General features: G+C 41.8%; 1 protein-coding gene, 1 long non-coding RNA gene and 1 pseudogene across 2 annotated transcripts; all 3 read left to right on the top strand.

Moving 5' to 3' along the window:
- Positions 1-18,629: 18,629 nt before the first annotated feature.
- Positions 18,630-100,240, top strand: LOC115694421 (disease resistance protein RUN1-like). Its single transcript, XM_056318755.1, has 5 exons — positions 18,630-18,948; positions 19,095-19,713; positions 19,822-20,917; positions 97,601-97,936; positions 99,011-100,240. Exons 1-5 carry the CDS (start codon positions 18,819-18,821, stop codon positions 100,238-100,240), a joined length of 3,411 nt encoding a protein of 1,136 aa, XP_056174730.1. The 5' UTR covers positions 18,630-18,818.
- On the top strand, positions 25,133-31,598 carry LOC115694417 (superoxide dismutase [Mn], mitochondrial-like; annotated as a pseudogene).
- LOC130140163 (uncharacterized) lies at positions 43,611-44,975 on the top strand. The gene is made up of 2 exons (XR_008818160.1): positions 43,611-43,805; positions 44,231-44,975. It is a non-coding gene; the product is annotated as an uncharacterized LOC130140163 (long non-coding RNA).
- Positions 100,241-101,181: the final 941 nt, after the last annotated feature.

Raw genomic sequence — 101,181 nt, 5'->3', positions numbered from 1 at the left:
TTTTACATCCATTTGATGTACTTCCAGATTTCGCAATGCTGCAATTGCAATTATCATCCTAATGGAGGTTATTCTCGTCACAGGAGAATAAGTATCAACGTAATCTAAGCCTTCTCGTTGTTTGTATCCTTTGATCACAAGTCTGGCTTTGTACTTATCAATGGAGCCATCTGCTTTCATTTTCCTTTTAAAAATCCATTTGGACTTTAAAGGCTTACAACCAGGAGGAAGATTCACTAGCTCCCAAGTATGATTCTGCAAAATAGAATCAACTTCACTTTTTATTGCTTCTTTCCAAAGAGGTCCCTCAGAAGAATTTACAGCTTCTGCATAATTTAATGGTTCCTTTTCTAACAAATAAGTTAGAAAATCATTTCCAAAAGATTTTTCCACTCTTGCTCTTTTGCTATGTCTCGGTTCTGAGTCATGAATTTCATGAGCCCAATCGTGACTTTCTTCATTCATAGTTTCATTCTTTCGTTTAGATGAACTTGATCCATCATTGGATTTACAAGGAAATACATTTTCAAAGAATGATGCATTCCTAGATTCCATGATCGTATTCTTGTGTATATCTGGAATTTTAGATTCATGCACAAGAAATCGATATGCATTACTGTTATGTGCATAGCCTATAAAGATACAGTCCACTGTTTTAGGACCTATCTTTGTCTTCTTTGGTGTTGGAACCGCCACTTTTGCAAGACACCCCCACACTCGCAAGTGTTTGTAGGATGGTCTCCTACCTTTCCATAACTCATAAGGGGTTTTATCCTCTTTCTTTCGAGGTACCTTATTTAAAAGGTAATTGCTTGACAATATAGCTTCTCCCCACATATTTTGAGGTAAACCTGAATTTAGTAATATCGCGTTCATCATTTCTTTCAATGTGCGATTTTTACGTTCAGCAACACCATTTGATTGAGGAGAGTAAGGCGCAGTTATTTCATGTATAATTCTGTGTTGTGCACAAAATTCACCAATTGGTACTTCATACTCGCCACCTCTATCACTTCTCAATCGTTTAATTTTCTTATTGAGTTGATTTTCAACTTCATTCTTATAGAGAACAAATTTCTCTAAGGCTTCATCTTTGCTTTTAAGCAAATACACATAGCAGTATTTGGTGTTATCATCGATAAAAGTAATAAAATATTTATTACCACCTCTCGTTTGAATGAATTTCAAATCGCAAACATCACTATGAATTAATTCAAGGGGTTCAGTGTTTCTTTCAATTGTTTGAAATGATGATCTCGTTAATTTTGCCTCAACACAAATTTCACATTTATGTTTTGAATCAATTTGAAATGAAGGTATATGTTCCAAGTTAATTAATCTACGCAATGTATCATAATTAACGTGTCCTAGTCTACCATGCCATAAATTGGAAGACTCAAGCAAATAAACGGAAGACTTATTATCTTTATTGATAATTGTCATTACATTGAGCTTAAAAAGCCCATCAGTTACATATCCCTTCCCCACATACATTCCGGATTTAGACAAAATAACTTTATCTGACTCAAATACCATACGAAATCCATGCTTGTTCAACAAAGACCCAGAAACCAGGTTCTTTCGGATTTCTGGCACATAAAGAACATTGTTTAGAGTCAGCTCTTTTCCTGAGGTCATCTTCAGCAACACCTTCCCTTGGCCTTCGACAGCAGAAGAGGCAGAGTTTCCCATAAAAACCTTTTCCCCATTAATTGGTTCAAGATTTGTGAACAGGTCCTTATTGGAGCCTATGTGCCTAGTAGCACCAGTGTCAATCCACCATTCCTTCGGATTGGACCCAACTAAGTTTACTTCAGAAACCATTGCAGAAAGGTTTATGTTTGACACGTCTTGAGCGATGCCACTCACCATATTTGTCTCATAATTCTTCTTCTTCGAAAGTCTGCTTTCCATAGATCTATGTCCCATTTTACCACAGTTGAAGCATTTTCCTTGAAACTTGTTCTTGGAAACTCCTCCTTTTGGTCCCAACTTTGGCTTGGCAATCTTCTTGTTCTTGTGGCCTTGCCTAAGTTCCACAACATTTGCCTTAGCTGTAGTAGGATTGAACCCTTTGCGTTCAAATCCTCTATTGTCTTCTTCAATTCGAAGTCTAACAATCAGCTCTTCCAGGTTCATTTCCTTTCGCTTATGCTTGAGATAGTTCTTGAAATCCTTCCACCCGGGAGGTAGCTTTTCAATAATAGCAGCCACTTGGAAGGTTTCACTCAAGATCATTCCCTCAGCCAGAATTTCATGCAAGATCACTTGAATTTCTTGCACTTGACTGATCACAGTTTTAAAGTCCACCATCTTATAATCAAGGAATCGACCGACAACAAATTTCTTTGCTCCGGCATCCTCTGTTTTATATTTCCGATCCGAGGCTTCCCATAACTCCTTTGCCGTCGTTTTTGCACAATAGACATTGTACAATGAGTCATGTAAGCCATTTATGACATAGTTCCGACACAGGAAGTCAGAGTGCTTCCATGCTTCAACAGCATTGAAGACTTGCTTATCCGTTTCTCCATTGGATAACTTAGGAGCTTCCTCAGTCAAGAATCTCGCAAGATTCAAAGTTGTCAAGTAAAACAACATCTTTTGCTGCCACCTTTTGAAGTTCGATCCGTCGAACTTTTCAGGTTTCTCACCATGATGGACGAAACCGCGGAAGGAACGAGAGGATGAGCCGGCATGGACAGGTGAGGCATAGGCGAGTTTTTGGTGATGTCGTTAGCGACCACATCGACACCATCGTTTCCAGCGCCACATCCATGACTTCTTTACCGAGTAGCCATTTGAATTTGTAAAAGCACGAATCTGTTTTAAGATTGTTGCGAAATTCAAATTGGCATTAGTATAAAAATCACAAACAATACAGAATCGCAAATAAACGAAATTGCAATAACAAAGTTGGAATCGATACAAATGAATACCGAGGCCTGTGTTTGACACAGTTTCCTTAAAACAGATTCGTTCCCCTCAGGACGCGTCCGAGGTTTCGTGAACGTCTGTCTCCCAGGATACAACGGTTGACTGCTAAGAAGTAATCAGGACTTCAAAGCTTCCGGCGAACTTGAACAAATTGCGGAACTGAACACTATCGAAAACCGTGCAAATGCAGAGAATATAAAACAGAGGAAGAATGATTTCGATAAAAATAGAACGCAGGGGAGAGCATTTCGGGAATAATAACGGCCGATTAAATCTGTCATTACAAAATCAATACAAATAACGGACGATTAAATCTGCCGTTATAAAATAATACGAATAACTGATGATTAAATCTGTCGTTACGAAATCAATACGAATAACAGACGATTAAATCTGCCGTTATAAAATCAATACGAATAACGGCCGATTAATTCTGCCGTTATAAAATCAATACGAATAACGAACTATTAATTCTGCCGTTATAAGATAAATACGTATGGGAATAACGGCTGATTAAATCTGTCGCACGTTATGAAATTCGTAACTGTTTGAGTTGAAAGGAAAAATAAATCAGAAGGCAAAATTGGGCTCGTCGCGAGGCCCACTTTTCGGTCCTGCAATCGTGTACGCTCGCGCCCAAGTTTCAGCTTGTCGGGCGTCGGATTTGCACCCCCCCTGCGCCTGCGCGCGAGGCAGAGAGTTTGTGCTATGATAGTTACCACTTCAAATAAGTGTAACTGTATATAAAGCACTCCATAGCCTTCTTTCTTTTCCGATGTGGGACTAGCGTTTTTCCACGTCCCACTTCCAACTCAAGGGTGTTTTTTGAGCATCAATTTCTCATTCATTCACCCATCAATTTATCCCATATTTCCAACAATCTTTTTGTTACTCGTGGTAGAAACTAAGGTCGGGGGAGTCATGACTTCCAAGTCACGATTCCGTTCTTGGCCTTTTCCCTCTGTAATTTATATTGTCATACGATAAACCCATAAATAAAAATTATTTCATCTTTGAACTTTTCGTAAACGCGGAAAAGGAAAAAGCAGTTGCTACGTGGTCCCTCGACTTTTGCTTAATTACGAAACTGCCCAAAATCGGAAGTTAAGAAAAACAAAATTGATAAAATCCACCCAGGATTAACGCAAAAAACCACTTCTCCACTTGCCACGAACTTCCCACGGTTTTCTTCGTCACTCGCACTGCCTCTGCTCCGCTGCTCGCGCCGCCGCGCGCCGCCGTCCTTATCCGGTCCACCCTATAAATAATAGCCACCAACCTCTTCTCTCTTCTCCATCTTCTTCCTCATCGCCATTCTCTCTCTTCGCAGACTTGCACAGACCAGACCAAGACTCTGAGTCCATCGTGCTATCTCTCTCTCTCTCTCTCTCTCTCTCTCTCTCTCTCTCTCTCTCTCTCTCTCTCTCTCTCTCTCTCTCTCTCTCTCTCTCTCTCTCTCTCTCTCTCTCTCTCTCTCTCTCACCCACAAAATTTTGTTCCATCACAAGCTCCCATCATCCTTCCCCCGCCTCCTCTTCTGCTGCTTCCACGATGGCCACGCTGCCGTCTGCCATGAGGCCGCCTCCTTGGGCTGCGACGACGGCAACCGCCACTGCAAGGCAGCTCGATCGCCCCGCTCGTGGCTGCTTTCGACGGCTCAAGAACTTCTGCTGCCGGAGATCCAGTACAAGTGCCGGAGAATTATCACGCGGATCGGGAGGTGCAAGAGGCAGGGCCACGTCGCGGCCAGAGAGTTCGGGTACAATCTGATGAGCTACGCGCTCAACTTCAAGGACGATCGGAGCCAGGAGTCGGACAAGGAATTCCCGCCGAGGAACTTCTCGACGGGGCTGCCGGTGTCTCCGGATCGGCTGCTGCCGGTGAAGTTGCCGAGGGAAGTCGTAGCTTGTAGTTAAAATATTTTTCTCTGAAGATCTTTTTGATTTTGATCGACAAGTTGGGTGGAGGCTATCAACAGTCCTTGGAAGGATCCAAGGTGCCTGTACATATTGTAGATTTCGAGATCTCAAATACATGGAAAATATGCTTGGAAGTTGAGAATTGTGATAATAGAAAAATGTAATTTTCTGGTCATTCATTAATGAAAAGTACACGAGACTTTACAGGATCAATTAAGAGAAATACAATATATATATATATATATATATATATATATATATATATATATATATATATATATATTTCTAACATCATAGGTCTGATTTTAGCAAGAGCTCGATTTTCTACTTCTATAATAGAACAAGTGATAGTCATTTGATTCTTACTACGACATGAGAGAAGTGAGATGCCCAAAAAGAAACAGTAACCCACAGTGGAGCGACAATCTTGAGGGTTACTAGCTATGAAATAGAGTCGTACAAGACGCAGTCATGTACTAACTAACAATATGGATAGCATAGGCTATACCAAATTGAGTAATAGTGAGATATATAAGAATGCGGACTAGTTGTTGATAGAGCGTAGGATTCGAAAGAGGATCATCAAATTTGGCATTTGTCTTAAGAGGAGTTGTAATGATCTTATTATTTGTGTGTTTGGCTTGACAGATGAGATTGGTGGCATACTTGACTTGGGAAATATTATAACCAAAGAATCTGAATGAACCTCTAAGCCTAAAAGCTTAGTCGCCCAAGATCTATCATTTCAAACTGTTGATTGAAATATTACTTGAGTTTTGAAATGACAATCAGAATCAATCAAGAGAAATACACAAAATCTCCTCTATATATATATATATATATATATATATATATATATATATATATATCTATATCTCCAACATTCGATATGTCATCATCGTCTCCGTTTTGCTTTCGCTTTCTGTCTGGAGTGTTTCGTGTTTGAGCATTTTTACTGATCAGTGTTGCGTGAATTAAATGCGAACCAACAAGAAGTAATTTTTGTCTTGGATGAATGGACTTACTTTTATGGATAATGTGGATGCAACTTTATTTGAGTTGAGCTCGAGTATGGCGATTTTTCTGGTCAAATCAAACTCGAGCATAAATTTTAATACTCGATTAAGCTCGAGTTGACTTTTAAATGTCACGTATAAGGATCGAGTCGAACCGACCTCGAGGCCACTGTATCGATTGGACTTGACTCAAAGACACCCCTAGAGACAAATACCATATTTCCCCAATTATTTATACCAAATTGTCAAGTGAGCAAGCGTCCGGCGGCGGGCACCGATGGTTGGGTGCATGGACCATTTCCTCGGACGCTCAGTCCGATCCACACCGATGTGGAGCGCTCTCACATGTGGACTCGCACTTCGAGAACCACACGAGCCCAACGATCACACGAGTCGCTCGGCTCGTGAATGACTAGAATCCAAGCCAAATGACATGACTCCCCCATCATTCTTAATTATTAGTTAATTACAATGATTATGTCGTAGCTACTGAGTATTGAGGAACATTCACCGTACCCACGTTTCGTTCACGCACCATGGGACATCTCGTTTATTATAACTAGAGAGCGAGAGAAAGCAGGCAATTCTAGGCATGTGGGAAAGCCAGCTTGGAGATCTATGAAACCACCATTAGAAGTTGAGCTAGTGTTACGTGAATGAAATTAAGTGGAGATTAGTGCAAGGGCATCTTAGGGAATGAGATGGTTCATTTTTACTAACTTTAATTATCGGAGTAACCCAGGTTAAACCCCTGATTCACAATTTATTTGTGCATGCAAATCGATTAATGCAACACGCTTTCTCAAGCTGGGGATCAATTTGCGCATCAACACATGTTTAAGAGATGCATCAACACACCAACAAAGCACTGGTTTAAGTGGTCTAAACATTACCTATTCGCTCAAAAGAAGTTGCATTAACACGACTCAAAGCTAGTATTGTGTGGGACATTGAAAGAAAATGAAAAGTGATTAGGTGATAGAGGGATTCAAATCTTCATATATCTGATTCGATATCACGTGAAAAATTAAACTTCCGATCAATTCCCTCTCTTCTGTCGCCTTGCCTCCAAGTTATACTCATTTAGCCCGCAATGTTTGACATCTTATTGATTTTATTTTTGGATCTAATCGTGTCAATCACATTCTCAGGATTGTGGATTCTCCAACTTCAAATGAATCAACTTTCCCGCACTGTAGTTGCTTCAGGAGACTAAGGTCAGAAGCTATGACATTGAAGTCACGATTTTGTTCTTGCCATTTATTCTCTTTATTCATGAGTATTAAATGAATTCACAATAACTCTCTTTTCACTCTCTCTTGCCTTCACTTGATGGCGCTTGCTTACTCCATGCTCTCACCTTAATTTGGACATGAGTTTTTCTAAATTTGGGTTAAATATAAAAGTGTTGTAGCAATATGAATATGCTCGGGTATTTGTTGAGTACGGGTGACTAGATTTGTATTGCATGGAAATAGATCGATTTAGGTTTGACCATCTTCGATCTGAGCCAACTGTTTGACAAGTATAATAAAACCCATGAAAAAGTCATTTCAATTTCTTGGTAAAACAAAAGAGAGATAAAAAAAAAAAAAAGCAGTTGCTACGTGGTCCCTCGCATTTTGCTTAGTTACCAAACTATCCAAAAGCGGAAGTCGAGAAAAACAAAGTGAAAAAACCCACGCGGGATTAACGCAAAAAACCGCTTTCCCCACTTGGCCACGAACGTCCCACGGTTTTCTTCATCACTGCATTGCTCTGCTGCGACGCCGCCACACGATCGCGTCCTTATCCGGTCCACCCTATAAATAAAACCCACCAATCTCATCCCTCTTCTCCATCTTCTTCCTCCTCACCATTCACTCTCTTCACTCTCTTGCACAGACCAGACCAGACCAAACCAAGACTCCGAGGATCGCTCTCTGTCGAAATGTTGTTCAATCACAAGCTCGAGATCACCATCCTCCCCTTGCCTCCTCTTCTTCCGCTTCCACGACGCCGCCTACCACGAGGCCGCCTCCTTGGATCGCGACGACAAGAACCACCGCAAGGCGGCTCGGTTGCCCCGCTCGTGGCTCCGCTCCACGGCTCGGGAGCTCCCGCGCGGAGATCCGGTACAAGTGCCGGAGAATCATCATGCGTATCGGGAGGTGCGGGAGGCGGGGGCCATGTCGCGGCCTCGGAGTTCGGGTACGATCCAATGAGCTACGCGCTCAACTTCGAGGACGATCGGAGCCGGGATTCGGACGAGGAGCTCCCTGGCGAGGAACTTCTCGCAAGGCTGCCGGTGTCTCCGGATTGGTTCTTTGCCGGCGAAGATGCCGAGGGAAGTCGTAGTGTGTAGTATAAGTCTTTTTCTCTAAAGATCCTTCTAATTTTGATCGACAAGTTGGGCTATACCACAGTCCTTGGAGCGATCCGCAGTGCCTGTACATATGTAGATTTCAAGATCTGAAATTCATGGAAAATCTGCTTCGATATCTCTTCATCGTCTCCGTTTTGCTTTCGCTTTTCGCCTGGAGTGTTCTGTGTTCGAGCATTTTTGCTGATCAGTGTTATGAAATACGAACCGACAAGAAGTAAATTTTGTCTTGGATGAATGAACTTACTTTATGGATAATGTGGATGCAACTTCATTTGAGTCGAGCTCGAGTGTTACAATTTTTCTGGTCGAATTGAACTCGAGCATAAATTTTAACACTCGATTAAGCTCGAGTCGAGTTGTAAATGTCATGCACACGGATCAAGTCAAACCAAGCTTGAGGGCACCGTATATGATCGGACTTGACTTGAATACACTCCTAAAGACAAATGCCACATTTCTCTATTCTTATACCAAATTATCGGGGGAAAGGGAAATGACCAAAATAGTCTCAAGTCTATTGCATTTGTGTTAATTCAGTCCTAAATCATTTAATTGTGCCAATTGAGTCCTAAACCTTTCAAAATTTTGCCAATTGAGTCTATCTGACAAATTTTAGCTAAAAATTGCTGACGTGGACATTAGCTGTCCAATGTGATATGGCTGGCACTGACGTGGATAATTTTTATAATTTTTTTAAAATTTTCTAAATTTTCTAAATTTTTCATTCTTTTTTCTTTTCTTTCTTTCTTTTCCTTTTTTTCTTCCAAGCTTGGTTAGGGCCTCGCGCCCATCGTCCAATGGCCGGTGAGGGTCGGCCAGCCCTCACCTATGACCAGCTGGGGTTGGCGAGAGTTGGCCGGCCCTCGTTGGGCTTGTAGGATTGTCTTACGTGGTCAGCGATTTTTGGCTAAAATTATTTGGATGGACTCAATTGGTAAAATGTGAAAATATTTAAAATTCAGCACAATTTAAATTGGCACAAATACAACATATTTAAGACTTTTTCAATAATTTTCTCGATTGTCAGGTGAGAAAGCGTCCGGCGGCGGGCACACTCACTCCAATCCACTCTGACGTGGAGCCCTCTCATATGCGGCCTTGTACTTCGAGAACCACGCGAGCCCAACAATCACGCGAGACGCTCGGCTCGTAAATTGACTAGAATCCAAACCAAAACAACATGACCTCCCCCATCATTCTTAATTAATAGTTAATTTCAATGGATGTGTCGTAGCTACTGAGTATTAGGGATCGTTCATCGTTCCCAGTACCCACGTTTCGTTCATGCACCATGGGACAATCTCGTTTATTACAACAAGAGAGAGAGAGAGAGAGCAAGCAGTTCTTGGTAAGCGCGAAAACCAGCTTGGAGATCTATGAAACCACCAAGTGAAGAGCTAGGGTCACGTGAATGAGATAAGTGGAGATTAGTGTAGGGCATTTAAGGAATAAAATGATTCGTTCTTACTAACTTTAATAATTGGCCGCCATTAGTTCTGTATTGATGCCAAGACATATTCATTCTTATAGGATGCAAACGTACTCATCACAACGGTTCGTGATGTTATTGTTTTTGCTGTTGAGATTTGTTTCGTTTTGAACCCTTCATATATCATTTTAAGATGTAAATGAAATATTCATTTTCGGACAAAAAAAAATTATTGCAGTAACCCCATTTGAATCCTCGATTTTAATAATTTATTTGTGTGTAGATCGATTTATATAATACGCTTTCTCAAGACATTGAAAGAAAATAAAAAAGTGATAGTAATTTGGAGATGATAGAGGGATTCAAACGTTCGGATATTTGATTTGATATCACGGGAAAAATCTCGATTAATCCCCTTTCTTTTGTCGTCTTGCCTCCAAGTTATACTCGCTCAGACTGTGATATTCCAAATTTTATTGATTTTCTTTCTGGATTTAATAGTGTCCATCTCATTCCCAAGATTACGGATTCTCCGACTTCAAATAAATCATCTTCCCCACGCTGTAGCTGCTTGAGGAGACCATGGTCAGGAGTCAAGACTTTGAAGTCACAATTATGATCTTCGCATTTATTCTCTCTATTCATGTGGTTGTATTGGGATATAAATCCATTTCTTAACTCATATTCAATAGCATGAGTTGTTTTATGGGTTAGTTTTATTCGGTAAATTGGTTATAAATGACTTTAGAATGATAAAGCTCAAAATAATGTAAGTGTTAAATGGGTTTGCAACTTACTTAGACTTAATCCACCTCTATTACTCTCTCTTCGCTCTCTCTCAACTTCACTCAATCGCGCTCGCTCACTCCGTGCTCTCATCTTAGTTTGGGTAGGAGTTTTTATAGATTGGGTTAAAAATAGAAGTGTTTTAGCAATATGGGTTTGGTTTGATACGTGTTGGGTACGAATCACTAAATTTGTATTGCATGGAAATGGGTCAATTCGACTCGAACCATTTTCGACTGGACTCGACCCACCTATTTGATAGTTCTAATAAAACTCATAAATAAGTTATTTGAATTCCAACTTTGATAAAACAATAGAAAGATTTAAAAAAAAAAAGAAAGCAGGACCTATGGTCCCTCGACTTTTGCTTAATTACCAAACTGCCCCAAACCTCACGCGGGATTAACGCAAAAAAACCGCTTCCCACTTGCCCCCGCGAACAACCCCTCGGTTTTCTTCATCGTCAATCCCACGTGGACTTTCCACTCTGTTCTGCCACGTCCTATTAAATAAAATAAAACCCAACCAACCTCATCCTCTTCTCCATCTTCTTCATCATCGCCATTCCCTCCCTTCACAGTCTTCCACCGACCACGCCAAGGCTACGAGTTCGTCGCTCTCTCTGTCGAAATGTCGCTCAATCACAAGCTCTGATCATCGTCCTCCCCGTGCCTCCTCTTCTACTGCTTCCACGACGGGCATGCTGCCGCCGCCGCCTACCACGAGGCCGCCTCCTCCTCGGACTGCGACGACGGTAGCAACCCCCGCGAGGCAGTTCGATCGCCCTGCTCGATCCGTTACAAGTGCCGCAGCCTCGTCGCGCGGATCGGAAGGTGCCGATGGAGGCAGGGCCACGTCGCCGCGGCGGCCTCCGAGTTTGGGTACGATCCCATGAGCTACGCGCTCAACTTCGAGGACGACCGGAGCCGGGAGTCGGACGAGGAGTTCCTGGCGAGGCTGCCGGCGTCTCCGAGTCGGTTGCTGCCGGCGAAGTTGCCGAGGGAAGTTGTAGCTTGTAGTTGAAGCTGTTTTCTCTGTAAAGAAAACATCTTTTTGATTTTGATCGACAAGTTGGGGGCTGTCAACGGTCCTTGGAGCGATCCAAGTTGCTTGTACTTACTGTAGATTTCGAGATCTGAAATTCATGGAAATTCTACTTCCATATGTCGTCATTGCCTCCGTTTTGCTTTTGCTTTTTTCGTCTGGAGTTTTCCATGTTCGAACAATTTTTGCTGATCAGGCAGTGTCGCGTCAATGAAATGCGAACCGACAAGAAGCAAATTTTATTATTGGATAAATGGGATTTACTTTAAGGATGACGAGGATGCTAACTTCTTTTCTTGTGGATAGGGATCGGTAGAGGGCCATGCCGATCCGGTTAGGTGGCAGGCCATGTCCGTTTTGTGCCTAGGCTGAGTCAGGCCCATGGGCCCTCATGGGCCAGCCTAGGCCTGACAAGTTTCATGTTGAAGAATGTAATCGTGATTTTATTTTGGAAAATCTTCAATGAAATTTCTTTTTCGCTTTATCATCCCATTATATATAAAAGAAAGCTGATAAGATGGGATTCGATGGTGATATGCACAACAGAAGTGAAAATTTATAAACAAATTGTTGTGCTAAAAAATTGTCTATGTTAATTTATTTCCAGATTCTACTGGACAATTTATCCATAAATTTGATCGATGGCATAGAAAAGAACTAGGTTATTTTTTGGAGATATGTCTTTTCATCAAAACTAATTTTTATGGAAGTAAAATCCGACAATTAAAGAAAACACATCATCTTTTAATATACATGGGAATTTTTTTTTGGCAACTAAATCCTACATAAAAATAGAAAAACTTGAAAAGAAAGAAAACTAAAATCATTTGTGACCGGCACTTTAAATTGCAATCTAATAATCGAGGGCAATTTTATCTTTTCGACGAAAATGGGCAGACCTAATCACACAGAAGCGGAACTAGTGCTGCCCAAAAATTATGTAAATTCAATCTTGGCAAACACGGAAAAGTTAAAAAAAGGCAGCAGCTTATCCCTTATCCGGTCCCTCGACTTTTGCTTAATTACGAAGCTGCCCCAAAAATGAAGTTGTGGGGCAAAAACTGAGACGAAACGTAACGTCACGCGGGATAAACTCGAGAAACCGTGTCCCCACTTGCCCGCGATACATCACTCAGCTCCGCCTCCGCTCCGCCGCATGCGCCGCCGCCCGCCACCGTCCTTATCCCGTCCGCCCTATAAATTACCCCTCCAGCCCCCGTCCTCACGCACCCAAAATGTTGTTCATCCACAAGCTCAGATCGGCCTCCCCGCGCCTCCTGTTCTGCCACCTCCATGACGACGGCAACGCCGCCGCCGCCTCCTCGGGCCGCGACAAGGGCAGCCGCCACGGGGCGGGTCGATCGCCCTGTGCGTGGCTCTGCTCGACGGCCCGGGAGATCCGGGACAAGTGGCGGAGCCTTGTCGCTCGGATCAGGAGCCGCCGGAGGAGGCGGGGCCAGGTCGCGGTGGCTGTGGCGGCCGCCTTGGAGTTTGGGTACGACCCGGCGAGCTATGCGCTCAACTTCGAGGACGATCAGAGCCGGGAGTGGGACGGGGAGTTCCCGGTGAGGAACTTCTCGGTGAGGCTGCCGGCGTCTACGGATCGGTCGCGGCCGGGGAAGATGCCGACCGAGGAAGTCGCAGTAGCACGCAGCTAAAGTTTTTCGTCTCTGAAAAGATTCGTTTTGATTTTGATCGACAAGTTTGGCTATCAAGGTCCATAGTGCCCTTACAATTTGTAGATTTTTGAGATCTCAAATTCATGGAGAATCCATGGAACTTCTGGTTCGATGTGTGGTTGTTGGCTCCATTTTGCTTTCGCTTCCTACCGGGAGCGATCCGTGTTCAAGCAACTTTTTGCTGATCAGTGTTGGGTCAACGGAATGCGAACTAACAAGAAGTATAAATTATGTCTTTGGATGAATCGGATTTACTTTATGGATATGATGATGTGGATGCAACTTCCTTTTCTTGTGGATAGGGATTGGTAGTGGCCCATGCACGGCCAGACACGGCCATGCATAAGGTGGCGGGCCATGTCCTGCTCCGTGCCCGGGCCTGGTTAGGCCCTAATGGGCCGACCTAGGTCCAACATTTTCTTTTTAGATTAGAAAATATAAATGCTTGTATGGAGACCTTAGTTATCGGACCGTGACAAAATGCAGACTTAATGTGAATATGGACCTAAATAAAAGTTATCGAGTTCGGTTAGATCTTATTTCTCGTATCCAGGGAGAGAGGGAACCCTAAGGAGAAAGGAATGGGGGCAATGGCTATCTCCAAAGTGATCACCATCTTGATTTACGATGGTAAGCGCCTAAATAGTCATGATCATTATCATCTCTTGAGACCGGCCACTAGAAAAAAGGAAAAGAGAAAAAGGAAAAAAAAAAAAAAAAATCATAATTATTTTTAAAAAAATTGTCCATGCCAGTGCTATTTATGCCACATAGGACGAATGGTGTTGACTGGACCATAATGTCAGTGATTTCTGATCAAAATTGATCGAAAGGACTATATTGACAAATTGTCAAATGATTTAGGACTAATTGGTATAATTGAAAAGTTTATGACTGAATTGGGTGCCGTACAATAGATTTAAGACTTTTTTGGTAATTTTCTCCACATTTGGCGGTCTAGGAATATATTTGTGTGTCGATTAGACACACAACATAAGTTCATCGAAAGTAAATAATTTCATATTCTAAAAAAAAATTATTGGTTCATTTAATTTATTAGATCGAGAGTTTTAAATTGTCTAGTAGTTATCTTGTTTTTCTTTTTAATCGTTTATCTATTAGTTAGTTTGACAGACGTTAGCATTCAAAAGTTATTTAAGCGGGCTTATTTAAGCATTCAGTAATCACTTAAGAGGAATTTGCCACATCAAGTTATTAAGCAAATTTAGTTGGCGAAGTATGTTTAGCATTTAACAGTAAAATGAATAAGAAAAGTCTTAGGACCCGATTTGTTCACTTATGTTATAGATTTAGTAGATGATCCAAAGAGTTATAATGATAATAAGTCTAGACCGGATGCACATATGTGGAAAATGGCAATGGATGTTGAGGTAAAGTCTATTAAGCAAAGTAATACAGGGTCATTAGCTAATCTTCCTCCTAACACCAGAACTATAGGTTCTAAATGGGTGTTGACGAAAAAAATTAAAAATCGGACGATACCATAGATAAATTAGAAATTCCAAATAAGGATCCGATGTAGATGCTTTTTCTCAAAAAGGGCTTATAGTGAATTCTGTCTCAAATAAATTACTGAAGTGATTATTTAATTTCAAATAATGATATGAAGGGCTATTTGGTTTCAAACAAGGATTTGAACTCACTGATCAGTGAGCACATGCTTATTCCGGTAGCATGAGTAGAGGCAGTTTTGTCAGAGACATTTCTTTTTTTGTTTCTTTTTCTTTTCGTATTTTTTCACTATTGATCTTCTTCATGCTTGAAGTGAAGTTGTAGGTCTCAAGCTCACCTCCAGATCTGGCCATCTTCCATGGCCACTAGCATCGCGTTCAAGCATCGCCTTGGTTGGCTCTTCAAATCTGGTCGTCCACGGCGGCTGGCATCGAATGAGCTCTCATCTCTCTATAACTTGTTCCCGAAGCCATTTTCCGATAAAATCACCTCTGATTTCTCTCTCAATACTTTGATTTCGCCCCCAAAAAACCTCCAAAGAGCCATGGGACAACTTTGGCAAGAAGACCCTCAACTGTTAGTCTGGCAATCGCAAGCAGCATGGCTCTGACAAGAATAAGAAGAAGTTTGAGTGGTGACATCGCCCTTGCACGTTGGTCAGAAGCAACAGAAATAGAAAGGGTCGTAGGCCGCTGCAAGGTACGATCTTCACGCCGTTGACCAAGTGCAAGCTCCGGCTACTGAAGCGGGAGCGGATCAAGGACTACCTACTCATGGAGGAGTTCGTGACAAACAAAGATCAACTCAAGCCATGGTGACAAGTGATGACGGCTCGTTCGGCGCCGGTGGCCATGAATGGCCAGATCTAAAGAGCTGGCCAAGAAGATGCTTAAACGCTGAGCGACGGGCATGGAAGATGGCGAGATTTGAAGATACACGTGGGTGAAGGAGGAAGAAGAGAAAAAAGTGAGAAGATAAAAAAAGAAATGTCTTTGGACGATTTTGTGCTTGGTGTCGGAATAAACATGTGCTTGCTAGCCGGTGAAGATTTGACCGACCGGCAAATTTAGGCCTTTATTTGAGACTAAATGGCCAATTTAAATCTTTACTTAAGATAACATTCACTCCGGACTCTCTTTTGAGAAAACTCATCTACTTAGGGAACTTATTTGAAATTTTTTCTAAATAAATGTAAGGCAAGATTAGTGGCTAAAAGGTATATAAAAAAGGACTTGATCACTTTGATGCTTATTCTCCGGTAACAAGGCTTACAACAATTAGATTAATGATGGTTTTAGCTTCTATACATAATTTGGTAATTCGTCAAATGGACGTTAAAATTTCCTTTCTAAATGGCGACTTAGATGAAGAAACTTATATCTCAACAGGAAGGCTATATAGAAATTGGTCAAGAAGATAAAGTTCGCAAATTGAATTACTCTTTGTAAATAGAATTCTCGCATGTGTCATTTCCTTTCTCTATATATCCAGTGGCATCTTCTAGGAAAAACAGAAACTAAGAGATCACCATTAATAATACTCTATCCTTTGTTCCTTCTTCTCCTCTTCATCTCTTTCATGCTTTCTCTGTATTGGCTACCACTTCTAAGCTTAAATCGTGTTCATTTTTGTTTGCTACATAGACTAAGTGAGGAAGATTACGGTCAGGGCATTGTATTAGGGGACAACATATCCATTGGAGCCAACTATATTGAATCGCGAATCCTATCTAGAAAATCACTATCTTTAAGACGGTATTATTGATACACCTAGATCTAAATTTTCATCTAATATTTTTTAATTCCTATAACACATATTTGATTAATCTATTTGGGCCTGATTGGCATCATAGGTAGGCTTATCTATATTTAGTGGGCTTTCTCATAATAAAAATACCAAACCTGATACCTCTTATAATGTTGTTTGCTCAAAAGAATATGATTGAAAAAATTACGACATTTTAAATTGTGTGACGTTGAATTGTTAGTTTTACCGTGAAAGTACAATGAATTGCATACGATATTTCCTTCTTCTTTTCTTATCACTTTGTGTTGATTCCTTCCTTAGAAACACAAAAAAAGGCTTTCTTAGGTGGCAGCTAGGGTCGTCGCTGTCGCTAACGACACAAATTTGACCATACCAATTGAACAGTGAAGATTCCATTACATGAACTTTACCCATGACATCAATGAACCTTTTATTTTTAGGACAAAAAGAAGGAACGGACAAACTGCTGAGACAAGAAAACTGAATTTTAAAAAGAGTTCTTATTCATAACGCGTCATGGAAATTTCTTTGAAGCTTCCTGGAGCTACGGATTGAAAAGAATAATCCCTTTATCTTAAAAATAGCTTCAACCTTCAAAAAAGTGGGTGAGGAATAATAAAAAGCAAGTCACTTGGCAAGGGACCCACTCATCTTTTGAAAATTCTTAGGTGCACGCTTCTGTTTCACACCACTTTCGCACTTGATTACAATAATATATCATAACGTCATAGAACAAGATGTTCTTGTACTTAATTACTTTGACGTGTCATAATGTCGTACATTACTACGCTATTATGATGTTATATTTGTTAATTTTTCACTGGTTAGCGAGAGAGAGAAAGAGATACGATAGAAGTTTATAATGAATGTGGTATAGCATTTCTCTAATCAAGTAGTTGGAATTATGTAAGGAAGACATTGAAAAATTTCACCAATTAAAAAGGTTTCTTCACAGTAATGGTCCACTATTTGTTAAGCTGTGATACATGTACAAAGATATCTCTCTATACACACACATATATCATGCAACTTGATTGTAAAGAAATCGAATTGAATAGACAAATCAGCATAACATTTTACAAAATGACCAGATGCTAAAAAGAGTGTGTAAGATACTCCTCTTAACGTTTTCCTCCTAAAAATTGCCACCATCTCTTTCTCTAGACATTGTTGAAAAAAAATCGACAGCGGCTGCTTCAACTTAATTTGCGTCTGCTAAACCACAGAAAAGGGCAAAAGAAATTAAGCCGGTGTCACCCTTCAGCAGCCGAGAAATTAGACAGAAACTTCATTTACGGTAATCCCAATTGAATGAGCCGTAAAAATGGGCACTTTTCTTTAGATTATTCTAACGCCAATTTGCCAACATGAACATATGTAACACAGTTACATAGTTCTCTAACCACTTATGAGTATTGTACCGTTGGTGTGTTTTCTTGTATATTTTCTATTAATAGAAAAAGCAAGTCGTGTCAAGAAGCACTTGTGTAGTTTCCATGCACCCTCCACATAATGCTGCGAAAATTGCCCTATAATTTTTTTAAATAGCAGAAAGTGCCGTGCATTGGTAACAAAACGTGGCAGGCAGAGAATGGTGGAGACCACAATAATATAATTGGTCAAAGTCTAGATATTGTAGGTGATGATCTTGGCTTAAAATCTAAGCAAAAGAAGAATGTCCCCATGAAATGAACAAAAGTTCGACAAAAAAAATAAAAAAAGTAAAAATGTATTATTGAATAAATATTTGATCATGGAGAATTCGTTGGCCGACACTGAAAGAATAAAATTTATGTAAAACATAAAAAATTATTAATTTTTTTGGTCAAAAAAATATTAATTTAAGGACAAAGACAAAAGTGTCTTGGGCAAGAGGTAAATGATGACTAGATAATCTTTAGGCTTGACGTGACACGAAGATATCTAGTTTGAGGAACTCAAATTGTTTTGAGAGAAATTTAGCTTGTGAGTTACTTTTTTGGAGAAATCTCTTTTAGAAAAAACAAATCAGATTATAAATCAGATTATAGATTGAGAATAATAAACTTTCCTTATTTGAATATTAAGTGTCATACAGACGTTTTTTTTTAACAAATTCTAATTCTATCCTACGATTTATATGTTTTTGTCATCGACTCATCTACCTTAGCACCAAGAGCATGTGATTATAGCTAGTTAGCTTTCTTTTCCACTTTTATTTGTTAATAGAAAAAGCAGGTCAAGTCAAGCCTTGCTGTATCTGACATTTCAATAAAAGCACCAAAGCATTGCACGTCAGTATTGCTCATTAAGTTCCACGCATCTTCCGCGCAGTGCTACAGAAAGCACGCCAGCAATAATTGACTTTTCCGTGCCGCATGCATCGCAGCGGTTCAATTGGCATGATGAGTCCTGGATCATTGGATGGCCAGAACCCAGCTTTCTTCAAGCACGCAGAATAAAGAGGGTTGCGTGTGGGTTATCCAATGTCGAAGGCTGAGAATCGGCGGAGATCACAGCAGCGTGTGGATCGTGTCGTTTGAGCACTCCGTAGGTAATCGGTGACTCCTTGCTCTTCTCCTCTTCTCTCTTCCTTCTTTTGATCGCTCCATATTTTTTGATGAGTTGTATGAGAACTTTTGTTTTTTTCTTTAATGTAGCTCTCAATTGAGTTCTGAGAGACATTTCTGCAATTCTTAGATCTGGGAATCCACATTCCTCTTCTTTTGAGGCTTCGCTCCATCAATCTCGAGATGGAAAGAAAAGAATTCACTCATTCAGAAGATCCGATATACGAAGCGTCTTCCTCATCGACCTCTCCACATGTAGGTGATTATGAAGGCGGCGAAATCAAAAAGCCGAAAGGAAATGACTACGAAGTGTTTTTGAGCTTTAGAGGGAAAGACACTCGTAAAGGTATCACCGATTATCTCTATACTAGCCTTGTTGATGCAGGAATTCGAGTGTTCAGAGATGACAATGAGCTCCGTGTTGGTGAGGAAATTGGTCCAGAGCTTCTCTGCAGTATTACACAGTCTAAGATCTCGATCCCGATTATATCTGAGGATTACGCTTCCAGCAAATGGTGCCTTTGCGAGCTTGTTCAGATGTTGAAGTGTACGAAAAGCAGAGGGCAAGTAGTGTTGCCCATATTTTACAAAGTGGAACCCTCACAGGTGCGACATTTGACAGAAAAATTTAGAGATGCTATCAATGCACATAAAGAGAATTTGGACGAAATGGTTGTGAAGGAATGGGAAGAAGCGCTCAAAGAAGTCAGTTCCTTGAAAGGATGGGAATCGGAGAAAATTAAGAATGGGTACGTTATCCTCCACTAAAACATTGTTTGGTTTCTCCTAACTAGATTTTACTTAAAAAAGAAAATAAATATTGCCATCCTATACTGAAATTCGGTGTTATTTGACAGGCATGAAGGAGAATTAGTTAAAATTGTTGTCAGAGAAGTCATAGGCGAGTTGAAAAGACCTTTTCAACTAATTGTTCCCAAAGAGTTGGTCGGAATTGATAATCGTGTAGAAGAAATTATGAGCTTCATAGATGCTAAATTTAATGATACAAGGATTATTGGAATTTATGGAATGGGCGGTATCGGTAAGACAACTCTTGCAAGGGTCTTGTACAACAATCTCTCCAGTCGTTTCGAACATCATAGCTTCGTGGCAAATATTCGAGAAACATCTCTACGCAAGGGTATTGAACGGCTACAAAAGCAGCTCATTCGCGATGTACTAAGAAGTCCAGAAAATGTGTCTAATGTCGATGAGGGAATCGGTATCATCAAATCTCGATTTACAAGTAAGAAAGTCCTAGTTCTTCTTGATGATATGGATGATAAGGCTCACTTGAATGCTTTGGCTGGAGATAGTAGTTGGTTTAAATCTGGAAGTATAGTCATCATAACCACTAGAAACAAGAGTATTCTTGATGAGGCTAGGGCAGCCTACATGTACGAACTTGAGAAGTTGCCTTTGGATCCATCATTGATTTTATTTAATAGACATGCATTTCGAAAGGATTCTCCTCACAGTGATTATGAGGTTATCTCTCGTGATATCGTGTCTACTACTGGGGGACTTCCCTTAGCTCTTGAAGTTATAGGTTCTTTCTTGCGTGAAAAGAAAAATAAAACATGGAAAGATACATTAAAGAAATTAAAGAAAGTACCTGACCAGAAAGTGCAAGATACATTGATGATAAGTTACGAATCATTAGATTATGAGACGAAACAGATATTTTTGGATATAGCATGTTTTTGCATTGGATCATCTAAACAAAGTGCAACTTATATGTGGGATGCCTGCGAATTTTTCCCGGAGAATGGTATTGAAGTATTGAGCCTTATGTCGCTAATTAAAATTGATGCAAACGGCTATCTAATGATGCATGATCAACTGAGAGATCTTGGAAGGGAAATTGTTTGTCTAGAACATCCAAAGGAGCCTCAAAAGCGCAGCAGATTATGGATTTATGAGGAAGCCTCGGATGTGCTTCACAACAACAAGGTAAGAGCTATCTCTACTTGTCTTGGTTAGTCAACGTGAGTCCTTCTCTTTCTTGTTTGAGATAAGATTATTGTCGGTCTCCAAAAATTTTCACTTTTACCAGCAAAAGAGCTCTTTCAGTTAGAAACCGTTTTTGCCTAATTCTAGGACATAACTGAGGAGAAATTTCTTGATCATTGACGATTTATTTATATCTTTACCCGGTAGTACATGATGAGGACACTCTCCTTTTGGTAACTTCAACGCAACAACAAAACTACAAAGAAAAACCATAATGTTTGACAAAGCACTTTCAGAGAAAACCTGACATTTATAAATTGTTGGGGGCACATGCTTTTTGCACATATCTGTTTGATGCATGTGTTTGATGTTTGGATTCTTCTTTTGATTTCTTGTGAGGTTTTTTCGCTCTTTTTTCTTTTATTGAGTATTGACTTCTTTTGAGTTGTTTGCTATGATTAATGAGACCTCCATCCATTTGTGATGATTAGCTATCCTTGTTCTGTATTTTCCAAACTGGGTTAAGTACAGATTGAGTCTCCTAAGTATCGCCACTTGTGGCGATTTAGTTCCCTATCCCTTCTTTTATGCTCAATGTAGTCTTTTATCTTTCACAATTTGTACAATCGAGTTTTTTATCGTCAACCGCTAGTTGATACCGTCAATTTACTGATGTGGCTTTCATATTTATCTATGATATATGCGCAACATGGTAATTAACCCTCTAAACATTTATTGTTTTCATTCTATAGACTTTTCATTGTAGTACATAATTTTTTCTATGAATTTGTTATTTTTTTTTGTGATGATGGATAATTTTTATATTAACGCCCTAATAACATTTATTGTCAAAATTTGACTACCACGTTATTATAGATATATCTACAATGGTCAACTCTTAGTGAGCATTTTATTTAGTACATATTTAGTATTTTTATATCATTTACGTGTTAAATATGAGCTATTATGATTTATAACTTTTTACTGATTTATTTTACATCATTTACTTATGAAAATATTTTCTCATAGTGAATATTCAAACAACTTTTCAATCGTAACAGTCATCACTTATTGCACATTTCGTTACAGTCACTATATGATTTTAATATTATTTGTTTGTCAAAAATGAACCGTTGCACATAATAAATGATAAATCCCTCAATTGTTTCCATTCCTATAAAATATATGTGTAACTAGAACTAATATATGTGTACAACTAAGTGACACATGTTATGTGGTAAAATCTGTGAATTAAAATAAGACATTTGAAGGAAAAAGTTGAGATTTTACAATAAGTGGGATTGACAAATGCATAAGTATTCTACTTAGATCTTTTAACAATCGAAATACTTTTAACTTCTCTTGCGCATTACAGTTTCAAGACCTTGATCTTTCCTATTCTTCTCAGATTCGATGAAAGTAAAAAGCCTACACCATGATAGTATGATATCAAATTGAAATTAGTCCTTCTTTTTATATACAATCGGTCTCATTTCATCAACTAAAACTTATGGTCCATAATGTTTCGTAATTGTAGGGCACTAGTAAGATTGAGGCCCTTTGTCTTCATTATGGCTGGTTTCGTGTGACTGAGGACAAAAAAAGCTACCGAGGTGAACAATTTAATGAACTCACCAATTTGAGGTTCCTTCGAGTGAATGGTCCAAATTTCACCGGAGATTTTCAAAACTTGCTTCCTCAATTAAGATGGCTTCAGTGGCACAACTGTTCCTCATATTTCGAAGTGGCCAACTTTCATCCGAAAAAATTAGTCGTGCTCGATCTATCATTTAGCAGCATTACAGAGGACTGGGGAGGATGGGATCCACTCAAGGTAAGAAATTGAGAAGATATATCTGTTGTGAATAATAACGTGTTACTGAAGGTGCAATTGCACCCAATTCTCCTTTCTTTCTTTTATAAAGGTTTAATATCGTTCCTCGGATTTAGGATTTTCAGGTAAATATAAGAGGAATTTATAGCTATCTAAATACTCAGAATCTTCTGCCCCTTAATATGTTTAATTGATAAAACTCAACAACCCGTCATGCTTAACCTTAGACAATACTAAAAAGAAAAAAAAATTACTATATTAATTAACATCTATTGAAAATTTTAATTACTTAATTGTGCCTATTTTGTATTTCGTTAATCTAGCTGGTTTATGGCTTCTAAGATAATTTCTCCCCGTGCAAAGGCATGTCTTTTGAGCGATTCTTGTTATATCTCTATATCAATCTTCTTTCTTGGAGAAACAGAAACTCCCACGCAGTGACTTGTGTTGTACATTCATACTGAAATTCTAAATTCATTTTAATCTTAGAGTTTTGATATAATTTATGAATTGCTCCGACTTGTTGCACGAAATATTTAATCATTATAATTGTTGATTATGGAAGTCGTCACTGTATAACACAAATATAAATTATTAATGTTATGAGAGTGATAAAGTTATCCTTCCAGTGGCATTAATTTTTTATGGAATACAACATTCCTTATATCTTGTACATATAACATTAAAATACTGCTTTTCATAATTAAACTACATGTTTCTCTTTAATTTCATACGATTGAAGTGTCATTTTCTTTTTGATAATAAAATTTGCTTATGTCTAATCAATGGCATCGCCATCGCTCTTAAAAAATGAATATATTTTCTCTTTGAAATTTTATCCGAAAATAAACACAGTTAGTAGTTGTATGTACCTAACATTCTTTTTGCAATGGATATGCTTAAAAAAATCAATATGGTGGTGTAGCCTAATACTATTAAAGAACATTTAAAATCAAACAAAACAACAGTGAAAGAGTAGTGGAGCATAGGTATGAGTAGTGGAGCATAGGTATTTTTCAGGAATCTTATAGATTCTTATAAAAAAAAAAGCAAGGAATAGTGGAAAATCACACATTGTAGCTGTCCAATTTCACTGAGGTTTTCCTTTGTTTCTTTCAGATGGCAACCGAGCTGAAAGTTCTCGACCTCTCGTATTGTGGACATTTGAGAAGAACTCCCGACTTGTCTGCTTTCAAAAGCTTGGAGATTTTGATTCTTCAAAACTGTGGGAGTCTGGAAGCAATTCATCCTTCTATCTGGTATATCAAGACTCTCGTCTCCTTGAATGTCAATTATTGTCGGAAACTGAAGGAGGTATCAGCAAGAGTAGGGAGAATGAAAGAATCGAGGGAGCTTCTCATAAATGACATCGCTATAAAAAAGAATCCTATTTTGAGATGTTGTCTGATGAAGCCAAAGACTTTAGATGACCTAAGTTGTTATAAATTTGCTCAACTTCCAGAATCTATGGGCTCCCTTGTGTCGTTAACTCAGCTGAACTTACAAAAGACAGGGATTGAAGAATTGCCTGAATCCATTGGTTCTATGGAGGCGCTGGAGACTCTTGATGCCTCTCGGTGTGAATCATTAGCTCGCATACCTAGCTCCATAGGCAATCTAGCATCTCTGTCTCGCCTTGACCTAAGGAGATGTCGATTGTTGAGAGAGATCCCCGACTCGATTGGAAAGTTGGCATCATTGACCGAGCTGGGATTAGGAGGGACATCGATTACAAAATTACCTGAAAGCATTGGGAATCTGCAAAATTTGAGGATCTTGGACATTTGGGGGATTCCCGTGACGGAATTGCCTAGTGCTATTGGAATGCTGGCGAAACTCGAAAAGTTGGATGCAGGATGGTGCCAAAATCTAAAAGGACTGCCTAATAATATAGGCGAACTGGTTTCGCTAAACGAGCTTTATTTAGTTGGATCGGGCATTTTGGACTTGCCAGAAAGCATTTCTAAGCTCTCTTCTCTCCAACATCTCAACGTTCGATTTTGCAAAAACCTTCGAGGAATACTGGAACCGCCCTCCAGCTTAACAGATCTGCACATCGATTTTCCAAGTCCATCGTCACCAAATCTTTCCAAACTAACCCTTCTCGAGAAACTCACTCTTTTCGATTGCCGTCCACTTGAATGTCTCCCCGAGCTTCCCGTCCGACTATCCAAGGTTTGGCTTCCACGTGTTAATAGGGAGGTTAATTTGTCCAGCGAGGCGCGCTTATACGAATTGATCCGCGACAAGTCCTTTGGGCTAAGAAAAGCCACCAGACGCTTGGAGACAGGGTTTTGGACACGCTACGACATTGAATAGGCAAATTCTCCGGAGGTGACGAGCCCAAGTGTGTATCTGACTGAGCTTGAAGATCAGCTCCCATGGCTCTCCGCACGCTGCTGGCCGGAGAAAACCCTAGCCTCCGCCTCCGCCTCCGCCTCTGGCCTCGGCTCCAATTGGCGGCGTCGCCACGAGCTTCCGCGGCCTCCAGACCTTCTTCCCCCTCTCCCCGATCTCCCCTGCGACTACGGCGCTCTCCAGCCCGCAATCAGCGGCGAGATCATGCAGCTGCACCGCCAGAAGAAGCGTCACCACCGCCAGGCCTCCAACAAAGCGCTCGAGCAGCTCCGCGATGCCATGGGCGAGGGCGACGGTCCGGCCGTCGTTAATAAGTTGCAGAGCGCCTATCAAGTTCAATGGCGGAGGTTCGATTCGTTTCTGTTTTGTCCTCTTGTTTCTTTTGTTCCTTCTGTCTGGGATTTTGGTTTTTGTTGTTTGCTTTCTGAAGTGAGGAAGTGCGGGTGAAATTTGTCGGATCGATAATTGATCGAGCATTCTCTTGTCTACCGCGGACTCGGCAAGTGTTCGGATTGTTCTTTAACTGTTGCCTGCCGTTGCATAGAGACAGGACCTTAATGAATTGCCAGAGTCAAATTTTCGGAGGAGGTGCTTGACTTCTCATTTGGGGTCAATCCTTAGTGATTTAATGTGTTCCCTTGAGAAATGATGAGGACTAGGCAGAGCTGTTAAGGTTTTTGGTCACGGTTGCTGAACACAATTTAGCATATAGTCTTATTCGACAGCGAAACAGATGAACAAAGACAAACTCTCTCGACTTTGTTCCATTTAAGGTTAGTGGACTGAAGGAAGGCGTTATTTGTGATGAAAGCTTCTTTAGATTCAATGAAATTGAGAGTGAAAGGTGGTCGAGAATTTAACTCATGGACAATTCAATATACGAAGCGGCACAATTCAAAGATGAGCTATCATTCGCGAGGGAACTTGTAGTGTATATAAAGTGACTGATCTGGCTTTGCCAGCACTCGGTAAGATAAATCTATTATCTGCAGTCGCGGCTCATGTCAAATCCTTGATGGGTTAGCTCCCCTCCAGAGCCAAAGTTCCTGGTTTTTCAGCATTTGTCTGCCATAGCTCACCAATGTCTGATTGGTTGTCAATAGCTTTTTCCATATTGATGTGAATGGTACGCTGGTGCTCCTGATGAACCATAGTACTATAGAATGTACAGAGTTACAAGTTTCGGATCTATATGGCACTAACGAGGATGGGTAGCATTCGAATGTGACCACATTCAGATTGTGTTGTGCTTACTGACTAGGAGGAAAATTTTGTTGAGGGTTGTCTTTCCATCCTGAAGACAGTTGCTTAGAATAGTCTCTGTATCGGTAGGTTTTATTTGTTATCACATTCTTATTGCAGTTGCTACCAACTAAATGAAAGGAGAAAAGAGGTGAAATTAGGGTTTCTGAGTTTCGTTTTGTTTCATATGAATAATTTACGGCATGTGATGAACAAGTGTGAAATGCTGTATCAGATATTATCAATTCATTTTTAAGTAAGCTTCATAGGCATTGTGGTGGTAGTTCATGCAGTTTGGCAAAGGCATGTTGAACCACGACTGTGATTGAACTTTCTTACAGAACTTCATCACCTTTGAAACACGCTTCATTCAGGTCTATTGTTTGAAAACAATTTGCAGAAATTTCGTGTTTTTTTTAAGAGCACTGATGGCTGCGCCGGCCCTTCTATTACGTCTTCTTGTTTTTATAAATTATCCAACAATCTTAAATTTTCTTTTTATTTTCTCTATGTGCATATTCAATTATTAAAGATTAGTTTTGCCGCTTAGCCCGTTATTATCCTTTTGATTTTGCTCCTCTTACGATTTTGTGGATGTAACCTATGTTCAGGTCATGTTAATCAGTCCATGTTCTGGAATAATCTTGCTCCAATTCAGGTAAATGCATGTTTGACAAATTTTGATCCATGCAGTCGCTCTATGTCTCTCTGACCTCATATGTTGGGTAATGCAGGGAGGAGGTGGTGAGCCACCAAAAGGTTTCCTCGGTTGGGCCATTGACAATCATTTTTGCTCTTTGGACGCACTTGTGCAGAAAATGAATGCAGAAGGTGCTGCTTTACCACTTCGAAACAAATGCTGCGAGTTGCAAGAATCTAGTTGAGATTCAGGGGACCTTTTGAGTTCGAAACATCTAAGGCTAACGTGTGTTGCCAACTGCAAGAGTCTGGTAAGTTTGGATATCTCTATTTGCATGTCCATTCAATTACTTGGCCTTTCAAGTTTAAAGAATCTAAAAGAATCAGATGCTGCCAACTGCGAGAATTTAGTTGAAGTTTGAGGCTTTGACCCATATAGAATATCTGGAAACGTTCTGTATCTCTGGATGCGCATCCATTCAAAGATTCCATGCTGCAAATTGTCGAAATCTAGTTGAAATTCATGGTCTTTGCAGGTTGGATTTACTGGCAAGATTGAATATCTCTGGGTGCTCTTCTATTAAAAGACTACCAGACTTTTCCAGTTTAAAGACTTCGAATTTCATGCTGCAAATTGCAAGAATCTAATTGAAGTTTGAGGCCTTGATTGATTAATAAGAATCTGTTGGGTAGGTTTAATGTCTTTAAATGCATGTCCATTAAAAGATTACCAGACCTTTCAATCCATTAAAAGATAAACAGACCTTTCAAGTTGAAAATGTCTAAATGGATTCTATGCTGCAGATCACGGGAATCTAGTTGAAACTCACGGCCTTGAGAGGTTGATTATCGGTCAGATTGGATATCTTTAATTGCACATCCATGGAAAGATAACCAGACTTTTCTAGTTTAAATAATTTGAGGGCTTTGATGTTGCAAGCTGCAAGAGTCTAATTGAAACGCGGTCTTGACGGGCTGGATATTTTGGTAATAGTGGATATCTGTGGTTGCACTTCCCCTGGAAGATTATTGGATCTATCGTGCTTGAAAACCCTGAAAAGGTTGAAACATCAACCACTGTGAGAAGCTAAATGACACTGAAAGCCTAGAGATATTTTCATCTTGCAAAAGTTTGCAAAATTCCCAGATGCGTTGAAATTTGAAGATTTAAGGAACTTGATAGTGATAGCTTGTTGCGAACTATCAGACATCCCTGGGCTCAAAGGATCGAGATACCTATAAAGTATAGAGATTTCATGATGCTCATCAATTGTCGCACGAGACTGCGACAAACTAATTGAGCCTCAAGGGCTTGGAGACTTGGAGCTTCCACAAGCTTTAGTCATTTCCCAATGCAAGTGGCTAAAGCCAATATCTGAATTGTCATGAGCTTTCCTCATATAGAATATGAGCAGTTGTTACGTTGGGTATTCATGAGATCACATTCTGGTGATAGTTCGAGACGATCCCTGTCCCCTAATAAGACAAAACCTTAGACTTGATAAAATCATGAATGAAGCTGGCAGTCTTGGTGAATCATCCGTGAAACTCTTTTTTGTACATTACTGAGTGATTCATGCCTCTTAGTTGGAATGAAATCTTTCTCTCGATCTTGGTAGGAGTGTAACTGGCAGCCCTTGTTGGAGGACTAGATCATAAGAGTGCCTTTTGAGAAAATAATTCGTCATTTGTCATCCCCTGTGATTCTTCAATCTCAACATGATACCAGGAACCGGACTTTTAGATTAATAATCTTTTTTCAAGTTTTGCATTTGAAGGTTGTTCTGCTCGCTCGCAGGTCATCTATAAGGTGTTTGTTTTGTTTATATGGCGAGTTAAACTTTTATGCTGTTGATTAATGGCAGGCATACTGGTTTAACTTTATACTCAATGTTGATACTGTCGAAATTACAAAACGTAGAAAGAACAAGCAGCTCTTTAAGAAAATCCCTTTGACCATAGTCATCTCAGTTTCTTAAGGTGGACGACTGAAATCCCACACTCAGGAATGACGTGAATTTGCTTGCTTTTCCTGATTGCTTGAATTGGTTTTTTTTTGTTCTGGGATATTGCAACTGTAATTTTCTCTTTTGTCTGTTCTCACTGATTGCTCGATGTAATCTAGTGATTGACATGTGGATTATTAAGGAAGCTTCTGGAGGCAAAGTATAAAAACACACAGGCAAAGGAGAGCGGTCATGCTGCTGGACTTGTGGCGTTCTGGATCCCCAAAATTTGTCGGGTTCTTTCAAGCTAATCATCAGGTGTGAATTTGATATGCTGCAAGGCTGCAAGAGTTAGCTCATAGTTTCATTGTCATTTTAAGTTCTCAATCAACCGATTATGTGTTGAGTTTGATCCTAACAAGATTCACGCCATTTTTCCTGTGTCCAAGTGATTTGCTGTTTTGCTCATTTGTCATTCCAATGGTGGGGTTTTTCTTGCTACGCCAATGAGGATTTGATCTAGTGATGCTTTATTTTGACTTGCCAGTATATGCAAGTTTTTGTCTCCTGCCGCATTCTAATTTTTCTAATAACCTTGGTCTTCATGATTTTGGAACTACTAATAGAGCCGAACTTAAGAATTTGGGAGGAGAATCATATATGTTTTCCAAAGAAATTTATGAACTATTACAAGTTTGAGCAATGTTATCTATATGAATCATGCTGGAATTATGAGAAGAAGCATTTTAATGAGTATATTCACTTTGTGATGAGGAGCAACATCTCACAATCTATCAATAGTCCATCTTTATCTAGTAGAAACAATGATCCTCATGTATAATGAACTCATATAATGAGCTTATGACAATAGACATGAACAGGACCAGCAGTTTCACACAGAGATATGAAGCATCACTTCTAGGTGGTGGCAGAGATGTGGTGGTCCCAGTGGTTGGCGCTGGTAGTTACGCGGATCCAGCTGGACTGGAGGTTAGGGAGGCGGAAGTTTCACTAACGGTGACAGCTAATTTTTTGCCCCGAGAGCAACAGTCACTGTTAGCAAAGGTGTAGACAAAGTAATACTTGCAGGCGTTGTTGAGGGAAAAGGTGGCCAGTCTGTTGGTTAGTTTATGAACATAGAAGCACTGTTGCAGTTATTGTTAGCACCATTTGACATGTTCACGACATCACGTGACCATGCGTTGCAGTAGCACACTGTAAAAATAATGGAAGGTCATTGGCATTTAAGAGTGAAGTTCCAGACTGATTTTTCAGCCACTGAAGCTCAAGACTGATTGCACGTAAGTACATCTATGCAATTTAAATCAGGAGATTTTACTAACAGAGCTTCTATGAGCTAGAAATTACGAGAACTGTTTTTCTTGTCTTCATATGTTAGCTTTCTGGCATTTATGCTCCAATAAGAATGGGATATTGAGTTCTCTTCAGGAAGGTATACATAGATTTGTTTCTCTCTCCTCTGTGAGTGCTTTTCTCTCTTTGTCAAGAGCTTTCCCTACATCACAATGATGTTTTCTTTCAGCTACCTTCCTCCATGATCGTCACCCCCCATTCTTCTCGATCATCCATAATCCTCATATTCGCTTTCTATCATCATTAGTTATTTCCATCTGCTTTCTATTTTAGTTAAGTCTCTTTGGCATTGTTTCGTCGCATTAGTTTTCCTATTACTGCACACTGCCTCTATCAACTGTTCAACAACATTTCTGAGTTTATTCTCTGCTGATCTATTCTTTTTTCTCATTACAGGATGCCTGCAGTGGTTCCCTTGACATCGCAAGCATCTCTGGTAGACTATCTTATGGGGGATCATTTGGTTTTGGAGCAAGTTGATGATGAGGAAGCTGAGATGGTTTTGATTCGAAGGATTTTGTTGGAGAAGTGCTTGAGTCGAGTTGTGTAGCTAATGTTTGAAGGAAGGCCTGGGCTGGTATGGGTGAGATTACTATAACCCCTCAAAATGAGAAGATGTATTTGTTCAGGTTTCACGATTGGCACCAAGCAGAGATAGTCTTAAGTTCTGGCCCTTGGTGGATTGCATAAACTGCAGGGATGGGATGCTCAGAGGAGACAGGAGAACCACTGTTTTCATGAACTGGAGGTGTGGCTGCAAAATACATGGACTGCCCTTAGACCAAATGAAGAGAACAATGCGAAACCTATTGCTTGTTGGGCGGGCAAACTGGTGAAAGTTGAGTCAATTCATACCAAATCTCAGGGGCATTGTGGATTCCTTTCTGCTAAAATTTCCAGATGCTATATATGTACTGTGGAGTAAGGCACTAGCTTTGTTACTTCGACTGAGTATAAAACTTTCCGAGTGGTTGGTGAGTGATATTGAGATTGAAATAGAGAAAGCCAGTACTAATCATTCACTGACGAAGAAAAAGTCCAAAATGATCATGTCTTTCGATGGCGGGAAAGGTCAGTTCAATGATATTGGCCAAATGGATTGCGGGATAGGGTGGGAATGAATGTGACATCGCTGAAACCTTTGTAATGGGATTGAGGAGGATGATTTGATAATGGACTGCGATTCCACAAATTCTTTACTCTCTATTATATTCAATTTGTAGATCATTCCAGCAACCGACCGTAATATTTGACTAATCGATATTCACTTGATCAGATCAAACATATATGATGAAGCGGCCAAAAGTTCAGATCATGTTACACTAGTCTACATCTAGATTTGCAAGATTCTATGTCACGATGTTGTATCTGTTACTTCATATCCTACAATAACTCTGCAGGATAACTGAATTAGCACATATCTCAACTCAATCGCTTGTTTGTATCAAGTGTCTTTCCAAAGAAAGGAGAAGAACCGGGACTCAGAATAGCATTTTTGGTCGATGTCATTCAGGAATCAGCTGAATTTGCTTGTATCAAGTGTCTAAACCTTAAAAACTAAAAGACTGTTTCAGTCTGTAGTCTCAGCATCTCTACATAAAAACTGACTCTGAGAGGAGATCAGTGCTGCATCGCACCAATCCTCTGTATGCTCTTCGCGAATTCCATGGATAACCCGCATAAATGCTTCTGAAAAATGCCATTTTGGAGGCCGAAAATAGTAACAACAGAACTTTTGATCTAGAGAAGGTGTCAAACAATGCAGAGTCCTAGAAGTGGGAAATGTTCTGGAGTCCAGAGATCATACAATTCATTGATCAAGTAGCATCCCAAAAACTCCCAAACCTGCCATTGATTTGACAGAAATTGGAAAGTGACAATGACATATTCAGTCATCCATTAAGTGTGAAGATTCAAGCATTTGACAAATTAAACCACAAGCAATGCACCAGGACTGGTGAATCTTTTGAAAAACTGATTAAAGAGGCCAAACCAAATCCAGCCGTATATCATGACGTGAACAATGAAAAGAACAATATTTAGTAAAGATAACTCCAAAATGTTTAAATTCATATATCGTCATAAGGAATGTGAAGGTGTTAGGAAGCAATTATGTTTTGACCGGGAGATGCAATAATAAAATGTCAGTTGCTCGCTATCAATTAGAAAGCGATCGTTGTATTAACACATAAGACTGTATGAAGAGCCTGCAAGGTTTGCTACCTATTCGGAACCTAAAGAGATAATCCTTCAATCCTCGCACTTATGATTGCCAATTTTATGATAGAAATTTCCGATGATCGTCTATATCTGGATCTGTAATTTGGTAAAAGAGATCTACTTTATTATTGAGATAAACCAAGTATATATAGGCTTAGGGTTAAGCCTTGATACAAAGACCTAAATACCCTTTCCTAAAATAAACCCAACTTGCTAATTATCTAATAATAAAACTAACACTCCCCCTCAAGTTGGGGCATACATATCAAAAAGACCTAACTTGCTGCAAATATATGAAACTCGTCCACGCCGTAGAGGTTTCGTGAAAATGTCTGCTAATTGCTCCTCAGACCGTGTATGTACCAGATGTATATCACCACAATTCACCTTTTCCCTAACAAAGTGACAATCAATCTCTATATGCTTAGTTCGCTCATGAAACACTGGATTACTAGCAATATGAATGGCAGATTGATTGTCACAATGGAGAGTAGACGATCCTGCCATATGTAATCCAATCTCAGTCAACAACATACGAATCCACTGAAGCTCACTTGTAACGTTAGCCATAGCACGATATTCTGCTTCTGCACTAGATCGAGAAACAACTGATTGTTTCTTACTCTTCCACGACACAAGATTACCTCCAAGGAATACACAGTACCCTGATATAGACCGGCGATCTACAGGACAACCAGCCCAATCTGCATCAGAGTATCCTGTCACCTCCAAAGAGTCTGGCTCAGAATAACCAGCTACATTAAGATGACCCCGATTATGGAATACAAGCCCTTGACCTGGGGCTCCCTTCAAATATCGTATAATATGTAAGACAGCTTGCCAGTGAGTAGTACGAGGAGAGCTCATGAACTGACTCACCACACTAACAGCAAATGAGATATCTGGACGAGTAATGGTAAGATAATTCAACTTGCCTACCAACCGACGATATTTTTCTGGATCATGAAGAAGCTCCCCGTGTTCGTTATCAAGCTTCACCCCAGGGTCCATAGGTGTATCACCAGGCTTAGCATCGTGCAAGCCCACCTCCTTAAGAATATCAATGGCGTACTTTCTCTGAGAAAGAGCAATACTATCACCAGTATATGCAACTTCGATACCGAGAAAATATCGAAGTAGACCTAAGTCTTTAGTATTAAACTCCTTTTGTAGAAACTGCTTGAGTCGTTTTATGCCTTCAACATCACTCCCAGTAACAATGATATCATCAACATAAACAACCAGAATAACATACCCCTTCAAAGATGACATACTAAATACGGAATGATCCACATTGCATCGATGCATACCAAAACTGGTAACAGCATCACTAAAACGACCGAACCAAGCACGAGGAGACTGCTTTAGTCCATATAGAGCTTTACGCAATCGGCATACCTTCTCCCCCTGAGCAACAAACCCGGGTGGTTGCTCCATATAGACCTCTTCTTGAAGATCCCCATGAAGGAACGCATTTTTAACATCAAGCTGATGAAGAGTCCACTTAAAACGAGCAGCCAAAGAAATAATGACACGAACAGAAGGAATTTTAGCCACTGGAGAAAAAGTCTCGTCATAGTCAATGCCATAATTTTGAGTATAGCCCTTCGCAACAAGACGCGCCTTTAAGCGCTCAACAGAACCATCAGGATGATATTTAACAACAAATACCCACCGACAACCTACCAATTGCTTGTCAGGAGGTAAAGAGACAAGTTCCCAAGTCTTGTTGTGTTGTAGTGCAGCCATTTCTTCCTCCATAGCACGAGCCCAACCTGGATGAGCTAAAGCTTCCTGCACACTATTGGGCACAGACACAGATGCGAGAGACGACACAAATGATGACATTTGAGGAGATAAATTATGATAAGACACAAAATGAGCAAGAGGATACCGAGATCGAGTACGGTGTGCAACAGGAGAGTCAACTGGAGGTGATGGAAGAGGATCAGAAGCCGGGGCCGGAGATAGTGGTGAGGCGTCTGCTGATGGAGAGTCATGATTCCAAGCACGGCGAGGACCACGTGTATAGACTGTAGTGGCTGAGATGAACTTGGATTTGATGGAACAACAATAGAAGAGACATATGGTGATTCTAGCTGGAGATATAGGTAGGGGAACTAACAATGTTTGAGAAGGTGAGGAAGACGGTGCAGGACAAGAAACATTACCAAAAAATGTCCGATCCTCGAAGAAGGTAACATCAGCAGAGACGTACTCTCGACGAGAAGTAGGATTATAACAAACATAACCCTTTTGGGTACGAGAGTAACCAACAAAGACACATTTTTCAGCACGGGGAGATAATTTGTCTAGGCCAGGAGACAACTGATGGACAAAACAGACACAACCAAAAATACGAGGACGAATAGACCATAAAGGTTGATTAGGATGAAGAAGAGTAAAAGGAACAGCTCCCTTTAACACAGAAGATGGAAGACGATTAATAAGATGACATGCTGTACGAATAGCATAGCTCCAGTAAGATTTAGGTACATGTGTATGAAGAAGAAGACACCGGGCAACATCGAGTAAATGACGATTTTTACGTTCAGCAACTCCATTTTGTTGTGGAGTGTGAGCGCAAGAACTCTGATGTAAAATACCACGAGATTCAAGGAAAGGAAGAAAGGTGGAAGAAGAAAAATACTCACGAGCATTATCTGTACGTAAGCATTTAACAGGATATCCATACTGAGTAGTAACTTCATTGTAAAATTGACGAAAGGAGTGAAATACCTCAGTACGATCTTTTATTAAATATAACCAAGTGGTACGAGTACAATCATCAATGAAAGTGACAAAATAACGAAAACCAAATGAAGACTCTCGACTAGGACCCCAAACATCAGAATGGACTAACTCAAATGGTTGAGAAGCACGACTCAAAACACGGGGTGGAAAAGACACACGATGATGCTTTCCCAACTGACCCGTTTCACAATCAAACTTAAGACTCGATCTAGACACAAAAGGAAAATGACAAAGTGTATCTGTTGACGGATGACCCAGACGACAATGCAACCGATAAGAGTCATCCACAGCCTTCTTCTGAATAGTAGCAGTAGCAGCAACAATCACGGGGTCTAGAAGATACAATCCACCAGCCTCACGCCCACCACCTATCCGGCGTCCAGTCTTCCGATCCTGGAGGACACATGAAGATGGAGAAAAGGTGATATTGCAATCAAGATCACGAGTAATGGAACTGACAGATAACAAACTATAAGGGAATCGAGGAATATGGTAAACAAAAGGCAAAGATATGGAGGAATTCAATGACACACAACCTGTACCAGCTACTTGAGATTTTGAACCATCTGCTAAGGTGACTGAAGTGGAAGGAGTAGAAGAAGATGAAGTAAGAAGACGCGAATCACCAGTCATATGATGAGTGGCACCTGAATCAATAATCCAAGGACTAAGTGTATCTGTAGTGGCTAAGAGACAAGTACCATCATTATGTTGTGCCAAAGTAGCAACGGGAGGCGAAGAACCACCAGGTTGTCGCGCTCTAATCAGCTCATCATATTACGCACGAGTCAACCGCACGATTACTTTGTTCGGAAGCGATCCGGATGAAGAAGACCAGAGGCTCAATATCAATGGAAGCCTGTAAACCCCGCAACTCAGGATGGAGATCATAACAATAGTTAATAGTGTGTCCAGCCAACTGACAATGAGTACAAAAACGACCTCCACGACCTCCTCGAGCACTAGCAGTACTACCACCTCGAGGAACACCTCGACTCGGAATAGTGCGGCCACGACCATGATTAAAGTTACTTGTACTCCAATTGCCACGACCACGAACTCCTTGATTACCACGAGCCACCATAGCACTATTATCTGACATAGTTGAAGCTTTCGAATCAGGAGTGTACCGAGCAGCTCTAGAATATACTTCCTCTATGGAAGGAAGGGTGCCGAGAGAATCTATGTCTTAGGGCACTGTGATCTGGACCAAGACCTCGAAGAAAGAGGACCACCAGCATGTCTGCTTCTCTGCTGCATCGAGTAAGCTGTTGTGGTGGTGGAAGATGAGACCGAGTCGCGAGACAAAGAAGTAAAACGAGCATAGTATTCGCCAATCCGGAAGGACCAATTTTAGCCTCAAATAATGCCTCCCACATATCACATACTCGACTCATATTATTCTCCCGAATAAAGTAAAGTGCATTTGGACCACACCTCACGAGCTGTCATACAATCCATAAAAAGAGGACGAATAGAATCGGTCATACTTCCCACACGGCAGTACGCAACGCGGCGTCGGTGACCCTCCATTCTTCTAAATTAGTTGAATCCTCGGGTGGTGGTTCATGGAGCCACCTAGATTGGCGATTAGCATAAATAAAAGTAGAAAGGGCCATTGACCAACTCGGGTAATTCGTGCCATCCAATTTTACTAATGTGGTGTGTAAACCACTCATACCAAAGGAACCAGTAGCAATAGTCGGGGTAGTCACCCCGAACGAACATCCGAAGTTCTTGAATCGGTAGACATATCCACCAATTAAAAGAGAACACGTAATCTATCGATTGTCACCAAATCCACTAAAAAAAAAATGTGAACACCACCAACAGCAACTATCAATCACACTACAAGTCACCACACCAACTTCCACTACCACATCAACCGGATCCGCTCACCACATCAACCACCACTACACTTTAATTAAAAACAATGTCTTCACATCGACAAGGTGCAAGACAAGAGAGAGAAACACGAGCAAAAAAATCCCATAACCAAGACGGATCGGTAGAGAAGCAACAGGAACATGACCAAAAATTTCTTCACATCTGTTGCCTCTCTCTGCGAATCACATCACTGGAAGAGGCGCTGAGTCGCGCTCTGGAGGCGCGCTGAGTCGCGCTCTGGAGGCGCGCTGGAGGCGCGCTGAGTCGCGCGCGCGGGCGCGAGGTCGCGCGAGGAGCGCGCGGAGGTCGCGCTGAGGCGCGCGAGCTAAGACGCGCGAGACGTGTGGGTTCTTCGCTGGCCGTGAACAGTAGGCTAGGGTTTTACTGTGGCTCTGATACCATGTAATTTGGTAAAAGAGATCTACTTTATTATTGAGATAAACCAAGTATATATAGGCTTAGGGTTAAGCCTTGATACAAAGACCTAAATACCCTTTCCTAAAATAAACCCAACTTGCTAATTATCTAATAATAAAACTAACAGGATCTATATTTAAGAAGTGGCTGAGGTGTCTTAAACCATCAATGTGTACCTAGGGATGAGTCCGATGCAGTTTGATGTGGTTTCAACGTCAAGGTCTCCACACACAAAAATTCATAAATTACGAAAATGAACATCAAACCTACTTCATAATATAAAAAAAACAAAAAAAAAACCTTACTAAATGTATAAATGGTAAAAGTAATTATGAACCTCATAGGTTATACAATATGGATTTGTGGTTCGGTCAGTTTCAAAATAATTTAAGCCAAATTTGTTTGATTTGTGATCCATTTATTTAAGAAAGTAGTCTTGTCAGAGGTTCAATTGAACATAAAGGTATGAACAGTTTTTTGCTTACCCTACATCTACCGAGAATTTTAATCATTCGGAGATTGTCTTCGGATACAATTAATCAACAATCAAGCATTTCTGAATAAAGAGAAAACCATAAAACATAGAGCCAAACAATCATCGACACTTAGATCTTAGCCAGAAGGCCGAGAAAGGTACAAATAATAATTACAATCGTACTAAAACTTCCGGTCGCTATCTAATCTTTGGGTCATCATTTCTAAGGAGCCTCGCGTTGGACAAATTCAGAAAACGGGCTTCTTTTGTCTAAGCCCAAATTGATGTTAGGCTTTTGCCCTCTGACTAATATATCAGGTTCAGTCTACCTTAGGCATTAAAATTTTTTGTTTCTTGGTTTTTTGGTCAAAACATTAAGATTTTTTGTTCACTATCTTCGAATTTTCTTCATTAATGAACCTGGCCAAAAAACAGAAGGAAAATTTCATTAATGAAAATCAAGAACATCAAATTTTAAAATCAACTCTTTACGCCCTATGATTTCAAGATTCCACACTTTTCACTCTGAAATTTAGTGAAGACTAAGTCCGCACGTTGTAATTTCGAGTTGCGGCCGAGTTAAGTATCATCTAGTTGGAAAATAGACTTGAGAAGGGGTGGATTCTACTCAAACTTAGTAAAACTAAGAGTTCATACTGCAATTGGTTATGATGCAATATCATATATCAATATAATTGGTCAAAGTCATGACATCAGTTGCTTATAGGACATCAGTTGGTTCCTTATATCCAACTGATTTCGGCATATCCCATATAAGACCCGCATGATTTAGCGATGGTAAGGCATTGAGCTCACATAAAGCCAATGCCTCTCGTGCTTTTTCGAACCCATTCCAATTAAATAAGTTAAATTAATTAAGGTCTCTATGCCATACCAACAAAATAAAGAAAAAAATTTCGAATTTACATGAGATAGCCACTTTGCCGGTAAAGTGAATAATAGTTGCCCGTATGACTACACATATGTTTGCAAAAGATGTATATGCTAACATATATCGTGCAAATAATTTGGATCATTTATTTAGTTTTCAGAGCTATGCATCATAATTTCAACGGCCAAAGTGATGTATAATAATTTTGAAAACCTCATAGCATTTAGTCTTTGTCGCGACCTATCCGTCACGATCGGGGAATAAATAAATATGTAACCTAGGTCAAGAGGTATTTGTCAATGGACATGAACATCGATTAGTTGTTCGAAAAACAAACCAAAAGGCTCATCTATCCAAGGACGGAGGCGCTCCCTAACCTCATACCTCGTGCGATGAGAATTGTTTAATCTACGCATTCGATTGGAGTCGCCACTAGCCATAATCAAGAGTTGGCTAGAAACCCCAATCAAGACGCGGAAGTGTGGTCTTGATACGTGTGAAAACCAGAGATTCTAAGGATTGGAGACTTAATTACACTAGCGATCTAACTAGTACCCTTTTGGTACCTAAACTTGATCTCTTGTTAACTAACACACCAGGGCAGCCTATCGAGAAGCCTAAAACTCATCTTAAACATGGTAAAAATGGAAAATAAAAATCAATGTATTAAAGGTGCGCAATCAAGTAATCGACATGAAAATAAATAACAACGACCTAGCATCGTCTCTAAAAAAGAAAAAAAGGCAATCAAAAGTCCTAAGGTAAAGCTCTAATGGCTTGTTCAATTTTTTGGAAAATTTTTAAAGATTTTATCATTTTTTACAAGCTTTTGAACTAGGTCTACAATGAAATTAACACTAAAATCTAATCAAATTAACCTCAAAACAAATTTCCAAACACTTCCTTATTTTTCTGAATTTTTTAATTTTTTATATTTTAATAATAAAAAAGGGGAAAATTTCAAATCAGACCCAAAGTGGGGTCATTTTCTCAAAAAGGGATCCAAAGTGGACATGGTGTCAAATAAGGGCCTGAAGTGCCCAATCAGTCTCAAATAGGGGCCCGAAGTGCCTAATTAGTCTTAAGTAAAGGCCTGGGTTCGCCGGCTGGTCAAATGCTCACCGGCCGGCAAGCACATCACTGTTTCGGCGATCGGAACAAGGGCAATTTCATCTTTTACTTATTTTTTTTTCTCTTTTCCTTTTCCTCTTCTTCTTCTTCTTCTTCTTCTTTTTTTCGTCTTTTCCCTCCGCCGGCCATAGCTGAGGCCGGCGGAGGTTGCCGGTCTCAGGTGGAGGCCGCCCGACGTAGGCGAGGGTCGGGCGAGGGTTGCCCTCATCGGCATCGGGCGAGGGTTGCCCTCCCCGGCGTCAAGCGAGGGCCGCCCTCGCCTGGGCTAGGCGGGCGAGGGCGAGGGTTGCTCTCGCCAGATCCGGCGAGGGCAACCCTCGCCCTCGCCCGCCCAGCCCAGGCGAGGGCAGCCCTTGCCCGACGCCGGCGAGGGCCGACCCTGGGTTTCCCTCGCCAGCGTCGGGCTCCACCTGAGGCCGACAACCTCCGCCGGCCTCGGCTATGGCCGGCGGAGGGAAAAAAGGAAAAAAAGAAGAAGAAAAGGAAAAGGAAAATAGAAAAAAAAATAAAGAAAGCAAAAGACGAAATTGCCCTTGTTCTGATTGCCGGAACAGTGACGTGCTCGCTGACCCGTGAGTATTTGACCGACCGGCGACGCAGGCCCTTACTTGAGACTAATTGGACACTTCAGGCCCCTATTTGAGATTGATTGGGCACTTCAAGCCCTTATTTGACACTATGTCCACTTTGGACCCCTTTTTGAGAAAATGACCCCACTTTGGGTACTGATTTGAAATTTTCCCTAAAAAAAGGGACCTCTAACCGGGTTAGGGGACCCGGTCCAATTCATTGATCTGACCCACCCGGATTATGCCCTAATAATCTATTTTTTTTTATCCTTTTTTTGTCTCCTCTTTCCTGTTCATCGTCTATCTCCTGGGACGTTGTCTGCACGGCGTATTCTTCACCAAGAACTCCTTCCTCATGCCTTCATCACCGAAATTCCTCAAGCGAGCTTGCATCGGAGCTCGGGCCAACGCCGAACCACTCCCCGTCGGTCAATCGACGCTAAATCACCGCCGGCCGCTAGTTGGCTGACGGTCTCTATATCACCGGACCAACTCCGGCGAGGGATCGTCAAAACTCCGAAATGATGTATAGCAAAACTCTATCAATCCTAGCATATAAAACACAAACCTGCACATCAAATGAGTGAGAAGAAAACTGACCGGAGCGGCCTTTAACCGTGGGCAACTCGGGCGAGGGGAATGGATCTCCGATGAAAGGGCGTTCATCCATGGATGGCTCGGGAAAGTGATTTTCATGCCACGAAATTGAAAGAAATCACAGAGTTAATCACCAAATATCAATCTCAAAACAAATAAAGTATAAATTGAAGATTCTATGGACTAATTTTGGTGACATTGGCTTCGGTCTTCACTTAGGCATTTTGTCAAACAGATGGCAGGCGAGTTCAAACAAGGACTTTGGGCCGAGATTCGGGGTGTTTTTCGGCTCAAATGTGACGGAAAAAGACTTAATCAATTCTATTGAGCCACAAATTTTTCTCGGTTTGCATTGAAACGACCAAAAAACGCAAGACCAGATTCGGAGTTCTAGGCTCAAAGAGCTTTGTTGGAGCATTTCAACAAACCGGTGTGAGGCGCCTAAAAGTAGGGGTTTCTAAGCCGATTTCAGTGGGATTCAAAGGTTTTTTCTTGATAAAGATTACTCAATAACACTTCTTGGAGATGATAGAAGACGTTTTCCTCATTTTGTGGTGCCGGCCAAGCACTGAATGGGTTCGGTGTGCCCGGTACCCGAGAGGCAAAGCAATGGGGATCAAAACAGAATATAAAAGGAAGGCCCACCTGGTTCGCGGCTAGCCGGGGGCTCGTCAACGGTACCTCGGGGTCTCCTTCAGGCAGATGGGGACCCTCTACCCTTCGACTCCTCTCAATCTCTCTCTCGGTGTCTCTTTTTGTCCCCTCTCTGCCCCCACAGCTGTTCTTGCCATCCTTGGCTCAAGGACAAGCCTCCTTGAGGTGCCAGCCGAGATTCCTCGGCCATTATTCTTCCCTTTCGTCGTTTCTGTGTTTGTCGTTCTCTGTCTTGAGCGTGAGGGGGAATGGCTCGGGGATTGGGCCGAATGGTCGGGACGACTAGGCCAAAACAGGCCATGCGCCGGGCACAGGCGGGCTAAAACTGGGCGCGGGGCCAGGTCTTCCGGGCCAAAATGGGCACACGCGAGCTCAAGTGGGGAAAATGAAGAAAAACTAAGAAAAATAAGGGGTTGGATCGATATAAAATAAAAAAGAGATAGAATGGGGATCGGGGTTGCCGGGCCGAGGCGGGCCGGCCTTTCTCTAATTATTTAAAAAAAAATTATTTCCCAATAATTTTATCTCTCCTAATTTGGCCCATTTACCATTTAAGCGTTGATTTAACGAGGTGAAAAAAATTAGGTGTCAACAGTCTTTAGTGGGGATGAGAAGAAAATAGCCCATCTTAGTCGAAACAAAACCGCCGATACAGTATAGAAATCCAGTTTGTTTTGTTTACATGGCGGGTTAAACTTTTATGCTGTTGATTAATGGCAGGCATACTGGTTTATATGCGATGTTGATACTGTGGAAATTACAAAACATTGAAAGAACAAGCAACTCTTTAAGAAAATCCCTTTGACCATAGTCATCTCAGTTTCGTAAGGTGGATGACAGAAATCCCACGCTCAGGAATGACGTGAATTTGCTTGCTTTTCTTGATTGCTTGAATTGGTTTTTATTGTTCTGCAATATTGCAACTGTAATTTTCTCTTTTGTCTGTTCTCATATGATTACTAGAAGTAATTTAATGATTTACGTGTGGATTATTAAGGAAGCTTCTGGAGGCAAAGTACAAAAACACATAGGCAAACGAGAGAGACATGCTGCTAGACTTGTGGCATTCTGAGTCCCCAAAATTCGTCGGGTTCTTTCAAGCTAATAATCATCTGGTGTGAATTTAATATGCTGCAAGGTTGCAAGAATGAGTTCATAGTTTCATTGTCATTTTTAGTTCTCAATCGATTGTTTGTGATGAGTTTAATCCTAACAAGATTCACACTGTTTTTCCTGTCGCCATATGATTTACTGTTATGCTCATTTGTCGTTCCAATGGTGAGATTTTTTTGCTTCACCAATGAGGATTTGTTCTAGTGATGCTCCATTTCGACTTTCCAGTATGCAAGTTTTTGTCTCCTGCCGCGTTCTAATTTTTCTAATAATCTCGGTCTTCATGATATTGGAACTGCGAATAGAGCCGAAATTCAGAATTTGCGAGGAGCACCATATATTTATTCCGCAGAAACTTACAAACCATTACAAGTTTGAGCAATGTTATGTATATAAATCATGCTGGAATTATGAGAAGAAGCATTTTAATGAGTTTATTCACTTTATGACGAGGAGCAACATCTCACGATCTATCAATAGTCGACCTATACCTACTAGAAATAATGATCCTCATGTATAATGAACTCACATGATAAGTTTATGGCAATGGATATGAACAGGACTAGTAGTATCACACAGAAGTAGGAAGCATCACTTCCGGATGGTGGCAGAGATGTGGTGGTCCCAATGGTTGGGGCCGGCAGTTACGGGGATCCAGCTGGACTAGAGTTCGGGGCGGTCGAGGTTTCACTGATGGTGACAGCTAATTTTTGTCCTTGAGAGCAATTGTCTCTTTTAGAAAAGGTGTAGAAGAAGTAATACTCGCAGGCGTTGTTGAGGGAAAAGGTGGCTGGTCCATTGGTTAGTGTATGAACTTAGAAGTGCTGTTGCAGTTAATTTTATCACCATTTGACATGTTCACAACGTCGTGTGACCCTGCGTTGAAGTCGAACACTGCAAAAATAATGGAAGATCATTGGCATTAAAGACTGAAGCTCAAGGTTGATTTTTCAGCCACAGAAGCTCAAGGTTGATTGCTCTGTATGCTAGAAATTACGACAACCATTTTCTCTTATCTTCATATGTTAGCTTTCTAGCATTTATGCTCCAAAAAGAATGGGATATTTCCATCTGCTTTCTATTTTAGTTACGTCTTTTTGGCATTGTTTCATCGCATTAGTTTTCCTATCACTACACACTGCCCCTATCAACTGTTCGACGACATCTCTGAGTTTATTCTCTGCTGCTCTATTTCTTTTTTCTCATTACAGGATGCCTGCAGAGGTTCCCTTAACATCGCAAGCATCTCTGGTAGACAATCTTCTGGGGGATCATTTGGTTTTGGAGCAAGTTGATGATGAGGAAGCTGAGATGGTTTTGATGGGAAGGATCTTGTCGGAGAAGTGCTTGAGTCGAGCTGCATAGCTAATGTTTGAAGGAAAGCCTGGGCCGGTATGGGTGAGATTACTATAACCCCTCGAAATGAGAAGATGTATTTGTTCAGGTTTCACGATTGGCACCAAGCAGAGAGAGTCCTAAGTTCTGGACCTTGGTCGATTAGGGGAAATTGCAAAAACCTGCAGAGATGGGATGCTCAGAGGAGACTGGAGGACCTCTGTTTTGATGAACTGGAGATGTGGCTGCAAATACATAAATTGGCCTTCAACCGGATGACATAAAAACAGTACGAAATCTATTGCTCCTTTGGCGGGCAAAGTGGTGAAAGTTGGGTCAATTCGCACCAAATCTCTGGGTCTCGTGGATTCCTTCGCGCTAAAGTTGCAGTGGATGTTAACAAACCCCTCTTACGTGGAAAGTGGAGTGTCAGGGATAATGGTGAAAGGTATTGGGTAGAGATCCGATATGAGCGGATGCCATCCTTTTGTTACTCGTGGTTGAAACTGAGGTCGGGGAGTCATGGCTTCCAAGTCACGATTCCGTTCTTGGCCTATTCCCTCTGTAATTTATATTGTCATACGATAACCCATAAATAAAATTATTTAATCTTTCAACTTTTCGTAGACGCGGAAAAGGAAAAAGCAGCTGCTACGGGGTCCCTCGACTTTTGCTTAATTACCAAACTGCCCAAAAACGGAAGTTAAGATAAACAAAATTGATAAAACCCTCGCGGGATTAACGCAAAAAACCACTTCTTCACTTGCCACGAACTTGCCACGGTTTTCTTCATCACTCGCACGGCCTCTGCTCCGCTGCGCCGCACGCCGCCGTCCTTATCCGGTCCACCCTATGAATAATACCCACCAACCTCATCCCTCTTCTCCATCTTCTTCCGCATCGCCATTCACTCTCTTCGCAGACTTGCACAGACCAGACCAAGACTCCGAGTCCCATCGCGCTATCTCTCTCTCTATCTCATACCCAAAATGTTGGTCCATCACAAGCTCCCATCATCCTCTCCCCGCCTCCTCTTCTGCTGCTTCCACGATGGCCATGCTGCCGTCTGCCATGAGGCTGCCTCGGATTGTGACAACGGCAACCGCTACAAGGTGGCTCAATCGCCCCGCTCGTGGCTGCTTTCGACTGCTCAGGAGCTCCCGCTGCCGGAGATCTGGTAGAAGTGCTAGAGAATCATTGTGCGGATCGGGAGGTGCAGGAGGCAGGGCCACGTCACGGCCTCGGAGTTCAGGTACGATCCCATGAGCTACGTGCTCAACTTCAAGGACGATCGGAGCCGGGAGTCGGACGAGGAGTTCCCGGCAAGGCTGCCGGTATCTCCGGATCCGCTGCTGCCGGTGAAGTTGCCGAGGGAAGTCGTAGCGTGTAGTTGAAATCTTTTTCTCTCAAGATCCTCTTGATTTTGATCGACAAGTTGGCAACTGTCCTTGGAGGGATCCACGCTGCCTGTACATATGTAGATTTCAACATCTCAAATCCACGGAAAATGTGCTTGGAAGTTGAGAATTGTGATAATACAAAAATGTAAATTTCTGGTCGTTCACGAATGAAGAGTACACAAGACTTTACAGGATCAATTAAGAGAAATACAACATATATATATTTCTAACATCCCTAAGTTTGGAGAAAAGATCTCAGAAACGTGCAAGTGAATGTGTCTTAATGAAGATATCATCAGTTTGTTCAGTGGATGAATAGAGACAAGTCGAATAACGCCGCAAAAAACATGATATCTAATGAAATGATAGTCTATTTCAACGTGCTTGATTTGTTCATGGAAAACATCATTATGTATTATTTGAATAACACTTCGATTATCGTAATAATTGATTGTTCTTGTATGTTAATGCACTCCCATGTTTTCAAACAGCGCCATCGTAACCATAGTAACTATGATCTTGTATTAGCAAGAGCTCGATTTTCTGCTCCTGTATTAGAGCGAGCTACAGTGGTTTGATTCTTGCTATAACATGAGAGAAGTGAGATGCCCAAAAAGAAGCAGTAACCCACAGTGGAGCGTACCCTTGATGTAGCAACGAATTCGAAGGACTTGACTAACAATATGGATAGCATAGGCTATCAAGTTGAGTAACAATGATATATATAATACTGCTGACTGGTTGTCGATAGAGTGTAGAATTCAAAAGAGGAGTCCCATCTTTGGCATCAAATTTGGCATTTGTCTCAAGAGGAGTTGTAACTCGAGAAATAAGATTAGTGGCATACTTGGCTTGGGAAAGATTATAACCAGAGAATCTGAATGAACCTCCAAGTCTAAAAGTTTAGTTGCCCAAGATTTAATTTCAAACCGTTAATTGAGATATTACTTGAGTTTTGAAATACCAATTAGAATTAATCAGAATCAATCAAGAGAAATACACAAAATTCCTAAATATATCTATATCTCCAACATTCGATATGTCATCATCATCTTCGTTTTGCTTTCGCTTCTGACTGGAGTATTCCATGTTCAAGCACTTTTGCTGATCAGTTTTGCGTCGATGAAACGAGAACCGACAAGCAGTAAATTTTGTCTTGGATGAATGAATTTTCCTTATGAATAACGTGGATGCAACTTCATTTGAGTCAAGCTCGATTATCTCGATTTTCTAATCAAATTGAACTCGAGCACAAATTTTAATACTCGATTAAGTTCGGGTCGACTTTTAAATGTTGTGTATACAGATCAAGTCGAACTGACCGTGATGGCACCGCATCGACCATACTCAACTCGAATACACCCATAGAGACAAATGCCATATTTCCCTAATTATGTATACCAAATTGTCGGGTGAGCAGGCGTCCGGCAGCGGGCACCGATGGTTGGATGCACGGATCATTTCCTCGGATGCTCAGTCCGAGCCACACCGACGTGGAGCACTCCCACATGCGGACTCGCACTTCAAGAACTACACGAGCCCAACGATCACGTGAATCGCTTGGTTCGTAAATGACTAGAATCCAAGCCAAACGACATGACACCCCCCCCCCCCCCCCCCCATCATTCTTAATTATTAGTTAATTACAATGATTATGTCGTAGCTACTGAGTATTGAGGAACATTCATCGTACCCTCGTCTCGTTCATGCACCATGGGACATCTTGTTTATTTTAAAACGAGAGAGAGAGAGAGAGAGAGAGAGAGAGAGAGAGAGAGAGAGAGAGAGAGAGAGAGAGAGAGAGAGAGAGAGAGAGAGAGAGAGAGAGAGAGCGATTCTAGGTATTTGGGAAAGCCAGCTAGGAGATCTATGAAACCACCATTAGAAGTGGAGCTAGTGTCACGTGAAGGAGACTAAGTGGAGATCAGTGCAAGGGCGTCTGGAATGAAGTGATTCATTCTTACTGACTTTAATTATTAGAGTAACCTAGGTTGAATACCCGATTTGCAATTTATCTGTGCATGCAGATTGATTAATGTAACACGCTTTCTCAAGCTTGGGATCAATTTGCGCATCAACATATGTTTGAGAGATGCATCAACACACCGACAAAGTAATGGTTTAGCTGGTCTAAACATCACCTATTCGCTCAAAAGAAGCTGCATTAACACGACTCAATGCTAGTATATGCCGGGACATTGAAAGAAAATTTAAAGTGATGGTAATGTGGGAGGTGATAGAGGGATTCGAACTTTTGAATATCTGATTTGATATCACATGAAAAATCGAACGTCCCGATCGATCTCCTCTCTTTGGTCGCCTTGCCTCCAAGTTATACTCATTTAGTCTAAGATGTTTCACATCTTATTGATTTTCTTTCTGTATCTAATCGGGTCCATCACATTCCTAGGATTACGGATTCTCCAACTTGAAATAAATCAACTTTCCCGCACTGCAGCTGCTTCAGGAGACTAAGGTCATAAGTCATGACATTGAAGTCATGATTTTGTTCTTGGCATTTACTCTCTCTATTCATATGGTCGTACGACAAAATCTAGATATGTCAAAATGGGTCATAGATCCATTTTTTAACTCGTATTTGATAGGTTGGATTGTTATATGGATTAGCTATATTCAATAAATGGGGTCATAAATGGATTTAGAATGGTAAGGCTCAAAATGATATGAGTGTTAAATATGTTCACAACTTACTTAGATCCAACTCACATCTATTACTCTCTTCACTCTTTCTCGCCTTCACTCGATCGCGCTCGCTCACTCCGTACTCTCACCTTAGCTTGGATATGAGTTTTCCTATATTGGGATAAAGATAGAAGTGTTTTAGCAATATGGGTCTGGGCGGGTACGTATTGGATATATTTGTATTACATGGAAATTGGTCAATTTGGATCAGATAATTTTCAACCCAACTCGATCCACTTGTTTAATAGGTCTAATAAAATCCATAAAAAATTTATTTAAATTTTAACTTTGGTAAAACAAAAGAGAGATAAAGAAGAAAAAAAAAAGCAGCTGCTACGTGGTCCCTTGACTTCTGCTTAATTACCGAACTGCCCAAAATTAAGATGGAGAAAAGTAAAGATGGAACAAACCTCACGCGGGATTGACGCAAAAGAACCGCTTCCCACTTGCGCCCACGAGCAACCCGCGGTTTTCTTCATCCTCACTCCCACTCCCACCAGGCCCACCACACCACTCTGTTCTGCCGCCACACGACCCCCGTCCTTATCCGTCCGACCTATAAATAATACCCTCCAACCTCCTCCTCTTCTCCACCTTCTTCCTCATCGCCATTCCCTCTCTTCACTCTTTTCACAGTCTTCCACAGACCACACCAAGACTACGAGTTCATCGCTCTCTCTGTCGAAATGTTGTTCAAGACTACGAGATCATCTCTATAAATAACCCTCCAACTGCATCCCTCTTCTCCATGTTCTTCCTCATCACCATTCACTCTCTTCACTCTCTTCGCAGTCTTGCACAGACCAGACCAAGACTTCGAGTCCATCGCGCTATCTCTCTCACACACCCAAAATGTTGTTCCATCACAAGCTCCCATCATCCTCTCCCCGCCTCCTCTTCTGCCGCTTCCACGACGGCCACGCTGCTGTCTACCATGAGGCCCCCTCCTCGGCCCGCGACGACGGGACCGCTGCAAGGTGGCTCGATCGCCCTGCTCGTGGCTGCTTTCGATGGCTCAGGAGCTCCTGCTGCTGGAGATCCGGTACAAGTGCCGGAGAATCATCACGCGGATCGGGAGGTGCAGGAGGCGGGGCCACTTTGCGGCCACAGAGTTCACGTACGATCCGATGAGCTATGCACTCAACTTCGAGGATGATCGGAGCCGGGAGTCGGACGAGGAGTTCCTGGTGAGGAACTTCTCAACGAGGCTGCCAGTGTCTCCGGATCGGCTGCTGCCGGCGAAGTTGCCGAGGGAAGTCGTAGCGTGTAGTTGAAGCCTCTTTCTCTTAAGATCTTTTTGATTTTGATCGACCAGTTGGGCTACCAACCGTCCTTGGAGGGATCCACGGCGCTTGTACATATTGTAGATTTCGAGATCTCAAATTAATGGAAAACCTGCTTGGAAGTTGAGAATTGTGATAATAGAAAAATGTAATTTTTCTGGTCATTCACAAATGAAGAGTACACAGACTTTACATGATCAATTAATTTATAACATCCTAAGTCCCACTTGAGTTTGGAGAAAAGATCTAGGAAACGTGTAAGTGGATGTGTCTTGGTGAAGATGTTATCAGTTTGTTCAGCGGATGAATAGAGACAAGTCGAACAACACCAAGAAAAACATGATATCGAATGAAATGACACTCCATTTCAACATGCTTGGTTCGTTCATGGAAAACATCATCAAGTGCTATTTCGGTTATCGTAATAAATGACTGTTCCTCTATGTTAACGCACTCCCATGTCTTCAAGTAGCGCTATCGTAACCATAGTAACTCATGATCCGGTATTAGCAAGAGCTCGATTTTCTGCTTCTGTAATAGAGCGAGCAACAGTAGTTTAATTCTTGCTACAACATGAGAGAAGTGAGATGGCCAAAAAGAAACAGTAACCCATGTGGAGCAAATAGAGGTGGTAAATGAGTCAAGAACCCATTTATTAACCCATATATAATGATTGTAGGTTATTCATGGGTTGACTTTAGTTTAAGAGTAGACTTAAATGGGTCATTAATGAGTTGGCCTATTAACTTAATGAGTATTAAATGGGTCATAAATGGGTTACCCAACAAGCTAAAGTGAATAATAAACATATTATTTTCTAATTTTTTAATTTTACTTTTTTATATTAATTTTCTTTTCTTTTCTTTTTCTTTTTCTTTTTCTTTTTCCTTCTTCCTCTGCCGGCGGCCAGCCACGGTCGAGGGAAGAGCTCGCCAGAGGCCAGCGAAGCTCGAGCTCGCCGATTTGGCGAGCTTCGGGCCTTGTCGGCCTCGGGCGAGCTCGAGCTTCGCCGGCCTCCGGCAAGCTCGTGCCTCGCCTGTGGCCGGCCACCGGCGGGAAAGAAGAAAAAAGGAAAAAAGAAAAGGAGAAAGGAAAACGAAAAAGAAAAGGAAAAAGGAAAAAAAAGAAAAAGAAAAGAAAAATAATTAAAATATGATTTTTTAAACATAAAAATAAGAAATATTAAAAAAAAATTCGTTTTCCTGAAAACATTTTCTAGAAATGTCATATTTTCTACGAACAAATAGAGCCTTAATTTTTTTAAAAAAATATATAAAAATTATTTACTAGATTTGTATTGCATTAAAATATTTTAGCAATACAATTTTTTAAATAATTATAAAAAATAAGCTTTCCTAGAATTAGTTAAATCGGTCAGGTCGGGTATGGGTCGAGAAATTTGTCTTGCAATAAATGGGTCATAAATGGGTTAGGTCGGACCTTTATGACCCAATCCAAGCCCGACCCGATCCACCAGTTTAATAGGTCTAAGAGCAACAATCTTGAGGGTCATCAGCCTAGTCAGCATCAGAATAAGTTGTCGACTCCAAGGTAGACTAAGCAGAAAAGTGAAGACCATAAAATAACGTACCCTTGATGTAGCAAAGTATTCAAAGGACTGCATAAGACGCAGTCATGCACTGACTAACAATATGGACAGCATAGGCTATATCAAGTTGAGTAACAGTGAGATATATAAGACTACCGACTAGTTGTCGATAGAGTGTAGGATACGAAAAAGGAGCCCAGTCTTTGGCATCAAATTTGGCGTCTGTCTCAAGAGGAGTTGTAATGACCTTATTATCAATGTGTTTGGCTCGAGAGATAACATTAGTGGCATACTTGGCTTGAGAAAGATTATAACGAGAGAATTTGAATGAACCTCAAAGCCTAAAAGCTTAGTCACCCAAAATCTATCATTTCAAACGGTTGACTGAGATATTACTTGAGTTTTGAAATGACAATCAGGATCAATTAAGAGAAATACACAAAATCTCCTAAATATATCTTTATTTTCAACATTCGATATGTCATCATCGTCTCCGATTTGCTTTCGCTTTTTGTCTGGAGTGTTATGTGTTCGAGCATTTTTGCTGATTAGTGTTGCGTCAATGAAATGCGCACCAACAATGAGTAAATTTTGTCTTGGATAATTGGATTTTCCTTATGAATAACGTGGATGCAACTTCACTCGAGTCGAGCTTGAATATCTCGATCTTCTTATTGAATTGAACTCGAGCACAAATTTTAATACTCGATTAAGCTTGAGTTGACTTATATATGTGTGTATACGGATCGAGTCGAACTGAGCTCGAGAGCACCGTATTGACCGGACTCGACTCGAGTACACCCCAGGAGACAAAGGCCAAATGTCCCCAATTATTTATACCAAATTGTCGGGTGAGCAAGCATCCGGTGGCAGGCACCTATGGTTGGATGCATGGACTATTTCCTCGGACGCTCAGTCCGATCCACACCGACGTGGAGCGCTCACACATGCGGACTCGCACTTCGAGAACCACACGAGCCCAACGATCATGCAAGTCGCTCGGCTCGTAAATGACTAGAATCCAAGCCAAACGACATGACTCCCCCCCCCCCCCTGCGTTCTTAATTATTAGTTAATTACAATGATTATGTCGTAGCTACTAAGTATTGAGGAACATTCATCGTACCCACATTTCGTTCATTCACCATGGGACATCTCGTTTATTATAACGAGAGAGAGAGAGAGAGAGAGAGAGAGAGAGAGAGAGAGAGAGAGAGAGAGAGAGAGAGAGAGAGAGAGAGAGAGAGAGAGAGAGAGAGAGAGAGAGAGAGCAAACAAATTCTAGGTATGTGCAAAACTAGCTTGGGGATCTATGAAATCACCATTAGAAGTGGAGCTAGTGTCACGTGAATGAGATTAAGTGGAAATTAGTGCAATGGCATCATAGGGAATGAAATGATTCATTCTAACTAACTTTAATTATTGGAGTAACTCTAGTTGAACCCCCAATTCACAATTTCTGTGCATGCAGATTGATTAATGTAACACGCTTTCTCAAGCTTGGGATCAATTTGCACATCAACACATTTTTAAGAGATGCATCAACACACCGACAAAGCATTGGTTTAAGCGGTCTAAACATTACCTATTTCGCTCAAAAGAAGTTGCATTAACACTACTCAAAGCTAGTATTGCACGGGACATTGAAAAAAAACGAAGAGTGATAGTAATGTGGGAGGTGATAGAGGGATTCGAATCTTCATATATCTTATTTGATATCACGTGAAAAATTGAACGTCCCGATCAATTTCCTCTCTTCTATCGCCTTGCCTCCAAGTTATACTCATTTAGTCTGCGATGTTTCACATCTTATTGATTTTATTTTTGGATCTAGTCGTGTCAATCACATTCCCACGATTGCGGATTCTCCAACTTCAAATGAATCAACTTTCCCGCACTGTAGCTGCTTCAGGAGACTAAGGTCAGAAGTCATGACATTGAAGTCATGGTTTTGTTCTTGCCAGTTATTCTCTTTATTCAGGAGTATTAAATGGATTCACAGTAACTCTCTTTTCGCTCTCTCTCAATCGCGCTTGCTTACTCTATGCTCTCACCTTAATTTGAGTATGAGTTTTTATAAATTGGGTTAAATATAAAAGTGTTGTAACAATATGAGTCTGATCGAATATGTGTTAGGTACGGGTCACTATATTTGTATTGCATGAAAATGGATCAATTTAGGTTTGACCATCTTCGACTCGAGCTAGCCGTTTGACAGGTATAATAAAACCCATGAAAAAGTCATTTCAATTTCTTGGTAAAACAAAAGAGAGATTAAAAAAAAAAAAAAGCAGCTGCTACGTGGTCCCTCGCATTTTGCTTAATTACCAAACTATCCAAAAGTGGAAGTTGAGAAAAACAAAGTGAAAAAACCCACGCGAGATTAACGCAAAAAACCGCTTCCCCACTTGGCCACAAACGTCCCACGGTTTTATTCATCACTCGCACTGCTCTACTGCTGACGCCGCCGCCCGATCGCGTCCTTATCCGGTTGTGATATCCTGAAAATTCGACCAAATTTGGTGATTTATGAAATGGTGATTCCATCGACGCTCTATTAATTAATTCTCGCTCTGGCCTGATCACCCAGGGAATACTAACCAAAGGGGAAAAGCTATCGAAGAATTTATTTCTAGCAGCCGCCCGTTAGTTCGAGATAAACTATAGTTGCGATTGATCGATTTCAGCCACGAATTATGATCCGATTTTGCGTGTCGAGTGCTCAAGGATATCACACCCGAACTATAGGACGTCGCCTCATGATTTTTACAAATTGGTCATTGAAAATTATTTGCTAAATTACCCTTCTAGAAACTTTTTTGTTAGATTAAATCTTGGCCTTTGGATTGAACTTGGAGAGCAAGGCTTGATCTTAGCCCTTGATCTTTGCTTGGGCATCAAGAACACATCCTAGCCCTTGATCTTTGCTTGGGCATCAAGAACATATCTCAACCATTGATCTTGATTTAAATTTAAACCCTCTTTCTCTCTCTCCTCACTTTCTCTCTAATTCTCTCTCTCTCCCTCTCTCTCGGCCGAATACCCCACCACCGCCGTTCATCCACCAGCCCGTCATGCCACCATCCTTGAGCCCCGTAGATCGCCGTGTGCTGTTCACCGCCGTTTGCCGCTTGCCATGTCAAGCCGAGGCTGCCACGGACAGCCCGTGTCGTTGCCGTCGTCATCGTTGTTAGACGAGTAAGTTAACATCTAATCCCTTGTTTAGGATGTTTAACTTGCGTAGGGTAGTTTAGCTAGTTATTGTTTTAGTGTGTTTGAACTTCTAGAATGAGCGTTGGCGAGTCTTGATTGCTAGACTAAGTTGAAATAGATGTTGGATGTTGATTTGAACTCTTGGTGTGGTATTTTCATGGCTGAGAAGTGGTGGATCTCAAAGTTGAAGGCCTTTCTTGGAGTTTTTATCTTGATTTCAGAACTGATTTTACTGTACGTCCCTGGTTTTCCATTTTGATAGAACATTTTGTGGTTAGAATCTTGAAAAGTGTTCTTCATAAAAGTTGTTCACAAGATCTTGATCTATAAGATACTTAAATTTCAGATTTTTCTGAGCTCAAATGGGTTACACGAAGGTCCAATTTCTTACCGAATCAGAACTGTTTTATACTGTGGATTCCGTGACCTTAGTGCCTTCTCAGATTTTTATAAAACTTTCCAGTTCTATTTCGACCATACTTCCTTCACAAGATTTGTAAAATAAATCCATGTCTACAACGTATAAAAATTTCAAAGTGTTTTGAAAGGATTTGGTTTGTAAAACGAGTATTTCTTTTGGTTCAGTTCCCCTGTTCCGGCGGACCAGTTCTGGGTTGTTTCCGAGCCATCAAAAGTGATATTTGTATAAGGATTTTGGGATTGTGTTCTTCATGGAAAATATTTGTGAAGGTCTTGTTTATAACATATTCGAATTTTATAATTTTTGGAAACCATTTGCTATGCTTTTGAAGTTGATTTCCCAAATCATGCAAATCTGTCCAGTTTTACTAGAATTCCATAATCTGCCGGTCTTTACTTGAAATCTTTGGCTTTCGATTTCCGTCCTAATAGAGACAGTAACCACAATTACCTAGCTTTTCAATAATGTTTATTTGGCTGTGATCCGATGTTGAATGCTTTTGTAAATTCATGTTTTAAAATGAGGTTTACAAAGTCGATTGACCGTTTGCATGTGTGACCACTTCTTATTGTTGTGTGGCATTGATGTGAGCACGATTCATGGATGCATTGGCTAAATGAAAAGATAAGAATTGGCCTGAATGCTTGTGTGCTCGTGTGGTCACACGTTGGAGCCGTCTTGCTGTATATCGCTTGACGATGCCTGATTTATCAGGGTCTTGCTGTAGATCGCTTGACAATACTCGATTTATCGGATGCCTGGAGATTATCGGGATTGCCGATACTCTGGATGTCTTGTCGCGGCCCGAGGCCGAACTCGATGCTCCTTATGGGATACCATCTTACTGTAGATCGTTTGATGTTGCCGTATTGGAACGCCGTCTTACTGTAGATCGTTTGACAATGCCGTGCCCAACGGGGTGGGATGATGCCTGGGTAGGTCCGGAAGACTGCCATCTTGCTGCAGATCGCTTGATGTGTAGTGGCCCCGAGGGGGCGTAATAAATGGAATACGTGTGATGCTTAGTGCTTGATTATGCGGTAGAAACTGCTAGGCATGGTATGGGACGTGCCCAAGTGGATTTTGCCTTATAATCGAGACACGCGCGACTGTGATGCATTGATGCATGGGAAATCTCATTACACGTTCTGGGTATGTGACATGTTTGATGCATCGTTGTGACATATGACTATCTATGTTATGCATAATATGTGTGCCAAGGCAAGGTAAGGATGCCTATGGTTGGTTAATGATTTGTGTCCAGTGCATGGTCACGTGATTAGGGACCCTCGAGGTGAGTTGGCCTTCTAAACGGGGCTTAGGCGTTAACTTATTGAGATTTTTATCTCATTTGTGGTTGTTAAATATTTTTCAGGCCTTTAGCATGTTGATGCACCCAGTATGGTTTGGGGTGCCTGGAAGCTGACTTTTGGTGAAGTAGATTGATCCAGCTTGACATCTTTTTGTAGACTTTTATGGAAATGCCCGAAGTGGGCTTGTAAAAATGTTCCCAGGGGTTAATCAAGTAAATGTTAAAATGGTGTTTTGATTTCAATGTTGTAAACCATTTTCCTATCTATCCTTGTTTATTGGTATTATCTGGGTGAATCTTCATTTAGCTTCCGCATGCGTAATCAAAAAATAAAATGTTGGGTCGGCGACGCGTCCTGGGACGTCGCATCATAATGACCATTGCAGGATGTTGCGTGCTCGTAGGGTTCGGGGCGTGACACCGGTCCACCCTAAAAATAATACCCACCAACCTCATCCCTCTTCTCCATCTTCTTCCTCATCGCCATTCACTCTCTTCACTCTCTTGCACAGACCAAACCAGACCAAGACTCCGAGTTCATCGCTCTCTCTGTCGAAATGTTGTTCAATCGCAAGCTCAGATCACCATCCTCCCCTTGCCTCCTCTTCTTCTGCTTCCACGACGCTGCCTACCACGAGGCCGCCTCCTCGGATTGCGACGACAGCAACCACTGCAAGGCGGCTTGATCGCCTTGCTCGTGGCTCCGCTCCACGGCTCAGGAGCTCCTGCTACCAGAGATCCGGTACAAGTGCCGGAGAATCATCATGCGGATCGGGAGGTGCAGGAGGCAGGGCCCTGTCGCGGCCTCGGAGTTCGGGTACAATCCGATGAGCTACGTGCTCAACTTCGAGGACGATTGGAGCCGGGATTCGGAAGAGGAGCTCCCAGTGAGGAACTTCTCAGCGATGCTGTCGGTGTCTCCGGATCGGTTGCTGCCGGCGAAGATGCCGAGGGAAGTCGTAGTGTGTAGTTGAAGTCTTTTTCTTTAAAAATCCTTCTAATTTTGATAGACAAGTTGGGCTATATCGCAGTCCTTGGAGTGAACCGCAGTGCCTGTACATACTGTAGATTTCAAGATCTGAAATTCGTGGAAAATCTGCGTCGATATGTCTTCATCGTCTTCGTTTTGCTTGCGCTTTTTGTCTGAAGTATTTAGTGTTCGAACATTTTTGCTGATCAGTGTTATGTAATGCCAACAAACAAGAAAGTAAATTTTGTCATGGATGAATGAACTTACTTTATGGATAATGTGGATGCAACTTCATTCGAGTCGAGCTCGAGTATTACGATTTTTCTGGTTGAATTGAACTCGAGCATAAATTTTAATACTTGATTAAGCTCGAGTCGAGTTGTAAATGTCATGCACACGGATCAAGTCAAACTGAGCTTGAGGGCAACGTATATGACCAGACTCGACTTATATACACTCCTAGAGACAAATGCCACATTTCTCTATTATTTATACAAAATTATCGAGGGAAAGGGAAATTACCAAAATAGTCTCAAGCCTATTGCACTTGTGCCAATTCAGTTCTAAATCATTTAATTATACCAATTGAGTCCTAAATCTTTCAAAGTTTTGCCAATTAAGTATATCCAATAAATTTTAGCTAGAAATTGCTGACGTGGACATCAGCCTTCCAATGTGGTATGGCTGGCATTGATGTGGACAATTTTTATAATTTTTTTAAATTTTCTTAAATTTTTAATTTTTTTATTCTTTATTCTTTTCTTTCTTTCTTTTCCTTTTTTTTCTTCCAAGCCTGGCGAGGACCTCGCGGCCATCGTCCAATGGCCGGCGAGGGTCGGCTAGCCCTCACCTGTGATCAGCTAGGGTTGGCGAGAGTTGGCCGGCCCTTGTTGGGCTTGTAGGACCATCTTACGTGGTCAGCAATTTCCGGCTAAAATTACTTGGATAGACTCAATTGGTAAAATGTGAAAATATTTTATATTCAATTAGCACAATTTAAACTGGCACAAATACAATATATTTAAGACTTTTTCAATAATTTTCTCGATTCTCGGGTGAGAAAGCGTCCGGCGGCGGGCACGCTCACTCCAATCCACACTGACGTGGAGCCCTCTCATGTGCGGACTCGTGCTTCGAGAGCCACACGAGCCCAACAGTCACACGAGACGCTTGGCTCGTAAAATGATTAGAATCCAAACCAAAACAACATGACCTCCCCCAACATTCTTAATTAATAGTTAATTACAATGATTATGTCGTAGCTACTGAGTATTAGGGAACGTTCATCGTACCCACGTTTCGTTCATGGACCACGGGACAATCTCGTTTATTACAACAAGAGAGAGAGAGCAAGCAGTTCTTGGTATGTGGGAAAACCAGCTTGGAGATCTATGAAACCACCAAGTGAAGAGCCAGTGTCACGTGAATGAGATAAGTGGAGATTAGTGTAAGGGCATTCAAGGAATAAAATGATTCATTCTTACTAACTTTAATAATTGGCCGCCATTAGTTCTGTATTGATGCCAAGACATATTCATTCTTATGGGATGCAAATGTGATCATCACGACGGTTCGCGATATTATTGTTTTTGCTGTTGAGATTTGTTTCGTTTTGAAACCCCATATATCATTTTAAGATATAAATAAAACGATCATTTTCAAACAAAAAAAATTATTGGAGTAACCCAATTTGAATCCTCGATTTTAATAATTTATTTGTGTGTGTAGATCAATTTATATAATATGCTTTCTCAAGACATTGAAAGAAAATAAAAAGTGATAGTAATTTGGAGGTGATAGAGGGATTCGAACCTTCGGATATTTGATTTGTTATCACGGGAAAAATCTCGACTAATCCCTCTCTTTTGTCATCTTGCCTCCAAGTTATACTTGCTTAGACTGCGATATTCCAAATTTTATTGATTTTCTTTCTGGATTTAATCGTGTCCATCACATTCCCAAGATTACATATTCTCCAACTTCAAATAAATCATCTTTCCCACGTTGTAGCTATTTCAGGAGACTATGGTTAGGAGTCAAGACTTTGAAGTCACAATTATGTTCTTCGCATTTATTCTCTCTATTCATGTGGTTATATGCTGAAACCTAGATCTGTCAAAATGGGACATAAATCCATTTCTTAACCCATATCTGATAGTTTGGGTTGTTTTATAGATTAGTTATATTCAGTAAATAAGTCATAAATGAATTTAGAATGATAAGGCTCAAATAATGTAAGTGTTAAATGGTTTAACAACTTACTTAGACCCAACCCATCTCTATTGCTCTCTCTTCGCTCCCTCTCGCCTTCACTCGATTGTGCTCGCTCACTCCGCGCTCTCATCTTAATTTAGGTAGAAATTTTCATAGATTGGGTTAAAAATAGAAATATTTTAGCAATATGGGTCTGGTCAGGTACGAGTTATTAAATTTGTATTGCATGGAAATGGGTCAATTCGGCTCAAACCATTTTTGACCGGATTTGACCCACCTATTTGATAGTTCTAATAAAACCCATAAATAAGTTATTTAAATTCCAACTTTGGTAAAACAAAAAAAAAGATTAAAAAAAAATGGCAGGACCAATGGGGTCCCTCGACTTTTGCTTAAATACCAAACCGCCCCAAACCTCACGCGGGATTAACGCAAAAAAAACCGCTGCCCACTTGCCCCCGCGAACAAACCCTCGGTTTTCTTCATCGTCACTCCCACGTGGACTTTCCACTGTGTTCTGCCGCGTCCTATAAAAAAAAGGGAAAATTCCATTTTGGTACCCAAAGTGGAAGCGTTTTCTCAATTTGGTACCCAAAATGGACACGGTATCAAATAAGGACCTGAAGTGCCCAATTAGTCTCAAATAAGGACCCGAAGTGCCTAAAAAGTCTCAAATAAGGGCCTGGGTCGCCGGCCGGCCACAATTGTCTGCCAGCCGGCAAGATGTACTGTTCCGGTGCCGGAACAGTACTTTTTAATTATTTTTTCCTTTTCTGTTTTTTTTCCTTTTCCTTTTCTTTTTTTTTCTTCTCTTCCTCCACCGGCCATAGCCGGGGCTGGCGGAGGTCGCCCGCCTCAAGCGGAGGCGGCCCTCGCCGGCGTCGGGCGAGGGCCGCCCTCGCTTGGGCTGGGCGAGGTCAGCCTCGCTAGTTGCCGGCGAGGTCGAGCCTGGCCAGATCTGGCGAGGGCTCGGCCCCGCCGGTCGCTGGAGAGGCCGGCCTCGCCGTTGCGGCGAGACCGACCTCGCCCGACGCCGGCGAGGTCGAGCCCTCGCCGTTCTTGCGGCGAGGTCGGCCTCGGCGGCAACTTGCGAGGCTGACCTCGCCCAGCAATGGCGAGGTCGGTCTCGCCTGCAACGGCGAGGCCGAGCCTCGCCAGCGACCGGCGAGCCTCGCTGGGGTCGGGGGAGGCTGACCTCGCCCAGCAACGGCGAGGTCGGTCTCACCTGCAACGGCGAGGACGAGCCTTGCCAACGACCAGCGGGGCCGAGCCCTCGCCATATCTGGCGAGGCTGACCTCGCCCAGCCCAGGCGAGGGTGGCCCTCGCCCAACACAGGCGAGGGCCGCCTCCACCTGAGGCGGGCAACCTCCGCCGGCCCCGGCTATGGCCGGCGGAAGAAGAGAAGAAAAAAAAAGAAAAGGAAAAAAAGAAAGGAAAAAATAATTAAAAAGTACTGTTCCGGTGCCGGAACAGTACATTCTTGCCTACCGGCAGGCAATTTTGGCCGGCCGGCGACCCATGCCCTTATTTGAGACTTTTTGGGCACTTCGGATTTTTATTTGAGACTAATTGAGCACTTCAGGCCTTTATTTGACACCGTGTCCACTTTGGGTACCAAATTGAGAAAACGCTTCCACTTGGGGTACCAAAATGGAATTTTCCCTAAAAAAAATAAAACCCACCAACCTAATCCTCTTCTCCATATGCTTCCTCATCGCCATTCCTTCCCTTCACAGTCTGCCACCGACCACGCCAAGGCTACGAGTTCGTCGCTCTCTTTGTGGAAATGTCGCTCAATCACAAGCTCCGATCACCATCCTCCCCGTGCCCCCTCTTCTGCTGCTTCCACGACGGGCACAGCGCTGCAGCCGCCTACCGTGAGGCCGCCTCCTCCTCGGACAACCGCGACGACGGCAGCAACCCCCACGAGGCGGCTCGATTGCCCTGCTCGATCCGTTACAAGTGTCGGAGCCTCGTCGCTAGGATCGGGAGGTGTCGGTGGAGGCAGGGCCACATCGCCGGGGCGGCCTCGGAGTTCGGGTACGATCCCATGAGCTACGCCCTCAACTTCGAGGACGAACGGAGCCGGGAGTCAGACGAGGAGTTCCCGGCCAGGAACTTCTCGGCAAGGCTGCCGACGTCTCCGGATCGGTTGCTGCCGGGGAAGTTGCCGAGGGGAGTCGTAGCGTAAGTGAAGCTGTTTCCTCTGTAAAAAAAAACGTCTTTTTGATTTTGATCGACAAGTTGGGTGGGGGCTATCAACAGTCGTTGGAGGGATCCCAGTTGCCTGTACATACTGTAGATTTCGAGATATGAAATTCATGGAAATTCTGCTTCTATATGTTTTCCTCGTCTCCATTTTGCTTTCGCTTTTTTCATCTGGAGTTTTCCGTGTTCGAACAATTTTTGCTGATCAAGTAGTGTTGCATCAATGAAATGTGAATCGACAAGAAGCAAATTTAGTAGTAGATGAATGGGATTTACTTTAAGGATGACGTGGATGCTAACTTCTTTTTTTGTGGATAGGGATAGGTAACGGGCCGTGCCGACCCGGTTAGGTGGCGGGCGGTGTCTGTTTTGTGCCTAGGCCGGGTCAGGCCCACGGGCCAGCCTAGGCCTGACAAGTTTCACGTTGAAGAATGTAATCGTGATTTTATTTTGGAAAATCTTCAATGAAATTTCGTTTTTGCTTTATCATCCCATTATATATAAAAGAAAGCTGATAACATGGGATTTGATGGTGATGATATGCACAATAGAAGTGAAAATTTATAAACAAATGGTCTATGTTAATTTATTTCTAGATTCTACTCGCCAATTTATCCATGAATTTGAATGACAAAGTGGAAAAGACCTAGGTTTTATTTGGAGATACCTCTTTTCATCAAAACTAATTTTTATGGAAGTAAAATCTAACAATTAAAGGAAACACATCATCTTTTAATATACATGGGAATTTTGTTTTTCTGTAACTAAATCCTACATAAAAATAGAAAAACTTAAAAAGAAAGGAAAGTAAAATCATTTGGGGCCGCCACTTTAAATTGCAATCAAATGATCGAGGGCAATTTTGTCTTTTCGACGAAAATCGGGTGGACCTAATCACACAGAAGTGGAACTAGTGCTGCCCAAAATGATATCAATTCTGTCTTGGCTAACACGGAAAAGGGCAAAAAGGCAGCAGCTTGTCCGGTCCCTCGACTTTTGCTTAATTACGAAGCTGCCCCAAAAATGAAGTTGTGGGGGGCAAAAACCAAACCAAACCGAAACGAAACGTAACGTCACGCGAGACAAACTCCAAGAAACCGCGTCCCACTCGCCCACGATACATCACTCAGCACTGCCTCTGCTCCGCTGCCCGCACCGCCGCGCGCCCCCGTCCTTATCCCGTTTGCCCTATAAATTGCCACTCCAGCCCTCATCCTCACACCCAAAATGCTGTTCATCCACAAGCTCAGATCGTCCTCCCCGCGCCTCCTGTTCTGCCACCTCCACGACGGCGGCAGCAACGCCGCCGCCTCCTCGAGCCGAGATGAGGGCGGCCACCGTGGGGCAGCTCGATCGCCCTGCGCGTAGCTCTGCTCGACGGCCCGGGAGATTCGGGACAGGTGGTGGAGCCTCGTTGCTTGGATCAGGAGCCGCCGGAGGAGGCAGGGCCAAGTCGGTGCCGCGGCTGCCGCCTCGGAGTTCGGGTACGACTCGACGAGCTATGCGCACAACTTCGAGGACGAGCGGAGCCGAGAGTGGGAGGGGGAGTTCCCGGCGAGGAACTTCTCGGCGAGGCTGCCGGCGTCTCCGGATCGATCACCGCCGGGGAAGATGTCGAGGGAGGAAGTTGTGGTAGCATGCAGCTGAAGTTTTTCGTCTTTGAAAAGATTCATTTTGATTTTGATCGATAAGTTCGGCTATCAGGGTCCACAGTGCCCGTACAAATTGTAGGTTTTTGAGATCTCGAATTCATGGAGAATCCATGGAACTTCCGCTTCGATGGGTCATTGTTGTCTTTGTTTTGCTTTCGCTTTCTGTCCGGAGTGTTCCGTGTTCGAGCAACTTTTTGCTAATCAGTGTTGAGTCAACGAAATGCAAACCGATAAGAAGTGTAAATTATGGCGTCTTTGGATGAGTGGATTTACTTTATGGATATGATGACGCGCATGCGACTTTTGTGGATAGGGATCGGTAGTGTGCATGGCCGGGCACAGCCATGGATGAGGTGGCGGGCTGCGTCCTGCTTTGTGCCTAGGCTCGGGTCAGGCCCATGGGCCCTAATGGGCCGACCTAGGTCCGACATTTTTTTTTTTGGATTCGGCCCTAACAGGTCAAGTTCAGTGGTTGGGTCCATGCCCAAGCATGGTCCGTTAGGTGACTCACCGTGTCACTTTTTTTTTTGGCCTAGGCCTAGTCAGGCCCATGGGCCATAATGGGCCTACCTAGGTCCGATGATTTTTTTGGGGGTTTGGCCGTGGAGGTCGAGTCCAGCTATTAGGCCCCGTGCGTTTGGAAGGGATTGCAAGGCGAGCGTCAGGAGCGATGGGTGGGAAATTTCTTGTTCGCTTTTGTTGATTACGTAGACACATAAAGATGAAGGTTTTATTAGATTAGAAAATATAAATGCTTGTATGGAGAACTTAGTTATCACGCTGTGATAAAATGCAGACTTAACGTGAATATGGACCTAAATAAAAGTTATCGAGTTGGGTCAGATAATATTTCCTGTATCCAAGGGAGAGAGAGAACCTATAGAGAAAGGAATGGGGTCAATGGCTATCTCCAAAGCGATCACCATCTTGATTTGACGATGGCAAGCACCTAAATAGTCATGATCCTTGCCATCGCTTTAGACCGGCCACTGGTAAAAAGGACAAGAGAAAAAGGGAAAAAAAGAAAAAAAATCATAATTTTTTTTAAAATTGTCTATGCCAGTACCGTTTGTGCCACATAGAACGGATGGCGTTGACTGGACCATAATGTTAGTGATTTCTGATCAAAATTGACCGAAAGGATTATATTGACAAACCATCAAAATGTTTGAAACTAAATTGGCATAATTGAAAGGTTTAGGATTGAATTGAGCGCCGTACAATAAGTTTAGGATTTTTTTAGTAATTTTCTCTGTATTTGCCGATTAAGGAATTTATTTATGTGACTATTAGACGCACAACATAAGTTCATCAAATGTAAATTTTTTCATATTCTAAAAAAAATTTATTGGTTCGTTTAATTTATTAGACCGAGAGTTTTAAATTATCTAGTAGTTATCTTGTTTTTTAGCTCTTATCTATTAGTTAGTTTGACAATTTTCTAACGTTGGAATACAAAAGTTATTTAAGCGGGCTTCACTTAAGAGGAATTTGCCACATCAACTTATTGAGCAATTTTAGTTTGCGAAGCATGTTTAGCATTTAACAAAAAAAAGAATAAGAAAAGTCTTTGGACCCGATTTCTTCACTTATGTTATTGATTTAGTAGATGATCCAAAGAGTTACAATGATGTTGAGTCTAGATCGGGTGCACATGTGTGGAAAATGGCAATGGATGTCGAGGTAAAATTTATTAAGCAAAATAATACATGGTCATTAGCTAATCTTCCTTCTAACACCAGAACTATAGGTTCTAAACGGGTGTTGACGAAAAATTAAACATCGGACGATACCACAGACAAATCGAAAAATTCCAAATAAGGACCCGATGTAGATGCATTTTCTCAAAAGAGGAACTAGAGTGAATATTGTCTCAAATAAATATATGAAGTGACTATTTAATTTGAAATAATGGCCTGAAGTGGCCACTTGGTCACAAACAAGAGTCTGAACTCACTGGTCGACGAACACATGCTTATTACGGTAACATGAGCATAGGCATATTTGTCAGAGACATTTATTTTTTGGTTTCTTTTTCTTTTCCTATTTTTTCACTAATCATCTTCTTCATGCTTGAAGGGAAGTTGTGGGTCTCAAGCTCACCTCCAGATCCGGTTTTCCTCCATGGCCATTGGCATCGCGCTCAAGCGTTGCCTTGGTCGGTCCTTCTAATCTGGCTGTCCATGGCCATTGGCACCGCGCTCAAGCGTTGCCTTGGTCGGTCCTTCTAATCTGGCTGTCCATGGCCGTTGGCGTTGAACGAGCTATCATCTCTCTCTACACTTAAAAGCATATATTTAACTTGTTCCCAAAGTCAATTTCTAATAAAATCACCTCTGATTTCTCTCTCAATACTTTGATTTTGCTCCCAAAAAACCTTCAAAGAGCCATGGGACAGCTCCGGCAAGAAGACCCTCAACTACCAGTCCAGCGATCGCAAGCAGCACGGCTCCGACAATAAGAAGAAGAAGTTTGAGCATTGGCCGGAAGCAGCAGAAGCAGAAAGGGCCGTAGGCTGCTATGAGGCCCAATCATCACGCCATTGACCAAGTGCAAGCTTTGGCTGCTGAAGCGGGAGTGGATGAAGGACTACCTACTCATGGAGGAGTTCATTACAAACAAAGATTGACTCTAGCCATGGCGATGAGTGACGATTGCTCGTTCGGTGCCGGTGGCCATGGACGGCCAGATCTGAAGAGTTGGCCAAGAAGATGCTTACTCTCTGGGCAATGAGCATGGAAGACAGCGAGATCTGAAGATACGAGTGGGTGGAGGAGGAAGAGAAAAAAGTGAAAAGATACAAAAAAAGGAAAAAAAGAATAGTCTTTGGACGATTTTGTCCTTGGTGTCGGAATAAGCATATGCTTGCTAGCAGGCGAAGATTTGACCAAATTGGTGAGTTTAGGCCCTTATTTGAAACTAAATAATCACTTCAGATCTTTACCTGAGATAACATTCACTCCGGATCCTCTTTTGAGAAAACTCATCCACTTAGGGCACCTATTTGAAATTTTTCCTAGATAAATGTAAGGTAAGATTAGTGGTTAAAAGGTATATAAAAAAGGACTTGAGTACTTCGATGCTTATTCTCCGGTAACAAGTCTTACAACAATTAGATTAATGATGGTTTTAGCTTCTATACATAATTTGGTAATTTTTCAAATGGACGTTAAAATTCCCTTTCTAAATGGCGATTTAGATGAAGGAACTTATATTTCAACAGGAAGGCTATCTATAAATTGATCAAGAAGTTACGGTTCGTAAATTGAATTACTCTTTGTAAATAGAATTATTGCTTGTGTCGTTTCCTTTATCTATATATCCAAAGGCATCTTCTAGAAAAAACGCAACTAAGAGATCACCATTCTTCTCCTCTTCGTCTCTTTCACGCTTTCTTTGTATTGGATATCACTTAAAAGCTTGAATCTTGTTCATCTTTTGCTTGCTACATAGACTAAGTGAGGAAGATTAGGGTCTGGGCATTGTATTAGGGGATAGGATATCCATTGGAGCCGACTGTATTGGATCGCGCGAATCCTATCGAGAAAATCACCATCTTCAAGACAATATTATTGATACACCAAGTTCTAAATATTTATCTAATATTTTTTAAGCTCCATATCACGTATTTGGTTCGTCTGTTTGGGCACCGGTTGGCATCTTAGGTGGGCTTATCTATGTTAGGTGGGCTTTCTCATCATAAAAACACCGAACCATATACCCCTTACAATGTCGTTTGCTCAAAAGAATATGATTGAAAAAATTACGACATTTAAAATTGTACGACTTTGAATTTGTAAGTTTTACTGGAAAGTACAATAAATTGCACGTGATATTTCCTTTTTTTTTTATCACTTTGTGATTTCTTCGTTAGACACAAATATAAAGGCTTTCTTAGGTGGCAGCAAGGGTCGTTGATGAGAAAAAAAGGTGTGTTGATGTCGTGAACATTTAAGATTCCATTGCATAAACTTTGCCCACAACATCAACATCAACGTACCTTCTATGTTAGGACAAAAAGTAGAAAAGGACAAATTGCTAAGACGAGAAAATTGACTTTCAAAAAGATAGTTGTTTCATAAACCATCGAATGGCCTCAAAAAAAAAAAGGGAGGGGGGCCATATGAGCGCAAGGATATTTTATCTGAACCTGTAGCCATGGAGGTCTTGGCCTCCTACGACTGCAGATCTCCAACGGAGGAAATTGACGGAGGCCACGGTGTCCATGGCCACGTCTATGTCTCTGTGAAAATCAATCCACGCGGTGGAGATGAGTCTGTCGAATATCTAAATTCGATCCTATCAACGATGCAAGAAAGTAATGAAAATTCGCACAACACAAGAATTTACGTGGTTCAGCAGGGGAGATGTTCCGCCTACCTACGTCCATGGGGAGATGAGATCTGTTTCACTAATAACGTAGAAAAGTGTACAACCGCTCTTTCTCACTCCCTCCCTCTCTATTTTTTTTTTAGACCTGTTTCGCTCTAAACATATATAGCGAAACCCTACATGGTACAAATTACAAAATTGCCCACATAGCCTAAAATATTTAGCTTTTCCTCGTGCTGTCCAGTCGTCAGGGAGCCTTTCGAAACTGTAACGACCCGGTCCGACGAGGGCGGGGAGTGATCGCCGGGGTTCGAGGACCTGGACAAGGAGCGGCTTCCGGCAGGCTTCTAGGATGGCAAGGGATTGCATTGCTCTTGTCCCACATTGCTTAGGGAGTGAGATCTTGGTGAGTTTATAAGGCTTGGCCCCTAACCCTTGTGTAACGCGTTTTAAAACCGTGAGGACTTAGTGTCCAAAGCGAACAATATTACACAAAGAGTGGCGCAGCGGAAGCGTGGTGGGGCCGAGGTCCTTACAAATGGTATCAGAGCCGACTCCCGACCGCGTGTGGAGCCACAGCGAGGACGCTGTGCTCGAAGGAGGGGATAATGTAATGACCCGGTTCGACGAGGGCGGGGAGTGGTCGCCGGGGTCCGAGGACCTGGACAAGGAGCGGCTTCCGGCAGGCTTCTAGGATGGCAAGGGATTGCATTGCTCTTGTCCCACATTGCTTAGGGAGTGAGATCTTTGTGAGTTTATAAGGCTTGGCTCCTAACCCTTGTGTAACGCGTTTTAAAACCGTGAGGACTTAGTGTCCAAAGCGGACAATATTACACAAGGAGTGGCGCAGCGGAAGCGTGGTGGGGCCGAGGTCCTTACAGGAACCGCCTCATAATCTCTTGGATAATAGAATACAAGACATCAACCTCAACAATCTCCACCTTGGCTTGGATTCTGTAAAGCCACCTGTAAAAGAATATGAAATATAGATGTCTTCATCCCCGTACCTCCATAAGAGGTACACTCCCGCACTCATTAGGTGTGTCCCTCACCTTCAACAGCGAGTTATATTAATTGAGCCCAAACATGACCCAAACTTCTCAATAGTGACTGGCTTGGTAAAACAATCTGCAGGATTGCTATTCGTGTGAATCTTCCTCAAGTGAATGCTGCCATCTGACACAAGCTCCCTGATTTTGTGAAACTTCACATCTATATGCTTTGTTCTTGCATGAAACACTTGATTCTTGGCGAAATGTATGGCACTATGACTGTCACAATGTAACACCGCACCTCTTTGCTCTAAACCCAACTCACAAACCAACCCAGTCAAGCAGAGCCCTTCCTTAGCAGCTTCTATAACTGCCATGTGCTCTGCCTCTGTAGTAGACAATGCAATTGTGGACTGGAGCATCGCCCTCCATGAGATAGGTCCACCAGCTAATGTGAAGACATATCCTGTAGTAGACCTCCTCCTGTCTAGGTCACCAGCAAAGTCTGAATCAACATATCCCGCTAGCTCCTTCGAACCTCCGTCGCAACTGAACATAATACCCAAGTCTGCAGTCCTGGTCAGATATCTAAAGATCCACTTGACTGCATTCCAATGCTCCTTCCCTGGATTACTCATGTATCTGCTAACAACACTGACTGCATGAGATAAATCTGGCCTGCTACACACCATAGCATACATGAGACTCCCAACTACGCTAGCATAGGGAACTCGAGTCATCTCCTCAATCTCGTCATGTTTTGTGGGGCATTGCTCTTCAGATAACTTGAAGTGGCTAGCTAATGGTGTCCTCATTGGTTTAGCCTTATTCATGTTGAAACGCTCAAGCGCCCTTTCAACATACCTCTTTTGAGATACCCAGAGTTTACCTGCACTTCTATCTCTATGAATTTCCATACCAAGTATCCTCTTAGCAGCACCAAGATCCTTCATCTCAAACTCATTATTCAACAAAGACTTTAAAGAGACAATATTATGCATATCCTTAGCAGCAATGAGCATGTCATCAACATAAAGCATCAAAAGAATAATCGAATTATCATCTGACACTTTAAAATAAACACAGCAATCATACTCACTTCTCGAATAGCCAATTTGCACCATAAAAGAGTCAAAACGCTTGTACCACTATCTTGAGGATTGCTTAAGGCCATAAAGTGATTTCTTAAGCAGACAAACGTGATCTTCCTTTCCTAGCACTTTGACCCCGTTAGGTTGCTCCATGAAAATCTGTTCCTCCAAGTCTCCATGAAGAAACGTCGTCTTCACATCAAGTTGCTCCAGCTCAAAATCAAACATGGCTACCAAGGCAAGTAGAACCCGAATGGAAGTGTGCTTTACTACTGGAGAGAATATTTCATTATAATCCACCCCTTCCTTTTGTGCATACCCTTTAGCTATAAGTCTAGCCTTGTACCTTACCTGCTCATTCTCAAACACTGCCTCTTTCTTGCGAAAGATCCATTTACACCCAATGATCTTTCGCCCTTTAGGTTTCTCCACAATCTTCCAAGTCCTGTTTTTCTATAAGGATTCCATTTCTTCCATCATAGCTGACATCCATTTATCACTATCAGCATCAGATATCGCATCCTGATAGGAAGATGGATCGCCTGTACCTACTGTGAGGGCATAAGCAACCATATCCTCAAACCCGTATCTCACAGGTGCTTTGTGAGTATGTTTTCCTCTACCTTCTGCGATGGTGTAGGTATCTTCTACTGTATCCTGTGATTTTGGTGAGTTACTGGATGATTCCCTTCCTCCCGCTATTTCTGGTTCACCTGACTCTACCTGCACAGTAGATCCTTCTTCACTTCTGCCATCTGCATGTGAACTATTATTTGCCTTCACCATGTCAGATTCATTAAAGACAACGTCCCTGCTAACCACGGTCTTCCGTGCATTTGGATCCCATAACTCGAATCCTTTTACACCTTTCTCATAGCCAAGAAAGATGCACTGCTTAGACTTTGAGTCTAACTTGGAACGATGTCCACTTTGTACATGAACATAGGCTGGACAACCAAATATTCTCAAACCAGAATAGTCAATCGGATTACCTGTCCATACCTCCTCAGGAGCTCTGCATTCAATGGCTGTAGATGGAGACCTGTTAATGAGATAGCATGCCATATTAACTGCTTCTGCCCAGAAACTTTTACTCAGCCCTGCATTCAACCTCATACTCCGAGCCCTTTCCATAAGTGTCCTATTCATCCTCTCAGCTACACCGTTTTGCTGTGGTGTATCTGATGTTGTGAAGTGACGTGTGATCCCTTTAGCTTTACATAGTTCCAGGAATGGTGTGTACCTGTATTCTCCTCCATTGTCTGTTCTCAAGCACTTTAGCTTCTTTCATATCTGCCTTTTTACTTCAGCCTTCCACTATTTGAATTTGGAGAAGACTTCGTTTTTCTGCTTCATGAAGTAGACCCATACTTTCCTTGAGTAATCATCAATGAAGGTCACAAAATATTCGGCTCCGCCTTTTGATTTGATCGGTGCAGGACCTCATACATCGCTGTGTACATAATCAAGTACATCCTTGCTCATATGCTTCGCAGTTCTTAAACTAACCCTGCTCTGTTTCCCGAAAACGCAGTATTTGCAGAAGTTCAATTTGCAGCTTTTGACACCTTTTAACAGCTTCCTTTTATGAAGCTCCATCATACCCCTTTCACCCATATGCCCTAACCGCATATGCCACAGATGAGTGTCATCTGTATCGGACTTTGCAGCTGTAGTCACAGATGCTCCACCTGTTACTGTACTCCCTATGAGCCTGTATAAACTTCCAGTCAACTCTCCTTTCATGACAACCATAGCTCCCTTGATGACTTTGAGAACTCCACCTGCTGCTGCGTACTTGCAGCCATTCACATCAAGCGCACCCAAAGATATCAAATTTTTCTTTAGATCTGGAACGTGCCTTACATCCACTAAAGTTCTAACTATACCATCAAACATTCTGATTTTAATAGTCCCTATTCCAATGGTTTTGCAAACCGCATCATTCCCCATTAGAACAAATCTGCCACTGTATGACTGGTATGAATCAAACCAATCCCTATTCAGGCACATGTGATAAGAGCATCCAAAGTCTAAAATCCATGAATCAGCGAACTAATTCTTACCTGATGATATAGAGAGAAGATCTCCATCATCACCGTCTGAGCTATCAGCCACACTTGCTTGATTAGAAGTTTTCTCGCGCTTCTTCAAGTCTTCCTTTCTTTTATAACAGTCTCTTTTCAGATGGCCTTCCTTCTTACAATAATAACAATAGAGTTTTGTTTTACCCACTCTTGATTTCGATCGACCCTTATTCCCGGATCCCCGCTGAATTGTTCTTCCCCGTTCCTGCTCCTTGACTTTTCCGATGAGACCCTCACCCTGTGCCGTAGCACTGTTAACCCTCTTTCTTGTATCATTAGATAATAGGGCAGCAGTGACCTCATCTGTCTCAAGCGTCTCTTTTCCATACAATAGTGTCGTCACCAGATGATCATAAGATGTTGGTAGCGACGATAGTAGTAATAGGGCTTTGTCTTCATCTTCCATTGAAACCTCCAGATTTGCAAGTTTACTCAGAATCTGATTGAACGTGTTGATGTGTTCTAACAGATCTGAGCCTTCCTCCGTCTGTAGAGAGTATAATTGTTTTTTCAAAAATAGTTTGTTCGTTAGGGACTTAGTCATATAGATGCTCTCAAGTTTCGACCACACCTGCGGAGCCGACTTGAGATCCACCACATACTGCAGAACCTCATCAGATAGGTTCAATCGAATGGCGCTTACTGCCCTTTCCTCCATCTCCGCCCAATCTTCATCACTCATTTCTGGTTTTCTCCCTTTCCCCAGCAGCACTTTCGACAGGCCTTGCTGAATCAGAAGATCCATCATTCTTCGTCGCCAGAGAGTGAAGTTGTTCTTTCCATTAAACCTCTTGATGTCGTACTTGACACTCGAACCCTTTCCTGCCATCTTGATAGCTTGCCGAACCAAGCTTTGATACCAATTGTTGAATATCTAAATTCGATCCTATCAATGATGCAAGAAAGTAATGGAAATTCGCACAATACAAGAATTTACGTGGTTCAGCAGGGGAGATGTTCCGCCTACCTACGTCCACGGGGAGATGAGATCTGTTTCACTAATAACGTAGAAAAGTGTACGGCCGCTCTTTCTCACTCCCTCCCTCTCTATTTTTTTTTAGACCTATTTCGCTCTAAACATATATAGCGAAACCCTACATGGCACAAATTACAAAATTGCCCACATAGCCTAAAATATTTAGCTTTTCCCCGTGCTGTCCAGTCATCAGGGGGCCTTTCGGAACTGCCTCATAATCTCTTGGATAACAGAATACAAGACATCAACCTCAATAGAGCCCCATCACCGCGACCATGGAGGTTGTAGCCCTCTCGTGACCATAGATGAAAGGCACGATTTTGTAAATTATCGGTACTGGAAAATATCTTTCGTGGAAATATTTTTGAAGCGAACATAATTTCATTGAAAATAACTAGAGTCAAGTTTACTTACGGCCCATTTGGTTCGAGAAAACATTTCCGGTTCATTGAAAACAAAAACTGTTTTAGTTTATATTCTTCTATTTTTCACGAAAAACGTTTATGATTGAAAATTTTCTGCAGAAATTGAAAAGAATACATGTTTGGTTTAATTTTTCATAATACATCCCATTCCCAATATATCAGATTTCTATATCGTGAAGCTTCAGTCTCTTTATATACTATTTGTGTTTGTTAATAAGAGCAATGGAAAAAATTATATCACTAATCAAAATGAATCTTTTAAAACAATCCTTCTTGGATGATCATCTTAGCAAGTGGGAAATTACTGAAGTCATATAACAATATGCTTTTGCCCTTGGCTAATTAAAGGGAATTCTTATACCCATCATTGCTATTTAATAGCATTAGAATATCTTAACTAACTTGTCTTACAATGAAAAAAATCTTGAACAGGAAATTTCTTTGAAGCTTCCTGGAGCTACGGATTGAAAAGAATAATCCCTTTAGCTTAAAAAAAGCTTTAACCTTAAAAAAGTGACGGAAATGCTCCAATTATTGATAACTTTGTGTCAAAAGTATCCAATCTCTGTAACGTCCCGAATTCGATCCACTTTCGTGATCAATAAAATGGATATGTATTTCTCATTGCGTTTTAGTAAATCTCTCCCTGAACTGATCATTCTCGGGATACTGATCAATAGGGAATGACTAACTAGGAAAAACGGTACGTGGACCCAAGAACTCGACTGTGAATTGAGTCCGATTCCGAGAAACGACGAGGGAATATTTTGTGCCAATGTAGGCTGATCCAAGAAGAGTGATGGATTTGGTTTGGCCAACGACGTACGATCGGATCGCGGGTGATTCCGCATGACCGAGAGTACGCGTGGCGAACAATCCCGAACTTATTCCGAACAATCGTGACCCCTGGAACTAGCGATAAATCCTCGCGTTGTCTTGAAAGTCGAGACCGTCGCGACTCGGGTAACCCTAGGTCGATACGCGTAACCCCTAAATAGCCGCCCGTTAGTGAGAGACGTTAAAATCGCATTTGAGCAAAATCGATCGTAGAATTAAGTCCAGACTTCGGTGTCAAATTTCGTGGGCGTACGCGACTATTTTGCAAGGACAACGTCGTATAAGTGTGGCCAATTATATTTGGGATCGGTAGAGTCGAAAATTGAAAATTTGACCCGGGACCGGAAAATTACCGATTTGCCCCTGGACCCCTAAGCTTGGATTCCGAATTTTGGGATTAATTGGAGAGTATTTTAGGGTTTTTAATTGGTTTATATCAGCCCTAATAATGCTGGAAATTTGGACCAAGATGCCCCTAGATTTTTAGTCTAGATTTAATCCTAGCCCTTGCTGCAAGGGAAAGATAGGCATTAGTTGAGGGTTAGCCAACCACCCCACTAGCTAGATGTGTATATCTCTCTCTATCTCTCTCTCTCTCTCTCCCTCATTTCTTCCTCTCCAAGCCGGTCTCTCTCCCCCTCTGCTCTCTCTCGCCGATTCTCTCTTTCTCTCTCTCTCTCGGCCGCGCGCCGCTCGCCGGAGCACGCCGCCGCCCGCCGGTGCCGTCCGCCGAGTGCCGCCGCCGCCTTGCACCACCACCATCCCGACCATCTCTCTCTCCCTCTCACCAGCTCTCTCCCCCTTTCCATTTTCTTTGCTCGGCCGTGAGCGCCGCCGCGCGCCACCGCCGTTCGCCGCCTCGCCTCACCACACCACCAAGCCACCCTAATTTCTCCCTATCTCTCTCCTGTCCGCCATCGACCAGCACCCTCTCCCCTTTGCCGCCGTGATCGCCGTTTGGGCCGCCGGTCGCCGTCACCGCTTGCGCCGCCGCGGGAGCCGCCGTCCGCCGCTGTGAGCCGGTGATCAACCGCCCGTTCCCCCACCAGTTCAGCCCGCCTATTGGAGCTTAGGATTAGGTGAGTATTAGTCCCTAAATCCTAATTAGGCTAATTAGCATTTCTAGATATGATTAGGGTAATTTAGGGGTTAATTAAGGTGGATTAGGGATGATTAACGGGCTGTTTAATTAGTGATGGATTATGTGATGATTTGGGAGCCTAATGTGTTGATTTCAATGTGGTTTAGTGCCCTAGAGTGGGCTGTTGATGGCTGGAATTATTAGAATTAATTAGCCTCGGTTCGGTGAATTTAGAGATTAATGGCGGGAATCCCGAGCATGCTTCGTATTGTCCATTTGGTGGTTGATTTATGCTTGATTGGACGTTGGTTTCGTGATGCCAGTCGCGTACCTAGTGTGGCCGAGAATGTACTAGCATGGTGGGCCTCGAGTGTGCCTAATTATGTTGTCCTAGTCGCGTGAATTATGCGTGTGGATTTTGTGCCATGCAAGATTGAATTGAATCGCTTGATTGGGCATGCTAATATGTTAATTGGGCACATGATGACTAAATTGAGCATGTCGAATCGTTGCTAGAGCACGTCGTGGCATTTGTTGAGCATGACTTGGCGTGATTTGATTATGTGCCTATGTGAAATCGAGTGCTCATTATGCATGGCCACGCATTTCGTATGCTAAGCATTGGCATGATATGAGAATTGTGCGAGTATGCGTGCCTGGCATGAGCATGTGATCACTTAATCGCCCGGATGCGTTTTACGCGGGGTTCAGATAAAATTGGCTCTGTGCACGTGTGATCACATAAAGCCCTGATGCGTATTACGCGGGGTATTGAACCCATCCTGATGCGTTTTATGCGGGACGATGCCCGGATTACCGGAAGACGGCCAACCTGATGCGTTTTATGCGGATTCGGTCAGTATATGGAGATCGGTGTTGCACCTGATGCGTTTTATGCGGCCAAGAGACACTGGGCCTGATCCGTTTTACGCGGGCCAGGAAGTGTTGGATATGAATGGACCTGATGCGTTTTACGCGTGTCAGACCTGATGCGTTTTACGCGGGTGGAGCTTAAATGAGAAATTGAGCAGTGTGCCGATGTGCATATTTGAGCCAGATCATGATCATGAGCATACAGATGGCATGTGTGTGCTAGAGTACATTGGCAAGTGTACAAGCATGTGAGTTTCGGTGACTCGTGTGCAATGCAGGCATTAATAAACATGAGCATGTGCATGGCGTACGTGTGACTAAGCCTATCGCGTATGTGCCATTATTATGATTATTATATGCCTAACCTGCAGGGTCATTTGTGTGCTCGATTTGGGTCCGAGGGCCTAGGTCAATTGATTTTGATCTGTTCATGTGATTGTCTGCCTGTCAGGAGGTGCATGTGAGCCTAGTTTAGGTTTAGGGGGTTTTACTCGCTGAGATTCGTTCTCATTGTTGTTAAAACCCAACTTTTCATACCTCCGGCCTTGAAGATGTCTGAGGTACCTATTCGTTTTGGGATTCCGTCTCGGATAGACCGGGACGTGACCGAGTACCCCGTAGGGAACAGGGATACCTATATTAGGCATTTCACTACAGTTTGGGTTGACGTGGGCGCGCAGTATTTCCAGGCCCACGAGTATATATAGCGTGGTGTTTTAGGGACTACTCGGGGACTTTTGGACCCCTCCGGACTTTTGACATCCCGTTCAATGGGCTAGGAGAGGTAGATCCCCAGTGTCAGGATGGAGACTTGACGAGTCCCGAGTACACGTCCGAGGGGAGTTCTAGTTCTGGCCGCCGACCCGTTATCTGGGAGGTTGACGAGTTTGACCCTATAGACGAGGAGTCGGTGGATTGGGACTCTAACCCGGAGCCGTTGGAGTCGGATGAGGAGCCAGAGCCGATGGAACAGGACCCCGAGCGGGAGGACGAGCCTGAGGAGATGGATTCTGAGGAGGAGCCGGCAGGGGCCGAATCCGAGCTGGATTCTATGGACTCCGAGGACGAGCCGTCTGATAGCTCTTCTGAGTCCTCGGGATCCGACCCGGACTGGGTTCCTTAGGGTTAGCCTTAGTCTCAGATAGGTCGGGCCAGTACCTTTTTTACCAGAGCCCCACCTAGTTTTAGTACCCCTGACCGCCCGAGCCACTCACCCAATTTTGCTAGTAGTGGCCGTTGACCCGTTTTTGATTGGTGGTGTATATCTTGGTGTAAATGAATATTGTATATGTTTCCCTGGTTAATGCAAGTGTATATTTATGATGTTGATTGTTGCTGATGCTATCCCCGGTCATGTGGCTTTAAATTGTACGGGTGTTTATGTTGCTTCCGTATATGCCTTGATCTCTGTGTTGGGTGTTGGGTCGGCGACGCGTCCTGGGACGTCGCGCAAATTCGACCACGGCAGGGATGTGGCGCGCCGTAGGGTGCGGGGCGTGACATCCCCTGTTGATTTGGTATCAGAGCAAGGTCAGCTCGATCCAACTCGGTCGAAGCCTGGAGTGATAAGGAGCGATGACCTTGGGTAGCTAGTAGGGTGACCTTGTGTGCTAAGTATACCTCCTGACTGTCTGTGTTTTGATTGAGTGCTTATATGAATTGACCCGTAAAGTGCAGGTGCGGCAGGACCCGAGGTAAGTACGTGTATCTCCTTGGTTGAGGTCTTGTGCTGTTTGTGCTTAGCCGCATGCTGAGTGATTAATTGCTGTTGTGTTAGTTCCCTGCCTAGGACCTTAGGCCGGTTTAACTTGGTTTAGGTCTCTAATTCCTGAATGGAATTATAGCAGGTAGGTGAGCGTGCGAGTTGGAAAGATGAGTAGCCAAGGAAGAGGTAGAGGTCGAGGCTGGGGTAGAGGTCAAGGTCGTGGGCAAGACCGCGTAGAACCGCAAGTGAGGGTTGCAGAGGACCCAAGAGTAGATGGAATTTTGAGGGCTCTTGAGGAAGCAGGAATTCTGGGAGGTAGACAGAACCAGGAGAGAAATGCCACTATTGCCACTGCTGTTGAGGCCGTCGTTGTTGCTGCCAATGGGGCCAATGGGAATAATGGAAATAATGGAAATCAGGGGAACAATGAGAATCCAATTCCGGGACCGGCAAATGTGATCAGGCCTATGTCTAAGTTGGTCGAGCAGTTCTTGAAATTAAAACAGCCGAAGTTCAGCGGGAAGGGTGACCCTGAGGCTGCACCGCGTTGGGTAGAAGAACTGGAGAAAGCCTTCGATGTTCTGGGGTGCACCGAGGCGGAAAGGGTGACACTGGCGGTATATTAGCTTCAGGACAATGCAAATGACTGGTGGAAGGCCACCAAGGGTAGAGTATTTCCAGAGGGTACTGCCCAGACATGGGCCGCGTTTACCGAGAGTTTTTTTGGAAAGTATTTCTCGGAGAATGCACAAGAAAGAAAACTGGCTGAATTTATGAGGCTCCGCCAAAGGCATATGACTGTAGATCAATATGAAGCGGAGTTCGCTAGGTTGTCGAGATTTGTACCTAGGATGGTGGAGAACTCGCGGGATAAGGTTCGGAGGTTCCGGGATGGACTAAAGCCGGATCTTAGGAGTCAGATGATATCACTCAATATTCGGGAATACGGGGAGATGTATGAACGGGCCCAAGCCATAGAGCGAGACTAGTTGGAAAAGCCAGTCGCATCTGGATCGCGGTTCGCCCCGACTAGGGACAACCGCCGTCTCGGGAAGAAGCCGATGGCGGGAAACAGGCGATTCGTCCCACCGATTAGAAAGAATATCGGAAAGCCGAATCACCAGCAGAACAAATTTGGGGTTTGCTTCAAGTGCGGGAGTATGGACCATCAGATTAGGAATTGCCCCCAGCAGCGCCCCACAGGACCACCGATGCAACCACAACAGCCCCGAGTTGGGAATCATGCTGGGAATCCCCCACCGGCTAATATGAATAGGCCGCCGGCACAAGGACGGGTGTACGCCATGGTGCGAAGGGAAGTAGAGAATGCGCCAGGCATGGTCACAGGTATGGTTTCTCTGTGCAATCAAGTCGCATATGCTTTGTTTGATCCGGGGGCGTCGCACTCCTTTGTGTCTGCTCAGTTTGTTGAATTGGCTGGATTAAAACCTGTTTTGCTAAAAGTACAGTTATGTGTGACTACGCCATTAATGGATAAGATATGCATATCGTTAGGATGCCCGGACTGTGAGATAGTAATTGGTGGCATAGAAAGCAAGATAGATTTAGCTGTTTTGCCAATGTATGATTTTGATGTGATTGTGGGCATGGATTGGTTAGTCGAACAGAATGCCATAATGGATTGCAGTAGCACGGTGATTTAGTTTAGTCTGGCTGGACACCCTAGATTTGAGTTTGTAGGGAGTCGATGAGGAACCTCGATCCCTTGGGTTTCATCAGTAGAAGCAACTAAGCTATTGGATGAGGGGTGTCAAGGTTACCTGGCAAGTGTGGTTGATTCGACGGCAGAAGAAGTGCGGCTAGAGGATATAGCAGTGGTGTGCAACTTTCCCGATGTCTTTCCCTAGGAATTGCCGGGATTGCCACCAGAAAGAGAAGTGGAGTTTGTTATCGAGTTAGCCCCTGGGACCGAGCCAATCTCGAAGTCGCCTTATATGATGTCATTGTCAGAGCTAAAAGAATTAAAGGTTCAGATGCAGGAACTACTGGACAAAGGTTTTATCCGACCGAGTGCGTCTCCATGGGGAGCGCCAGTCTTGTTCGTAAGGAAGAAGGATGGGTCGTTGAGGCTATGTATCGATTATCGCCAGCTGAATCAAGTGACAATCAAGAATAAGTATCCCCTCCCAAGGATTGATGACCTGTTCGATCAGTTACAAGGAGCCTCGGTATTTTCTAAGATTGATCTAAGGATAGGGTATCATCAATTAAGGATCCAAAAGGAGGATATTCCAAAGACGATGTTCAGGACGAGGTATGGGCACTATGAATTCACGGTAATGCCGTTTGGGCTGACTAATGCCCCTGCTGCTTTCATGGATTTAATGAATCGGGTATTCAAGGAATTTTTGGATCAGTTCGTCATTGTCTTCATAGATGATATTCTAGTGTATTCAAAGAGTCCCGAAGAGCATGAGGTACACTTGGAAAAGGTTCTATGGACGTTAAGAGAGCATGCACTGTATGCTACGTTTAGCAAGTGCAAATTTTGGCTGAACCGAGTAGCATTTCTAGGACATATAATTTCCGAAGAAGGAATCTCCGTGGATCCGGCAAAGATTGAGGCAGTGATGGATTGGCCGAGACCGACGACAGTTACTGAGGTTCGGAGCTTCCTAGGACTGGCAGGTTATTATCGACGATTTGTGGAAAGATTCTCAGCGATAGCCACTCCATTGACGAGGTTGCTTAAGAAGGAGACGAAGTTTGAATGGACGGAAAAGTGCGAAGAGAGTTTTCAAGAGTTGAAGCAGAGATTGACGACTGCGCCAGTGCTAACGATCCCTTCAGGACCGGGAGGATATGAGATTTATAGCGATGCTTCGCTCAAGGGATTGGGATGCGTGCTAATGCAACATGGAAGGGTGGTTGCTTATGCATTGCGTCAGTTAAGGCCTCATGAGATGAACTACCCGACTCACGACTTGGAGCTAGCAGCAATCATTTTCGCACTCAAGATTTGGAGGCACTATTTACGTGGAGAAAGGTTCCAGATCTACATGGACCATCAGAGTCTCAAGTATTTATTTTCGCAGAAGGAATTGAATATGAGGCAAAGACGTTGGATGGAACTTCTGAAGGACTATGACTGTGACATTTTGTACCATCCCGGAAAAGCCAACCGGATAGCAGATGCCTTAAGCAGGAAATCGAGCATCGCGCAATTAATGGTCAAAGAGTGGATTTTATTGGAAGGTGCGCGAGACTCAGAATTTAAGTTCGAGGTAGGACACCTCTCCAGTCTGATGGCGACGTTAAGGATTGAACCAGAAGTGTAGACCAAAATTAAGGCATTGCAGTCTACGGACCCTGAGATTCAGAAGATTCTGGAGATAGAAGGTACTAAGAGGAAACCAGACTTCCAAGTGTCTGAGGACGGAATTCTTAAGTTTCGAGGACGTTTGTGTGTGCCCGATGATTTAGAGCTTAAGGAAGAGATTTTATCGGAAGCTCATAGGAGCAATTATAGCATTCACCCGGGCAGCACAAAGATGTACCAGAACCTTCGACAGCACTATTGGTGGAACGGAATGAAGGTGGATGTGGTCAGGCATGTGGCTAAGTGTTTGACATGCCAACAAGTGAAGGCATAGCATTGTAAACCTGGGGGAATGTTGCAGCCGTTGGAAATCCCAGAATGGAAATGTGAGCATATTACAATAGATTTTGTAACGGGATTGCCAAGAAGCCAGAGAGGACACGACTCTATTTGGGTGATAGTGGACAGATTGACCAAGTCAGCGCACTTCCTGGCAGTACGAAAGGATTTTGAGTTGGAAAGATATGCAGAGCTGTATGTGCGACAGGTCGTCCGATTACATGGAGTACCAGTATCAATCACTTCGGACCGTGATCCCCGGTTTACTGCTAATTTTTGGAAAAGTCTGTAAGCGGCCATGGGAACAAAGTTGCAATTCAGTACGACCTATCATCCGCAGACAGATGGCCAATCTGAGAGGACTATTCAGACTTTAGAGGATATGCTGAGAGCGTGTGTACTAGATTTTCAGGGCAAGTGGGAAGAGCAGTTGCATTTGATTGAATTTGCCTACAATAACAGTTATCAGCAGAGTATCGGGATGGCACCGTTTGAAGCACTTTATGGCAAAGCGTGTAGAACACCATTGTGTTGAGATGAAGTGGGAGAAAGAAGTGTAACGGGTCTAGAGTTGGTTCAGCATTCGATGGAAACGGTAAAGATTATCCGGGAAAGGCTAAGGACAGCTCAGAGCCGTCAGAAGAGTTATGCGGACCGAAGGTGTAGACCGTTGGAGTTTCAGGTTGGTGACCATGTATTCCTTAAGGTCTCACCGATGAGAGGACTGTCTCGGTTTGGCAAGAAAGGAAAGCTGAGTCCAAGGTATATAGGCCCGTTCGAGATTTTGGAAAGGAATGGGACGTTGGCCTATTGTCTCGCCTTGCCGCCGAATTTGTCGCAAGTTCATAACGTCTTCCACGTGTCAATGTTAAGGAAGTACGAACCGGATCCGACCCGCGTGCTGAATCATGAAGTAATAGACGTGGACGACACGTGGAGAAACAAGTGCGAATCGAGGACAGGAAGGAACAAGTTTTGAGGAATAAGGTGATCCCGTTGGTCAAAGTTGTTTGGGAGCATCACGGGACAGAAGAAGCCACCTGGGAAAGCGAAGAAGTAATGCAACGTCAGCACCCTCATTTATTTGAGTAGTCGGGTTTGGATTATAAATTTCGAGGACGAAATTTTTGTAAGGGGGGAAGAGTTGTAACGTCCTGAATTCGACCCACTTTCGTGATCAATAAAATGGATATATATTTCTCATTGCGTTTTAGTAAGTCTCGCCCTGAACTGATCATTCTCGGGATACTGACCAATAGGGAATGGCTAACTAGGAAAAACGGTTTTTTGAATTCAAGAACTCGACTGTGAATTGAGTCCGATTTCGAGAAACGACGAGGGAATATTTTGTACCAATGTAGGCCAGTCCAAGGAGAGTGACGGATTTGGTTTGGCCAACGACGTACGATCGGATCGCGGGTGATTCCGCACGACTGAGAGTACGCGTGGCAAACAATCCCGAACTTATTCTAAACGATCGTGACCCCTGAAACTAGCGATAAATCCTCGCGTTGTCTTGGAATTCGAGGCCGTCGCGACTCGGGTAACCCTAGGTCGATACGCGTAACCCCTAAACAGCCGCCCGTTAGTGAGAGACGCTAAAATCGCATTTGAGCAAAATCGATCGTGGAATTGAGTCCGGACTTCGGTGTCGAATTTCGTGGGCGTACACGACTATTTTGCGAGGACAACGTCATATAAGTGTGGTCAATTATATTTAGGATCGGTAGAGTTGAAAATTGGAAATTTGACTCGGGACCGGAAAATTACCATTTTGCCCTTGGACCCCCAAGCTTGGATTCCGAATTTTGGGATTGATTGGAGAGTATTTTATGGTTTTTAATTGGTTTATATCAGCCCCAATAATGCTGGAAATTTGGACCAAGATGCCCCTAGATTTTTAGTCTAGATTTAATCCTAACCCTTGGTGCAAGGGCAAGATGGGCATTAGTTGAGGGTTAGCCAACCACCCCACTAGCTAGATGTGTATATCTCTCTCTATCTCTCTCTCTCTCCCTCATTTCTTCCCCTCCAAGCCGGTCTCTCTCCCCCTCTCCTCTCTCTCGCCGATTCTCTCTTTCTCTCTCTCTCTCGGTCGCTCGCCGGAGCACGCCGCCGCCCGCCGGTGCCGCCCGCCGAGTGCCGCCGCCGCCGCCTTGCACCACCACCATCCCGACCATCTCTCTCTCCCTCTCGCTAGCTCTCTCCCCCTTTCCATTTTCTTTGCTCGGCCATGAGCGCCGCCGCCGCCGGAGGAGCTGCCGCCGCGCGCCACCGCCGTCCGCCGCCTTGCCTCACCACCAAGCCACCCTCATTTCTCCCTATCTCTCTCCTGTCCGCCACCGACCAGCACCCTCTCCCCTTTGCCGCAGTGATCGCCGTTTGGGCCGCCGGTTGCCGCCACCGCTTGCGCCGCCGCCGGAGCCGCTGTCTGCCGCCGTGAGCCGGTGATCAGCCGCCCGTTCCCCCACCAGTTTAGCCCGCCTATTGGAGCTTAGGATTAGGTGAGTATTAGTCCCTAAACCCTAATTAGGCTAATTAGCATTTCTAGATAGGATTAGGGTAATTTAGGGGTTAATTAAGGTGGATTAGGGATGATTAGTGGGCTGTTTGATTAGTGATGGATTATGTGATGATTTGGGAGCCTAATGTGTTGATTTCAATGTGGTTTAGTGCCCTAGAGTGGGCTGTTGATGGCTGGAATTATTAGAATTAATTAGCCTCGGTTCGGTGAATTTAGAGATTAATGGCGGGAATCCCGAGCATGCTTCGTATTGTCCATTTGGTGGTTGATTTATGCTTGATTGGACGTTGGTTTTGTGATGCCAGTCGCGTACCTAGTGTGGCCGAGAATGTACTAGCATGGTGGGCCTCGAGTGTGCCTAATTATGTTGTCCTAGTCGCGTGAATTATGCGTGTGGATTTTGTGCCATGCAAGATTGAATTGAATCGCTTGATTGGGCATGCTAATATGTTAATTGGGCACATGATGACTAAATTGAGCATGTCGAATCATTGCTAGAGCATGTCGTGGCATTTGTTGAGCATGACTTGGCGTGATTTGATTATGTGCCTATGTGAAATCGAGTGCTCATTATGCATGGCCATGCATTTCGTATGCTGAGCATTGGCATGATATGAGAATTGTGCGAGTATGCGTGCCTGGCATGAGCATGTGATCACTTAATCGCCCTGATGCGTTTTACGCGGGGTTCGGATAAAATTGGCTGTGTGCACGTGTGATCACATAAAGCCCTGATGCGTATTACGCGGGGTATTGAACCCGTCCTGATGCGTTTTACGCGGGACGATGCCCGGATTGCCGGAAGACGGCCAACCTGATGCATTTTACGCGGGTTCGATCTGTATATGGAGATCGATGTTGCGCCTGATGCGTTTTACGCGGGCTAGAGACACTGGGCCTTATGCGTTTTACGCGGGTCAGACCTGATGCGTTTTACGCGGGTGGAGGTTAAATGAGAAATTGAGCAGTGTGCCGATGTGCATATTTGAGCCAGATCATGATCATGAGCATACTGATGGCATGTGTGTGCTAGAGTACATTGGCAAGTGTACAAGCATGTGAGTGTCGGTGACTCGTGTGCAACGCAGGCATTAATGAACAAGAGCATGTGCATGGCGTACGTGTGACTAAGCCTATTGCGTATGTGCCATTATTATGATTATTATATGCCTAACCTGCAGGGTCATTTGTGTGCTCGATTTGGGTCCGAGGGCCTAGGTCAATTGATTTTGATCTGTTCATGTGATTGTCTGCCTGTCAGGAGGTGCATGTTAGCCTAGTTTAGGTTTAGGAGGTTTTACTCGCTGAGATTCGTTCTCATTGTTGTTAAAACCCAACTTTTCAGACCCCCGGCCTTGAAGATGTCTGAGGTACCTATTCGTTTTGGGATTTCGTCTCGGATAGATCGGGACATGACCGAGTACCCCGTAGGGAACGGGGATACCTATATTAGGAATTTCACTACAGTTTGGGTTGACGTGGGCGCGCAGCATTTCCAGGCCCACGAGTATATAGCGTGGTGTTTTAGGGACTACTCGGGGACTTTTGGACCCCTCCGGACTTTTGACGTTCCGTTCAACGGGCTAGGAGAGGTAGATCCCCAGTGTCAAGATGGAGACTTGACGAGTCCCGAGTACACGTCCGAGGGGAGTTCTAGTTCTGGCCGCCGACCCGTTATCTGGGAGGTTGACGAGTTTGACCCTATGGACGAGGAGCCGGTGGATTGGGACTCTGACCCGGAGCCGTTGGAGTCGGATGAGGAGCCAGAGCCGATGGAGCAGGACCCCGAGTGGGAGGACGAACCTGAGGAGATGGATTCTGAGGAGGAGCCGACAGGGGCCGAGTCCGAGCTGGATTCTATGGACTCCGAGGACGAGCCGTCTGATAGCTCTTCTGAGTCCTCGGGATCCGACCCGAATTGGGTCCGTAGGGTTAGCCTTAGTCTCAGATAGGTCGGGCCAGTACCTTTTTGACCAGAGCCCCACCTAGTTTTAGTACCCCTGGCCGCCCGGGCCACTCACCCCTTTTTGCTAGTAGTGGCCGTTGACCCGTTTTTTATTGGTGGTGTATATCTTGGTGTAAATGAATATTGTATATGTTTCCCTGGTTAATGCAAGTGTATATTTATGATGTTGATTGTTGCTGATGCTATCCCCGGTCATGTGGCTTTAAATTGTACGGGTGTTTATGTTGCTTCCGCATGTGCCTTGATATCTGTGTTGGGTGTTGGGTCGGCGATGCGTCCTGAGACGTCGCGCAAATTCGACCACGGCAGGGATGTGGCGCGCCGTAGGGTGCGGGGCGTGACAATCTCCCCTCATCATAAGAACGGAAATTTGATCGGGCTGATATTTTGGAGCTCCGAAGAATTAACTGGGTATTCGGAGAGAGAGAGACTTCACCTGCTCAGTCAAATGATAGTAAGATTGAAAATTTGAAGAATTTTCTCGAACCAATTTTAGTTTCAGTGGTGCAACTGCAACAATAGTGAACTTAAAATAACTTTTTGATACTCATATGCACCGGTGCACTATTTGAAAGCACATAAAATACCTTACAAATTTTATAAACCACTTAAGTTCAGATCGTTGGACTGTGCGCGGGTGGCTTCGACTCAATTATTTTCATGAGATTTGGACATGTGACTCTAGTTTCTAAGATGAAAATTTCTAATTTCCTAACCAACTGCGCTAATCATGAGAGGTTGAACCTAAAATTTTTGTACGCATAATTAGCATGAGACCCAAAACACATTTAACTTTCGTGTCACATTCTATATTATTTGACAAATCATATATCTTTCAATAATATTTCATCTTTTGGGTCACAAAGAGTAATTTTTTATTAGAGAGATGAACAAATATATTTAGTTTTCTTTTAGATTCCAATTTCCAACCCAGGACACAATCAATTGGAGGTCCACAAGAAGTGTAAATGCTCTGACTTTATTGTTTCTTTTTTTCCTGTTGATAAAAAAGCAGGATTAAGGCTAACTTTCCGTCATCAAAGTGGGTGAGTAAAGCAAAGCAAGTCACTAGGCGACGGATACCACAGGTCCCATGTCTTAGTCAGCTCATATTTTTCCTGCGAAACTTCCATCAGTGTTGATTCCATTCGTCTTTTGAAAATCTTTAGTTGCACACTTCTGTTTCGCACCACTTTTGCACTTCATTACGATAACGTCATAAAATATGCTATTATAATGTTATTGTACTTAATTACTCTGATGTGTCGTAATATTATGACATTACAATAGGTATACCATAAAAGTTTTCCTCATCTTCCAGTCTTCGTTGCGATCCAGTGGCCTTGAACAAGCTAATTTTACCATGCTCGATCTGACGGTTCACACTGAAATTTTTTTGATTGCACAGCTCAACACAAATTAAAATGGACAAATGACATTAAAATACTTGCGTCGGATTGCTGTCAGACATGGCAAAATTGTTATGCACAAAAGCGCCGAATCAAAACCAACCCCATCTTTCTCATATTTTTGAGAGGCCATCGAATCAATCTTTTTTTCTTTTTTCCTTTCTTTCATTCTGAGTTGCTGTTCATGTACACTGCAATTCTCATGGGATAGAAAAGATGACTTTGGTTGCATGCTAGTGCTAATTTAGTCCTAAACCTTTTGCATTGGTGCCAATTTAGTCCTAAACCTTTTGCATTTGTGCCAATTTAGTCCTAAACCTTTTTTTGGTGCCAATTCAGTCATAAACCTTTTGCATTGGTGCCAATTCAGTCCTAAACCTTTTGTCTTTGTGCCAATTCAGTCCTTCTGGCCAATTTTGGCCGGATTTTGCTAACGTGGGCGCCGACCGGCCGGTGGCCGGTCACCGGCGTTGACGTGGAAAATTTTATAATATTTTAATATTTTTTTGAATTTTTATTTATTTTTTTCTTTTCTTTTTTTTCCCCTCCCCTCCTCCAGCTGGTTGCCGGACCGGCGACCGGCCAGAGGCCGCCGCCGGCGAGGGCGGCCTCTTCCAGCCGCCGGCAAGGCTCGCCCTCGCCAGCGACGGCGAAGGCAAGCCTCGCCATGGCTAGGCGAGGCCCAACCTCGCTAGCGATGGCGAAGGTGAGCCTCGCCATGGCTGGGCGAGGCCCAACCTCGCCGGATTCGGCGAGATCGTGCCTCGCCCAGCCGCCGGCGAGGTCGGGCGTTGCCCAGCCATGGCGAGGCTCACCTTTGCCATCGCTGGCAAAGGTGAGCCTCGTCGGCGGCTGGGCAAAGCACGACCTCGCCGGATCTGGCGAGGTCGGGCCTCGCCCAGCACTAGGCCGCCCTCGCTAGTGGCCCTCGCCGGCGCCGGCCCGGCGACCGGCTGGAGGAGGGGAGGAAAAAAAAAAGAAAAGAAAAAAATAAATAAAAATTCAAAAAAATATGAAAATATTATTAAAGTTGTCCACGTCAGTGCCGGTGATCGACCGCCGGCCGGTTGGCGTCCACGTCAGCAAAATCCGGCCAAAATTGGCCGGAAAGACTGAATTGGCACAAAGATAAAAGGTTTAGGAGTGAATTGGCATCAATGCAAAAGGTTTAGGACTGAATTGGCACCAAAAAAAGGTTTAGGACTAAATTGGCACAAATGCAAAAGGTTTAGGACTGAATTGACACAATAAAAAGTTTATGACTAAATTGGCACCAATGTAAAAGGTTTAGGACTTTTTTGGCACTTTTCCCTAATGTTATTGTACATAATTACTCTGATGTGTCGTAATATTATGACATTACAATAGGTATACCATAAAAGTTTTCCTCATCTTCCGGTCTTCGTTGCGATCCAGTGGCCTTGAACAAGCTAATTTTACCATGCTCGATCTAACGGTTCACACTGAAATTTTTTTGATTGCACAGCTCAACACAAATTAAAATGGACAGATGACATTAAAATACTTGCGTTGAATTGCTGTCAGACATGGCAAAATTGTTATGCACAAAAGCGCCGAATCAAAAGCAACCCCATCTTTCTCATATTTTTGAGAGGCCATCGAATCAATCTTTTTTTCTTTTTTCCTTTCTTTCATTCTTAGTTGCTGTTCATGTACACCGCAATTCTCATGGGATAGAAAAGAAGAGTAATCAAATACATGACTTTGGTTGCACGCTAGTCTTGTTGATTTTTTGGCAAAACAACAATGTTAGTTTATCTCAATCGTTGAAAAATGAGGGGACCTTATGCGATTCACATAATTGAATTTTTTGAAAAGCGTACTAAAAAAAAACTTGTCTCCAAGAAAGACATTGAAAAATTTTGCCGATTAAAAAGGTTTATTCACAGCAATGGCCCAATATTTGTTAAGCTGTGATACATGTACAAATATATCTCTCTATATACACATACATATATCATGCAACTTGATTGTGAAGAAATTAAATTGAATAGACAAATCAGCTTAACATTTTACAAAATGATTTGATGCTAAAAAGAGAATGTAAGATACTCCTGTTAACGTTTTCATACTAAAAATTGCCACCATTTCTTTCTCTAGACATTGCTAAAACAAGTCAATAACAGTTGTTTCCACTTAACCCATGTCAACTAAACCGCAAAAAAGGGCAAAAAACGAAAAAAGAAAGTAAAAACATAGGAATGAATAAATATTCGATTGTGGAGAATTCGTTGGCCAAGAATTTCTAAATGCGACCCCGAAAGAATAAAATTTATGTAGAACGTTAAATTTTTTTAATTTAAGGAGAGAGATAAAAGTGCCTTTGTGAGGGAATGATGACTACATAATTTTTAGGCATGACGGGGCATGAGGAAATTTAGTTTGACAAAATTGTTTTGGGAGACGTCTATTTTGTGAGCTACCTTTTTAGAGCAATCTCTTAAAAAAATATATAGATTGTAGATTGAAAATAATAAATTTTCTTTATTTGTAGATAAAATGTCATACAGATACTTTTTTAACAAAATCTGATTTAATCGGACGATTGATATGTTTTTGTCATTGACTCATCCACGTTAGCACCAGGAGAATGTGACTCCACTCGTTAGCTTTCTTTTCTACTTTTATTGTTAATAGAAAAAGCAAGTCAAGTCAAGCCTTGCTGGATGTGACATTTCAATACTGATGTGAGCACGTCAGTATTCCACGCACCTTCCGCTCAGTGCTGCGGAAATTACACCTGCAATAATTGACCTTTCCGTGCGGCATGAATCACAGCGGTTCAATTAGCATAAAGAGTCTTCGGTCGTTGGATGGCCAGAACTCAGCATTGTTCAAGCACGCACAATAAAGAGTGTTGCTTGTGGGTAAAATCCAACGTTGAAGGCTGAGAATCGGTGGAGATCATAGCAGTGTGTGAATTGTGTTGTTTGAGCACTCCTCAGGTAATCGGTGACTACTTGCTCTTCTCCTCTTCTCTCTTTCTTGTTTTGATCGCTCCATTTTTTTCTGATGAGTTGTATGAGAGCTTTTGTTTTTATTCGAATGTAACTCTCAATTGAGTTCTGAGAGACATTTATGCGATTCCAGATCTGAGATTCCATATCCCTCTTCTTTTGAGGCTCCGCTCCATCAATCTCAAGATGAAAAGAAAAGAACCTACTCATTCAAAAGATCTGACATACGAAACGTCTGGCTCATCGACCTCTCTAGATGTAGGTGATTATGAAGGCGGAACCAAAAAGCCAAAAGGAAATGACTATGAAGTATTCTTGAGCTTTAGAGGGAAAGACACTCGCAAAGGCTTTACCGATCATCTTTATACTAGCCTTGTTGATGCAGGAATTCGAGTGTTCAGAGACAACAATCACCTCCATGCTGGTGAGGAGATTGGTCCGGAGCTTCTGTACAGTATCACGCAGTCTAAGATCTCAATCCCAATTATATCTGAGAACTATGCTTCCAGCAAATGGTGCCTTCGTGAGCTTGTTCAGATGTTGAAGTGCAAGAGAAGCAGAGGGCAAGTAGTGTTGCCCATATTTTACAAAGTGGAACCCTCACAGGTACGGCATCTAACAGAGAGATTTGGAGATGCTATCAACGCACATAAAGAGAATTTGGACGAAATGGTTGTGAAGGAATGGGAAGAAGTGCTCAAAGAAGTCAGTTTCTTGAAAGGATGGGAATCGGAGAAAATTGATGATGGGTACGTTATTTTCCACCAAAACGTTATTTAGTTTCTCATAACTAGATCTTACTTGAAAAAAATATATATATAAGTATTGCCATCTTATACTGAAATTCGGTGTTATTTGACAGGCATGAAGGAGCATTGGTTAAAATTGTTGTTAGAAAAGTCATAGACGAGTTACAAAGACCTTTTCAACTAATTGTTCCCGAAGAGTTGGTTGGAATTGATAATCATCTAGAAGAAATTATGAGCTTCATAGATGCTAATTTTAATGATACAAGGATTATTGGAATTTATGGAATGGGCGGTATCGGTAAGACAACTCTTGCAAAGGTTCTGTACAACAATCTCTCTAGTTATTTTGAACATCTTAGCTTTGTGGCAAATATTCGAGAAACATCTTTACGCAAAGGTATTGAATGGCCACAAAAGCAGCTCATTGATGATATACTAAGAAGTCCAGAAAATGTGTCTAATGTCGATGAGGGAATTCGTATCATCAAATCCCGATTTACAAGTAAGAAAGTCCTAATTCTTCTTGATGACATGGATGATAAGGCTCACTTAAATGCTTTGACTGGAGATAATAGTTGGTTTAAAGCCGGAAGTCTAGTCATCATAACCACTAGAAACAAGAGTATTCTTGACGAGGGTAGGGCAGCCTACATGTACGAACTCAACAAGTTGCCTTTGGATCCATCATTGATTTTATTTAGTAGACATGCATTTCGAAAGGATTCTCCTCATAGTGATTATGAGGTTATCTCTCGTGATATCGTGTCTACTACCGGGGGGCTTCCCTTAGCTCTTGAAGTTATAGGTTCTTTTTTACATGAAAAGACAAATAGAATATGGAAAGACACATTAAAGAAATTAAAGAAAGTGCCTGATAAGAAAGTGCAAGATACATTGAGGATAAGTTACGAATCGTTAGATTATGAGACGAAACAAATATTTTTGGATATAGCATGTTTTTGCATTGGATCATCTAAACAAAGTGCGACTTATATGTGGGATGTCTGTGGATTTTTCCCGGAGAACGGAATTGAAGTATTGAGCCTTATGTCCCTAATTAAAATTGATGGAAAAGGCAATCTAATGATGCATGATCAACTGAGAGATCTTGGAAGGGAAATTGTTCGTCTAGAACATCCAAAGGAGCCTCAAGAGCGCAGTAGATTATGGAATTGTGAGGAAGCCGTAGATTTGCTTGACAACAAGAAGGTAAGAGCTCTCTCTACTTGCCTTAGTTAGTGAAAGTGAGCCCTTCTTCTCTTTCTTGTTTGAGATAAGATTATTGTCTATCTCCAAAACTTTTCACTTTTACCGGCAAAAGAGCTCTTTCAATTAGTTGCTGTTTTTGCCTAATTATAGGACATAATAGAGGAGCAATTTCTTGGTTATTGACGATTGATGTACATCTTTACTTGGTAGTATGTGATGTGGACACTCTCCTTTTGGTAATTTCAATGCAACAACAAAACTACAAAAAAATATGATATTTGACGGGGCACTTTTAGAGAAAACTTGACATCTAGAACTTGTTGGGGGCCAAGCTTTGTTCACATATCTGTTTGATGCACGTGCTTGATGTTTGGATTCTTCTTTTGATTTCTTGTGAGGTCTTTTCTTTCTTTTTTCTTTTATCGAGTTTTCACTTCTTATGAGTTGTTTGCCATGATAAATTAGACCTCCATCCATTTGTGATAATTAGCTATCCTGGGTCGTGAATTTTCCAAGTTGGGTTAAGTACGAAATTAGTCTCCTATGTATCACTCTTTGCGGCGATTTAGGGCGCGCATGGAATCCATTCTACTCCAGAAATCAAATTCTTGCAAGAAATTGATTTTTGTAGAAGAAATCTGTTTGATAAAATAGGACTAATTCTGCTCCAAAAATTGATTTCTGGAAGAGAAATCTGTTTGATGAAACAGAAGGAAATTTCTTCTTTTGGAGGTGCCCAAAAATTTAAATTTCATTCAAAGTGTGTAGTTACAGGTATTCTAAGCCATTCTGTGAAGTTTTAAAATTTTATATTTTAAATTTTTTTGGGCACCACAAAAAATTTAAATTTCACTCAAAGTGGGTGGTCACAGGTATTCTAAGCCATTTGAGGAAGTTTTGAAGTTTTTATTTTTTGATTTTTTTTCGGCCACCTCAAAAAATTTAAATTTCACTCAAAGTGGGTGGTCATAGGTATTCTAAGCCATTCTGTGAAATTTTGAAATTTTTGATTTTGAAATTTTCTTTTGGGCACTTCAAAAAATTTAAATTTCACTCAAAGTGGGTGACCAAATGTATTCTAAGCCATTCTGTGAAGTTTTGAAATTTTTGATTTTTTTTGGGTACCTAAAAATATTTAAATTTCACTCAAAGCGGGTGGCCACAGGTATTCTAAACCATTATCTAAATTTTTTTTCTTTTTTGATTTTTTTGGGCACCTCAAAAAATTTAAATTTCACTCAAAGTGGGTGGCCACATGTATTCTAAGCCATTCTGTAAAATTTTTTATTTTTTTATTATTTTTGGGCACCTAAAAAAATTTAAATTTCACTCAAAGTGAGTGGCCACAGGTATTCTAAGCCATTCTGTGAAATTTTGAAATTTTTGATTTTTTGATTTTTTTTGGGCATCTCAAAATATTTAAATTTCACTAAAAGTGGATGGTCACAGGTATTCAAAGCCATTTTGTAAAAATTTGAAATTTTTGATTTTTTTGGGCACCTAAAAAAATTTGAATTTCACTCAAACTGGGTGGCCACAGGTATTCTAGGGCATTTTGTGAAATTTTGAAAATTTTTGATTTTTTGAAAATTTTGATTTCTTGTAAAGAAGGAAATTTGGGCTAGAATACATTCTGGAAGAGAGAAGCTACAAAAAGTAGCTTCTACTTTTTGAGCCAAAACTCATTCCGGAAGCAAAAATTCATTCTAGAGCCAAAAAAAGAATGAAGTTTTACCAAACACATTTTTATTCCAGAATGCAAAAATTACTTAAGAATGCATTCCGGAAATTTTTTAACAAATGCATTTATGTTCCGGAATGCATTCTGGAGCAGAATTTCTGCTCCAGAATGGATTCCATGCGCCCCCTTTAAGGGCGCGCATGGAATCCATTCTGCTCCAGAAATCAAATTCTTGCTAGAAATTGATTTATGGAGAAGAAATCTGTTTGATAAAACAGGACTAATTCTGCTCCAGAAATTGATTTCTGGAAGAGAAATCTGTTTGATGAAACATAAGGAAATTTCTGCTTTTGGAGGTGCCCAAAAATTTAAATTTCACTCAAAGTGGGTAGTTATAGGTATTCTAAGCCATTCTATGAAGTTTTAAAATTTTTTATTTTTGATTTTTTTGGGCACCACAAAAAATTTAAATTTCACTCAAAGTGGGAGGTCACAGGTATTCTAAGCCATTTTATCAAGTTTTGAAGTTTTTTCGGGCACCTCAAAAAATTTAAATTTCACTCAAAGTGGGTGGCCATAGGTATTTTAAATCATTCTGTGAAATTTTGAAATTTTTTATTTTGAAATTTTCTTTTGGGCACCTAAAAAAATTAAAATTTCACTCAAAGTGGGTGGCCACAGGTATTCTAAACCATTATGTAAAATTTTTTATTTTTTGATTTTTTTTGGGCACCTCAAAATATTTAAATTTCATTCAAAGTGGGTGACCACATGTATTCTAAGCCATTCTGCAAAATTTTTTATTTTTTATTTTTTTATTTTTTTGGACACCTAAAAAAATTTAAATTTCACTCAAAGTGAGTGATTACAGGTATTCTAATCCATTCTGTGAAATTTTGAAATTTTTGATTTTTTGATTTTTTTGGGCACCTAAAAAAATTTAAATTTCACTCAAACTGGGTGGCCACAGGTATTCTAGGGCATTCTGTGAAATTTTGAAAATTTTTGATATTTTGAAAATTTTGATTTCTTGTAAAGAAGGAAATTTGGGCTAGAATACATTCTGGAAGAGAGAAGCTACAAAAAGTAGCTTCTCTTTTTTGGGCAAAAACTCATTCTAGAAGCAAAAATTCATTCCAGAGCCAAAAAAAGAATGAAGTTTTACCAAACGCATTTTTATTTCAAAATGCAAAAATTGCTTCAAAATGCATTCCGGAAATTTTTTAACAAACGCATTTTTGTTCTGGAATACATTCTGGAGCAAAATTTCTGCTCCAGAATGGATTCCATGCACGCCCTAAGTGACACATGTTATGTGGTAAGATCTGTGAATTAAAATAAGAGCGCACTCCAGTCTCAAGACCTTGATCTTTCCTATTCTTCTCAAATTCGATGAATCTACATGAAAAACTAGAGAGGTGGTCAACGACTTACTTTAACAGCCTGTTTGGTTACAGTAATGGAATAAGACTACAATATAATCGCTATTACACTGTAATGTAATAAAGCTATAGTAACTATAAGTTGATTGGTTTAAGTTATGTAATAGTTACTACATGGTTTTGTTTCGTGAACAACATGTGTAATATGAAGGAAATGTGTCTATTCATACTTACGTTTTCAAAACAAAGTGTCTGTTAATGCTAACATAAAAGTAGTGAATAACATTAACTAATATCAGCAAGAGCAAAGAAAGAAAGGGACCAAACATTAAGTATGTACCATAAAAGAAAAAGTCGTCTCGAAACTACGCCACTCAAAATGCAAAGAGAAATTCCGGTCCGGACATGTTACTTCCTAGACAGGTACTAATCACCAACATATGAATAATGTCCTAAATTTGAAAAGCCATTTTTTTTAAAGAGAAATGCCTTTTCATCCAGTAATAAAGTAAATGACACAAAGTAGAATACCAAACGAACAGTATGAAAAATGGAGTTTTAACGTATCATGTGAAAAATGATGCATATTTAAATGGACTATTTTGAATAGAGGTGTTCATTTATATAACTAAAATCAAATTTTACAAGCATACGCTCACAGAGTAGTGATATCAACATAATATATATCCATATATACACACACATGTACTTTCTTTAATCAATCATCATGTTTAGGATAAGAAATAATGTCGATTCTCCATTTTGAAAAAACATGATCTTCACTTAAGTTTTAGAACCATGTATTCACATAATAACAATTAATGACATCCTTGCATTCTAATATGATTAAATGTACAATTAGAGATGGCCCTTATTACTTTGAAGTAAAAATGATGTCAGAATAATATTTTTTTTATTATTAGATCTAAATGTGAAGATTACCATCGTAGGATAAATTTTATGAAGGAATATCGAAAAAAGTGACGTATCCAATTTTATTAATGAGATTAATATGCGTAATATCTATAAAAATGGGTCAAGTCAAAGCAATGGCTCATTCCAATAATTGTAATATATATAATCATAGTTTTGAATTTTGTGTCATGATTAATTTTCATTATTAGCATGAAAGTTAAAAAGGTATGCAACTCAAAGCAATAACAACATATGGATGATTTGTGCAAGCATCAAACAAGCATGTGCAAATCTTTGATTAAAAAACACTAAATATAAACATTGAGAATGCACAATATAATGAAGTAACGAGATTAGTGAAAAACATGCTACTGATGCATTTCAGCGAGCATATGTTTACACAAATGAAAATATAATCAACTGAATAGAATGCTGCTTAGAATTGAAAAAAAGGTATCTATGAAGTTATTGATGAAAATACGATATTATACGAGAAATTTTTGAATAAAAAATAAGTAGTATCTCATCTGAAAGAATAAAATTTTGAGGAAATATTCAAAACACCAAACAAATCCGTCTTATAACACTTAGACTTGTGCTCAATGTGCAATTCATCACCTAAGATAAAAAATAAATTTGAGTTCCCAAAAAATTTCAGGTACAACGAAAGAAAAATGTAAAAGACTTGAGTTTCCTAAGTATGCAATTTAATCAATCCTCATCTCCAATCTTTCTGGAAGCAAGATCTCATTAACTTATGCTATTTCACCGTAACAAAATAAACAAGATAATGAAAATGTTGCGTCAGACATCTGTGCTAATAAAAAGAGGAGTAAAGATCGTCTATAACGGTTAATATAAAATCAAATTTTCTTCCATGTATAATTAAAAACACTCATTAAAGAAACACATGATAAGAAAGGAATGTAAACGAAGTGCATACTTTTTGAGATGACATTCTCGTTTTCATGTTGCTATTGTTAATTGCAAACAAGGTACATCGGAGTCATAGATAGGGGGCATCTATAATTCAGATTCTCTAATTTTGAAACATGTTTTGATGACAAGTTTGATAGATGTACTTGGACCGTAAGAGTCATGTTGTTTCGCATATAAATAATGTGAGTTATGGTTGTGCCGTTTCACATATAAAAGGCATGAATTTTGATAGATATACTTGAAGTAGTTTGTACATAAGGCCTTCTATTGTAATTTTGAAACAATGCAATTTTTGGTAATTCAAAAGGTGCAAATTTACGAAAGGCATAATTGGAAGAAGAAAAGTTCGAAAACACCTTCTTGAGCTTCACATTTTTACATAAATTAGATAAATCATATGCAATGACGACTTATCATTTCACCGAGTTGAAAGTAAGAAGCCTACACCATATTAGTATGATATCAAATGGAAATAAGTCCGTCTTTTTATATACAATTGGTCTCATTTCATCAATTAAAACTTATGGTCTACAATGTTTCGTAATTGCAGGGCACTAGTAAGATTGAGGCCCTTTGTCTTGGCTATTATGGCAAGAAAAGCTATGGTTGGCATTATAAGATGAAGGCCTTTCATCTTGGCTATAATGGCTGGAAAAGCTACCGAGGTGAACAATTTAACGAACTCACCAACTTGAGGTTCCTTCAAGTGTGCGGTGTGAATTTCATCGGAGATTTCCAAAATTTGCTTCCTCAATTAAGATGGCTTCAGTGGGAGAATTGTCCCTCAAATTTCGAAATGGCCAACTTTCATCCGAAGAAATTAATTGTGCTTGATCTATCATATAGTAGCATTTCAGAGGACTGGGAAGGATGGGGTCCACTCAAGGTAAGATATTGAGAAGATATTTCTCTTGTAAATAATAACGTGTTACCAAAGGTCCAATCGCACCAAGTTCTCCTTTCTTTCTTATAGAAAGGTTAGGTATTGTTCCTCGGATTAAGAATTTTTGTCTAAATATAAGAGGAATTTATAGGCACCTAAATATTCAGAAGCTTCTGCCCCTTAATATGTTTAAATTGATAAAACTCAACAACCCGTCATGCTTAAGCTTGGACAATACTAAAAAAAATTAACTATATTAATTAAAAAATATTAAAAATTTAATTACTTAATTGTGCCTATTTTGTATTTCGTTAATCTAGTTGGTTTATGGCTTCTAAGATAATTTCTCCCCGTGCAAAAGCATGTCTTTTGAGCGATTCTTGTTATATCTCTATATCAATCTTCTTTCTTGGAGAAACAGAAACTCCCACGCAGTGACTTGTGTTGTACATTCATACTGAAATTCTAAATTCATTTTAATCATAGAGTAATGGATATTATTTATGAATTGCTCAGACTTGTTGCACGAAATATTTAATCATTATAATTGTTGATTATGGAAGTCGTGACTGTATAACACAAATATAAATTATTAATGTTATGAGAGTAATAAAGTTATCCTTCCAGTGGCAATAATTTTTTTTGGAATACAACATTCTTTATATCTTGTACATATAACATTAAAAAATTGCTTTTCATAATTAAACTACCCGTTATTGAAGTGTCATCTGCTTTTTGATAATAAAATTTGCTTATGTCTAATCAATGGCATCGCCATATCTCTTAAAAACTGAATATATTTTCTCTTTGAAAATTTGTCCAAAAATAAACATGGTTAGCACTTGTACATCCCTAACATTCTTTTTGCAATGGATATGTTTAAAAAAATCAATATGGTGGTGTAGCCTAATACTATTAAAGAACATTTAAAATCAAATAAAACAACTGTGAAAGAGTAATGGAGCATAGGTATTTTTTGGGAATCTTATAGATTCTTATAAAAAAAAACAAGGAATAGTGGAAAATCACACATTGCAGCTGTCCAATTTCACTGAGGTTTTCCTTTGTTTCTTTTAGATGGCAACCGAGCTGAAAGTTCTCAACCTCTCGTATTGTGAACATTTGAGAAGAACTCCCGACTTGTCTGCTTTCAAAAGCTTGGAGATTTTGATTCTTAAAAACTGTTGGAGTCTGGAAGCAATTCATCCTTCTATTTGGTATATCAATACTCTCGTCTCCTTGAATGTCAAGCGTTGTGAGAGACTGAAGGAGCTACCAGCAAGAGTAGGGAGAATGGAAGAATCGAGGGAGCTTCTCATAAATGACACCGCTATAAAAGAGAATCCTATTTCGAGAGGTTGTTTGATGAAGCCAAAGATTCTAGGTGCCCTAAGTTGTGATAAATTTGCTAAACTTCCGGAATCCATGGGCTCCCTTGTGTCGTTAACTCAGCTGAACTTACGAGAGACAGAGATTGAAGAATTACCTGAATCCATTGGTTCTATGCAGGCGCTGGAGACTCTTAATGCCTCTTGGTGTGAATCATTAGCTCGCATACCTAGCTCCATAGGCAATCTAGCATCTCTATCTCGCCTTGACCTATTGGGATGTCGATCGTTGAGAGAGATCCCTGACTCGATTGGAAAGTTGGCATCATTGGATGAGCTGCGATTAACGTGGACATCGATTACAAAATTACCTGAAAGCATTGGGAATCTGCAAAATTTGAGGATCTTGAACATTGATGGAACTCTCGTGACGGAATTCCCTAGTGCCATTGGAATGCTGGCGAAACTCCAAGAGTTGAGTGCAACATATTGCAAAAATTTGAAAGGACTGCCTAATGGTATAGGCGAACTGGTTTCGCTAAACAAGCTTGATTTAAACGAATCGGGAATTTTAGGCTTGCCAGAAAGCATTTCTAAGCTCTCTTCTCTCCAACATCTCAGCGTTCAAATTTGCAAAAACCTTCGTGGAATACCTGAACCGCCCTCCAGCTTAACAGCTCTGCACATCACTTTCCCAAGTCCATCGTTACCATTTCTTTCCAAACTAACCCTTCTCGAGGAACTCACTCTTTGTGATTGCCGTCCACTTGAATGTCTCCCAGAGCTTCCCGTCCGACTATCGAAGCTTTCTCTTCCATGTGAAACGTGTACCGCCGATTGGTTCGACGAGGAGCGCTTATACGAATTGATCCGCGACAAGTCCTTTGGGCTAAGAAAAGCCATCAGACGCTGGGACTGGGGGTATTTTCCGTATGTCTCTTACACATTGAATAGGCATTCCCAGATTGTCCAGAGGTGACGAGCCGAAGTGTATCTGACTGAGCTTGAAGATCAGCTCCACAGCAGAAGGGAAGCTCCCATGGCTCTCCACCTCGGGCCTCGGCTCCAATGGCGGCTTGATCTCCCCTACGACTACGGCGCTCTCCAGCCCGCAATCAGCGGCGAGATCATGCAGCTGCACCGCCAGAAGAAGCACCACCACCGCCAGGCCTACGTCGCCAACTCCAACAAGGCGCTCGAGCAGCTCCACGATGCCATGGGCGAGGGTGACGCTCCGGCCGTCGTTAATAAGTTGCAGAGCGCCTGTCAAGTTCAATGGCGGAGGTTCCATTATTTTCTGTTTTGTCCTCTTGTTTTTTCGTTCGTTCTGTGTGGGATTTAGTTTTTGTTGTTTGCTTTGTAAGTGAGGATGTGAAGGTGAAATTTGTCAGGAGCGATAATTGATCGAGCATTCTCTTGTCTAACGCGGACTCGACAAGTGTTCGGATTGTTCTTTAACTGTTGCCTGCCGTTGCATAGAGACAGGACCTTAATGAATTGCCAGAGTCAAATTTGCTGAGGAGGTGCTTCACTTCTCATCTGGGGTCAATCCTTGGTGATTTAATTTGTTCCCTCGAGAAATGATGAGGACTAGGCAGTAGGCAGAGCTGTTAAGGTTTCGGTCACGGTAGCTGAACACAGTTTAGCATATAGTCTTATTCGTCAGCGAAACAGATGAACAAGGAAAAATGCTCTCAACTTTGTTCCATTTAAGGTTAATGGACTGAAAGAAGGTTTTTTTTTTTGTGATGAAAGCTTCCTTAGATTCAATGAAATTGAGAGTGAAAGGTGGTCGAGAATTTAACTCATGGACAATTAAATATACGAAGCGGCACATTTCAAAGATGAGCTATCATTCGCGAGGGAACTTGTAGTGTATATAAAGTGACTGATCTGGCTTTGCCAGCACTCGGTAAGATA

The sequence above is a fragment of the Syzygium oleosum genome, unplaced genomic scaffold (genome assembly GCF_021117445.2).
Source record: "Syzygium oleosum isolate NSW1041296 unplaced genomic scaffold, Sole_v2.1 Sole_v2.16, whole genome shotgun sequence".
NCBI classification, from domain to species: Eukaryota; Viridiplantae; Streptophyta; class Magnoliopsida; order Myrtales; family Myrtaceae; genus Syzygium; species Syzygium oleosum.
Note: the sequence above shows the minus strand (reverse complement) of the source record. Positions and strands in the feature narration are given on the sequence as shown.

Coding starts and splice junctions, on each gene's coding strand:
- LOC115694421 (XM_056318755.1), top strand. CDS start 18,819: ATGGCCAGAACCCAGCTTTCTTCAAGCACGCAGAATAAAGAGGGTTGC. Junction 18,949..19,094: donor GTCGTTTGAGCACTCCGTAG/GTAATCGGTGAC, acceptor TGCAATTCTTAG/ATCTGGGAATCCACATTCCT. Junction 19,714..19,821: donor TCGGAGAAAATTAAGAATGG/GTACGTTATCCT, acceptor GTTATTTGACAG/GCATGAAGGAGAATTAGTTA.